The sequence below is a fragment of the Stegostoma tigrinum genome, chromosome 1, assembly GCF_030684315.1.
Source record: "Stegostoma tigrinum isolate sSteTig4 chromosome 1, sSteTig4.hap1, whole genome shotgun sequence".
NCBI lineage: Eukaryota > Metazoa > Chordata > Chondrichthyes > Orectolobiformes > Stegostomatidae > Stegostoma > Stegostoma tigrinum.
The window spans coordinates 30,659,756-30,803,934 of NC_081354.1; the positions used below are offsets into that span (position 1 = coordinate 30,659,756).

The window sequence follows — 144,179 nt, forward strand, 5'->3', positions numbered from 1 at the left end:
GTTGTGGGGAGTAAGTACAGTAGGAGTAATTCCAGACACCACAGCTGAATAAACTATGGGCTATTGATATTAAAAAGGAACATAATTTACTGCTCAATGTCAGCATTCAAGTTCAATTGATTGATGTACAGTTGCGACGCGTTATATGTAACGGGGCAGGAGTGCGATGAAATTGATGATAACCAAACTTGGACATAGCAAGACTGACGTTATTATTTTTAACTGGTAGTCGCAGCGGTGAGGGCTGAATTTTACCAGCCTTTTAGGGATTATTTGAGAAATGGTGGAGTGGGTTGAGGGGAAGCTGTAAAATGCTAGAAGAAGGCCATGGATAGCAGGCTGGCAGTTGTTAAGGGTGGAGTGTGCATTGTTTTCCTATCTGTGCCATTTAACTGGTGGGAGGGAAGGTGTAATGTGGCCCTACTACCTACAGGCTAATTGGGTTTTTAAACAGTCAACTGATGTTGAAGCATCTTAATGTTTCTGCTGGTATTTTACCAGATAGGTGGCCACTAGACAAACACAGGCAGCCTGCCTGTTGGTCCAGGCTGGAGGAGGTCCCTCATGTTCAGAAATACTTTGACCCATACAGAGTTCTCCCTCAGAGCACTAATGCATTCTCTCCAGACTCATTAACCACCACCATCCTTAATGGGGTCTGCCTGACTTAGCTGGTTGGGGAGAGATATACTTTCATGATGTCCTCTTCTTCCAGGCACATTACTGACTGTTTCTGGTGGCAGTGGCCGCACACATTTGCGGCTGTCAACCTTCTGATGGACCAGCAGCTCCTGGAGGTAAGCAGCTATTCTTTAAAGCCCAAAGATGTGCAAGTTAAGTGGGTTGGCCATGCTAAATTGCTCATAGAAACTAGGGATGTGCAGGCTAAGTGGATTAGCCATAGAAAATGCAGGGTTACAGGGATGGACTAGGGGTGGGATGCTCTTTAGAGAGTTGATGTGGACTCGATGGGCCAAATGGCCTGCTTTCAGACTATAGGGATTCTATGATTCAATGAAAAGGGCAGCAGCTTCATAGCTGACACCTGGAAAAGTGGCCAGTCCTTGCAAATGTCCAAAATGGAGTCATTCTTGGCATTCTGGCCAATTGTCAGGAACACCACTGCCACTTCAATAAACTGTACCAGACATTGATCTGAAACCCCTCTTTAATCTTATTGTTATGCAGAAGCATGTGTGTACCAATGTATGTGTAAGTATATGAATACACTGATCCAGGAATTCAGCCACATCTGTAGGTCAAACGATACAGTCCCTGTAAATATATGGTAAAGGCTGAGGCACCCATGGTATTTCAATGGGGCAAGAAATCTGTGCAGAAAAGCTGACAGATAATGATTGCAGATTGGGCTACTGTGGTTGAGATTGAGAGTTCTGTAACTTCGTGGGGATTTTTAAAATCAACGGTCAGGGGGTTCCTGTGGTGATTGTCAGGATAAGATTGGTCTACTGGGATGTGAATGACTCACTTTTGCTAAATGTTTTTCTCATCCTCTTATTCCCTCATTACATGAGAGTGGAGACCTTCCTCTGAATTCCACTTGTTGTTGTGCATGTTCTGCTTGTGGTGAGTAATGAATTATGTTAGAAAGTGCATCTCACAAGAAAGGCACAGTCCTAACTAATTAACATCTTCTGCAGTTGGCATTATTGGAACACCAACTTCTGCTACCAGCACAATTCCCTGTATGAACATGGTTGGCAATCTATATCCAGTTCGTAAAGAGTGAGTATTTCCTACCCACTATATTTAATAGGAGGCCATTTGTGGTTTGAGAAATAGGGCTGCGTGGTCAGATTTCTAGATACATATCAATTATACATATAAAACAAATGAAAAACCTTTCGCCAAATCTTATAAATATTTCTTTATTTTTGATAGCAATATTTTGTTGCATTAGCTCTCTACCATGCCCAAACTTGCCATTGAAACAGGCAGGAGTTGTGATCCAAGGCCTTGCCCATTTCTCCTTTGAATTCAGTTGCTAAAAGAATATTTGTTTTTTTGCTCAACGGTGCTCTGTGTGCCATCTTCCATAAATGACATTGTGGAGATTCAGAGACTGGAAGAATCAGAATGCAAATTTCCACACTCCATTGGAGTTATAGAAGCAGGCAGCACATAAACAGAAGCTCTGACCCAACTCATCCATGTTGACCATCATTTTCCCAAATTAAACTAGTCCCACTTGCCTCTAAATCCCTCTAAACCTTTCCTATTCATGTACCTGCCCAAATGTCTTTTAATGTTGTAAGTGTACCTGCATCTATCATTTCCTCTGGCAGTTCATTCCACACACAAACCAACTTCTGTGTGAAAACATTGCCACTCAGATCTATTTTAAATCTTTCTCCTCTCATCTTAAAAATATCCCCTACTTTTGAGCTCCCCCAGCCTGGGGAAAAGACTTTTGCTATTCACCTTATCTATGCCCCTCATGATTTTATAAAACTTGACAAAGTCATCCCTCAACCTCCCACATTCCAGTGAAAAATGCCCAAGCCTATCCAACCTCTCCATATATCTCAAATCTTGCAGTCCCGGCAACATCCTGGTAATTTTTTTATGAGCCCTCTCCAATTTAATAATACCTGTCCAATTTTAGGGTGACTGGTGCTGCACACAGTACTCCAAAAATTAAATTCCTCTGCCACTCCTTAGCCCATTGGCCCAATTGATCAAGATTCCTTTGTAATCTTACGTAAACTTCTTCACTGTTGGCTATACCACTAATTCTGGTGTCACCCACAAATTTACTAAGTATGCCTCCCAAATTTTCATCCAAACTGTTTATATAACTGACAACCCACAGTGGATCTAGCATTGATCCCTGTGGAACACCACTGGTCATAGCCCTCCAGTCTGAAAAACAAACTTCCACCACCACCTTCTGTCTCCTACTGTGAAGTCAATTTTGCATCTATTTGCCAAGCTCTCCCTGAATCCCATGTGATCTAACTTTACTAATCAGAATACTATATGGAACCCTGTCAAAGGCTTTACATGGCTTTACTAAAGTCCATATAGACAATGTCCACTGATCTGCCCTGATCAATCTTTTTGGTTACAGCCTCGAACAACTCAATCAAGGTTGTGAGATATGATTTCCCAGGCACAAAGCCTTGCTGACTATCCCAGCCCTTGTTTCTTTAAATTCATGTAAATCTGATCTCTCAGAATCCTCTCCAACCACTTACCTACCACTATTATCAAACTCACAGGCGTATAGTTCCCAGGCTTCCTCTTACAGCCTTTTAAAATAAAGGCACAACATTTTCCACCCTCTTGTTCTGTGGCACCTCACACCATGTCTCTAGATGATAAAAATATTTATACCAGGGGCCCTGCAATTTCTTACCTAACTTCCCACAACATCCTGGGATACACTTGAGAGCTCACAGAGATATATATCTACTTTTAAGTTTTTTATGACCTCCAGCACATCCTCTTCTGTAATGTTGAATGTTTTCAAGACATCATCTTGAAGATGTCAAGACCACCATCATCCCAATGCCAAGTAAAAATCATATAGCTTGCCTAATGACTGCCTAGTAACTCTAAAATCTATAATTGTGAAGTGCTTCAAGAGGTTGGTCATGGCTCACATGAACTATTACCTCCTAGATCACCTTGATCCCTTGCAATTTGTATACTGGTGCAACAGATTCACAGCAATGCTATTTCCCTGGCCCTACACTCATTCCTGGAACATTTTGTCAACAAGGATACCTGCATTCAGAGCTACTTACTGACTACAGATCCACATTCAACACCATAATTCCAAACAAACTCGTCTCCAAATTCTGGGACCGAGGTCTAGGCTCCCCCCTCTGTAACTAAATTCTTGACTTCCTCATCCACAGATCAATTACCTAGTGCTAGTTTCTTGCCTTTCCTCTATGCTCCTGCACACCATTACAGCCCAAATAACCATCCAATGCCATCTTCAATGCCTCAACTAAACTTGCCTGCACCACATTTCTGGGCAGTGTACCTTAACAACTTGCCATGTGGAAAGGGTTCTTTTTTACACCACCCTTGTGTCATTTGCCTCTTACTTTCAACCAATTCTCTCTCAATTCATGCTTCTTGTACAGGCAAAAGCAGCTTCATCCTATCTAAAATATTCCAGTAGGACCATAAGTGTCAAGTGTGATTGAGCAATGGAGGAGAGGTATAGCAGATTAAAACAGGGCAGCTGATTGGAAGGATGGTTAAAAGAGTAAGTTTAGAAATATCTTTTGAAAGTAGGTAGACAAAGAGATTTAGGAAGAGAATTCTGAAGTGCAAGGTCGTGATGTTTGAGTGTTCTGCAACTGATGCTGGAACAGAAGGAGGGGGAAAGAGATACAGAACTGACTAGATTTGGAAGATTACGTTATGTGTCCTGGGACACATGGCCAGGCAAAATTGCTGGAGTTGGGTGGGAGCATTGAAGAATTTGCTTTAATCTTTAAACTAATTTCTAAATGTCGCAGTGACTAAACTGCATGCATTTTTAAAAGCTATTAAAACTTTATGATTAAACAGTAACTTCTATAAAATAAATGACTTGAGTCTAAGCCAGAAATTTCTGACGCAGCTTGAATGGAACCTTGTCCAAAGATATTCAGTTTGTATTTGCCAGCCTGAGGCACATTACATGGTTTAATTTTAATTTTTTCTGGGGAATCCACTGCAAACTTTGTATAGAAGAAGGAATGTTTCAAAGGATAATGTCTGAAGCTAGATGTCAATGATTTTTAAAAAAAACTTACATTTTAAAATATAGGTTCACGTTTTACATGAGTCTATCTTATAGGCTGCAGTGAGTAGTTCAGCATGCCAATCTGTTTCCAATGATTGCTGTGAAATGTATACTGAATGCTACCAATCACATTTGGAGTTTCTTGTCAGCCATCCATGACCCTTGTCATTTCTTAGACAAGGTTGAGCTTTGAGGTCAAAGTCAGAGACTGTTAGGCATAAATAAAAATATGTTTAGCGTCTGCTGCTGATTCTGTCTGATCCATGGAGAACTTGTGGAATATTGAGTCCTTTCATGGAACATACAGACTGATACAATCTTTGTCTCATTAAAGGTAATAGAAACACCAACAGATTACAGAAAAAAAAACATGAAGTTGAAGATGTCTTATTAAAACCGCAGAAGGCCACTGACACTCTCGTGTCCATATGGTTTTTATCTTATTATTAGTTAATATATGTGGCAAGTTTCTTTAAGGAGGAGAAACATTAAGAATTTATTTGTCTTATTTACCATGTTAAAATGTGTCAGATTGTTGACTTGCATTGTAAATCGATGTTTAAAAACAGACGGCCTTATATTTTCAGTAGTTATATGATTGATGGTTTCAAAGCCACACCTGTTTGATGGGTCTAATTTAAAAGCAGCCACATATTAAAATGTTCAAAAGGCAACATTCAAATTCTGCAACTTTAATAGCAGAAGGTGCAACAAATCAAACAAATCCTTGCGAAACAGACCTCCTGGATAGGTATAATGGCTACATTCCAGTAATAAAAACATATGCAAAGTCTTTGTTTCACTGCCAGGTTTCAGCTGCATATACATCACTGAAATGTACATTTTCCAGTCTAAGTTGGGATTCTGGGTCTGTTTTGGTGTTGGGGGTCTGCCTTGAATGTTTTCAAGCTCCTGATGAAATTAGCGTATATTCTGAATGGTTTTATTTAGATATCAACCTGGCAATTCCTGTGGTCCCACGCCTCTAGTATTATTGGAGCTGTGGTATTCTTGAAAGCCACTTCCTAAATTCCAGTGAATGGAGTATTTGCATAGCCTGAGTTGTTCTTCCTTTCCAAAATGGAGGAAAGTCCTTTAGAAGTTGGACTGTGCCAAGGAAAATTTTGTTTTAATACTTTGGCCCTTGCTTGATCTATCCTAGCGAGAAGCTAGTTTTACTCTCGAAAAAGTTCAGGCGAAGTCTCAAGGAGACTTACACATGGGCTCTACGTGTGAGATATTTGCAGGTTGTGAAAGGAGAAATTTTCCAAGGAAAGCAGGAAGCTCTCTCTATCTGTTTTCTATCAAACTGGGAGGTGGTTGAATGATTTTCCCATGACTGCCATGACTGGAATTTCTTGAAATCATCATAGAAATCATAGAATCCCTCGGTATGGTTGGAATTCAGCCTGTTTTACAATTCCCAGCCATCATTCAATCCCCATCTTTCTGTACCATTCCCACAACTTCCTGGTGTTAGCCACTACCTATACCCTTCCAAAGCCCAGCGGGTAAGCAATCTTACATATTTGTGTCATTAATTTATAGCCATGAAGAAGCATTGATACTATGATAAAACATAAGATTGAAAATGTCCACTCTTCATCAAATCAAAAACTCCAAGCAATAAGAGGAGCCAGCATCTTATTTATTGTGTTAATGATGGTGGAATTTTATAGGGGTCTGATTAACATGGGCTATGGTGGATTTGTGGTAGAACAGGATGTGAAGTATTTTGAGGTCAACCATGACATTGGGAGCATTGTGCTCCAGCTAATAGAGATTTTACAAGTGGCATGATGAGATTCTTGCTAGGCAGTGAAGAATTGATAACGAAGAGGTATTATTGTTTGTTAAATGCCTCAGTGGTGATTAAAATTGCCTCATTATTGTCCAGCTGTCCATTATACCAAACTTGCCTAATAATCTAGACATCAAGAAAATGTAACTTGGAAATCAAGGTGAGTGCCTGATGGGTTTAGTACACTGAGTTCAATTAAAGTGCAGCTCAGCGGCCAAGGATGATCCACATACACCAGCTGCAAAAACATTGGGATCGAACATTCGCCAACTCCTGCCAATCCTCATGGCATGCTTCTGATACACTTGTAGGACACTTTGAATGTGTAGCCTTTTATCTTATGGTGCACTGGTAACTAACATTGAGAGGTTGCAGCTGGTAGAGTTTACACAATGGGGCAAGCAGCCAGCTCACAGATTAGATGAGGCTGCATTTCAGAGGTGGCCACATGCTGTCTTAGCATTTGCTTGTGTAGCCTCCAACTGCATCCTCATAGCATCTCTGTGGAGGTGTGAAGCCAATGGATTTTCAGAAATGGGTCAGCAGAACAAGGATTTAGATATCTGGGAGGGGGGGGGGGGGGGAGGTGCTGGGTGTCACTGTGACGTAAAAGTAGAGTCTGTAAGCCACTGGCCAAAGTGTACTCACTGTTGCCTTCCATTGTGCTGGAAATTGGAAGTGTGTAATAGGTAATTGCTGTGACCACACTTACAGTGATTCAACCTGTGAAGGTGGGGGCTGCAACACCCTTCTGATGTTATATGGCACACAACTCAAGAATGTGCATGACACAGATCTGTGAGGTCTCTGATCCCTGGCTGTCCTGATGTGAAGTGCCCCCTTCGGGTAGCCTGCCACAGGCATTGTAGAGTGACTCGTTGATAGCCACACCTTTGGACAGAAGCTGTAGAAGAATTGGGATTGGGAGGCGATGACCTACTGGTATTATCGCTGGACTATTAATCCAGAGACCCAGAAATATTCTGGGGACCTGGGTTCAAATTCCACAGACGGTAGTGTTTGAATTCAATAAAATATCTGGAATTAAGAATCTGATGAATCCATTGTCGATTGTTGGAAAACATTCAACTGGTTCACTAATGTCCATTAGGGATGGAAACTACCATCTTACCTGGTCTGGTCTACATATGACTTCAGACCCACAGCAATGTGGTTGACTGTTAACTGCCCTCTGGGCAATTAGGGATGGGCAATAAATGCTGCTTGCCCAGCAACGGTCTCATCCCATGATTGAATAAAGAAAAGAAAAGTGTTGTATGAGGAAGGCCAAAGGTGTCAGCATCACCCAACACTGGTATGCACATTGTCCCTCTTGCTTCAAGCTGCATCAGGTGCCTAGTGTAGATCTCCATCCATGGAACTTCACTGTGATCATGAAGAGATGCCTGATGCTGGAACAATGCCTCCCTCACTCGGAGCTACACAGAGAGACACTTCTGGATAGGCCAGTCATGTTAACGGTCTCCTGGTCACAAGTAAATTGACCGTCCTTGACATGAACTTCCATATGTTGGAGGTTGCCTGCAGTGCCTGTGAGGTTCCCTATCTCCTGTGGCCATGGCTGAGGACCGGTAATTGGAAAAATGGAGTGCAGATGAATGTGTCTCCAGCAACCCTGAGGATAGTTGCCACCTGTACATGGAGGCAGATGTGACTCTCTGCACTGCTGTAGCCTCTGGACCATTGCCTACCACATATATGTATGTTAGTTCTGTTGGTTTTTGTTCATGCGGATGAAATCCCTGATCCCTGACATCACAGGATTTCTCCTGCCTGAGCGATTGCCTGTCCTCGAGTAATGATCTGAGTGCCAGCATTGCTTCCTCTGCCGGTTGTGGAGCTGTGGCAGTCAGGTGCTCACCAGACTGTGCTCCCAAACGTCCTAGGTCTAGTGTTACCAAAATGGTGCCAGTATCAGGGTTGGCGGCAAGTGCAGGAAGCAGCTTTCTGTTGCTTCATCTGAGGTGTTGGTACTGCCACCCTCAGAGGTCGAGGATGTGGCTTCTGGGGTTGATGAGCATTTCATTGCAGCAGTAGTAGATGTGCCAGCTGTATCCACAGGACATAAGTGAGGAGAAGGTGTCATAGACATTGATTAGAAGTAGTGTGTGATGAATGACATTGGCAGAGGAGTTACTGTGAGAGTTGGAGTGGAATGAAGGGTGGTACATAGGGGTGGGACATAGATGTCTCAGCAGGTCTCAGTTTTGTCCTGTGTGGGCCAAAAATTCTCTCCTTGTGTGGGGTGAAGTGTCTAATGTTGGGTACCCTCTCACCCCTATGGGATTATTCTTGTAGTGGAATGTGCTCTGTAATGACAAAAAGACAGGGGTTGTGTGGGATGAAAATAGATGGCACCCACAGCTTTTGTTGCTCATGAAGAGGCAGTGCACATGCCAATTAGGGTGGGTTGGGGCTAATGACAGTGGTTGAGGGAAGATATTGAAGGTAACGGTGAGAGTGGCAGAGCATGAGCTGTAGAAGAGCTAAAGTAAGTCACAGAGTCATGGAGCCATAGAGCTGTGCAGCATAGAAACTGACCCTTTGGCCCAACTCAACCACGCCAACCAGATATCCTAAATAAATCTAGTCCCATTTGCAAACATTTGGCCCATATCCCTCTAAAGCCTTTCCATTCATATACCCATCCAGACATCTTTTAAATATTGTAATTATACCCGCCTCCACCGCTTCCTCCGGCAGCTTGTTTCAGACATGTATCACTCTCTGTGTGAAAAAGTTGCCCCTTAGGTCCCTTTTATATCTTTCCCCTTTCACCTTAAACTTATGCCCTCTAGCTTTGGATTCCCCCACCCTAGGGAGAAAAGACCTTCCCTATTTACCCTATCCATAGCCTTCATGATTTTATAAACTTGTATAAGGTATCACGCACTCAGCCTCCAATGCTCCAGGAAAAGAATCCCCAGTCTACTCAGTCGCTCCGTATAGCTTAAACCCTCCAACCCTGGTAATATCCTTGTAAATCTCATCTGAACTCTTTCAAGTTTCATGACATCCTTCCCAACCAGGGAGACCAGAACTGCATGTAATATTCCAAAAGTGGCCTAACCAATGTCCTGTACAGCCACAACATGACCTCCTAACTCTTCTATTCAATGCACTGATCAATAAAGGTAAACATACCAAACCCCTTTGTAACCATCCTATCTATCTGGGACCTCACTTTCAAGGAAATATGAGCTTGCACGCCAAGGTCTCTGTTCAGCAATCCTCCCCAGGACCTTACCATTTGATTTGCCTTTCCAAAATGCAGCACCTCGCATTTATCTAAATAAAACTCTACCTGCCACTCTAGCCCCATTGGCCCAGCCGATCAAGGCCCCTTTGTACTCTAAGGTAACCTTCTTTGTTGCATGGTTGAAGAGTGTGCTACTTATCCCTGGCCCAACACAGAATGTCATTCCCCTTTACAAGGCTCTGGTCACTCCCCCGTACCATTGGGATGACACTGACTCAGATGATGACCTTGGACCAGGCTGCCAGGGTCTGGTGTTATGGACCCCTCAAGTGGCTCACTAGGAAGAGAAGGCCTCCCCTTTGCACCAATTCCTTGTCTCAGACCACCAACTCCCTGCCTTCTCCAACATGTTCTGGAAATGTTCTTGAGCAAGCAGGACAGTTTTGGAATGTCAGTGCTCAAACGGGTGCACAGAGGCCTTACTAAGGTGTACCAGAGTTTTGGTGGGTCTCTGCTGAATGGCGAGTTGTTCTGGGAACAGTGTGTAGTAAATGGGGCTGGAATCAGACATAAGAGATGCTATAGGATCAGGGTAGCTAGTTAAGGTAGGAAGTTTGATAAGAGATGAGAAAAATTGCTAGGCCTGGTATTGAAAATCACTCTAGAGAACTGGACTCAACTTGGCCAAAGAAATGCAAGATTGAATTGATGTGTTTGTCTTTTACAAGCCTGTTTTGTTTAATAAATAAAGACTGGGGCTTATGTTGTTCATTTTCCCAAACGCTTTATTGGATCTCTGTTATAACATATTCCACTCTTCTCTCTAGCTCTTCAAACTCTTTTGGAAATCACACAAACTGTGAGGTCAGTGATTTGCTAGATTCTCGTTTTTCTAATAATACTGGCACTCTACTTCTTGTCTGTTACAAATATCGTAACTGTTTTCTTCTGCTTGGGTGATTCCTTAGACTGCTATCCTAGGACAAGCCAAACAGAGACACGCACGAGAATTCCTAGAAGCATGGCATTCCAACCGGAACTCCATCAACAAACACATTGATTTGGAGCCAATCTACCATCCCCTGAGAAAAAGAACAGGAAATGACATCACCAACACAGGAAATGACATCACCAACCCAAGGAAACCTAACCAGATAAATAGAAAGCCGGACATAACACCAGCGCTTCGTCGGAGGCTCACTGATGATGTTACCTAGAATGGTGACAAAACGTCTGAAAACCAACCTTCCAGCTCAGCGAGTAAACTCACATCCAGAACCTCAACCTGAGCTACAAATCTTCTCAAAACTCGCTAACTGCTACTTGTACTCTCCTTGGCTTAGTGTAAGCCTTCCAGCTTGTATCATGTTAAACTGAGAACACAAATATTCAGATTCAGTTTGAAGGCTGTGGATAATGTAAGACTGTAAGCCACTGATTCTACAAAGTACACAACATAGTATCTTGAGTCTACTCACCTCAAGACTAACCAACATCATCCCTCAATATTCAGGATGGGAATTCTACTATTCAGCAATTATGCCAGTTCTTTCATAACTGGTACAATGTGCCTTTTCACTCTGATTCTTCATTGGAGAAAAACATTGGGTGGTTCCTGCAAACAGTTGCCAGGTCGATTAACATTGTTCATCTGAGTGCTTCCAACAAGCAATTAAACCCTGTGTGATCATCAAACTAATCAGTGAATCTCTTTTGCATCAGTCATAAATAATTAGGATATGAGCACCTAGAAATTTGACTGTGACAATTCCAATTTACAGATACAAAGTATTCGCCTTAGGATCTAATATGGTGGTTGGCATGTTCCAACTCATTCAATGTGAAAAATGCACTGCCCATCATATTAGAATGGGAAAATTCATATTGTAAGCTTCTCCAGGATCCAAAATGCCACAGATGTGCAGTCTGAATTGTGTGTCCAGAATTGTGATCACGCGGCTCATACTACATTTTGTGGAATTTTATGGTAATAGGAGATGATGCCTTGCTACCATCTGGAAGATAAAGTGAAAGGTGATGAGGAGTGTGCAGGGGAGCAGAACTGATATCACTACTAATTTAGTTCCCATTATCTCTCTCACTACTAATAGATCTACCTGCCAGAGCTTTTGACTTGGTTCATCTAAGAGTGTGTTATGTGGAATGTCAGTGGGGAAACACATTGGTTAAAGTACCTAAAAAGTACACAAAACATTCCCAAGCTTACTTGTTTTGTAGATCCAAGTTAACAGAAAAGGTGGACCAGACTTACATACTTAACAAAAATGACTATTTATTAAAAGTAAGTATATTTTAGCTACAGGTAAACAGTTATGGCTGTTAGCAAATATCTCTACTAATTAAAACTGTAACCCCTTAGAAACTTCTCCGTAAACACACAGATGCACAAACACATACAGAAACACATGCAAACGCATATACATGCATACAAACCCGTGTGCACACACACAAATGCACAAACACACAGACACATACACATACACATGCACACACACACACAGATTCCGATACACTAACATTTAACTTCAATTTACCTTGGCAGCTGGAGAAAGTTAACTTCATATAATTAATACATTTGGTGAGCCTATTTCAATGATAATGACCATTAAACTATTGAATTATCATAAAAATACATATAGTTCAATAATTCCTCCAGGGCAATTAATGTCCTGTCCTGACTTAGTCTGGCTTACAAAGAATGTTAGAAAGAGTGGTTTGGAAGGCTGCTCATCAAAATCTTTTTCAGAGCAATTGGGAATGGAAAATAATTTCTGACTGAGTTACCAAAGCTCACATCCCACAAATAAATGGAAAGAATCCACAATATTTTCAGACCATAATGTAGCAATGTCTTCACGATCATCTTCCAATTCATCAGCAAAAAAGATCTTGACCTCAGTTCTTTGCAAATATTTACAACACAAAACAATACCAAAATGTGGCACAGTATATAATTAACATTACATATTTATCAGAACTCATTGAAATTAATCCATCTATGATCCTTTCCTCCCTGGTTGGTGTGATCACTTATCTGCTTGTGGTTTTACAATGATCATCTTCAGGGAGCACAACAGTTGCATGTCCCCATGAAACCCAGGCTGCTGTTCTGGACTGCATCTTGACATTCTTTTTGTTCCATTTGAGAACAGAGTGCAAGAATGTGCCAAGCTGGAAACCCATTGGCTGCATTCCTTTGGAATTTCCAAGGTAGCTGTGATGGTTGTCATTTATTATGACTTATTGGAGTGGTGCACGGAAAACAAATGTCCCATTACTCCTGGAGTCATTACATTTGATATGGACAAATATGGACAGGTGATTAAATCACTGAATTGCCCACAATTGCCTAACATCTATTTCAGCTTAAAAGAATATGCACACCAGTTCTTTTCTTTAAATAGCAAGCAATAGCTAGCTCGTGTTTTTAAACTGTTTTTAACTAATGGCAAGAAAGAAATATAAATTGACAAATTATAGTTCTATAACTTGAAATCTACCTGTTTTAACATACCCAAGCAGATAAGAGACACAGGAAGAGACAAGACAAGACAATACAGAAGTATTGTGGGTGGGGACTGGAAAAAAGAAGTCAGACACCAGTTTGTATCATAAACAGAGCCATAGAGTCATATGGCACAAAAACAGATCCTTTGGTCCAACTAGTCCATGCCAACCGAGTTTCCCAAACTGAACTAATTCCACTTGCCTGCATTTGGCCCAAATCTCTCTAAACCTTTCCTATTCATGTACCTATCCAAATGTCTTTTAAATTTTTGTAAGTGTATCTGTATCTGCCACTTTCTCTGATAGTTCATTTTACATATGAACCAACCTCTGTACAAAAAAGTTGATCTTCAGGTCTCTTTTAAATCTTTCTCCTCTCATCTCAAAAACATGCTGTCTAGTTTTGAGCTCCCCTAATCTAGGAAAAAGACCTTTGCTATTCAGCTTATCAATGTCTCTCATAACTTTATAAACGTCTATAAGGTCACCTTCTCAATCTCCTCCAATGAAGAAAGTCCCAGCCTATCCTTGTAACTCTAACCCTTCAGTCCCAGCAACATTCTTATAAATCTTTTCTGAACCCTCTCCAATTTAATAATATCCTTCCTAAAGGAGGGTGACAGGAACTGTACACTGTAGCTCCAAATGTGGCCTCACCGACATCCTATGCAACTTCAACATAAAGTCCCAAATCATGTATGCGCTGTTCTGAACAATGAAGGCTGAGCGATATCTCTGTTAAGGGCCCTGCAATTTCTTCCCTAACTTTCAACAACATCCTGGGATAAACTTGAACTTCACCAGAAAAGGGGACATTCCAGGTGATTGAATAATATTCAACACCATTTGTAATTCATCAGATACTTAAGCAATCTGTGTGGATTTTCAGCCACACTTGGACTTCAAAGTGCAATGTAATAGTTACACCACATCAGTGCCAGTCAGGGACTATCTCCAAAAAGAGAGAATTCAGTTGCATTACCATCACTGGATCCCCAAAACCATCAATATTCTGAGATTACCACTGACCAGAAACAGAAATAGACCAGCCAAGTAAATACTGTGGAAGAATAGGTCAAAGGTCATGAACTTTGTAGCAGGCAACTCATCTTCTGTCTCCCCAGTGTCAATCTGCCATCTACAAGACACAAGTCAGGAGTCTGACAGAATGCTTGGATAAGTGGAGCTCCAACAACAGCCATGAAGCTCAACACCATCTCGGATAAAGCACCCGTATTAATTTTCTCTCCATCACCATCTGTAAAATTCATTGCCTTGAACACATACAACGTTGTGTACTATTTATAAGACACATACAGTAGTTCACACTGGCTCATTTTCAAATCACCTTCCAAGCCTGCAAACTCTACCAAATAGAAGAGTAAGGGCAGCAGACACATGGGAACAAAACCACCTGCAAGTTCCCTTCAAAGTCATACACCATCCTTAGAACTTATTGCTGTTCCTTCATCAAAATTTTGGAAAACCCTTCCCAAAGAATTATGGGTATTCCTACAAGATATACACTGCAGCAGTTCAAGAAGGTGGCTCACTGTGACTTTCTCCAGAGCAAATCGGATGGATAAGTGCTTGTCTGGGCAAAAATGCCCACATCCCATGAGCAAATTTATAAACAAATCCAATTTCTCAGTACTACCGAGATTTGAACCTCATTTAAAAAAAACCTTAATTAAAATGTCTTCTGCGTTACATCTTGGTGAAAAGTCCCATTTCTGTGCGTGAAATCGAATGCTAGTGAGTATTTTTGGATTCTTCTCTTTCTTGCAGTTTTCTTTTGCTGATGATACAAGTTGTTTGCATGGCTATTCTGCCTTGCATTCAGTGGTTGAGAATATACCAATTCCACTGCCAAAGAAGGTGATTTTTCCCTTTTCCTTTCCATAAGGGAATTCGCAGACAGCATAGATTGCAGTAGAAACAGTGAGAACTGCTATCGGCAAATTTTTGATTAGGAAGGTTACCTATTCCTGAAGTGGTGGAGATACCTGAGATTCTCAGAACCAGAAATAAAATATGATGGCAAGAGTAAGCTTTTACAGACAAATATATAAACTGTGATTTAGAAGCAGGGGTGGATCTTTCAGATCCTTCAGCCCTCTCCCTCATTTGATAAGATTGTTGCTAATCTGACTGTGACTCCTATGCTACTTTCCTAAATGTTCCATACCCTTTGACTCTCTTGTCAGTCAAAAATCTAACTCAGCTTTAAAATATTCAATGGCCCAGTCTCCTCTGCTCTCTGTGGAAGAGAATTTCACTGAATGACACCACAAGAGAAAAAAATCCCTCATCTATTCTTAAACTATGTCGCCTAGTTCTCCTCTCTGTCACAAGGTGAAGTGTCTCTTTAGCATCCACTTTACCAAATCCCTTCAGGAAAATTCAGCTCCTCAATGTCCACTTTTAATTTCAGTGCGAAGAGAGGAGAGAAAGGAGAGAAATGGCTGGTGGAAACAGCCACTGCTTGCAACCCAAAACCCAACAGAATTAGGTAAGGAGGAAGAGAATTAGTTTCTGACAAAATCCTGTGCAATGTCACCTCTGTCATCGTCACCTTCCACACCCCTTGCGTGTGATAGCTTTCTTCTGCAGGGGACTGAATGTGCAGGAGGCTTGGCCCTCTCTCATCAGTATATGATACCATATCCTGTGCATAATTTATTTTTGTGGAAAAGGAGATGTGTGCATTGGTGACATCCTTGCGAGGAGTTTGGAGAATGTGCTGGCATTAAGTGTGTGTAAGACAAATAATGTGTAAGTAAATAGGAGAGTGAAGGGGACAAGAAGTCTTTGGAGAAGTGTAGCTGCATGCCATTGTAATTAGTGATAATGGGAACTGCAGATGCTGGAGAATCCAAGATGACAAAGTGTGGAGCTGGATGAACACAGCAGGCCAAGCAGCATCTTAGGAGCACAAAAGCTGACGTTTCGGGCCTAGACCCTTCATTAGAGAAGGGGATGGGGAGAGGGAACTGGAATAAATAGGGAGAGAGGGGGAGGCGGACTGAAGTTGGAGAGAAAAGAAGATAGGTGGAGAGGAGAGTATAGGTGGGGAGGTAGGGAGGGGATAAGTCAGTCAAGGGAAGACGGACAGGTCAAGGAGGCGGGATGAGGTGGTAGGTAGGAAATGGAGGTGCAGCTTGAGGTGGGAGGAGGGGATAGGTGAGAGGAGGAACAGGTTAGGGCAGCGGAGACAGGCTGGGCTGACTTTGGGATGCAGTGGGGCAAGGGGAGATTTTGAATCTTGTGAAGTCCACATTGATACCATTGGGCTGCAGGATTCCCAAGCTGAATATGAGTTGCTGTTCTTGCAACCTTCAGGTGGCATCATTGTGGCACTGCAGGAGGCCCATGATGGACATGTCGTCTGAGGAATGGGAGAGGGAGTTGAAATGGTTCGTGACTGGGAGATGCAGTTGTTTGTTGCAAACCGAGCGGAGGTGTTCTGCAAAGCGGTCCCCAAGCCTCCGCTTGGTTTCCCCAATGTAGAGGAAGCCACACCGGGTACAATGGATACAATATATCACATTGGCAGATGTGCAGGTGAACATCTGCTTGATATGGAAGGTCATCTTGGGGCCTGGGATAGGGGTGAGGGATGAGGTGTGGGGGCAAGTGTAGCACTTCCTACGGTTCCAGGGGAAGGTGCCGGGTGTGGTGGGGTAGGAGGGGCGTGTGGAGCGGACAAGGGAGTCATGGAGAGAGTGGTCTCTCCGGAAGGCAGACAAGGGTGGGGATGGAAAAATGTCTTGGGTGGTGGGGTCGGATTGTAGATGGCGGAAGTTTCGGAGGATGATGCATTGTATCTGGAGGTTGCTGGGGTGGTATGTGAGAACGAGGGGGATATTCTGGGGGCGGTTGTGGCGGGGGTGGGGTGTGAGGGATGTGTTGCAGGAAATGTGGGAGACACGGTCGAGGGCGTTCTCGACCACTGTGGGGGGAAATTTGCAGTCCTCAAAGAACTTGGACATCTGGGATGTGCAGGAGTGGAATGCCTCAGCGTGCGGCAGAGGCGGAGGAATTGGGAATAGGGGATGGAATTTTTGCAGGAGGGTGGGTGGGAGGAGGTGTATTCTAGGTAGCTGTGGGAGTCAGTGGGCTTGAATTGGACATCAGTTTCTAGCTGGTTATCTGAGATGGAGACTGAGAGGTCCAGGAAGGTGAGGGATGTGTTGGTGATGGCCCAGGTGAACTTGAGGTTGGGGTGGAAGGTGTTGGTGAAGTGGATGAACTGTTCGAGCTCCTCTGGGGAGCAAGAGGTGGCGCCGATACAGTCATCAATGTAACGGAGGAAGAGGTGGGGTTTGGGGTCTGTGTAGGTGCGGAAGAGGGACTGTTCGACATAACCTACAAAGAGGCAGGCATAGCTTGGGCCCATGCTGGTACTTATGGCTACTCCCTTTGTCTATAGGAAGTGGGAGGAATCGAAAGAGAAGTTGTTGAGGGTGAGGACGAGTTCGGCTGGGCGGATGAGGGTGTCGGTGGAGGGGGATTGAGCGGGCCAGTGGGACAGGAAGCGGAGGGTCTTGAGGCCATCTGCATGAGGAATACAAGTGTATAGGGACTGGATGTCCATGGTGAAAATGAGGTGTTGGGGACCAGGGAATTGGAAGTCCTGGAGGACGTGGACGGCGTGGGTGGTGTCACCGACGTAGATAGGGAGTTCCTGGACCAAAGGGGAGAAAATGGAGTCCAGATAGGTGGAGATGAGTTCGGTGGGGCAGGAACGGGCTGTGACAATGGGTCGACCAGGGCAGGCAGGTTTGTGGATTTTGGGAAGGAGATAGAAACGGGCCGTGTAGGGTTGGGGAGCAATGAGGTTGGAGGCTGTGGGTGGGAGGGCCCCTGAGGTGATGAGGTCATGGATGGTGTTGGCGATGATGGTTTGGTGCTCGGGAGTGGGGTCATGATCAAGGGGGCGGTAGGAGGAGGTGTCGGAGAGTTGGCGTTTGACCTCGGCGATGTAGAGGTGCTCCATTCTACCACTGCGCCACCCTTGTCAGCGGGTTTGATGGTGAGGTTGGGGTTGGAGCGGAGCGAGTGGAGGGCTGCCTGTTCTGCGGGGGAGAGGTTGGAGTGGGTGAGAGGGGTGGAGAGGTTGAGGCGGTTGATGTCTCCACGGCAGTTGAAGATGTAGAGGTCAAGGGAGGGTAGGAGGCCTGGGTGTGGTGTCCAGGAGGAGGACTTGTGTTGGAAGCGGGCGAAGGGTTCAGTGGAGGGAGGGTTAGGTTCCCGGTTGAAGAAGTAAGTGTGGAGGCGAAGGCGGCGGAAAAACTGCTTGATATCTAAATGTGACTGGTATTCGTTTATTTGTGGGTGGAGGGGGACAAAGGTGAGCCCCTTACTAAGGACTGACCGTTCGTCCTCAGTCCGTGGGAGGTTTGCGGGGATGGTGAAGATGCGGCAGGGCCATTGTAATTATCACCTTTTATGTGTGTTTTGAGTTGTACCGTTTGCTGCTGCGTTATTTTAGATTCAGTCAAAAACAAGCAGCTAACTATTCTAATCCCATGCTCCAACACTTGGCCCATATCCTTGCAAGGCTTGGCATCAAACTATTCCTACTCCATAAGTCGTTATTGTTTTGATTTGCCATTCCCACCCCTTATTTTCCATAGTGATTCCATTCTCCACTTTGCACAGATTTCCTCCACTTTTGCTTGTCATCCGATTTTGCGCAGTCATAGAGCCACATAGCATGAAAATCCTTTGGTCCAACTGTTGTTTAATTTTTTCAATTTGGACTGGGACTTCTCAGCTTGATTTGCATTATCTAAATGGTAGCAGCTCTTCAGATGTGGGTAAATACATTCAGAATGTTGAGTATCGGAGTTGGGACATCATGTTGTGGCTGTACAGGACATTGGTGAAGCCACCTTAAGAATACTGCACACAATTCTGGTACTCTTCTTTAGAAAAGTGATTGCAGAAAATATTTACAAGGATGTTGCTAGAACTGGAGAGTTTGAGTTATAGGGAGATGCTTAATAGACTATGGCTTCTTTTTTCGCTGGAGTGTCAGAGGCAGAGGGGAGACCTTGTGAAGTTTTATAAAATGATGACTGCCGTAGATAAGAGGTATAGCCTTAAAGCATAGGGGAGACCAAAAATAGACACCATAGGTTTAAGGTGAGATGGGGAAGATTTAAAAGGGATCTGCGAGGTAACTTTTTCATGTGGAGGGTGGTTTGTGTCTGGAATGAACTGCCAGAGGAAGTGGTGGAGGCTGGTACAATTAGAAAATTTAAAAGGCATTTGCATGGGTACATGTATAGGCAGGGTTTAGAGGGATATGGGCCAAATGCTGGCAAATGGGACTAGGTCAGATTGGGATAGCCGGTTGACACGGATAAGTTGGACCAAAGGGTCTGTTTCTGTGCTGCACATCACTATAACTCTATGTGAAAAATTGGATGACTAACAAAAGTGGGGGAAATCTGTACTTGGTGGAAAATGGAATCACAAAGGAGAAGTAAGGGATGAAAATGCCAAGGCAAAACAGTAATGACTAATATGATAATGCGATAGGGCCAAGTGCTGGAACATGGGATTAGAATAGTTAAATGGTTGTTTTTGACTGGTGCCTAGGAGTCTTTTTCTGTGCTGTAGAGCTCTGTGATTCGATTAATGTATGCACGATTTAGAGGACTAGCAAGTGCAATGTAGATAACTTTTGATTGGAAAAGAAACTGTAGAAATTTCTAAGTAAATAATACATTTAACAGATACTTGTTCTAAACATGGATTTTTGAGTGAAAAATGTTTTGTAGGGATAAATGAAATAAAATATATGTAAATTCAGATCAGAAATTAATTTAGACAGCTTCAGCTGTAAAGTATTATGTTCCAGGGAAGTTAAGGTGTGGTTTAAATTTTGTTTTAGTTTTTTAAGGGGTTGGTTGGTTTTGACTCTGTTTCATTTGTTAGAGGATTTTCACCTCAGTTATTTTTGTTGGAACAAACTGAAAAAGAAGAAAACCCAAGTGTACTGTTTTAACGAACATGAAATATGGGCAATCAGAATTTTTATGAAATAGTCTTGAATGATCCTCCTAAGTATAGGAGTTGGGAAAATAATAATTTGCAAAGTGCTTGGATTAAAATAATAAGGCAGGAGCAAAAGGGAGGAAGAGAAAAGAAACAACGCTGAAAGCACTGATGAAGCTGGAATATCATTCAAACAGAAAGGAAAGGCAAGGCCTTCACAGTTTAGCGATAGTAAGAACTGCAGATGCTGGAGTCAGAGATAACACAGTGTTAAGCTGGAGGAGCACAGCAGGCCAGGCAGCATCAGAGGAGGAGGAAGTTTGATATTTCGGGTCAATTGCCTTTATAGCTTACATTTCCATTTCCCCTGCGTCTGCTGATGCTTTGCTCTTCTTCTAGTAAGTATTTATTTTTCTTGTTTTATATGTTCTCGCCCCTGAAGCAATGCAGCATGTGGTAGTTTGCTTGTAATCTCTTGCTATTCTGCCAGAAACCTGGCCATTCTCTTAAGAGTAGTACGACTGCTGCTGTTAATGACCATGACCATTGTATCCTGAGAGAGCATTGTTCCTAAATGACATTGGTTTTCATTATTATAATAAAATTTTAAGGTTTTTCAAGGATCTCAATTTCCCCACCACAGTGGTCAAAAATGCCCTCGACTGCATCTCTCACGTTTCCTGCAACTCATCCCTCACACCCCCTCTCCGCAATAACAACAAAGACAGAATTCCCCTTGTCCTCATGTATCATCCCACCAACCTCTGGATTCAACGCATCATCCTCAGCCACTTCCACCACCTGCAATCTGACACCACAACCAAGGACATTTTTCCCTCCTCATCCTTATCTGCCTTCTGGAGAGACCGCTCTCTCCGTGACTCCCTTGTCTGCTCCACACTCCCCACTAGCCCCACCACATACACTTTTCTCTACAACTGCAGGAAGTGCTACACCTGCCCTGAAACTTGCCCCTTCACCCCCACCCCAGGGCCCAAAAAAACTTTCCACATTAAACAGATGTTCACCTGCATTTCTGCTAATGTGGGTTATTGTATCCGCTGTTCCCTATGTGGCCTCCTCTACATCGGGGAAACCAAGTGGAGGCTTGGACACTGCTTTGTGGAGCACTTATGCTCGGTGCATGACAAAGGACTACACCACCCAGTCACGGACCACTTCAACTCCCCCTCCCGCTCCTTGGACGACATGTCCATCTTAGGCCTCCTCCAGTGCCACATCAATGCCATGCGAAGGCTGTAGGAGCAGCACCTCATATTCTGCTTGGGAACACTGCAGCCCAATGGTATCAATGTGGACTTCATTAGCTTCAAAATCTCCCCACCCCTGACTCCATCCCAAGACTAGCCCAGCTTGTCCCTGCCTCCTTGACCTGTCCATCTTTTCTCCCACCTATCCGCTCCTCCCATCTCACTAAATAACTCCAACTCCCACATCCTACCTAAAGGTCTCATCCCCGCCTCTTTGCCCCATCTGTCTTCCCTCTCATCTACCCACCCCTCCCTCCCAACTGACCAACCCCCATCCCAACTCCAAATGCACACTCTCCTTTACTGGGTCCATCGCCCCCTCCTTGACCTGTTCATCTTCTCTCCACCTAACTGCTCCTCTATCCACATTCCATCATTGCCTCCCCGCTCTCTCTATTTATTTCAGAGCCCCCTTCCCCTCCCCCATTTCTGAAGAAGTGTCCAGACCCAAAACGTCAGCTTTCCTGCTCCTCCAATGCTGCCTGGCCTGCTGTGTTCACCCAGCTCTACACCTTCTTATCTCAGTCTCCAGCATTGGCGGTTCCTACTAGCTCAGGGCTAAAGTTAAATTTTAATATAAGAGATTTCTAATGGGCTTGCCTTGCAAGAAAGGATAGCCCAAGAAATCATGATTCCATATTAACTAAAAGATGTGGCAGTTAAATTATAACGCCACTTTGACTTATTTATGAAAATAATTGTGAATTACATTGTGCCTCAATCATATTGAAATGCTACAAAGCACTTTACAGGAGCAGAGTCAGACAAAAATTGATAAAAGACATTCGACAAAAGTTTGGATTCTATGGGGAGGAATCTAATCAGGTTCTGAGTGATATGGGATCTGGCAAGTTTTGAAGCAGTGAAGCCCCATCTCTATGTGGAGGCCATCTCATTGCCTCTTGTACACTTTATCAAATGTCATGGCAAGATTATCTCTAGGCGATGGTGAGTTCCTATTTGATCCTCATCATAGCTTTTTGAGTGCTTTGTTGACAGCCCAACTCACCTGATTATACCAACTCACCATACAAATTAGCTGTAGGAGTCCTCTTGTGGTGCATTGCTAGTGTCCCTATCCTTAGACTTGGAGGCCCAGGCTCAAGTCCCACCTGCTCCAGATGTGTATAATAACATCGATGAAGGGGTTGGTTGGAAAAGTAAATTAAAAAAAAAACAAATTAGCTAGAGGTCCTCTTGTGGTACAGTAGTAATGTCCCTGCCTCTGGATTGGGAGGCCCAGGTTCAAGTCTCACTTGCTCCAGAGGTGTGTTATAACATCTCTGAATAGGCTGATTAGAAAAATAGGTTAAATAAAAGAATATAAATTAGCTATTGGGAAAACTTAACACGGAAGCCTGAGTGAGTTTGTGGTGGGTAACTTCTCACTGATTACTCCAAAAGACCTTCATGCTGGCCATAAAGCACCGACATATTGGGCATGCTCCACATGTATATCCATGGGAAATGGCATTTACCATGTGTCAGAATTTATGAAACCACATGGTAGATGCTCCTTTGACTTATAAAATGGTTCTGCACTTCAATGCTACACCTTGGGCTAGACTGGCAGCTATAATTGTCTTGCTGCATCAAGGACCCTTTGCACTCAGGTACATTCAACCCAGCTCACGGACTGGGTCAGGATGCATCTCTGGGCTCTTTTCTTGCTGTCAGACTGCTCACTCATGCTGAGCTTGCCTGAATGCTTGCAGCATCCCTACCTTGCGTTGACTTTGTGCACACTGCCCATCAGCCAGAGAAACTAGCCTCATATTCTTACTGTCTTGCTGTGCCATCGAGCCTGGACACAAAGCCAGGAAGTATGTCACAGTTATCAGCATACTGCAAACCAACCAAGGAGGATCGCCTTTGCGCTGGCGGGGTGGGTGTGGGGGGGGGGGGGGGTGGGGTGGGGAGAGGAGGTGGTGTGGTCACAGCACAGTAAGTCAAGGGTAGCATCTGATACCAATCCTGGCCCTGCTCAGGTCAGGTTGAGATCCTCTTCTCATTAGGGCTGAAGAGCTGAATGATGGGCAGCACGTCACACTTCCTTCCCTATACTGGGCTGGTTTTGTCCTGGAATGGGATTTAAGCAGGGATTATGGAAGATGTAAGTGGGTGGCACAGCCATTACTGTTAGTGTGGGTGGGGATGTTTCCTGAGTGAGTGAGTGAGCCATGCAGAGTGTGGGGATATAGGAAGTATGGCTAACAGTTTTCGGATGACACCAAAGTTGATGATATAGTAGACAGTGAACAAGGTTATCTCAGAGTACAATGGGATCTTGATCAGATGGGCCAAAGGTTGGAGAAGTGATAGATGGGAGTTTAATTTAGAAAAATGTGAGATACTGTACTTGGTGAGGCAAACCAGGATAGACTTACACAGTTAATGGTAGGGCCTTGGGGAGTGTTGTTGAACCAAGAGACTTAGGGGATCAGGTTCATAGTTCTTCAAAAGTGGAGTTGCAGGAAGACAGGGCAGTAAAAGAGGCCTTTGGCACACTTGCCTTCATTGGTCAGAGCATTGAGTACAAGAATTGAGATATTATGTTATGAGGCCACTTTTGGAAAACTGCATATAATTTTAGTTGCCCTGCTAAAGGAAGGATGTTGTTAAACTAGAAAGGGTGCAGAAAATAATTACAAGGATGCTTCCAGGACTGGAGGGTTTGAGTTATAAGGAGAGGGTGGATAGGCTGGGATTTCTCTCTCTGGAGCACTAGAATCTGAGGGATGATCTTATAGAGGTTTATAAAATCATAAGGGGCATAGGTAAAGTGAATAGTCCAGGGGAGGGGAATCTAAAAGTAGAGGGCATAGGTTTAAAAGGAGAGGACAAAGATTTAAAAGGGACCCAAAGAACAACTTTTTCACATAGAGAATGGTGCATGTATGGAATGAGCTACCAGAAGAAGTGGTGATGGTGAGTATAATTACAACATTTAAAAGGCATTTGGATGGGCTCATGAAATAGGAAAGGTTTGAAGGGATATGGACCAAATACTGGCAAACTGGAATAGTTAGGTTTGGGCCTGGTTGACATGAATGTGTTGGACCGAAGGGTCTCTTTCTGTGCCGTATGACGATAAGAGTCCATGGATGAGGGTGAGTAGGCAAGATGTTGAATGCGGTAGTGAGAGTAGTAGAGCATAAGCAGTGGAGGGAATTGACAGAGATAGAATGAGTGTGAGGTAGCAAAGGGAGTATGACAGGACTTACACTGGTTGAGTGAAGGACATGGAAGAGGGATATTTCATTCTACATTGCTGGGCATTCCACTAGATAGCTGAGAGTGCCCTAATCTAAGTGGCACCGTGGGACCAGGCTGGTATGGCCTGGCTTCACAGACTCCACTGGTGGTACTGGGGTAATAGAAATTCCACTGTCTAATCCAGGACCCTGTCCATAAAGCAGAACAACGATTTTCCCCTGTCTGCCATATCTGGGGTAAATGTCAGGAGCTGAGCAGGGCACCCGCAGATTGGTAGTTCTTGTCTGTGTGTACAATCGCCTTTTAATTATGGTTCTGGTGCAAGGGGTGCTGGTCAATTCCAGGGTCTCTGATGTATGGCGAGTCGCTCCAGGCATGGCGAATGCCAAGATGATAAAACCCGCAGTGAGAACCTCTTCATCAAGCTCTATGCAACTCCCATTTAGCTGAAAAAGAAAAGTCCATAAGGTTTAGCCCATGGAGCTAAATTATATCCTGATTCCTATTGCAGAAGGATCCAGGAACAAAAGCCACACAAACATGGTTAAGTTGTCATGGATCTGTATCTCAACTTGATTCACCTGCTTTTTGCTGTGTATCCCTTGACAGCCTTACCTAACAAAGCCTGATCTTGCTTCATAGCAAAAGCTTCAATTTACAACATTCAAAAGCTTTTTCAAGAGACAGCTCCAAATTTCCAATACCTTTAGTGTGAAAAGAAATTCCCGACTTTGATCCTTTACCTTTGGTGTGAAAAGAAATTCCTGATTTTGTCCTGAAAAATACTAACTTTACTTTTGATTTAAATCCATAATATCCACTTACTTGCAGCATTACGGGTACATTTTGTATGCAAAATGCCATCAATGCTAAGCATACACACTTCAGATACAGGCCATACTGGATGCAATTTTGATGATGGCTTTAGTGCTGGAACTTGGACTGTGCATTAGGATTGTAAATCGATCCTCAGTAACCATGCATGACTGATTTGACTGTATTGTTGCCATTTGAATCTCAACGCTCCATTTAGCATTGTATCATAACCTTGGACAGCTGAACATGCATTCAGCACTATAATTCATCACCATTGGTATTTAAAGCGATCATCAACAATCTTTAACCAAGTTGCTGATTGATTTGTGCTGGCTACTTCTGAGTGAGTAAATGTGTCTGGTAGTTTGTACTGCTTCTTCAAGTTATTTAAATCTTGCTGGATTTCTGGGAATTGCTTGAAGTTGTTCCTGACTGATGCTTTTCTGACTGATAACTGGTTAAGGAACAGTGTAGATAAGTGATAATCAGAGCCTGCCTAAACACAGGATTATCTCCACTTTGCTGGAATTTCAGGCAGTTTGGACTGCACATAGTACAGTTAGGATGAGGTTTCAATATGATGATTACCATTAGAAACTGGAAAAGCAGAATTGAAGGTGCCACTGCATTCTGTGAATATTTGACTAAATGTAACATTGGACACCTATGTGAACTGGCACAATCAGAATACATGCCATTTTGAGTGGCATTGCAGAAAGAATATACCAGGGTCATCTGATTAATTGTTCCAGCATGGTCATCAATGAAGGTTACAGGCATTGTCATACCTACTGAGAAACAAGGGTAACAAATTGTCTACATTACAGAGTGAGTGGTGTTAGCTGCTACTAGGATTGTCGTAACTTCTATCTAATATTCAACCCAGATAGTCATGGCCAGCTGTGGCCCTAAGTCTTTGAGGTGGTTTACTAGGATTTTACCAGATTTGAATGATTAGGATAGTGATTGATTAAGAAAGACTGTTGTTCTTGAAATGTAGAATATTAGGAAGTGGCCTGATATGACCTACAAGTGAGGAATCATGTTGATAGTGTAGTTAGAGAAAAAATATTCTTATCAGCAAGAATCATAAATAACTAGGTTTAAAATTATTTTCTAAAGATAGAGACGGAAAGTGCAGAGCACTGTCTACATCTGGGATCTGATCAACTTGATAAGGCGACAGAAGCTGATTTTTTAAAAGTATTTTGAAAGATAATTGGACAGGAGCTTGAGGAATAGAACATAAGTCAAGCAAATGAAATTAGGCATGGCTGCTTTTTACAAAGCGCTAGCATATGCCCAGTGGGCTGAATGTCCTTCCTCTGTGTTGTACAATTCTAATAATCCTTCTGCAACTTTCAGCCAGACTACAAAACTGGCCTGTGTAATGAGGATATGGAGTGACAAGGGTGTAAGTCTCCCTTGAATTACTATTCAAGTTGGACTTTGAATTAATCATTCACAACATAAAGGTTTTCTATGTATCCGAAGTTAATATTTAAATTGGAAGCATTTCTGTAGCCGTGGTGATTTATTTTAAATAGTTTGCAAGGACCACCTTGGAATCATAATAGGTTTGTGTTTATGATTTTATGATTTGGCAGGTTGGACCATTGCACGTTTTGTTAGCCTTTTCCAGACTGGGGTCTTTTTTAAAGCTTAAAGGAACATCCAGAGCACAGTGTGAGATATTTTTGTTTCGATTTTACTTTGTTTTGCACAATTCTGTGCAGTCTGTATGTGGAGATGCATGATTACAGTCATGCTTCCTGAGAAGGGGCAATATTATAAGCTAGATTACCTTAGTGCAAGGTGTTAGTGATGATTCCAGACCAGAAATGTTGGGATAAATCCTCGAAGAGAACTTGAAGCTTAGTTTTCTTAAACATTGCAAGCTTCCAGAATACACTGTCAGAGGTCTCAGTCTAGGGTTAAAATGATAGTTACCTTAAAGCTGTTAAGGTGTTAGAAAAGGCATTCTGGTGTGAATACTGTGTAAGAGTTGAGGTTTGTCACTATATAAGGGACCTTATTCTCCCTTTTTCAGAATCGGTAAAAGAATGCCTTGGAATTAATCCATTTTACTTTTACTATGTGTTTAAAACTCTTTGAGTTTATGTTATTAGTAAATGGATCGGTTTATTCTATTTTATCTTCATTTCTTTAATAAACTTCTGTTGTTGTGCCAAAACGAAATTTGCAGCACTCTGAATATTTCAGTGAGAAATAACTTTGTTAAAATTAAAACAAACAAAATCTGATCTACCAAGCCATATTTCAGTCTGGGATTTGACTCGTCCAGTAATAACATCAGCTGGGATCATAACAAGTGAGACTGCTACCTTTATACCAGAATGTCATGATGTCATGTAATTGTCTTAAAGGTACAGGCATTTCTGTTCTGGAATGTCCACCATAAGCTAACACACATTTTCCAAAGTTCCAGATATATTTATATTGATCAGCATATTCATTTAAAAACATAATATTTGGATCAGTTACTTCACTAAAATATATAAATGAAAGTCTATATTTCTTTCATATTTCGAAAGTATTCATTTCATTTTTTAAAAAATACGTTTATCTTCACAATTTGGTCTTCCTCACCAGACACTGTCCTGGGATTAAGACAATTTATCCCCATGTCTCTTCTGCTTTTCAGGGAAAGAGGAAATCAAAATTACTGAATGTGATTTATCTGTATTTTCCCTGAGGCTTTGCTTAGATTTGAGAATTCATTGGGGCTGATTTTCCCTCCAGCAGGATTAAACCTGATTCAATTTATATGCCTGTTTTGAAATCTAGTTAATTCACATACTGTGTGTATGCATCATATGTGACAAACATCTCTTATTCAGTACTTGCTTTGACTTTACCATAAATCCATCTTCCACAGCTGAAAGTGGTGATGTTATTTTGTGACTTAGCTGCTTTTGGGAATGCTGAAGTTTGTCATTCAAGAATGGTTTCATGTATTCCCACTGTTGGAGAGTAAAATTATGCAGCATACAGAAAACTATTTAAATAAAAACAAAATACTGCAGATGCTGGAAATCTGAAAGAATAACTGAATTGAAGAAGAGTCAAATTGGACTCACACCATTAGCTCTGTTTCACTCTTCTTAGAAAACGTTAGACCTGCTGAGTTTTTTCGCCACTTTCTGTTTTTAACATGGAAAACTAACATTAGAAGAAGCACTGCAATACATATTGCAGGAAGCTATCAGACATATCCACGTACTGGAACTGTCACTTATGGACTGAAAATATTGCTGAATCGGCTTATTGCACGGTTGAGCTGCTGCATATATATGTTACTCTAATATTCTAATTGACTATGTAAAGATCACAGATAATATATACCGGAAATGAAATGCTAAGGTAATACCATAAGCTGCTGTAGCTGTGAGGAGTTCATGTTTATTTACAGTTTAATGAGGTATTTTTCCCTCCCTATTATTTGAAAATTGCTACTTTCCAGTGGAATTCAGGATACTAATTCCTGTAAAAATCTGGGCAATTAAATTTCCATTGTTTCCTTAGAAATCAAAGAAATTCCTTTTCTGGGTCACTGTATTAAATTTGTGGCAGCTTTTATATGGAATTATTTTCAACTTGACCTCAAAGCTTTTACACTGAAGTAAAATATATCAGGCAATTTAATCCCCTTTTAAATTTAAGTTTGAAAGAGTTTCACTTGAGGAAAATACTAATTTTTACTGGGTTACCCTGCCAAATTCTGGCATGTGGTGGAGATGTAAAGCCCATATTAATGGCCTTATTAACTGACTGCTTCAGCTTACTGTTTCAGCTGGTAATATTTAAACAAAACATTATTATCTTTCAGTATTCCTTAATTTTTACTTTTAAAGATGTACTACAAATATTGACAAAATGGCTTCTTAAAGATTTGTTAACTTTTAGATTTACTAGTTTCATCATTGCTTGAAGTTTTTAATCTTTTGCCCTTTCAATTATAACCAGAAAATTTTCCTATAATTATGAATGGAAAATGTTTTAATATATCCACAGAATCATTTGCTCAAATATGTGACATGTTTGAAGTGATTATAATCAACATGAAGATTTTGGAGTGTATCGTGCTCTCTTGTGCCACTCAGATGTTCAGATGAGGACACATGAATCACAGGGATCTGGTGACAGGTAGATTTCAACTGTGAATTTAATGCACACTGTTAAACCTCATAAAATAACAGAATGCTTGTGGAAAGGGTGGATGCTTATATCTGAGTTTCTTATTAAATCACATAGCTTTGCAATAAAGTTTGATGGAAAGAAGTCATCCAGCCAAATAATTGCCACCCCTCCTCTGCCTTATATCTGCTCAGATCTTCTTGCTTACATTTTGTGTAGTTTACCACCACTTTTCTTTATTTGGCTGGTGAAATTCTTACTTCTGTTAAACAAAGTTGCCACTTTAATTACATTGAGTTTTATTGGGCAGTGAGGGGGTGGGCAGCCTCACAGCACCAGCAACTCAGGTTCAATTCCAGCAGAAGGCAACTGTCTGTGTGGAGTCTGCACTCTCTCCCTGTGTCTGCATGGGTTTCCACTGGGTGCTTCAGTTTCCTCCCACAGTCCAAAGATGTGCAGGCTAGATGCATTGGCCATGCCAAATCGCGTATAGTTACCAGGGGTATGCAAGTTGGGAGTATTAACCATGGGAAATACAGGGATTTAGGGACAGGGTGGATCTGGGTGGGAAGGTCTTCAGAAGGTCAATGTGGATTCGATGGGCCAAATGGCTTGCTTCCACACTGTAGGGACTCAACAGTGATTCTATGTAGTCTTGTGGAAATTGTGTCCACACTCCAGCTTCTCTTCCACCATCATTCTTTCTTGAAACACAAGTTATCTGAGCCTCCACAGACATTGCAATTCTATGCTGTTGGAATTCATGTCCTTATTCTGTTCAATTTTATGCTAAATTGCCTAGTAATATGCTTGGAATCAGCTTCTGCAGAGATTAGAGCACAAATGCACCGCATTGATATTTCCACCAGTCAAACAAAGACAAGCATAATTCAAAGGTGACATCACAGTTGGTGGGTGAGTGGCAGGCAATGTAAGAATAGGTCACTGTAGGAATGTCGTAAAGCTTTTATTTCATATTTCTATTTTATATCACTGTTTGAATAAATTAACTTCATAAACTATTCATGAAACTTTTAAATGCTCTTGTGTATTGTAAGCAAGTGTGGGGTTATCCATTTTAAACCAAAAAGGGATGTATCAGGGTACTTGCTTGAGAGTATGGCATTCAATACAGTTGGATGTCCAAAAAGACTTGGGGCTTCAGGTTCACAGATCTTTAAAATTTCACCAAAAGATGCAGAAAATAATCAAGTAATCTAATGGAATGTTGTCCTTTATATCGAAAGGACTGAAGAAGTTACGCTGTATTTGGATAAAATCCTGGTTAAAGGCACATGGAGTACTGTGAGCAAATCTGGGCACCACACCTTGGAAAGGAAATATTGACCTTGGAAGGAGTACAGTGTAGATTTACAAAAATGATAACTGGACTTCAGGGGTTAAGTTATGAGGAGAGGTTATACAAATTCAGCCTGTTTTCTTTAGAATTTAGAAGGTTAAGGGGTGATCTGATCAAGTCTTCATGATATTAAAAGGAAAAAGCAGGGTAGATAAAGATAACTAATTCTACTGGCTGGGCATTCTCGGGCAACTGTCTGTGTGGAGTTTACACATTCTTCCCGTGTCAGTTTGGGTTTCTACCAGGTGCTCTGCTTTCCTCCCACAGTCCAAAGATGTGCAGGTTAGGTGGATTGGCCATGCTAAATTGCCTGTAGTGTTCAGGGGTGTGTAAGTGAGGGAAATGTGGGGTTGCAGGGAAAGGGTAGGGGGATGGATCTGGACGTGATGGTCTCAGAGAGTCGATGTGGACTTGTTGGGCCCAATGGACTGTTCCTTCACTGTAGGGAATCTATAGGTCTATGAACAAGAGACAATGTCTGAGAATTAGGGTCAGACTGTTCAAAAGCAATATTTGGAAGTGCTTCCGCACAAAGTGTAGTGAATGTTTGGAACACTCTTCCACAAATGGCAGTGAAAGCTGGATCAGTTGTTAATTTTAAATCTGAGATAGATTGTTTTTGTTAGGCAAATGTATTAAGAGATGTGGGCCAAAGACAGGTATATAGAGTTAGGCCCCAGATCAGCCATGATCTCACTGAATGGTCGAACAGACTTGAGGTGCTGAATGGCCTACTTCTGTTCCTAAGTTACTTCACATCCAGCTCAATAATTAGCCCAACTTGCCTCATTTCTTTGCAGATTTATCTCTTCCCCACTTCCACAAGAATTTGGATGGTGTCATTTCCTGACATGAAGATCATGCAGTCACCCAGTTGGGTCTTTATTCAACTCTTTCTTCACCATAATTTCTGTGCTTGTTCCATGAATCGTGTCCTCCCCCTCCAGGCTTTGTTCATCCATGTTGGCATCAGCAACTGACCAGGCTCACCACATCTTCATGGCTTCTTTCAGACCAACTCTCCCACCACAACAGTCCTTCCCTTTGGAGTTAAGGGACATTTACAGCTTGCATGCTTCTACCACGTCACTTTATGTGCAGAAGCATATGTGCGCTCATTCATTTGTACAGGTGCAAATTTTGGCTCTTATCTTCATTCCTTAGCACTCAGTCATTTTGCAGTTATTTGGAGGCTGCTGGCCCCAGTGGCTTGTGTTGAATTTTAGGATAGTCAGGAGATGTAGGCAGCTTGTCATTATTGGGGGATTCAATTAGCCAAAGGGTGGATTCGTTGTTGTCTAGCAGAATCTTATGCCAACGTCAATCTACAGAATTTTCCAGCAGCTTACATAGTAAATATACTCATGTGCTTCAACCAAATAGTCATATCTGAACTTCAAAGGGAACCAGCCCTTAGTCATAGCAAGTAGAACTGTATGTGGGTCCTGCCAGATTCAGACAAAGGACTCATCTGATTCCATTCTAGTGGTTTGGTTGTGTTCATCAGGCACTTGGTCCTATGAGAGTCCAGGAGTGCGTGTCTTTGCAGCCCAAAGATTGTGCCATAGTAAGTTCTGTAGATCACATGCAACTAGACTCAGAAGAATGGGTGGATCAGTTGGGATGTCTTTGGAACATCACCAATCCTTTCCTGTAATGGAACAAAAGGAGAGAGTGAGTATGATGGAAGTGTTTTGGAGAGCTACGAAGAGGAGAGAGTGAGTATGATGGAAGTGTTTTGAAGAGCTACGAAAAGGAGAGAGTGAGTATGATGGAAGTGTTTTGAAGAGCTACGAGGTAAGATTGGAGTTTTTTTTCCTTATAGCAGAGGAAATTGAGAGGAGACATGATTACAATGTATAAAATTATGAGGGGAACAGGTAGGGCAGACCAAAATAAACTTTTCCTCTTGATGGAGGCATCAATGACCAGGCAGCATAGATTTAAAGTAAGTGGGCAGAAGATTTAGAGGAAATGTGAGGAAAACCTTTATCTTCCAGAGGGTGGTGGTTATCTGGAATTCATACCCTGTAAGGGTGATAGAGGCAGAAACCCTCATAAAATTTAAGGAGCATTTACATGCACACTTGAGATATCCAGGCATACAATGTTATGGGCCAAGTGCTGGAAAATGGGATCAGATAGTCAGGTGGTTGTTTTTGACTGGTGCAGACGCAATGGGCCAAATGGCTTTTTTTGTGTTGTATACCTCTAGGACTATGACTGTATGAAACTAAGAACAACTCTTGGCGAGATAGGAGCAGAAAAGCTGGTAAATTGTGTCCAGTGAATGAATAAGTAGCACAGATGGCAGGAAAGATTAGACACTTGGGGGATGAGGTTGGTGAAAACTATTGAATGGATGTAATATTGAGGTATAATCTATGGCCCTTACTCAGATGACTGTGCAGTAACAGAATTGGAGTGAATGAAGGCCATCTGACTGTTAGGTGGAGAAGATGATGGCGGTCCTCGTGGAGTTTAGAAAATCATTAACTGTTAATCTTTTCCCTGCACTGCTGCATGTAACGTTTCACCTGGCACTCTTCACTGACCACGATCTTGGTCCAGGTTGGCTGAATCTGGAGATGCAGTTTTTTTTTGTCAGCCAGTAGTGCTGCCCTCCTCTCCTCTGACAACTCCAGCAGCACCCACAGGGCTTTGTTGATGACCCAAGGAGCTAACTTGCCTTTTGGGGCCATTACTTTCAGGATAATGGCCCAGGGCTTCACTGTGAAGGGCAGTTCCTGGCCAACTGCCTCTCAAGAGATGAACAGTTGAGGTTTAAATAAGGTGTCAGGATTATCTCAAATCCATGGATGTTGCACTTCCACCTCTCCTGCCACATTCTTCTACAAGATGGGTATTGGAGGCTGCTTGCACTATTAGTGAAATGAAAAGCAGAAGTTTGTGTGAAAAATGTTATTATGAATTGTGTCAGATCAAGTGCCATGAATCTCACTGGAGGATGCAATTGTATCCATATGAAGAATAATTAAAGCCATTCACCTCTTTGTGGGTAAATTCAAATCATGAGAAAATACATTGAAGGCCACTGCTACTCAGTGTAGATGGATTATGCACTTCGTATAAATAAATTACAATTGTCTCATGATGAAAGTAATTCTTATTGGATGCACAACATTTCCACCAACCATCCCAAAGAGATCTTGTCGACAGATTCAAATTATTTCAATATTATATTTAAAGCTTTCTTTTATCGTTCTGATAGTGGCTTTAAAACACAGCCTCTTATCTTAAACTTTGGGGCAATGTTCATTGAAAATTAGGTCTATATTTGAAATTTTGAAGTCAATTCTTTGGAATACTTACATGAAATGATAGAAAGGTGGAGTCAAATTTATGAATAGCTTAAATTTTCCAAGCTAATTAGCCGATGGCAATCCTTCACCAAATGAAATGTAACTTTTTTTTTGTTGCAACACTCCAAAGGGACATATGAAGTGTTTAGTGTCGAACGAAATCCCAGTTTCAGTTCATCTTGTCCCTTGATTGAATGGTTCACTGTGGTCTTGTCAAACATTCCCATATGGTCCAAAATCTAAGTCCTAAGTTTTGCTGCTATGCTTGTAAAATTTACTGGAGCATTATTCACTGTTTTATATATAGCTCACAGAGCACAACAGTGCGTTGTGGATGCTGTCCTAAGGTGACAAAAAAACCAGAATTCACTTGGAGATGAAACCTACCACAGTCAAATAGTACTGTGTAAAATACACCAGGAGATGGCTGAAATGCAGTGTTAAAAGCTAACTATTAGATTTCCGGTTTGCTTTCTATGCATGGGCATGTTGATCTGTTTGGAAATTCCATGGATTGATTTAAAACATTGCAATAAAAGCTATGACTCTCTGGGGCAGGAGGGAGGTGGGTGTGGGGCCAGTGTGGGTGGCAGCAAGGTGGGAATGATGAAAACATCAAACTTTTTAAGAGATGGTGGACATAGACTGGCAGCATAAAAATGTTAATGACCGTCTCACTACATACTCTCAGTGGTGAGCATGTTATTGCAGCTTTCAGTAAACATACCTTTTTATTGCATTGCACCATACAAAGGACTCTTGTCTACGAATTTTTAAATTATGAATTTTGTGGAAACAGGAGGCAATGATAGTTTTCTTTACTCATGGTAATTTCAGTACCATATGACTTGGAACCCCATCCTCACACAGAGAAACACATCCACAGATGTAAGATTGGTGCCTGTTGCAAGTTTCGAACTTCAGACCTAGTGTGTTGAATTTATTTACCTCTATTAGCCAGTTAGCTATTGTCATTTGCTCACTATCTCTATGATTTTGGACAAGGGGTTTTTCATTTAAAATAGTGGTCATAGTGATTCCTATCCACCCTCTAAAATTGTGAAGCAATTTAACTACATTAATCTAAAGATTTCAAAGAAATTGCAGGCAGGAAAGGGAAAAAGATTGCATGCATTCCACTACACTAGCAAAGATGTGGAAGTTAATTCATCTTGGCAAATTCTCCATTATGGCTCTGTACTTAATCTCAGGGATAAGGTCCCAAATATAATTGAGTTATGGTCTTTAAAAATATCAAGATAGATTATTTTAAATGTTCATGTGCTTCCATTCTAATGGTACCCAATAGATCTCCTGACTGGCGCAATAATTCCCTTCATGTTCAGTGAGTTTTTATTCCTGGGGGGGAGCATGGATCTTTTCCTGCAAGTAGTCCTAGAATAATGTGGTCATTAATACTGGTTTAGCACTGCTAAGTAAAACGCCTGTGGAAATTGCTGGGGAGGACTCAGAGGACAAGAATTCAGCCTGTGCACTTACCCATAAAATAAAAACATGATTGACCCAAATTTACTGCCTTGGCCTAGATTTTGATGGCCACCTTGAGTTCTGTTCTGTTCTGTTGGGAACCCAGATTTCAGGAATGATAAAGTAGCTGAATGCCACTGTTGGCAAACACTTTTGTGTTCATTGATAATGATGAAAAGAAAAGTAGCTGTTATCTACTCTTATGCTATTTTATTATTAAAGTTAGGTCTATACTACTTGTGATGAGCACTAAAGTTGAAGGAGGATGGTATGGTTGTTCAGTGGTCAGCACTGCTGTCTCACAGTGCCAGGGTTCTGGGTTCGATTCCGCCCTTGGGCGATGGTGTGTGTGGAGTTTGCATGTTCTTCCGATGTCTGAGTGGGTTTTCTCCCAGTGCTCTGGTTTCCTTCCACGAAGATGTGTAAGTTAGGTTGATTGGCCATGGTAACTTGTCCATAGTACCCAGATATGTTTAAGTTAGGTGGATCATTCATGGGAAATGCAGGATTACACGGAGTGAGGTGATGATGGGTCTGTGTGCAATGCTCTGTGGGGATTCAGTGTGGGACTCTATGGGGTGAAGGTCTGTCGGGATTCTATAAACGATAGGCGTAAATTAAACAAAAATTCAAAATGATCTCTAAGGCTAAAACAACACTGGTCAGAAGTCCACAATGTTGGAAACAGATGTTAAAAATTGAAATTGACAAGTAATATTTTGGTTGTCACTCAAGCCCCAGTTTATTTTTTCTGTCACTTTGTGGGTGGTGAGAAAACATTCCTGAAAGTGCTAGAATGAAACTATGGAAGGCAAAAACTGCATTTTCAATAAAAAGGCTTTTTTTTCCAAAGCTAAAACATAACAAAAGCTTGGGAACAAAAGTCATCCTGAGAATTAAGGCTGTATTCCATTTTGTAAATAAGATGAAACCAAAATCTCAAGTCCACAGTTTTGATTAAATCACTGGTATTTAAATATTTTATCCAATAAATTTTATCACAAATTTTTTTAAAAATCCCTGCAATTCAGCTTAATTCCCAAGAGTATTCAGGGATTAATGTTCAATTTACTTTGTTTGGTGCAGTGGAAAATATTTATATTTTTAGCATAGTAAATCAAGTGCTAGTGTAAATTAGAAACAATTAGTTTAATTGGAAAAGATATTATGATCCCAGCACATTGGTATTCTGCCAGCTGAAATGTCATGTCCTACTGGACTGTATTGATTTAAGGCCATATTATCTAACTGAATCTTGATTCAATGTAATCCATGCTCACCAGCCTATCCTACCAGCAGACATTGGAAAGATGTATCATTTTTTCCATGGAGACCTTCTTCTAGACACACATTCTGAATTGTCCTTCAACTAAATTTAATCTTTGCTTCTCTCTTACTATCTTCACTAAAGTGCTCCAGACTGAACTTAACTTTGGACAGAGTGAAGAATGCCAGAGAAGAAACAAAGATAATGCTACTTGCCTACTAAGGAAATGGTGATTATGAATGAACAAACAGTTAATATTCGTTGTAGAAGATTCGTTTTCACTTGTTCCCTTAAAAGGCTAAGTAGTTTCACTTGCTGTCTGGCGGTTCGTCATTACTTACTCCTTTGAGTCCAAAAATCAGCCTGATTATTGTTTTCTTCAATACTTTTACAGCTTAATGTTGCTTTTATTTTTGGTGATCAAAATTGAAAACAATTTTCAATCAGGCCAATATTAAGCTATCTTTCTTTTTGACTTAGGCCTAATTGATCTCGCAATGTAATTTAATGTTCTGTTTATTTAGTTTGTTGCTGCTGTGCAACACTCTGCTCCATAATTTCATCATGCAATTTTTAATGGCAGAGGCATTATTTTTGGGTCCAAGATCGCATTCACATCAGATCTTGGCTGTCACGCTTCAGTTCTGTGCATGCATATGGAGCCCACCCATCAAAACATCGGTGATCTTCACGAAGTACCACATCCAGAGTGGCAGAGCTGCAAGCTGATCTGCACACCATCATCTTGGCCATGAGTTCATCATCAATGAGAAAGGTGAAAGGGTTCATGGCACCTGGGCTCTTCTCCATCACAGGTAAGCAGGAAAGTGTGCCCTGTGAGGGAGGTCGAGTCAGTATTTCGAGTCTCCTATCAGGATACATTACATATGGACAGCAACCTCTCCGCTTCACTGGTCTCCAGTAGCCATGGCGAATGCAGGATCCTGCATGAGGCACGGCGCTTCAGTACAGGGCCTTCCAAACCCATGCCAGGCCTTGGAGCTGCACAATGAGTAGATTGCCTTCACTGTGGCATGCATGCACTGATGCAAGCATTTTAAGACAAGCATATTTTGTCATCAGAATGATAATTAAGCTTGTCACTGCTTAAACAATGATGGTGTACATCCAATGACAATGTGTCACAGTTACTGATAAGGGAGGTTTATGGTGTAATTGCTGCCTTGTCAGGCCTCATTTCCACCCTTGCGACCTGAGTGGATTGTCAGTGTAGTGGTAGTGAGTCAGGTCATCTCCTTGGATGTGTTAGTGAATGTGCAGCGATTGGGAATGGTGATGACATATAATATGAAGGAGGTGATACCATGTCAAAGTGGCAATAAGTTTTAAATAACATATTCATTGATCAAGCATCATTGTTGAAGGAAGCATATGGCCTAGATTGTCTTGAATCTCCCTTGTGCATTTCTCAAATGCTCGTGCCTTTGCTTGCTCTGTTGCCAACCCCCAAACCCACTTGGTCTTCATCAGCTGAAGAATGAGGCTTGTCTAAATCCCTTGGATAAAAGGCCTCCCCTCTCAGCAATACCGCATTAAGGAGATCATGCAGAAGATGAAAATATGAGAAGATCTTGCTGAAGGCAATCATGTGACAAATTGTGATTGTCAAGTTTGAGACTTTGCCATGACTGTCCCTTTTGTTTCTTTTCAAGGATTTTATACCTGGAACAAGAGTCTGAGAACATATACTGTGATGATTCCTCATTCCTGCTGAAGTTGCATAATCAAATAATGTTGGTCTTGCTTTGTACACTGCTGTGCAACCATAACCTTGTGTGCCTTGTTCTGTCTAAGCAGCCTATGATCTGAATGCCCTTGTTTGGTATGTTCTGCCTGTACTGCTCACAAAAACAAAGTTTTCACTCTACTTAGGTACATGTAACTACAATAAATCTAAACATATATTGGTATATGCCAACATGTACCAGCAGAGATCTAAGCTCTTCAGTTGAATATCTAAGATAATAAAGTTTGAAGCTGGATGAACACAGCAGGCTAAGCAGCATCTCAGGAACACAAAAGCTGACCTTTCAGGCCTAGACTCTTCATCAGAGAGGGGGATTGGTTGAGGGTTCTGGAATAAATAGGGAGAGAGGGGGAGGCGGACCGAAGATGGAGAGAAAAGAAGTTAGGTGGAGAGGAGAGTATAGGTGGGGAGGTAGGGAGCGGATAGGTCAGTCCAGGAAAGACGGACATGTCAAGGAGGTGGGATGAGGTTAGTAGGTAGGAAATGGAGGTGCAGCTTGAGGTGGGAGGAAGGGATGGGTGAGAGGAAGAACAGGTTAGGGAGGCAGAGACAGGCTGGGCTGGTTTTGGGATGCAGTGGGTGGAGGGGAAGAGCTGGGCTGGTTGTGTGATGCAGTGGGGGGAGGGGACGAACTGGGCTAGTTTTGGGATGCGGTGGGGGAAGGGGAGATTTTGAAGCTGGTGAAGTCCATGTGAAGTCCATTCGCTTCCACGCTTACTTCTTCAACCGGGAACATAACCCTCCCTCCACCGACCCCTTCACCCGCTTCCAACACAAGTCCTCCTCCTGGACACCACCCCCAGGCCTCCTATCCTCCCTCAACCTCTTCATCTCCAACTGCCGTCGAGACATTAACGGCCTCAACCTCTCCACCCCTCTCACCCACTCCAACCTCTCCCTTGCAGAACGGGCTGCCCTCCACTCCCTCCACTCCAACCCCAACCTCACCATCAAATCTGCAGACAAGGGTGGCCCAGTGTATGGCACACTGACCTCTACATTGCTGAGGCCAAACGCTAACTCTCCGACACCTCCTCCTACCGCCCCCTTGATCATGACCCCGCCCCCGAGCACCAAACCATCATCTCCAGCACCACTCATGACCTCATCACCTCAGGGGACCTCCCACCCACAGCCTTCAATCTTATTATTCCCCAACCCCGCACGGCCCGTTTCTATCTCCTTCCCAAAATCCACAAACCTGCCTGCCCTGGTCGACCCATTGTCTCAGCCTGTTCCTGCCCCACCGAACTCATCTCCACCTATCTGGACTCCATTTTCTCCCCTTTGGTCCAGGAGCTCCCTACCTACATCCGTGACACCACCCACACCCTCCACCTCCTCCAGAACTTCCAATTCCCTGGTCCCCAACACCTCATTTTCACCATGGATGTCCAGTCCCTATACACCTGTATTCCGCATGCAGATGGCCTCAAAGCCCTCCGCTTCTTCCTGTCCCACAGGCCCGACCAGTCCCCCTCCACCGACACCCTCATCCGCCCAGCCAAACCCGTCTCACCCTCAACAACTTCTCTTTCAATTCCTCCCACTTCCTACAGACCAAAGGGGTGGCCATGGGTACCCGCATGGGCCCCAGCTATGCCTGCCTCTTTGTAGGTTACGTGGAACAGTCCCTCTTCCGCACTTACATTTACCCCAAACCCCACCTCTTCCTCCGTTACATTGATGACTGTGTCGGCGCCACCTCTTGCTCCCCAGAGGAGCTCGAACAGTTCATCCACTTCACCAACACCTTCCACCCCAACCTCAAGTTCACCTGGGCCATCTCCAACACATCCCTCACCTTCCTGGACCTCTCAGTCTCCATCTCAGGCAACCAGCTTGTAACTGATGTCCATTTCAAGCCCACCGACTCCCACAGCTACCTAGAATACACCTTCTCCCACCCACCCTCCTGCAAAAATTCCATCCCCTATTCCCAATTCCTCTGCCTCCGCCGCATCTGCTCCCAGGATGAGGCATTCCACTCCCACACATCCCAGATGTCCAAGTTCTTCAAGGACCGCAACTTTCCCCCCACAGTGGTCGAGAACACCTTTGCCCACGTCTCCTGCATTTCCCGCAACACATCCCTCACACCTCGCCCCCACCACAACCACCCAAAGAGGATCCCCCTCGCTCTCACATACCACCCCACCAACCTCCGGATACAATGCATCATCCTCCGACACTTCTGCCATCTACAATCCGACCCCACCACCCAAGACATTTTTCCATCCCCACCCTTGTCTGCTTTCCGGAGAGACCACTCTCTCCATGACTCTCTTGTTCGCTCCACCCTGCCCTCCAACCCCACGACACCCGTCACCTTCCTCTGCAACTGCAGGAAGTGCTACACTTGCCCCCACACCTCCTCCCTCACCCCTATCCCAGGCCCCAAGATGACTTTCCATATTAAGCAGTGGTTCATCTGCACATCTGCCAATGTGGTATACTGCATCGACTGTACCCGGTGTGTCTTCCTCTACATTGGGGAAACCAAGCGGAGGCTTGGGGACCGCTTTGCAGAACACCTCTGCTCGGTTCGCAATAAACAACTGCACCTCCCAGTCGCGAACCATTTCAACTCCCCCTCCCATTCCTCAGAGGACATGTCCATCATGGGCCTCCTGCAGTGCCACAATGATGCCACCTGAAGGTGGCAGGAACAGCAACTCATATTCCACTTGTGAACCCTGCAGCCCAATAGTATCAATGTGGACTTCACCAGCTTCAAAATCTCCCTTCCCCCACTGCATCCCAAAACCAGCCCAGCCTGTCTCTGCCTCCCTAACCTGTTCTTCCTCTCACCCATCCCTTCCTCCCACCCCAAGCCGCACCTCCATTTCCTACCTCCTAACCTCATCCCACCTCCTTGACCTGTCCGTCTTCCCTGGACTGACCTATCCGCTCTCTACCTCCCCACCTATACTCTCCTCTCCACCTATCTTCTTTTCTCTCCATCTTCGGTCCGCCTCCCCCTCTCTCCCTATTTATTCCAGAACCCTCACCTGAACCCCCTCTCTGATGAAGGGTCTGGGCCCGAAATGTCAGTTTTTGTCCTCCTGAGATGCTGCTTAGCCTGCTGTGTTCATCCAGCTTCACACTTTATTATCTTGAATTCTCCAGCATCTCCAGTTCCCATTATCTCAGTTGAATATCTGTTGGGTTTTCACTCACAAAGAAGCATGAACAGAGGCTGATTGCAGGAATAATCACAGAGTAGACACTCTGGGGGCACAGTCCTCTCCAAGTTCAGCTTAACTGGACAGTAATAAAGGGAAATCATTGAAAAGGATTGTAGTAGAGATGATCAACAACTTAGATAGTTACTGACACAGCGGAGAAAGTTAGCTCCAGCAGTAGTGGCTGTGCGTTGCAGGCAAATACAAAAATGTCCTTTATGGGGCAATTTGCTGCCTCTGTGTAACTATAAGCAGTTGTTTCAAATGAAGCCATAGTTTCTGACAACTGGTTTGCAGTATTTGACTAATATGAAGGATAGGATTGTAAGTACTTTACCTGTGATCTTACAATGTGCCACTGATCTTCACTAAGCTCTACCATAGGGTGGCAGGAGTGATTTGGTGCTGACCAGCTTTTAAACCAAATCAGCTACGATCACTGGATTTGCAACACGGTGATCTTAACATATTCAATGATTCTCAAAATTGCTCAGTTGTTTCTGACTACATTTAATAAATAATAGATCTTGGGCACCACGTTTGTAACCTGAATAAAAATTAATAATTTATTATTAAGAATGTAACTTTGTTAGAACACAGATATACTACAAAGCAATCTAATCATATTTACAAACTAAGCTTGATCTTTTTTAAATATAAACCCCCAATCACAAATTGACAAATAGACAAAGCTAAAGGATAAATTACAAAGTGAAAATAAAATAATCATAATTTGCCAGTTCAATGACCATTTCAATGATGAATACTGGGTCTTCATGAAATCCTCTGATGATGTGTTGTATTACAGATATGTGGAATTGCATCTTGCTTGAATTCCACTGGTCAATGCAAACAGCTTCCACATATCACTGAAAACTTTTTCTAATTTCTTACAGACTGAGATTATTTTCTCAGAACATTCAACAAGGTGATAACTGGAAAATGACTGAAGACAGCAAAACCAAAAATAGCTTCCCAGTCTGGTAGCTGTTAAAGCAAAAATGGCCTCCTGTTCAAAACTAAGTCAAAACCAGCTCAATCTTTGTTTTCTCCCTCAGCATCAACGTTCTCTTTAGTTTGCTGGCCATCACTGATATGCTATTTATTGACCAATTCAACATCCAACCAGCTGCCTGTCCCTGAACATAACAACATCTCAATGCTGAATCATCCACAGTGTCCTCAGAACTGTAACTAACCTGCAATATATTTCTAGGCCAGTTCCCAACAGCAAACATTAGTATTTTGTTCTTTCCTTTTTTTCAAAACAAGTTGCTTTTCAAAGTTTAATTCTCAACTGCAACTCACAGTTCCAAACTAAGAATGAGGAAAATAAAAGTGATGGCCTGAACAGAAGCATGTTGCCAAATAGTGACAAAAAATAGTTACACCACTTACATCACTCTCATTTCTCACGCTGTGACTACTTATATCACTCCGATTTCTCACCCTATGGCCATATCTCAGTCAGCACCTGATGTGCCGCCGGTCTTCCTGATGCCTGAGTTGATCCCTGCACATATACTGGTGGAGCTGTCTTTGTTGGGGCCCTCGGGCCATAGGGATGTATTATGCACAAGTATAGGGAGTGTAGGAGATAACTATTAGAATTCAACAACGTTATAAGGGTGAGCTGAAATGTTAGGTTTACTTTTCATATAATGGTATTAAAATGTAACGATCATTTCATCTGGAGGATTTTATTACTTATTTGTCCCAAGCAGAGAATCTGGTGCACACTTGCGTGAGCTTTCTCTCGTGGCTGTACATCAGTTGTACATAGGTGAATTGAAATCCTTTTCACTTGGTGAAAACTGCTGGTTGATCTAGTCATCCTTGGATTGTCATATGTGCATGATGAATGACGTCATGTAACCATGGGAAACCCACCAGAGGCATGGGCTTAAATTCTCCTGGAGGGTTGAGATCCTGACTGCAGTTTCAGTTCTGGAATGGAAAATCATACGTGACTGTGGCAAAACACTGGTTGTGATCTGACCAGAGGGAGTCAATTATGCAGCCTCCTCTGGGATCCCGAGGCAATTAGGGATGGTAATCGGATTCCAATATGGGTGTAGGAGTTTCTGTAGCCTGGCTTCCACATCATGCTTTTTGCTTGTGGAGACCTGAGCTCTGTGATTTAATGCTGAAGGCTGAATAAAAAGCCATACACTGTTTTGGTTCAGGCCTCTTTCCTAATTTCTGGGCTCCAGACAAAAACAGAAGATTCATGTACATAGAAAAATGATACAGTTTCTGCTAATTGACAAGTGTAGACAAACCCACAGGCAGAAAAGAGAATATATTGCAGAGACAGCCGAACACAAGACAGTTGTGTTATCCTTCTCTGCCCTACTTCCAAAGGCACTCTGCAGATTCATAGAGTTCAGCCTTTGGCTGGTTCCTGTTGTTAAAGGCAACATTGGAATATGTCGCCATCCTGACAAACAATTTACCGCACTGTGAGTCTCACGGGGAGATGAAGCATAGACCGGGTGACTGCTTTGCAGAATACCTAATGTATTCTTTATAAAAATTACTGAGAGCTTCTAGTTACCTGCTGCCTTGCCAACACTTCTGCCTCAGGTCTGCTCCAGTGAGGCTCAGTGCAAGCTGGAAGAACAGAACCTCATTTTCCACTTGGAAACTCTGCAGCCTTCAGGATTCAACATCAAGTTCAATAATTTTAGAACCTGAACGCCTCCTTCCATGTCCTTTTCCCAACTCATTATTCCAGGCCCAGCCACAACATGGCTTGTTTTCAGCACAACCAGCCTATCCTCACCTACCCAAGGTCCCCATTATTAGTTTTCGTCCTCCCTGGTTTAATAACAACAATTCCTCTGTCTGCCTAACTGTCCTTCCCTCTCTCTGGGCTCCATCTCCACATATCTGCTCAGGCTCCCAACCCCCTCCCCCAATCAGCATTTCGACCACCTTTTACCTGGCTAATCTCGGTTCTAGAGAATGGGCACCGAACTCAAAATGAGTCCAATACTTCTCTCCACTGATGCTGCCATGCCTGCTGAGTTTTCCCAGCAATTCTGTTTGTTTCAGTTGAAATTCCAGTTACATTGCCTCCAAATGTATCCCATTAACCACTACTAATAATCAACACACGTTAAGCAGGAAGTTAACGTGTATATATTTAAATATACGTGCTTAAATCTTTGGAGATGGTTGCAAATCAGGATTGAGAAATTGTTTTTGCCCCTGGGCCTTACTCCACCCTCCCATCCTAGGAGTTGAAGTATCCTCTTAGAGGAAGAAATCATATTTCAACATGAAGAAATTCAAATAATGTGCCATCAATATCCCCTTCTCAGACACACAACGTGATTGCCCCATGTCTTTACATAGCAATTTCCATGCGTGTGCCATTTGGGAATCACTGAAAATTGAAAGTTCTTCGGATGCTACTGCACTTTTGTTGTGACATAGGTTAGAAAGAATGGAGTATTTGAAAAATGGACTATAAAGATTTAGAAAGTGGAGGCCCTATGTGTGGCCTTTGGTAGACCATGAGGAATCATTTGAAGCTTCAGTTTTCCAATATTTAGTGAGAATAAAACTAAGGGAAAGGAAGCACTAGAAGTTCAACATTCAACTCTTGTTGGCCAAGAAAAGCAATTCTGCCTGCTTTATGCAGCTGTTACTATGTTTAATTCTAAATTATATTTCAGCAGTATGTGAAATATGGCCCATATTTTATAGCAATTGTTATTTTTAGAACAGGATAGTGATTTGAGAAGTAGAAATACATTCAAATTATATTGATATTAAGCAATGAATGCTTAATTCATTACTTCACTGGAAACATAACTCTACACATGTATCTTGTTAAATTCATATCCACAATCATGAATTTTATTCCTCTGACAAATTCAATTTATTTCAGACTTTTTACCAGTCTGATTATTCTAACAGACCTGGTTTATGCACAGAGGCATAGATTAGCATATTGAGCAAGAGTAAACAAACCAACTTTAATATTATTATGTACAGATAATAAGAGTTATGACTGGAATTGATTTATAGCAATTACATTAAAGATGTTACATTGTAACTGAAGTTTTCTTTTAAAAGATGTTGGTGCAAAAAAATTTTTTAAGGTCATTCCAGTTCCTACTACAAACAAGCTGAATATTTGGAACAGCCAGCAACAGCATTTGTGTGGAAGTGGTCCACCAAGTTGGCCATGCTTATGCTTCACAGGATGCTTGGTCTATTGCAGTTTGAACTTATCCCAAGATTTATTGTACCATACAAGTCCACCATAACAGGATAACAACATCCTACACTAATGCAGATTCCTGCCAAGATGCTTTCCACTCTATCAGCAGCGGGGTACCAATAGTCCAACAGATATTTAAAAAGCACTGACATAACTCTACAGCTAGGAGGTAAGAGTAGGCATGTGCATTCAATACTGCCATCACAAGGGATCAGAACCCTTGAAATGTTTCTGCACCTCCACCATCTGGGCTTAAAATGATGTAAAATGTATAGAAACAAAAATTTATGTTCAAAATGTAGTCAAATGAAGCAAGAAGTAAAGGTCTGATTGAAAAGGTTATTTCTGGCTCATATTCAGAGCGAGTGATGATAAAGTAAAACAGGAGGCTAATGAGTTTGCACCAGGAACACTGAATAATCAATGTTAGACAATCCTACAAAATGTAGGAATGGATGATTACACTTTTCAGCTTTGAAAAAATGATTTCTCAGCTCACTTCCTGAACATCCTTAGGACATGAGTTCAGCTTTGTTTCTCCGAACTAATTCAGTTACTCTTCCACATCTCGCCCACTCAGTTGAACTGTCAATCAAGTGTCAACTCACTAACACAACCGTAGCAATCATCTGCGGAAGCCACAATTGCTAAAAGCAACTTGAAAAGGCTTTCTAACTTGTAAAGTACTTGATTTTTAAACTACTATCTGAGCACCATCTTTAATAATATTAGAGACAATAAAGAGATCAAGTTTTCTGAAATTTTACTGTAAGTGCTTGCCAAATCTCAGCGGAAGATTATGAATATAGTCACAATATTCTTGAGTAGTGAAGCTTTTCGACTTGCTAAGTTGTCACTTATTTTGAACTGAGTATAATGGCCTCCACGGCACTCCTCAGTCAATATGGTATGCATTTTCTGTTCACAATTCTGCCATCAATCTTGTCAATTCCACATGGGAGAGGTGTTAGTGGGTATGAGCTAATGTCGACCTGAAATATGGAAAATAGGCAGATTGTATTGTTAGTTGCAACACTGATTTGATGACAGTTTGCCATTTTGGAGGTGAAAGGTCTGGCTAATTCCTCTCTTGTTGAATTCTCAGCAAGTAACAGGAAGTCTTCCCCGCCAATGCTATTTAAAGGGATCATCAATTGCTTACAAACCAGGGTCATTAGCCATCTTGTCATAGAATAGCCTTTGTTACTTAATGAACGCCCTTTTGTTTTCTATCATGATTCACTTACAAATGACATAGTGAACGGCTGTAAAATGAACACATCATTATGGGTGACAGGTATTGGGCACTGACCTGCCTTATTGTCTTATTGGAATGGTAGGTTTGACGTACGATGAACGGCTGAGGATCCTGGGATTGTATTCATTAGAGTTTAGAAGGTTGAGGGGAGATCAAATAGAAACTTACAAGATAATGTATGGCTTAGAAAGGGTGGATGCTGGGAAGTTGTTGCCGTTAGGCGGGGAGACTAGGACCCGTGGGCACAGCCTTAGAATTAGAGGGGGGAAATTTAAAATGGAAATGAGGAGACATTTCTTCGGCCAGAGAGTGGTGGATCTTTGGAATTCATTGCCATGGAGCGCAGTGCAGGCCGGGACATTGATGTCTTCAAGGCAGAGATCGATAAATTATAGATCTCACAAGGAATCAAGGGCTACAGGGAGAATGCAGGGAAGTGAAGTTGAAATGCCCATCAGCCATGATTAAATGGCAGAGTGGACTCAATGGGCCGAATGGCCTTACTTCCACTCCTGTGTCTTATGGTCTTATGATTTTCTGCCGACAGTTACATACCAGCTGGACAATGAGGGAGTGGAATTTCCTTCCATTCCAATGCTTGCAATCAAAGGCACCCTGAAGCTGCAATTATATTAAGCCCCTCAGACCAATCCACCTCTTTATCTCAGCCTTGAGCAGAACTAAGTGAATGAGGGTATGAATCCTCATTGATTGGGCTGAATTTAATAGCTGGGGTCCAATTTATGGAGTCCTCATGGGATTAAATCCCAATTTGGCAATTATCTGACTGACTTTGGGATTCTCTGGTCATTCAGGAATGAGTTCCTGCCCCAAGTGCTGCTGACCAATCAGAGGCCTGGTAAACTGTTCAGAAACAGTGGTGTCACCAGAGCAATTGGTGGGACAGCAGGAGGCCTGGAGACAATGAGCAATAATGGGTGGTCTGGAACCCAGCAAAGTGGATACACCATGGCCAATCAGGCAAACACCATGGGGCTATTGGGAGCTGGCTCTTTTTATGCATTGTCCTTGTCACCAGCTGGGTCTTCCATTGGACACTACTCCCAAATAACAGGACTCCCATCCAATTCTGATGGAATCTAGCAGGGCTGAAGTACTGATCTGCCCACGTGGCATGGACCCCTTCAACTATGTAGAAAGTGGTTAGATGAGGCTGTAAAGTGGCCATTGGCTGGTGATTTACGAACCCCACTTGGTCTATGGGTTGAAGGCTGGCCTTGATCTTACCTGATTGAGAGTTTGGTGATGGAAGGGAAAAATGTGTCAATGCAATCTTGGAGGGCAGAAGGGCCTGTTCCTATGCTGCATTATTCTTTGATCTTGTTCTTTGAGAATGTTTGTCGATCCCCTGTCTCCCTACCTTAATGGCTATTTACTCAGGGACAGTATTTGGGGAATGCATTTGGTGGTGAGTAGTATTCTTCGAGCTGATTGTTGAATTAACCCCTGCCCTCACAGATTGTTGATAGGTGTAGTGATAAAGGTATTCTGCAATGAAAACTGGCTGAGGTTGCAACGCATTCACTAACCCTAGCCACACTCATTTTTTACGAGATTCTTTCCAGCCGTCAGTGCTGGGCTTCTTGAACCACTTTTGTCCATATGTCTTGATGGCTTTCTGCAATTCATTGTGGATATAGATCTCTTCCTTCTCACCTTCCCCAGGAACATCTAACGATGGATGCAATAAACATTCAAAGTCTGCTCTTCTGCACAATGAAAACAGAAAACATTGTACCAACTGTTTCCAAGCTCAGGTTTCCTTTCTGCTCAACTTTCACATTCTTCTCCAGCCATAATACACCCACCCCTTAAGAGTTACACTTCAAAGTATCTTGTCCAACCCACATTAATAAGATCCAGGAATTTACAATTTTGAGTCCTCTATCAATGTATACAACCAATGGACCATGTTAGCCTGTTTAGTGCTGATGTCATACAGAAGTATTAATTTACATATACTGTAAAGATTGCATTCTGCCCATACTTTAAACACAGGGACAGAGTTGATCCCTATGTCAGGCATTGGGAGCTTTCTGTTTCACTCCCAATATTTTCAATGAATATCAATATCCAGTTTTGTTTGTTGTGAATTTTTAGCTTTCAAACAGTGACTTCTCCAACAGCAGTTACACATTTTTGATTCGGAGATAGTAGGAACTGCTGATGCTGGAGAACCTGAGATAATAAGGTGTAGAGCTGAACACAGCAGGCCAACCAGCTTCAGAGGAGCAGGAAAGCTGATATTTCGGGTCTGGGCCCTTCTTCAGAAATGAGGGAGGGGAAGGGGATTCTGAAATAAATAGAACAAGAGTGGGAGGCAGATGGAACCGGATAAAGGAGCAGGTAGGTGGAGAGGAGACAGACAGGACAAAGAGGCAGGGATGGAGCCAGTAAAGGTGAGTGTAGGTGGGGAGTTAGGGTGGGGGTTGATAAGTCAAGGGAAGATGGACAGGTCAAGGAGGCAGGGATGAGGCTGGTAGGTAGGAGATGGGGATGGGGGTTGAGGTGGGAGGAGTGGATAGGTGAGAGAAATGAAAGACAGGTCAAGAAGGTGGGGATGAGCTGGGCTGGTTTTGTTATCGCTATACATTTTTGATATATGTTTTACAGGCTATTTTCTGCTAGTTAAATTCGTTCTCTGTTCTGAACATTGTTCATCAGATAACGCTGAACACATTTCCTGAAAGTCCACCAAAGAACCAGATGACACCTCAATGCAGATCTTTTGTTTTGTTTGTAAGAGATGGTTTTGTGTTGTTCTCCAGCTCCCGTTTGAGGCCCAGAGTGGGTTGCAAAATTGACATTGTTATAAATCACATCAATCCATACATGTAACCCAGCACCTGAAAGTCCTGTACCCTTGACCAATGCAGGCCTGGTAGGTATTGTCAGCAATATTACTGATTATATTTCATTAGGGCATTGTTCATGCTTTCATTGGGATTTTGTGAGGAAATTAATTCCATTTTGCTAAGACTAACCTGATCAAAGCATAATATCATTTTTGATTGTGACAATGGTCCACCAACACACCTTACACATCCTCAACCTTCCACTACCTTTGGCACCACTGATATACTCCAAAATCTCTCCTCTACAATTCACCTCAAAGCAATATGTGTGGGTATAGTTTGAGGGGCTACTCACTTGATTTAACAGGGCATGACATGAGGCTGAGATGATGGGATAAGGGCTGTAGGAAGTGAGGGGGAATGTGGAATTAGACCAGGTGTTTAAAAGAAGCAAGCTGGAAAGAAGGATTGAGCTGTGTGGCATATTATTCAGTGCCAGATCGGTCTGAGGAGTGTTCCAACTCACCTGAGTAGGTAGCTCTGCATATTTGAACACCTAACTCAAGTGACTTTGTCATGTATGAAATTATTCATCTACCCATGGGTTCACAGAGATGAGGATCTATTCCAAGACACTTCACATCCAACATTTTCTGCCTACCATGTGCTGGTGTAGGTTTAAAACATCTTCTCTTCCAACAGTCTTTTTGCACATATCTACATGGCTGTTTCTGGTGAAGCTAAGTCTCCATCCTCGTTACTTGTTTGCTGCCTCATGTTACCATCGTGTAGAATGTATTGGTCAACTCCTACATTGACACCAAAGGTGTAGAGTTTTACCTTCCTACCTCTTTGATCATGTCTACGCCCTCTTATTCTAGATTAAGAACTGGATGGCCCAAAATCTCCACCCTTTCTTTAGATGACCAAAAATGAAGACATACTCTTTGGTTCCTGTCAGCACATCCATCCTTCATGCTTAACATTGTCAGCTTTCAGTTTTTCACGTCTGACTAGTCCTGAGATGCAGGGTATTTACATGTTATTCAAGCCTGAGTCCACTTCCTTCACCATAGTTTACCACAAAATTACTTCACCTCCACAATTTAAAACCACAATTCAGAAATCTTCAACCCTGTACCCTTAAATGATCATTTGCTAGCACTCCCAATGCTTCTGTTCTAAAAAATTCCATTACTTTTTGTTGGCCTAAGGATTTATTTTCTAAGCTTATTCATAGTGCCATTGAGGACAAAGCAAAGATTTATTGCCCATCACTAATCTCCCACACGAAAGTGGTAATCAGCTTCCTTTCTCACATTTGAATTCTTCAAAATGATTCCCTACTGTAAATCAGTTATTAGCTCCCACTGTCAATCCCTATATGCTCCTCTGAATGTGTTTTGTTTCTCATTCACCGCTGCAGTATTGACAGGATTAAGTAAATTGTTTCGCCTCGTTTCAGTCATTACTCTTTAAACTGCAAAAGCTGTCCTACCCTGATCTTGGTTTTCAAAGGTTTTCTGAACATTATCCTTGTTCATGCTTTACTCATCATTCACGCACTTTCTATCACACTATTTCTGTCCTGTTCAGTCTTTCCTTACTTGCCTCAATCTTTAAGGTGCCATGAGACATCCTTTGACATGGAAGGAATCTTGGAGAAACAATAGGCATTTAAGGGAGAGGTGATGGCCTGGTGATGTTGTTGCCGGACTGTCCTGGTTTGAATCCTGCCATGGCGGATGTTGGAATTTGAATTCAAGAAATATCTGGATGATAATGGTCATGAATCCATTGCTGATTGTTGGAAAGAACCCATCTGGTTCACTAATGTCCTTTGGGGAAAATGCAGATTCATAGCAATGTGGTTGACTCTTGACTGCCCTCTGGGTAACTGGGGATAGGTAATAAATGCTGCCTGGCCAGTGATGCCCTAATCGCATGAATGTATAAAGAAAAAAAAAATGGGCAAACACTGAGAATTCTGGAGAAACTCAGTAGGCCTGATAGATCTGTGATGAGAGAAACAGAATTTAACATTTCAAGTCCAGTATGACTCTTGTTCAGAATAGTTCTGAAATCTTAAGCTGCCTCCTACTTCACAGATGCTGCCAGACCTGCTGATTTTCTTAAATTTTCTCCAGATTTATTTCTCATTTCCAGCATCCACAATATTTTTCTTTTATTTAAATAGGTGTTAGGGCAGTGTTGGAAGGCATTTGTGAGAAAATAGAAATTAGAGCTTGTGACGACTTGAGAGTTAATCAGTAACTGAGCCACACAGTGCAGGAAGTTTCTAATCTATGATGAAATTAAGCAGGCTACTGATAGTGTGACACAAGGTAGAATTAGATGCTGATTATTCATTAATTTTAGCCTTTTAAAGGTTTTAATTTCTAAGTGAAGATATAATTAAAATAATAATTTTATTCTTTTTGACTGGGGTTTTGATGGGTACAAGTAGTCTGTTCACCAAAACAAATCCATATGTTTGTGCCTTATATCTTTTTGGATTCTCTGAATAAATTGAAGAAGATAAAAATTTGTCTGCATGTAAATTATACTAATTGCCATTTCAATATCCTTTCTGCTTAATAATTTAGATCAGTTGCACTTATAAATTCTACATACATTGAAGGCTTGTCGTATCTCACATACAAGTAATTGTCAGACTTCAATAAATCACAATCATTCCTGTTATTGCTGGGAAAGCTAAGACATCCAGAACTGATGTTTTGTTATTATGAAATATCTTTTAAAATTGATTTATTATTGCAAATACAGCAGAATGTAGTCAGATTTATCTGTTGGTGGGGCTAAAGAAATAGCAGAAGACAAGTGTATTTTCTGTACTGTATCTCTAAAGGAAAAACATAATATCTAAGCAATTTTCAGCAGCCTAAATCTTTTAGATGCTAATAGTAACAGTAACCAAATGTCCTTCTGTTAAATTTAATCTGATAAAATTTATGCAAATTCCATAGAACTAGTAATAATCTTCTCCTGAAAGTGCCTGCTGGGACTCTAGCTTCATTTGAATTTGAGCAATTTCATTCTGTAACATAGCCAATAGGGTAAAAGTAGACAGGGCTATATTTAAAATGGGGTAGTAATATGTAATATTGTGACAAATCTTCTGAAGAGAAGACATCATGACAACCCTAGGCAGAGGGGATGTTTGTGGGACTTTTGTCAGGTTAAGTCAGACCAAAGAGATTTGATTCACTGATTGAGATTCTGGTTGAAAGGGCTGTAAGATATTTATTCCCAAGAGGATTTCAGGTACTCAAACCCTGGCTGATGAAAATGTCAAATGATAGTTGACTGAAATAAACACTAATAATGCCCTTTTGATATAAAATGGCTGATTTTTGTTTCTATTCATTCATGAGGTGAGAGTGTCACTGATCAGGCAGCATTTATCGCCCATCCCTAATTGCCCAGAGGACAGTTCAGAGTCAACCACATTCCTGTGGATCTGGGAGTCACGTGGAGGCCAGACCAGGTAAGAATGGCAATTTCCTTCTCTAAAGGAGATTAGTTTTTCTGTCAATCAGCAATGGGTTCATGGTCATCATTAGATTCTTAATTCCAGATACTTTATTGAATTCAAATTCCACCATCTACTCTGACAGGATTCGATCCCAGGTAGATATCTGGGTCTCATGATTAACAGTCCAGCGATAATACCACAAGACCATTACCTCCTCTGATATGTCTATTATGAGCACTGAGAGAACAACTACTGAATAGTAAACAAGATTATTTTATAGATCTTATTACTGAATCTTATCTATTTTTCCATCTAATTCATGTAAATAATAAACTTGAGTAATCAGGGCTGCTTTATGAATCTGTACAAATGACATGCAGAGCTCAATATTGTTAGCCTTTCAGACCACAATCCACTAATTATGGAAAATCCTCCAATCAATTTTATATCTGACCTGGCCGTATCGTTTTCAACTGCTTGACTAAACTGTCTGAAAAATAAGTTCAAATATTCTGTCATGGGAGACTGTCTCACCATTTCAGTTGAAAAGGCCAAATTTAAGGGACTGGTCTTCTACTAAATACAAAAAAAGTCTATTTATTTTTAATAAATTTAAACAAGTTTTGATGTAAGTGTATTTCAATCTTATTCAAAGATTATTGTTTTACATTATATGGCTGGCACAGTTTGTTTATCTATTAAACATAGACACTTTATTTTAAAAATGTGCAAAAGGGAGTTGGAGAGGGGAAAGGGCTGTTGTGGCACAGTGGTAGCGTCCCTACCTTTAAGCAAGGCAGCCTGGGTTCAAGTTCCACCAGAGCAGTGACATATCATCTCTGAACAGGTTGGTTAGAAAATGTCTATGGCAAAATAGAAACAGAGTTCCAACCATGGTGAGGGGAAGAATGGATTTGGGGTGCAGGGATAAATCCCTCAGGAGGCTTAAGTTCCACTGTAATGTTCTAGTTTGTGGTCAGTAATTTGCTGATTTTTAGGTGGTTCGAATCACTCCCAGATCCTTGGTTCTGACACTGGACTTATTAAGAATGTGGAATGAAGAAGGCAGTAGACAGGTGTTTCAGGGGCAAAAGAATCTCTGCAATTATTAACTATAAAAGGTAAGTATATTACAATGCATAAAGGCAAATACCATAAACAGAGAAATTGATATTATGAATTATACAGAAGACAGTAATTAAGTACACTATTAAACTGAACAGAGGTTAAACACTATTAGAAGTTAAACACGATTTTAATCTCAGAAACTTTAACAACGTCTTCTAGCTTTAGGGTCTCTGTGTTGTCACCACACAGCTATCCCTGATAGCTAGATTGGAAACTTTGAGGTCTCGGGAGTTTTAGCTCACCACTGAGGAAAAACGTGATTTTGAAGTATAGCTGACTATTCCCACTTGCTGTACCCAGTGCCTCGATGAAGACTTCGGACAGTGTAGACCTTCAGACAATAGCAATTATCTTTGTGTTTGTGTATTTTTCGTAGAGCGTAGCCCCAGCTGCCTTTTTAACCTTTAAAAGTTTTCAAGACGTCCAGGGTTTTGGTCCACCATTTTAAATGTTAGGGATTTTTGCTCAGTCTAACAACATCTACTGCAGAAGTGTGTCATCACATTGCTGAACAGGTTGATTAACGATATCACCATCTGCAGGGCTCATGTGGTGCAAACACAATGCCCAACACCAGCTCAGAAAGCCTCGGTTTGAGTTCCACTTATTCCAGACGTGTATAATAGTGTATTATAACAGGGCCATTAAAACAAACCTACACCTGAAATCCTGTTTAGAGTCCAACAGGAGACATCCTTTGGTGCAATGGTATTATGTCTACCTTTGAGACAGTCCTACCTGCTCTAGAGGTGTGTAATGAAAAATCTCCAAGCCAGACCAGATTATCTCAACTGAAACTAATTGAAACCATTTATATGCCAATTCGTTAACTTGTCAAGATGTTGCAATAAAGTTGGCTGAACATCCAAGTGCCAGCTGGACAATTAGATATCCCATCTGGATTTCTGATGAGCCTAGTTAAAATTACGATTGCTACTGTCTTTTTCTTGTCAAGCCCATGTTAGTCTATTGTATCCTGGAAAATCTGCTGTCAGTCAGAAGACCTATGAATTGATCTGAATGCCTCTGGCAAGGAGCATCATATATGGCTCTCTATGGACACACTGCATGACAGTGTGCATTGCAAAATAGCTCATGCAGGCTATCAACAAGCAACTACTGGATTTTTCAACGTGAACCATCTGCTCCACATTCACACTAGAAACAGTTCATAATGACTAGTCTATAATGTTCAGAAGAGCGTTTTCTCATTCTTCATTGATATAATTGGAGAATGCTGGGTGACCCAGTGAATTGAGGTAGTGTAGCATTGCAAATGAATTTCTTTCCTTGGTGTTTCTGACCTAAGACCTTCCAATCCACAGCAGATCTATATTTTCCCACATTAACTCCAGAACTACCACAGGTGCCCCAGAAACACGTGCAGATTTTCAGAAGTTTTGATGAAGTTGAAGGAATATTGTAGTGTAGAAAAAGCTATTAATGGTTATCCAGTTGGATTGAGCCTCACTTTGTTATCATATGTTTCTTTCATTTAGTCTAAAGTTAATGTGACTGGTACTATTGTTGACTTTTGACTGATGTAGGTTCAAAATGTGCATGGAGCTCATAATTTCAAGCCCATTAGTACCACAATGTTTGCTAGGAAATAAAACATTCTGAATTTCCAGAGCATGGCTCAACAATAATGATTGAAGGGTTAATGTGAGGTCAAGGGAAAAAGCCACACCATTCTGTCAGCTTTACATTTATTTAAGGTTGACCTTTTGTTTACAAAATGCACCAATTTTAAAAGGCTGTCTGGGGAAATTTCACAAAGACCATATGCCTCCAGCCCTTGCAGGACTGAGAGCACATTAAACTATGGCTGCTTTGATGGGGACTTGGGATTAACTTAGTGACATGATCTCATTCAGGCCAAATGTCTGAAATTTGTGCAATTCACTACAACAAACTGAAAAAAAGAACTGGTTCCTCAGTTCCTGTTTGGGGATTAAACTGATGAGCATCACTGCTTTTCAGCCTTTCTGTTTCTGCCACCAAAGTGGATAACCTCACATTTACCCACATTACACTGCATTTGCTGAGTATTTGTCCACTCAGCACATTGTATTGCCTTTGCCATATATTTGCCCATTCATTCCCAGTAAATCTGTTGTAAGTGTTAGCCTTAAATCGGTGGTAACACTCTCATCTCTAAGTCAGGAGGTCTGGGAACTCAAACCCCACATCAAGACATAGCCTAGATAATAATCAGTGCATAAAGAAAGACTATTACATCTTTCCAATGCAAAATTATACTCAGGCTCCCTTAGGTAGATGCAACAATTCCATGGCAATATTTGAGAAGGAGTAGGGGACTCTTTGACAACGCTCTCCCAGCACCAGCACTAAATCACAGTAACGATTGCCTGCACTACAGTGATTATATATCAAAACTGGCTGTAAAGTTCTGTACCTCTGTGTCATTTTCCCAATGATTTAATTTCATGCCTACGTATTGGATATTTAATTACCTCTACTTTTACCAGATCATGTTCCTTTCTTCACTCCCTCTGTCACCCTTGACAAAGACTGATTTAAAAAAAGCATTATTTTAACTTTCTAGAGGCTAGAGCAATTGTTGACTCCTAATGCAAACACATATGTTTCAATAGATGCAATGCTTTAAATTTAATGCACGATGTTGTGCCGAACTGTTATCCTACTCTAAAATCAAACCACCCTGCATATCCAGAAATACACAAAAATGAGTTTATGAACCAACTGTAGTTCCTCAAATGCGTGTGTTTGTGAGCTGCTGTGCTAGTATGGACTACTGTGCTCTGAAGGTTACAGCTTAAGAACAGCCAATGTTGCAGGTCAAATGAAAGCTTCTTTCTATCTTTCCCTCTCTTTCTATTTCACTCTGTCTTTCTTTCTCTCTATCTCTCTCTATCGCTATCTCTAAGTGCTGGAAGTCAGGCAAGTTCATGACATCACCATCAAGAAGCTAACAGGAAAAAAAGTCTGTCAGCTAGCTGCAGATCCAAGAACCTTGAAATCACTTGCTTCACTCCTGATATCAATATTACTGGTATGATTCAACTTAACAAGTGTGATGTTTCACCATCCACTCACTCTTCAAAGAAATGCACACTAACCTCTATGCTATTTTCCAAGTTTTGTAAGTGAAAAGGAAGCACATGTTCTAACATTGTTCTGTTTGAATACCAATAAACAGTTCTACAATATTTACGCAGCTTTCTTATTAAAGATTTATTTTGTAAGAACAACTGAAGAAAATTACATGTTCAGGCATTTGAAGGAGATGGCTTAATGGTAAAGATAATTTTAAAACACAACTTTAATTTCTTTTCCTTTCCAGCACTGGAATTAATGTTTACCTTCGGCACTGTGTATTTATTTCTACAGTCTGCTCCTTTGCAGTCCAGCTATCTTTACATCAATTTCTCTTACTTTTCTAAGTAACATTTTATTGAAATTAGTTTTCAGATGACATCATCACCCACAAAGTGGATTATGTGTTTCAAAATTACCATTGGCCAGACACAAAATATTTCATCATAGTTCAAATTATTTGGCAGCACTGCTTCATTTAAGATAATAATCCTTCTTTTACCGCATCCTGTATGGTTTTGAAATACATTTTAATACACTGATACCAAACAGTGATTTATCTCAGAAGCAAGAACAAGGGCCTGGGTTTTTCAATGGTCTGATATTGTCTCTGCTATGGGGGTTAGAGATGTTCCAAGGGACCCAGTGGAATCCCTGACATAGCAGGCTCAGAGGGAATTGCCTGGGAAAGTGAAAATTCCTATGGACAAGTCCTTTTTGTTTAGAATCCTCCAAAGTTAACTATTTAAATTGAAGGGTTCCATGGTTCTTATGTAAATAGTTGTTCAGGAAAAGTTAAACTATTAGAAAACTTGTCTAACAGTTGGGTAACTATTAAATTAATGTATAACATGTCACAAACTCCCTCCAAGTATACCTGTCGTGGACCATTTACAATCCTTGGACTCTGGCCCAACACCCCCCTCCCCTTGGGATCTGACACAGCCTCCTCTCCCCGTTTCCAAATATCTGCACAACACCCACCTTGCCCCAGTCCATACCTGCTCCTGACCCCTTCCTCTCCACCCCTAACTGACTGGGAATGACAAGCTCCTGGGACCTGGCAGCACCCTCTCTTTGCAGGCAGAGACCTCTCCTTTTACCACTAATGCAACCCTATTCCACCACTGGACCTGACGCTCCCCCCCACACACACACACCCCAACCATTCCCCTATTCACTCTGTTAGGACCTGATATCCCCTTTGTTGGAGAGGGACTTTAAACAGGACACTGAGTCACATGTTCAGTAGCACAAATCGATTTGTATTTGGAGCTCCTAAGTAGGCAGTATGGGAGAAATCTCCAGGACACTGTACTTTTCCCAATAAAGTACAGGGAATTTATACATTCTGCATTCCGACAATTACATGCAACATTGGCATCAGGGCTTAGCACCTCCCCTCTGACCATTGTGCCCTTCCCCAGATATTTACCAGCTGCATCATTCTGAGTGGGTGCTGTAAACAGGTGATTATTTATTTTCCCAAGGTCATAATCACTAAGTAATAGTTTTCAATTGCTCCCTTAAAATGCTATCTCTTTTCTGGTGTCCCTTCACAAGATTATCTGCCGATATTCTTTGGACTTTTGCATTTAAACTATTTATCATATATCTTCTGGTAGTTGGTGTTTACACCATTTGTCCTTCAATCCCCCACCCCCGCTGACAGAATGGGGGGTTCTCTAGACTATCTGCAGTCACTTGTCTGAAGGAATTCAATTATATTCCTTCATGTTAGTTTGTTAATTACACTTATGGCTTCAGTATGCCCATGTGTATAATATGTAATGGCAATTACTTAAAAAGCCTTTGATTATGGTGGGATCAGTATTTCCCTTCTCCTTTTTACGAAATAACAAGTTTTCTCTCTCTTCCTAAGGTTTTGATTAAGGCACTTCATTATCTCGCCCATGTGTATGAAGGCCATGATTCTGACTGTGGAATCAACTAACAATTCTCTTTAGCCATCTTATGTCAACTAAAAAGCACAGGCAGCCATTTTATCTTACCTTCACCCATGGGCAACTCCAACACCTACTCTCTCTACCTAGGCCAGACCTGTCCACCTTAACTTCCATAACACTCCATCAACTACCTGATCCCTCTCTCACTTTGTGCCCTGGCACCCTACTTATCTGACACCCTCCCTTGTTGGCATCTTGACACTTTAACTCTTAACCACCAAGTATCTTATCCACCTTGCACCCTGCCCACCTGGTACGCTTCCCACATTGCATCCTAACCTAAATCTTACCTTACATACCTACACTTTCACAAGAGCTGTCAATGTGTCTGTCTTTGTTGCTGGACACTTAAATAAGACAACTGAATGTTGTAAAAAAGAGCACATGATTTGTCTTCGCCTCAGCATCCTGCACAATGAGGGACTTGTCTGAATGGCTCCACCTTTCTGAAAGAGCCCTGGTTGGAATTTTCTGTCAGAAACGCAGAACGTTTCTTACTGTAAAAAAGGAGTGTTATGGTAATCTGAGCAGAATTGCCTCACCTCAGAAAATCTAGCCTATGACATTCCATGCAAATAATGTCAGTGGGTCTTAGCACTGCTTTTTAACAACAACAACTTATGGAACATTTTTATCAGAATAGAATATCCCTGGGCACTTCAGAGAATCATTATCAAACAAAGTATGAAACTGAGCCACATAAGGAAATATTTAGCCAATGGTTAAAAAGCTTAAAGATTTTATGGACTATTTCAAAGAGGAAAAATACAGTAGAGACAGACAGAGAGATGTAGTCAAGGGATTCCAGGCCTTGAAGTACAAGTGCAGTAAAAAATATTAACTTAACAGGTGATTTTTTATCAGCTTCAGAAACTTATGTTTCAGTGAGAGATATGTTACTATCCTTTCCCATTAAACTCACCAGGTAATGCATTTTTTTATATAGGCAAAGTAAATTATAAACAAACAGGCTAATTGCAGAATTGCATTGTTACAAATAAAGCAGCCTTTTCACAACTTCTAAACAAAATCATGCAACTGAAAAATTTTCTGCTCAGTTAGAAGTTGGAAACACGCAGAAAAGGATAAAAAAAATTGTACAATATTCTATCATTTCAATGCACTTCCAGATGGGAAATATTTGTCAGGGTCAAAAAATATGTACAAGAAACAAATGAAAAAATTGCACTAGTAATGAATGATTTTGAAAAACTATGTGATGTAATTTGTAGAGACACAGAAAAAAAAATCAGTCCATTTTGAAATTTTCCATTTCATACATCAGCCATCATTGTAGCTTCTCTGAGAGAGATCACTACTTCAGTGCCAAATTATATCACACAATGGGTGGTTTTGCATTATGGATGCTTGCCCACTAGAATGGAGAATAAAATTGCCCAAATACATTGAGTTTACTCTCTTTACAGCTGACAAAGAAGAGAGTTTGATTGTATCAGGCTGCCCTGGAGTCAAGCCAAGGCTCCAAAGGTAAAATGAAAGCAATCTATGAATTTGGAAAACATATAGGCCCCAAATTGGTTGCCCTTTTCCGGTGAAGCTTATGTGTGTATAAATATTTCACTTTTCTCCAAGAAAATAAACTAGATTCCATGTCTTTGCTTTTTGCATCCAAAATTGATCGGTACACTGTTAATTTAATGTGGCTCAATGGCAGCTTTGAGAGTTTCAATTTTGTATCTGCAATGTAGTTTGGGTCAGTTTGAATGAAAAACACAAGGTAGAGTTGTTTTTAGGAAATGCTGATACACTCAGATGGTGAAGAGCTACATGTTAATTAAATGCACTTCAGTAGAAAGCAAATCAGGTCTATGCCATGTACCACTGAAGAGCTTGTTGAATTTGTGATCAGAGATAATGGGGACTGCAAATGCTGGAGAATCCAAGATAACAAAGTGTGAAGCAGGATGAACACAGCAGGCCAAGCAGCATCCAGGAGCACAAAAGCTGACGTTTTGGGCCTAGACCCTTCATCAGGTCTAGGCCCGAAACGTCAGCTTTTGTGCTCCTGAGATGCTGCTTGGCCTGCTGTGTTCATCCAGCTTCACACTTTGTTAGCTTGTTGAATTTCTTGCTTTTTATTTTAAAAAAATCATTTGATAACATGCAGCATATGTCTCCATCTCTAAAAATCTTTGAGAAAATGGTAGTGAGACATCTCCTGGAACACTTGCTGTCCATGTGCTGAAGGTACTGTGGTATTAGCGAGTGAGTTCCAGGATTTTGACCACGCAACAGTAAAACAGAACTTCAGAACACAGAAAAAAATGAGCAGGGGTAAGTCATCTGAGCCCCTCAAACCTGTTCAATTATTTAATTTGATCATAGCTGTTCTTCAATTTCTGTCTACTTTCTCAAATTATCCTCCTCTCCATTGATGCCTTTACCATCTCGATATCTATCAATTTCTGTCTTGAATGTACTCAACAACCAAGAGTCCACAGCCCTCCATCTAACAGAATTGTAAAGATTCACCACCTGAATCCTCATTTCAATTCTAAGTGGCCTCCTGCTTTTTCTGAGACAGTGTTCACTGCCTCTAGAATCCCCACCTCACATTAGCTGGTGGAACTAATCTTCCTGCATTCACCCTGTCGAATCTCGTAAGAACAGCCAAACTATTACATAAGTGGCTTGATGAGGATTTTGCTGATTGTAGCACTTACATGTACCTGAGTCTTTCCTGACGCTAATAGCTGTGGGTTTACAAGCTGTTGTTAGTAGCATTTTGGTGAATTGCTTCAGTGCAGTTTGTATATGGTACATTCTATATCTACGGCATGTTGGTAGTGGAGTGGGTAAATATTTAATTTGGTGGATAGGATGTCAATTTCTCTGGATGGTGCTGAGCTTTTTTTTATAATATTCATCAATAGAACGTGGTTGGTTCTGATAGGCCAGCATTTATTGCCCATCTCTAATTTCCTGGAGGTCTGTTCAGAGTCAATCATGTTGCTGTTATTGTGGGTCTGGAGTCATATGTAGGCTATGACGGCAGTTCTTTCTCTGCAGGTCATTGGTGAATCAGATGGGTTTTTACAATATTTGAAACAGGGTGCATACAGTGTTCCCTCTAATTTTTGAACCTCCTAGGCTTAGAGGTCACAAGGTTGCCATTAGGCTAGTTTTTTTATATTTTATTGAATTCAAGTTTTATCCCCTGCCATTAAGGGGTTTGAACCGATTTACCCAGAACATTAGCCTGGGGTTTACTAGTCCAACCACATTATCACTACACCATTACCTTACCCTCTTCTTGAGTGTGGCTTGTGGCTTTTTCAATTAAGTTTATGGCCAAATTGTAGATCCCCCACCCTCCAACGCCGTTATTCATGTCTGGAGTATTCAGTGATGGAATGTGATTGAATGTAACAAGAGGGTTGGTGAGCCTCTGTGTTGTTGGGAATGTTTGTACAAACTTACTGATTAGGAGCAGGAATAGGCCAGTCAGTCTCTCAATCTTGCTCAGCCATTAAAATAAGATCATTGCCTGGCAATTGACTTGATTGGTATTTGCCACTATTCAGCTCGAGTCTAAATTTTGTTCTTGACTTGCTGCAGACAAGATATCTAAAAAATAAAGGAAGAAATTTCTATCAAAGAAGTAACAAACAGAACTGAGTACTCTACAATTAACAGTCTTCACAAAGGTCATTGATGAAAAAAACTAAAGGTGTTTGGGCCTAAGACACTCATTGACAAACTATGGCTAGATTCTGGAGCTTAGATGATTGGCCTCGAACAAACATAACTATCTTCCTTTGAATCAGAGAATATACTCCTCTGGCTGTAGCTACTTTTACAGCTTGGGGTAATTCAGTGGGCCTGCTGTGGAACGTAATATCAGTCAGTTTTCATCAGAAAAATGCATTTGTAAGGCGACTGGTGCAGTTTAGAGGGAAGGATTCATTCAATTTAAAATCACCGCAGGATGCAGGCAAGATATGGAAGTCCATAAAAAGCAGGGCTTTCTGTCCTTCACAAGGTCTAGTATGAAATTAATGGTGCCTTGCAGACTCAGAAGGACAACCTCCTCAACAGGATTAGCTGCATTTGCAGATTGCAGCATGCAAAATACACTGGCCCTTCACCGTAATATATGTTGGCAATATACTCACCAGCTGAAATTTAGTATTTGTAAAACACCCATTTGTACAGCTGTACTTATATGTGGTGAAAAATGCCATGGTGTTCAAAGAAGAAAACAGGTGAGTTATCTGTTGCATGTGCCACTAAACTGTTCTGTGCTTCACTGCGTGTTACATTTGCTAGCACCATACTCTTTAAGTGTATGGATCTACAGGTCACGCTTGATCTAATGAAGCAGACTACCACTTACTGTTCTGACAGGAAGAGGCTCTTGCATTGAACAAGAAGCAATTTATTGCACATTAGCAACTAGTTACAGGTTGGATATGATAAACATTGTTTCAGAGATGATGAGGAGAACCTGAAAGGTAGGACTTAATCATCTGATATCCTAAACTTTCCACCAAAAGTACTGAAATGTTAGGGGGCATAGGTTTCAGGCGAAAGGAGGAAAGTTTAAAGGTTTTTTAACGTAGTGGGTGGTAGGTGCCTGGAACATGCTGCCAGGGGAGGTGGTGGAAGCAGCTACGATAGCAATGTTTAAGAGGCATTTGGACTGACACATGAACATGCAGGGAATGGAAAGTTACGGACCACGGGCAGGCAGATGGGATTAATTTAGAATGGCACCATGGCCAGAACAGACTCGGTGGGCTGAAGGACCTGTTTCTGTGCTGAAATGTTCTATGTGCCAAATCAATAGAACTTCATCATAGACAGTGAGGATTATGGTTGTCTTAAGCATTAACCCTTGCAAACCCATATACAACATTACGTAGCTTTTTCAGTCATGTCATTGAACAGCAGTAGTTTTCAGTCCAGAGTGAGTTTAAGTGTTTACATCTGGTATCAGGATCACCTCTCTCCATCTGACAAATGACATCTTAAGTAGGTTTCATGGCATAGATGAGTCCCAATTTATAAGTCATGAGTTCAGTTTTATTTGTGATGATTAGCAGGTATGCCACTAGTAATTCATTGTATCTTCTCTGTGCTGTATCTACATCCTAGTTTTCACTGTTTCTTTCAGATCTTCCTGGGATGGCTATTCTTGAAAGTCATATAAAAACATTTATTGTGTATTCAGCCAAACTAGCTGATGTTAAACTTGCTGGGCATCGCAGTTTATAACTGACCAGGTGCCCTCCCCAGCCAAAGTCCTGCTGCTGTTAATTCCAGGCAGGATTGACTTTTTAAAATGTTGCATTCTGGTTTCTAAGCCAGCACATGACTGCCATTTTACTTAACATTTACAGTTAATATGTAAATGATTTGACTGACAAATGTTCAGTGCAAACTGCTCTCCAGATTATCTGCGGATATATCCCAGCTCACATTGTCACAAATGTTTCTGTGGCTCATTGTTCTGAAGTTAGGGTCATTATCTACTTTTTTTGTTACATAGATTTTAATCAACTTTATTTTGTACATGTGTGTATTCAAATTTTATTAGTTTTTTTTAAATAATACATTCATTTTCACATAAGGCTTTCGATGGGAAGGTTTGGGAGGAAATCCCACTTTTTTTTCCTGGAAAATAACTGAGGCCCTTAAGTGACCACTAAAAGATCATTCAACCGTCTCCACCATCACTGCTGCTGAACGCCAGTGGCTAGTGGAACCCAGGCTCTGTTGCCAAACCATCAGATATAGCTTGGCAGGTAAAGTACTGGCTTGGTGTGAATGCAGCTTCTTCTACTTGGGTGACTCCTTCCTAATGGAGACACCCACTGGTTACAAGGCCTGCCTGCAAATGAAAGCCCTACTTGTCCTTAAATCTGACCACCCTCCCTGATTGTCCCTGCGTCTGGTGATATAGCTTCACCTCGCTTTATTCCGGGCACTAGCAATCCTGCAGCACTGACATTGGCCCCCGTTCCTAGTGTGGCATGGCCAGTGCTGGGGATCTCCAGCTTCTGATTGATGGCAGCTCTTGGAGGGTAGATGTTTGCCCTATACATGATGAAGATCCATAATACCAACCAGGTATGTGCCTGATGGATTTTAAAATGGGTGGGGTGGGGCTCAGAATGCTGGTGTCAGAGTTGTACCTAGCTCCTTAATCAGTGGAAAACATCTGCTGCCTTAAGCAATACATTCTGTCTGTGGATAGAGAAGCCTGAAGACATGCAGCAGCAGGTTCAGGAACAGCTTCTTCCTAGCCATATCAGTCTGATAAATGGACTCTTTAGCCTCGAATAATGCTGATCTTGCTAGCATTGATCTCACCTAACACATCCCCTGTGCATTGTAACCTGTATGCCTCTGCCTAAGTCTCTTGATCCGTACAGCCTTAGTAACTATGATCTGCCCTCACCGCTTGTAAACAAAGTTTATCGCTGTACTTTGGTACATGTGACAATAAATCAATCAATCAATTCTGCTCAAATTGTCTTAAGGTTCTACTGCACCCCTTTTCTCCACTTGTGAGTAGTGCAGATATCCAGAGGATGTCAGTGATTTTTTTTCTGTGCAAGTTCTTTCTTTCTTGGAGTACGGGCGGTTTCAAAGTGAAGGTGACCAAAGAGCCAAACATTATTGTCTCAGGATAGTAAGAATCTAACCACTGTTATCAGATCATGAAGCAATTAGATGAACTTGATATTGGATTGAAATTGTACCTGCTTCTTACTTTTTCAGACCTTTGAATGTCTAGGAGCAGTGCAGCACATAATTCTAATGTATGGGTGGAAGGAAAGCCTTCTAATCTTCAAGCATTGTCCACTACATAATGCCAGTGGCAATCCACTTTGATTTTATTAATAGAAACATTGGGAGGCTCAGCACCTTGACACACATAATGTTTAGCTTTATGAAGCATCAAAGACATCTGTCAAGGAGCCATAGATGGTTTGCCAAGTCTTACATTAATCTTACAAAATGCATTTGAATGTTCATGACTACTCAGTCCTCCTTCGAGAATTAGTTTCTATCAATCCTGCTTGAAAAAGGTGTGAAGAGTTGAACCCTGTACAAACATAAGCAGTCATCAACTTGACTTGTGATTCCCTTGCTATTAATGTTCTATTTACCTAGATTTGTTTCCCAGGGAATTCCATTAATATTCATGTCTAGTCTCTGTTTTGATGTCCACATTAGACTTTGAAGTGACTCCCTGCCTGGAGTAGGATTGCTTTTGTTATACCCTCGAGACAGAGAGGCCATCCCCAATGTTTTGTGGCAGAAAATTTCCTAATTCAGTAAATACTGGATTCTGGAGATTTGCATCCAATATATTTAATACAACACGTCTGAAATATAAATTAAAAATAGCTTAGATGTCCCGATAAACATGTAAATTTACTCTTGCTGCAAACGCACTTGACTTTCTTTTGACAAGATTTTCTTACTAAAATGAAGCAAAGACCCATGGATGTTGGAAATCTAAAACAAGAATGGAAATTTTTGGAGAAACTCGGTAGGTCTGGTAGAATCTGAGAAGAGAAAACAGAGTTAACATTTGACTTATTACACTCAGCCCAAAATTGACACATTCCTTGGTTTTGAAGGCGCAGGCATAATTAGCTGTTCGATAATCTCCATTTAATATGTTCTTTGTTAACAATAACTTAATTTGCAGAGATTTGGCTAACACAATTTATAACGTAACTTTTATTGGAGGTTCAACTGATTCGGTCAGAATTTTCTGCCAAAGTAAGGTAATTTAATGTTATGTTGGGTAAATTATGTAGCTTCTCCAGGTACAGAGCAGATACATGTTTAAATGGCAACATCCAAAAGGGTGCTGTCTGATTTGAGCTGCTCCATTGTTTACATTGGAAAAATGGGATCATGGCCTTAGTTTGTTCCATGTTTGTTGAAACATTTTTTATACTTATCTATGCTAGCTTTTCACCTGAGGAGACTTATCAAGTTGGTTTCTTATGAAGCTTAATTATGTATTGTTGCCAAAGCAAAACATATTCAATAAATATACAGTAATCATTTAACATAGTATCAATACGATAGATGTATAAATGAAATCACCACTCCCTCCTCTGTCCCTTAAGAAAATAGGGAAAAAGATAGAGAATGATTTTCTGAAAAAAGATGATTTTTAAAAAAAATTCATTTTTTGGGATGTGGGTGCCACTGGCTGGCCAGCGTTTCTTGTCCATCCCTAGGTGCCCTTGAGAAGGTGATGGTGAGCTGCCTTCTTGAACCGCTGCAGTCCACCTGCTGTAGGCTGGCCCACCATGCCATTATGGTGGGAATTACAGGACTTTGTCCAAGTGACAATGAAAGTACGGCAACATATTTCCAAGTCAGGATGGTGAGTGGCTTGGAGAGGAACTTGAATATCTGTTGCCCTTGTCCTTCTAGATGGAAGTGTTGTGGGTTTGGAAGGTTCTGTCTGTCGATCTTTGGTGAATTTCTGCAATGCGTTTTGTAGATAGTGCACACTGCTGCTACTGAGCATTTGTGGTGGAGGGAATGGATGCTTGTGGATGTAATGCTAATCAAGCAGGCTGCTTTGTCCTGGACGGCGTTAAGCTTCTTGAGTGTTGTTGGAGTCCCACTTATCAAGGCAAGTGGGGTGTGTTCCATCACACTCCTGACTTGTGCCTTGTAGATGGTGACAAGCTTTGGGAAATCGGGAGGTGAGTTACTTGCTGCAGAACTCCTAGCCTCTGGCCTGCTCTTGTAGCTACTATATTTATGTGATGAGTTCAATAGAGTTTCTGATCAATGATAACCCCCAGGATGTTGATAATAAGGGATTCAGTGATGGTAACACTATTGAATGTCAAGTGGCACTGGTTAGATTGTTTCTTAATGGTAATGCTTATAATCTGGTATTTGTGTGGCATGCATGTTACTTGCCACTTATCAGCTCAAGCCTGAATATTATCCAGATCTTGTTACATTTGAACACGGACTTCCTCAGTATCTGAGGAGTCACAAATTGTGCTGAACATTGGGCAATCATCAGTGAACATCCCCCCTTCAGACCTTATGATGGAGGGAAGTCATTGATGAAGTAGCTGAAGATGGTTGGGCCTAGGACACTATTCTAAGGAGCTCCTGCAAAGATGTCCTGGACCTGAGATGACAGATCTCCAACAATCACTGCCATTTTTTGCTGTGACTCCATCCACTGAAGAGTTTTCCCCTGATACCCATTGATTACAGTTCTGCCAGGGCTCCTTAATGCCATTTGGTTGACTGCAGCCTTAATGACAAGAGCTGTCTCTCTCACCTCATCTCTGGATTTCATCTCTTTTGTCCATGTTTCAACCAAGGCTGTAATGAGGTCAGGAACTGAGTGGACCTGGCAGAAGCCAAACTGTGTGTCACTGAGCAGGTTATTGCTGAGCAGTGCTGCTTGAGAGCACTGTTGATGACATTGGCTTTCGCTAATGGTTAATGGCCAATGGAAAAGGAAAGAGAGTGGACTATTCAGAAGTCTGGTGCTCTGATGTTCCAGCATCTGTGGTCAAGTCATTAATCATTCAGAGTTGTCTCTGAAGTTTTGCAGACTCTGCTCACTCAGGAAATCCAATCTTGAGATGTTCTTTTATTCACTCTTTTGAAAGAACAAAGAGGTTTTGATCTGAACTGATGTAGCAGGTTTTCTTTTCAGAAACGGGAGAGGTCAGTCGGAGGAGATAATGCGAACTGCAGATGCTGGAGAATCCAAGATAACAAAGTGTGCAGCTGAATGAACACAGCAGGCCAAGCAGCATCTTAGGAGCACAAAAGCTGAAGTTTTGGCCCTAGACCCTTCATCAGAAAATCTGATGAAGGGTCTAGGCCTGAAACGTCAGCTTATGTGCTCCTAAGATGCTGCTTGGCCTGCTGTGTTCATCCAGCTCCACACTTTGTTATCTTGAGGTCAGTTGGCAGTTTGCTCAAGCCAGATAGATAAAAGAAGATTCTTTCCAACCCTGTCATTGTGCACAACAGCCTCAGCAGGGTGAACACAAAAATAAGCAGTATTAATCAGTCATGCAATTTAGGGAAAAACTTGCTCAAAAAATCTCCTTCTTTGTTCTTAGACAATTCAAATAAGGTTACATTCTTGACATAATTACATTGATTTTCCCTGTAATCAGAACAAACTTTAACAGATAAGACTCTGATAGCAAACCACAGCAAAGTAACCTCGCAGTTTAGCTTTTAAATGTTTTCTACGAAAGCTAGGTGGTTACGAAGAACATACACAAATACCTCGGTATTGTAGTGCTGGACATATATTTCAAAATATTTTTAAGAGCCAGTAGCAATACCAGGACTTTTATTTCCACTGTAGAGTATCTCTTTTGGCATTGATTAAGTTTTCTAGAAAATTATTGTCTGGCTTTGCTGTGTCTGACCTAATCATCTGGTTCAGAACTGCACATACTCACAAATCAAGAACACCAATTGTTACCTTGATGCCATTAGTAAAATCTCATGCAGCTAACACTGGTTTATTAATGAAATAGCCTTCAAATTCTCAAAATATACCTGGCACTTCCCTGATCATACCAGCTTGCTGTCTTTTAGTGAATATCTATCAGTACAGCACCTAAATTTGTACAATCTATAATAAAACAAAAACGCACCCCGGAAATCTCATTATATCTCATTTAGTGATAGGGGCAGGGAACTCCATTACTGCTTATTCTGTTGCTTGACAGCCCTTGACCTTGCCTAATAGATGCCATTGGTAGGCTTCTCACACTTTTGCAAATTCACTTTTGGCAAGGTTTATTACCAAATAAGCCAATTGTAATTTCCTAAACAAAGCTTTAAGCAATTCCAAGTGGCCATCCCAAGTGCTTGTTCATAGCAGAACATCATCAAGGTAAAGTACCCAGTCAGGGACATTAGATACTACTTGGTACATTAGTCTCTGGAAAATTGCTAGAGTTTTTTTTTGCATGAATATCATCAGTTGATATTGGAAAGACTATCTCCTGGTAGAAAAGCTGTTACCTCTTTATCTCTGGTTGTTAAATGAACTCACCAGTATCCCTTTAACAAGCATACTTTGGCTGAAATATACTGCTGACCCTATCAATACAAAATAAGTAATTGGGTACAGGTCTGCCTTTGCTACTGCATTAATCTTTCTGTAATTTGTTCAGAAACTGATTGCATCATTAGGTTTAGGTAGTTACAGTACTTAAGAACTTCAGCTGCTTTGTCTGGGTTCACCTGGGTGGTTTTCTAACATGTAATGAATTCCTGATTTCACCTGGACCCATTTCTCTAGACTGAAGCGATTTTAAAAAAAAGTGTTTCATAGGAGAGGAATTTCCTACGCACACACCAATGTGTGGTTAAAGTTGTGTAACCTGGTTTGTCCCTGCAAATTTGCTGAGTAACCTTGTTTGGTCTTATTGTGTTTCTGCCTTTAAGTAAGAAAGCAATGTGTTCAAAACCTCCTTTTGTCCAGTGTTAGCTGGTTGGATAGTAGGTGGTTTGAATTGAAAATTATCTAATCCCCCTTCTGTTTCATCCTACATTATCCTTATTACCTGTATGATATGTGTATACTTGCTTATCTTCTTCCTGTTGGTGGTAATGCTTCAAAACATTGATGTGACACAGCAGATTATTTTTTATTTGGCAAGTTGAAGTATCAGTTAAATGATTTACTCTACCAATTCTTTTGACTGTCATTGTGTGGGCTGCTGAACTGCCTTTTCCATAGGTCACTTTGTAAAGGTGGTAATATTACCATTTTATGGCAAGGTGTTTGGGAATCAACATGCCTTTCTGCCTTTTGTTTTGTATCCATAGTTTAAAATGGTAGGTTCATTCTTCAATCCTGTTATTAGTTTCAGAGCTGTCCTTACCTCAGAGCTGTAAACTAATTCAAAAAGAACTCAAATCAGTGCGCTGAACAGGTGAATCCCATGTGCAACCAAAAATAACTCTGTCCTTCATCCTCATCCATAAAACCCCTACAGTGTGGAAACAGGCCCTTTGGCTCAACAAGTCCGCACCGACTCTCAGAGCATCCCACCCAGACCCATTCCCCTATAACTGACCTAATCTACATATTCCTGAACACTATGGGCAATTTAGCATGGCCAATCCACCTACCCTGCACATCTTTGGACTGTGGGAGCAAACCCCCGGTGACATGGGGAGAATGTGTAAACTCCACACAAACAGTCACCCGATTGTGGAATTGAACCCAGGTCCCTGGCACTGTAAGGCAGCAGTGCTAGCTAATGAGCCACTGTGCCATCCTGATCGTGAGAATATTCATGACATGCTAAACATTTTAACTCTATTATATCCAGCCCGTTCATTACTTCTTGAATAATCTCAGACATGAAATCCAAACCTTGATCCCATTGGAACTTCACCTGTATTCGAAATCGAATGAAGGCCCAGATTACTTCTCTATCATTATCTTAGTTGTAAGTATTAAGAGCATGGCCTGTTTGGAATCAAATTGTCACACTCACACATTGTTTTTTGGTTTCAATAGAATTCCCAGACAATCTACCAATATCCTACCCTCATTTCTATCCAAAACTGTTTGCACTTATTGGTTTCCTAAACTTAGGTCATCTCTTTCTACGGTGCTAATATCTTCATTAGTTAATTGAGACACTGCACTACTTTTTCTAAGTTTCCTGCCTGTCTCAAATTCTCTGTACCCTTGAAGACTCATGTTGCGATCCATGTCATCCAGCAGCCACTTCCCTGTAATGTCTAAAATGAAAACAGTAGGTGCTGGAGAAACTCAGCAGATCTGGCAGCACCTGTAGAGAGGGAAACAGAATTAACTTTCCAAATTTAGTGACTTCTTCAGAACATTCTGAGGCTCTATAGCAGTTTTTGTTTTTATTTCAGGTTTCTGATATCTGCAGTATTTTATTTTTATTGTTGTAATGTCTACCAGGTCATACTTATTCATTTCTATTTTTGCTCTCAGTTCATCTATTTATGTATGTGTATGATTGTAAAAATAAGACCGATTACACAACTCATGTTAACAACTCATTATTTTTCCATGTCAACACTCTTAAAATGATGAAACCTGACGTGATACATCACATGTAAAAATGTCATGTCCTTAATAATGTAACACACTCTTTACCATACCAGAAGTCTGTCCTGTGCAAGAGCTGCTGGCAATGTTAAGGGCTATATATTCTTCAACACCACTTCCACATTTTGGTATAGCATGTATACTTACACTTTGTGCTGCCTTGTAATTGTTCTAGTGAATCATTCAGGCTTAGTCTGGGTGCTGATGTGACCATTTCAAAGCCAAACCAGAAATGGAACAAAACTGGCAGAATAGCATGACCCTTACTAAACATATGTTGTAACTTTTGTACATTATGTTTATGGGTTACAAATAATGCAACAAAATAATTCTGTTAACAATTTTAAAGGCATTTCATACTTCAATGACAGTAAATGTTAATGATAGAATTACCTGTATTCTCTATGTGGCATTATCATTATGTAATGAAAGGGAACATTCTCTAATTTTGTTGTAACTCCTAATATAGTGCACTTACTGGTAATGTTTTCTGTGTTCAGGAGTTATGGCAGGTTTATTTTTTTTGGCATAGTTTTACTCACAGCCATTGATGTTAGTTGCTAATTGATGACAGAATTTTTAACAGTTTAGTTACTGTTGTACCATTGGGAACAACAATTGCAATCTATCACCTTTACCAGCGGATTTATGATTTTTGACCAAAAGGGATTGAGGTGGCAGTTAGTTATTATTAGTTTTAGATGCTAACAGCCTTTGGTTTTTTGAAATCCAGTGCTGTGGGCTTCAATTTTTCCAACTGTGTGTGTTCCATGGAATCAATCTTTCAACACTATACAGATTGGATGAAGTATTGAACGGTACTAGTTCAATACATTGACATAGAATTTGCGACGTTTCTGAAAATAGCATTTTATTCCTATGTATGAATCAAAATGATTGATAAAATGAAGATCAATTAACATATCTAAATATTGCTCCCAGACCTCAGGACCTTTTGTTTTCTATGTGGCTGTCTGGATTTGCTCCTTTGCCTCTGTTTTTCTTTTGTTGTATATACTATTCTTGATCACATTCCCTCATTCCCGGATAATCATGTCCTTTCTGTTTTCCTACTCCATCTATACTCCTACCATACTCTTAGGCTGTCATCAATTCTGGAGGCTCAGCTTGCCACTATTGTGTCCATTATGACAATTTTCTGGCATTGCCAGTAAGCCTTTTGAGGTCCCTCATTTTCTATTTCTGGTGCTCCATCTGTTGTGATTTTTCTTTCAATCTCTAAGCTACCCCCACCTTTATTCAAATATTAAAGAGATTTATTTCATCCGTATGTAACTCATCCTCAACACCAAGAATCAGTTTTGAACCTAGTTCCTGAAGATCAATGTCCCTTTTCAGGCTGTTTGCTTGTTAACATGGTCAGTGTCTCCTCTTTATAAGCATCTCCCTTAAAACATAATGTTTTATTAATTAAGAACAAACGCTCTATTTTTTGTAAACTGATACTCAAACTCTAATGAAGTGCTTAAATGCATTATTTTTATAAAATTATGATTTTATGGATCTTTCCAATTGCTGTTTGAATCCCTCTAAGCCATAGTACATTCATGATGCAGCTAAACAAGCCAATGATCTACTCATCCTTCCAATCCACCCGTGGTAGATGGTAAGAGCAGGAGAGATCCTTGGTCAACAATTAAAAACAACACACTTTAGCAATACAGCAGTATACAGCATAAATCTCTCAGGAACAAGCTATGTACATGGCTAACTAGTTCACCAGGTGAACACAGCAGAAGAATGAGAAGTCAAAGCAATGTGGTGCAAGGTGAAACATTTGTTTGGGGAAGATCAGTGTGGATCAGTGATGGAGAGTTCTGCAAAATGATTGCTGCGCAGAAAGAGGTAATTCAGCCCTTTTTGTTGATTGGTGCTGTTTGCTAGAATAGTGAAAAAGGCTAGCACGATTCTTTGAGGTATCAGGAGGTTGTCTTTTATTCCCCTTTTGTGAGACTCCATGGACCTTGCTAATAGTCTCAAACTCAGGTTTGGTTTCTGTCTCTTTGACTACCTTAGGAGAGTAAATGGGAAAATAGCACCTTCAAAAGTATGATAAGGTTAATGAAACAAGTTTCAGTATCAATTTTCCTGGTTGTAAAAAGAAAACTATTGGCCATTGTTTGAGATACATTGTGGGCCATTTGCACCTTTTTAGACATAAGCCTCTTTACTATCAGCGCGTACCAGAAGACATGGTGTCTCTGATGAAGGGTCTAGGCCCGAAACGTCAGCTTTTGTGCTCCTGAGATGCTGCTTGGCCTGCTGTGTTCATCCAGCCTCACATTTTATTATCTTGGAATCTCCAGCATCTGCAGTTCCCATTATCTCTGACATGGTATCTATTGTTCTTTTGTGTTTGTTGATTGCAATATCTGCACATTGGAAGGATTTGAGATTCTGGGAGGATCTTTTCTAAGCCCTGTCTTTACAACCACTGTTGGAACTTTTCAGGGTTGCAGTTAACTTGAATTGTGGAATCGACAACTTTATTGCAGCAAAGTCCATTTTCAAATTAAACAAGGAAATACAATTTTGTTTAAACAATTTATCATCTCTTTTATGTCTTAATAATGTGACATCTATCAACATTTTGAATGTATTGGTTTTGAAAGAGAGATCGGTACTGTCCCTAGAGCAGGTTAGAGAGAAAATGTTAAGCCAATGCCTTGCATTCTATACTCCATCTCACTGCTGGGCTTTTGGAGCGAGAAATCAAGCTCATTATCCCTTGGTCACATAACACAGAGGGTAGGAGTTAAGCTTTCGGGTATATTTTAGTCATGACCAACACACGGTCTTATGCTACTGGCATTGACTCCAACTACCTAACGGCCCATCAGATAAAATATCCTGGCTGAGTGTTCAGTTGAGCCTTAATGAAATTGAAGCCATGCTTGTTCAGTCTTGCCAGTTCACAAAGGCTGAATCTGCTAGTGAACATTCTCAGTATAAATGAATTTCTTATTACATAACTTATCTATTGTCAAAACCAATTCTTTCACTTCCAAAACATTGGCCGCTTTCCTTAACTCCCACTGATTTACTGACATATTACCACTTTGACATGATTTCTGAAGTGTTGTTCTAGCTGTGATTCACAACTCCACTCTTCACAAGTGCCAGAATATCGAGAAAGCTACAACCTGATTCCACTTATTTTTAATCCGCACATGTCATCACTTTCTCATTGCCCAATTCCACTGCCTGTTGGACCACAGCAATTCAAATTCCTTGTCCTCATTTTGCAGAACTCCCCATCACTGATCCACACTGATCTTCCCCATACAAATGTTTCATCTTGCACCACATGCTTCATTGAAGAAGGGCCACTGTTTCATTTCCCATTCTGCTCTGCAATACCACCATTGGAAGCTCTTTTAGCTATTATACCCATGTCCTTCGATTCTCTTCCAAAATGAAGCTGTTGTACTCTTCCCCCTTATTCTAAAGGCACCCCCGAAAATAATGTACAATTATAACATTCCCAGTAGTTAGCTAAACTAACCTCAGAAGAAAATCAGCAGAAACCCTACATATGTGTGTATTGTGGATTTCCAGAATCTTCAGTCAAGTTTGCTATATGGGTGAATTCTTAAGAAAATACACTGAATATCACTCACTTTTTGACCCACATCTCTTCTCCCAAAATTTCTCTACTTCTCAATTTGATGTTTACCTTTCCTCTTTGATGTTCTGTGAGGTGTTTTTTGTTGTTTGCCATATATATAAGTTGGGAGTCTAATGTGTCTAATTAAGAGTCTGACGATGACCATGAAAACCATCATCGACTGTTGGAAAAATCCATTTCGTTCACGGGTGTCCTTTTACCTGGTCTGACCTACATGTGACTCCAGACGCACAGTAATGCCCTCTGGGAAATTAGGGATGGGCAATAAACACTGGCCTAGCTGGCGTTTCCCTCACCCAGTGAATTAATTAATAAAAAACCCTTCATCTTGGGCATCAGCCTAGTGAATGTCTTTTGAATTGCTTCCAAAGCCAGTACATCTTGTTTTAAATATAGAGACTAAAACTGTGCACAGCATACCACGTACAGCATAGCCAACACCCTGTATAGTGACAAGTTGTTCTTATCCTTATTCTCCAAACCCCTAGCAATGAAAGGAAATTTTGTGCTTTTATGCACAAGAACACCCAAATTCCTTTGCTGCAGTTTTTTGGAATAAAGTCTACTTGATTCTTCTGGCCAATTAGCACAGAACTTCTTGCTAAATTAAGCTCCATCTGCCATGTTTTTGGCCATGCGCTCAACCTATCTATATCCCCTGGCAGATTCCTGATGTCTTCAGCACAACATGCCTCTCCCATCTATTTTTGTATCACCAATAAATTTGGCTCATTACACTCTGCTCCCTCATCCAAAGTCATTAAGCTGAATCTTAAGAGCAACAGAGTGATGTGTTCTGTGGCAACATGCGGAGTAAAATTGGGTGGGATGTTTGTCATGATATTGAGATGATCTCGCCATAACCTCCTCACTTTGTTCAAGGGGGTGAGGTGATATTCTCACCAAGGAGCAGCAAGTTCCCAGTTGATTCCATCCTCGGGCAACTGTCTGTGTGGAGTTTGCACATTCTCCCTGTGTCTGCTTGGGTTTCCTCCAGGTGCTCCAGTTTCCTCCCACAGTCCAAAGATGTACAGGCTAGGTGGATCAGCCATGCTAAATTGCCCGTAGTGTTCAGGGCTGTGTGGGTTATGGAGGGATGGGTCTGGGTGGGATGCTTCAAATGGCAGTGTGGACTTGTTGGGCCGAAGGGCCTGTTTCCACACTGTAGGGAATCTAATCATAATGTCTTTAGTATCTAGGCAGACAACAATTAGATCCTTCCCCTCCCACTCCTAAGTTCCTCTTCAAACCTGAAGAGATGTCCTGAACTTTGGAACAAGATGAGCAACACAATTTTCAGGATTTCTGAAGAAGGGTCGAGGCCCGAAACATCAGCTTTCCTGCTCCTTTGATGCTGCTTGGCCTGCTGTGTTCATCCAGCTCTTCACCTTGTTATCACAGATTCCAGGAGTCTTTATCTTTGATGTAGCGAACAATGTCTATTCCCCTATTACTGTTTCATTTCTGTTCTCTTGTCCTATTTGGATGGCACTCTTTACCATGATGCTATGGTCGTGTTAACAAAATGTGTCCCCATTTTCCTGCTACCAACTTTCTGGGCTAGGAGCAGGAATCCCTGCCTCCAATGCAAAATCTAGTCCCTTAGTCTATTTTTTTTTATTTTAAATTTTCTCCATTATTAAGTTCCCTAACCCTTCTTTCTGCCGAATCTGAGTCACACATTCTTTGAGGACAATATATCCTTCCGGAGGAGTCGGGTCCTGATCTGAATGCTATAATCTTAATGTGTTCCAAGTAAGGGTTTTTATAAATTGAATAGTTTGTATTGTACACACTTTATAGTACCATCATTAGCTTATTTAGTTATTTTCTCAGTGCATGTTCGTTAGTTTTAGTGCTTTCAGTTCTTGGGTCCTTAAGTCTCTGTGGCCCTAAACAGTTCCTGGGTCTTACTCTTCAGTAAATAAAACCTTTGGGGCCTCAACAATTTACAATCCAAATGAATGATTGGATGGAAGGGCTGAAAGTATGGTCATTAAATTTGCCGATGATACAGGAAAGTACGTTGTCAAGATGATGTAAAGAATCTGCAATTGGATATTTACAGTGAGTGGTCAAAATTTGGCAGAGGGAGTAGAGTGTGGTGAAATATGAACCTGTTCACTTTGGCAGGAAGAATAAAGAAGCACAACATTATTTAAATGCATGGAGGCATAAAAGAGAGGGTATCATGGTATCTGAATAAGTAAGAAGTGTGCAGGGTACGGTAAGTAAGTAATTAGGAGAGTAAATGGAATGCTGCCGTTTATTGCCAGAGAAATTGAGTTTAAAAGTAGGGAAGGGCTCATACAGCTGTGTGGGATCTTAGTGAGACCACATCTGGAGTACTGTGAATACTTTCAGCCTCTTCACTTAAAGAGGGTTATAATTGCACTGGTTTGGGTCATCTGATTGGAAAAATTAAGTCTGATTTCTCTTCATCGATGCTGCCAAGCCTGCTGAGCGTTTCCAGCAATTTCTGCTTTTGTTTCTGATTTAACACATCAGCAGTTCTTTCGCTTTTTATTACTTATATAATGAGGAACGGTTGAGCAGATTGGGCGATTGGAACTTCGAAGGATGAGTGGTGATCTTATTGAAACATATGTGCTTCTGAGACGACTTGAAAGACTGGATCTTATGTTTTCTTTTGACTAATTGTCAGCCCATTTCAGTTTCATGGAGGGATGCTCGCTGCAAAATTTAGCAAGATCTCTTGCAGCACCATACCGACCTCACATTATTGCCCACCTACACTGCTACTAGGGTGCTCCTCTTGCCTGACTGTAGCTCCATCCTATGCTCCATTCAACATTTCTTACGCAGCTTGCCACTCCTAGGATAATAAGATGTGGATGAAGCCATTCAGCCCATCAACTCCGCTCCACCATTCAATGAGATCATGGCTGATTTGATAATCTTCAACACCATGTTCTTACCTCATTCCCATAACCCTTTATTCTTGGATGATTAGAAATCTGCTGATCTGCCTTGAATATATTTAATGCCCCAGGCTCAATACCTTTCTGTAGTAAAGAGACCAACAGACTCACTACCCTCTGAGAGAAGAAATGCCTCCACATCCCTGTCTTAAATAGGTGACCCCTTAATATGAGAGGAGTAATCCCAGGAAGAATAGTTGGTAAGTGACAGGAGATGTTTACTCTCGGCTCACCAGAGATATGCAGAGACCCTGAGGCGTCATGCATTCACAGTAAAGGTGCTCATCAGGACACTGAATCAGAATGTATCAGTAATATTTCTGAAGAAGGGTCTCGACCCGAAATGTCAGATTTCCTGCTCCTCTGATGTTGCTTGGCCTGCTGTGTTCATCCAGCTCTACACCTTGTTATCTCAGATTCTCCAGCAACGGCAGTTCCTACTATCACTGTATCAGTAATAGTAACTATTTTGAAGAAAGCCACTGAACATATTTGTGATGTCTCAATGGATATGTGCAGAGCACAGGACTATGTCCACAACAGTGAACCTAGTAGCAGTCGCTCTGACTGGGAACGAATTTGTGCAGATGTCTTGGTTGTTGGAACAGAGCACTCTGACATTCGAACCTCAAAGTGACTGTGACAGAATTACAAACAGATATCTCTCAGAGATTATGCAATTTGATCCAGGCCATTTTTACACAGTTTATGGCCAATTGAATCTATCTGATTCAACACAGAGGTTCTAGCAGATATCCACTAATCACTGATGTTATATCTCGGAACAGAAATAGGTACATGCATTTCAAAATTTTATGGTGCCTGGATACTCAGCAAAAAGCAATCAGAGACTTTCTGATCATGCAAAAACAGATCAAATAGAATGTCATTGTACTAAAATGAAGTTTACTGTTGTATTTGTACATATTTCAACGGAAATATTACTTGCTTATTTACACCTAAGAGAATACTTAGGAGAAATAGATTAGAGGTGAAAGGTACACAATTGAAAATTCTGAGAGGGAGCATGATAGTTAAAAGCAGTGAGAAAATGTCAACAGTAGCTCGGAAGCAGCATTAATATGTCATAAAGTTGTGGATTTAAGCCCATAGGCTAGCATGACATTTTTGTCAATATTGAGGTGGTGTTCCACCAGTGTCATGTTTTGTATCAGATATGGAACATAGGTCACAACTACCTCTCAGATGGACTTGAAAGACTCCATGAGGAATTTTTTTTAGTGTCTTGATAATGTTCATCCCTCAGCTAATATCACTAAAACACTTGGTCATCTATCTGTTTGTGGAAGCTCTGTTCAGATTGGCTGCTACATTTCGCTTTGTACAGTGGCACTTCATTCAATGCTTTGGCACTTAAAAGGTGGTACAGATGCATGTTCTTTATTTCCTTTAAGAAAGCAAATGCAACTCTATTCAATAATAAAGATTATTTGAACATACGTTAGCTGGGCAGACTGTTTCTTGGCAAGTTTGGGGAATTATGGCACAAGGATTTCAGAATAGGAATCGTGAAAATCAAATGTTGAAATGCAAATTGTTTATAGTTACTTCTGAGGAGATTAAACATATTGTTAGAGCTTCTTTTTATGCAATGAGCCACAGATATTTTTTGGAGGACTGAAGAGAAAGCAGAGAGCTGGCATCACCAGGCCAGTCCTGACTTTTGCTTCAGGAATTGTCTCCATCGAGTTTTTACCTGGTGGATAGGAGAATAGGAAATTACCTAGAAATAAAATGAGATTAGCTAACAATGGGATGATAATTCATGCAAATATTTTCGTTGCCACTCACTAAAATTACTTAGGGTTGCAATTTCAACCCTTGGTTAGAGAATTGGACTTACTTTCAAGACTGAAAATCTCATTACTCACCCGATTTTTCCCAAAACCCATGTTTTTCATGGGCTGTGGGCATTCCACCCCAAGTCAATATGGCTGGAATTTCTAACCTTGGTGGAGTCATTAATCAGGTAATGGTGGATCAAATTTCGAGGCTAGTATTTTAAAGAGTCTTTTTATATATTTACACTGGTGTGGTCTATTTCTATTGCATGCAGCTTTCACAAATGAGAATGATTTATAATGAACAGTAGCAATAAATCTATATTATTTGAGTTTACATTTAACCTTTAACTCCACGGTATGTTTTTATTGAAAATTATATCCATAAATAATGTGTACCTGCCCATATATTATAGAGTTAAGAGTAAGTTTGAGAGTTGGTACAATATTTTGAATTTGATCTTGTTTCAGTGCAGCTTAATATTCAGCTAGCTTTGAAAATTCCATCTGCCACTCCTCAGGCCGTTGGCCCAACCCTATGCCCATGTAGTCACTTTGAGTGGGCACCCACCATGCATAAGAACATTGACCCCATAAAAAGATGTGGAGAGTTGACATGCATAGAGTTCACTCATCAAATGCAGGGACAGTGATAGAAAAATCACATACATCTTTTACAATACACAGACTCCCAGAAGAGCTGGTCACAGATATGGGCCATTGTCCACCAGCAGGGAGTTTGAGTATTTCATAAAGTGGTATTCGGCGTATGAAGTCAGCTCCATATCATCCGTTATCCAATGGTCTGGCAGAAACTGCAGTCCAAACTTTGAAGGCAGGCTTAAAGAAACAGCTTACAGCTTCACTAGATACCAAATTGTCCCAGTTCCCATTTTATTATACGACCACCCCTTATTCAACTACACGAATAGCTCCAGCCAGGTTGTTAATGAGGAGAAGACTCCATGCTAGGTTAAATCTCCTGGACCTGGGGGAGAGAGTGAAATAGCATCAGGAACACCAGACACAAGACTCTGCCAAGTGAGAGGGAAGGTTTACTTCAGGGGACAAAAGTATGCCTGGTGGCCAGGATACAGAGTGGAAGGTGGGGATGGTTGGTGGGGTGGGGGGAGTTTCCCCTCTTCTTCAGAGTAGTAGCACTAACATGCCACTCTCATCACCACTGAAATAACTTCCTAGGTCCCGGTATCCCATCACCAAGTCACCCCCTGTTTACACATGTATAGTATCGTAGAATCCCTACAACATGGAAACAGGCCATTCAGCCCAACAAGTCCACATTGCCCCTCTGAAGAGCATCCCACCCAGACCCATTCCCCTACCCCTGCATTTCCCATGTCTAACCCACCTAGCCTAAACATCCCTGGGCACAATGGGCAATTTAGCACGGTCAATCCACCCAACCTGCACATCTTTGGGCTGTGGGAGTAAACTGGAGCATTCAGAGGAAACCCATGCAGACACAAGGAGAATGTGCTCCATACTGACCCAACTCCCTTAGAGCCAGCTGTTAGAGCGAACCGAACCTCTGACGCTCCTGTTTATATCTGTCAGCCAGGGTTCCCTGATTGGACTAGATTAACAGCTCCAATCAGGGGACTCATAATCTATGAGGTCAACCTGGCTGACCTCATTACAATCACTACACTGTGCTTAGTAGGGCTTCCCTCAAACTGAGTTTACAGCCTTCCCTCCAAATTAGATTGTTCTTAGCAGGTTTTTTTTATGCACTAGATCAGTGACAAATACCCCAAAACTTCTCTAATATAGCCATTATTTAATACAACAGTATATATAACAAAGTAAGTGATTATCACCAGTCCTGTGGTTTCTAGGAAGCTCTGTTTAAAAAAAAACTCCAATGACTACATTGAGCTTACAATGTCCTCATGTCATAAAAATACCCAAGGTACTTGACATACTTGACATAAATTCATTTGTCGTGATCCTTCAAAGCTTAAATCCTCCAAGCAATATTAAATATAAAGCGTCTTTGTAACAATTCTAAATATAGCTCTGTTGCAGTAGCCTTTAAATTGTTGAGAAGCTATTCCACTCATTACTTTATCCCAATGGATACGTAAAATTCCAAATCTTAAATGAAATTTTCTGAATTTGGCTTACAGCACAACCGTCTGGTTAATACCTTACTAAAACTACCTGAAAAATGGCAGCCCCTAGTCAGTGCCTTATGGTTGAGGGTATATGACCATGACAAATCAGATGTATATTAGTAAAGATTGCATTTTCTTTCCTAAACATTCCTTATTTTCATATTTCAAACTTGTGTGCATTATCATGTACATTTTGAGTTATTCAAGTCACGCAATAGGCACTTGCCTTTCCTCAGGCATTAACAGTTTGTTATTTTTGTCCGTCTGTCTATATGGCCTTCAAACTGCAACAGTCTCTTAATGGTGTCTAGGCACATTGTCACAGGGGAGTGTCATTCCCGCGCAATTTGTTGTTACCATGGTACTTGTTGTTTAATTTCCACTGTTGGAATGCTGGTAATCACAGGGTCTGATGGTGAATTTGTTGGGGCTGTTTGTGTGGTAAATTGGGAGTCGATGGTTATCTAGGAGTTAGATGAGGTTTTTAATAGTTTAACTTTTCTTGAGTAACTATTTGCTTACCTGCAGTGGAACTATCTGTTTATGCCAATTTAAATGGATACTTTTGGTGGAGTCCAGGCAAAAGGGAATTGCCCATCAGAATTTTCAAATTCCTGGGTAATTCCCTCAGAGTCTGCTACTTTGGGAATGCTGCAAGGTCCCAATTTACACTGCAGAAATGACCATCTCACCCATTGGAATTTCATGGGCTAATGTACAGGGGTGAATTTCCCAATCTTTTCAGAATTAGCTTTATTTTTTACTCTTAATCTGAGGACTGTTGTTGCTCAGCACAATGTTGGAAATGTGCACTGGCTGAAGTATGCGTTTAAGCATTCTACAATCTCACTGATGGTCATTGAAGTCAGCTGGCCTGCCTGCATTAGGCAGCATAGTAGTCTACATTGGGAGAATAACGAGGAGGTCTACTCTCAGCTACACCCATGGCCTGTCCAGGGTGTCCTGCATCATCTATAGCTCTAGCTGACTTAGTTTGGTACTCAACATAAGCACAGTAGTGGTTCTTGATTCTATTGCTCAGGTTGGCTGGTAGGGCACACCTTTTGCCTTTCTCAGGCCCGAGTCAATTCCTGGGTGGTTGCATAGATATAGTATTGCATCTGTCGTCTCAACTCCTTCAGGACAAAGATTGCATTTCCTTTCACAATTCACATATAGGATTATCTATTCATTTCTATATACCCAGTGCTCTTTCACACCAATAGTTCTTTCCTTGATAGTTTTGGGCTGTCCTTTCAACATTACTTCTGCAGTACATGGCCGGCAGATTGTTGAAAAGTGCAAACGTAGCAGGGTTGTTGTTATGGGTGACTTCAACTTTCCCAATATAGATTGGAATTTCCTTAGTGCAGATGGTTTGGATGGACCAGCTTTTGTTAGGTGTGTTCAGGAGGGTTTCCTTACTCAGTATGCGGACAGGCCAACGAGGGGGGAGGCCATTTTGGATTTGGTGCTCGGCAATGAGCCAGGACAGGTGTCAGATCTCGTAGTGGGAGAACACTTTGGCGACAGTGACCACAACAGCCTCACATTTACCATAGCCATGGAAAGGGAAAGGAGCAATTACCAGGGGAAGATATTTAACTGGGGTAAAGGAAACTATGACACTATCAGACAGGAGTTGGGAAGTACAGATTGGGAGCAATTGTTCCACAGAAAGGGCACAGCAGACATGTGGAGGCTGTTTAAGGAGCAGTTGTTGTGAGTGATGTATAAATTTATTCCTTTGAGACAGGTAAGGAGGGGTAAAATTAAGGAGCCTTGGATGACGGGTACAGAGGTGCTTCTTGTCAAAAAGAAAAAGGCAACATATGTAAGGTGGAGGAAGCAACGGTCTAGCACAGCTTTAGATTATTACAGGCTTGCTCGGAAGGAGCTCAAAAGTGGACTGAGGAGGGCCAGGAGGGGGCACGAAAAAGGCTTGGCAAGAAGGATTAGGGAGAACCCGAAGGCATTTTACTCATACGTGAGGAATAAGAGAATGATCAGGGAGAAGGTAGGGCCGATCAGGGATAGCGTAGGGAACTTGTGTATGGAGTCTGAGCAGATAGGGCAGCCCTAAATGAGTTTTTTGCTTCGGTTTTCACTAAGGAAAGGGACCTTATTGTGAATGAGAACTTTGAGGAGCAGGAAAACAGGCTTGAACGGATCAAGATTGAGGAATTTGATGTGCTGGAAATTTTGGCAAACATTAAGATTGATAAGTCCCCAGGGCCAGACCAGATTTATCCTAGGTTGCTCCGGGAAGCGAGAAAGGAGGTTGCTAAGCCGCTGGCGAAGATCTTTGCTTCCTCACTCTCCACAGGAGTCGTACCGGAAGATTGGAGGGAGGCAAATGTTGTTCCTCTTTTCAAGAAAGGGAATAGGGAAATCCCTGGAAATTACAGACCAGTCAGTCTTAGTTCTGTGGTCAGCAAGGTTTTGGAAAGAATTCCGAGGGATAGGATTTATGACTATTTGGAAAAGCATAGCGTGATTAAAGGGAGTCAGCATGGCTTTGTGAGGGGCAGGTCATACCTTACAAATCTTATTGAGTTCTTTGAGGAAGTCACGAGACAAGTTGACAAGCGTCGAGCGGTGGATGTGGTGTACATGGACTTCAGCAAGCATTTGATAAGGTTCCCCACGGCAGGCTCATTCATAAAGTCAGGAGGTATGGGATACAGGGTGATTTGGCTGTCTGGATTCAGAATTGGAGATAATGGGAACTGCAGATGCTGGAGATTCCAAGATAATAAAATGTGAGGCTGGATGAACACAGCAGGCCAAGCAGCATCTCAGGAGCACAAAAGCTGACGTTTCGGGCCTAGACCCTTCATCAGAGAGGGGGATGGGGGGAGGGAACTGGAATAAATAGGGAGAGAGGGGGAGGCGGACCGAAGATGGAGAGTAAAGAAGATAGGTGGAGAGGGTGTAGGTGGGGAGGTAGGGAGGGGATAGGTCAGTCCAGGGAAGACGGACAGGTCAAGGAGGTGGGATGAGGTTAGTAGGTAGATGGGGGTGCAGCTTGGGGTGGGAGGAAGGGATGGGTGAGAGGAAGAACAGGTTAGGGAGGCAGAGACAGGTTGGACTGGTTTTGGGATGCAGTGGGTGGGGGGGAAGAGCTGGGCTGGTTGTGTGGTGCAGTGGGGGGAGGGGATGAACTGGGCTGGTTTAGGGATGCAGTAGGGGAAGGGGAGATTTTGAAACTGGTGAAGTCCACATTGATGCCATATGGCTGCAGGGTTCCCAGGCGGAATATGAGTTGCTGTTCCTGCAACCTTCGGGTGGCATCATTGTGGCAGCGCAGGAGGCCCATGATGGACATGTCATCAAGAGAATGGGAGGGGGAGTGGAAATGGTTTGCGACTGGGAGGTGCAGTTGTTTGTTGCGAACTGAGCGGAGGTGTTCTGCAAAGCGGTCCCCAAGCCTCCGCTTGGTTTCCCCAATGTAGAGGAAGCCGCACCGGGTACAGTGGATGCAGTATACCACATTGGCAGATGTGCAGGTGAACCTCTGCTTAATGTGGAATGTCATCTTGGGGCCTGGGATGGGGGTGAGGGAGGAGGTGTGGGGACAAGTGTAGCATTTCACAATGCACCACAAGGGTGGCGCAGTGGTAGTATGGCGCACTGACCTCTACATCGCCGAGGCCAGACGCCAACTCTCCGACACCACCTCCTACCGCCTCCTCGATCATGACCCCACACCCGAGCACCAAACCATCATCTCCAACACCATTCATGACCTCATCACCTCAGGGGACCTCCCACCCACAGCCTCCAACCTCATTGTTCCCCAACCCCGCACGGCCCGTTTCTATCTCCTTCCCAAAATCCACAAACCTGCCTGCCCTGGTCGACCCATCGTCTCAGCCTGCTCCCGCCCCACCGAACTCATCTCCACCTATCTGGACTCCATTTTCTCCCCTTTGGTCCAGGAACTCCCCACCTATGTCCGTGACACCACCCACGCCCTCCACCTCCTCCAGGACTTCCAATTCCCTGGCCCCCAACACCTCATATTCACCATGGACGTCCAGTCCCTGTACACCTGCATTCCGCATGGAGATGGCCTCAAGGCTCTCCGCTTCTTCCTGTCCCGCAGGCCCGACCAGGCCCCCTCCACCGACACTCTCATCCGCCTAGCTGAACTCGTCCTCACACTCAACAACTTCTCTTTTGACTCCTCCCACTTCCTACAGACCAAGGGGGTGGCCATGGGCACCCGCATGGGCCCCAGCTATGCCTGCCTCTTTGTAGGTTACGTGGAACAGTCCCTCTTCCGCACCTACACAGGCCCCAAACCCCACCTCTTCCTCCGGTACATTGATGACTGTATCGGCGCCGCCTCTTGCTCCCCAGAGGAGCTCGAACAGTTCATCCACTTCACCAACACCTTCCACCCCAACCTTCAGTTCACCTGGGCCATCTCCAGCACATCCCTCACCTTCCTGGACCTCTCAGTCTCCATCTCAGGCAACCAGCTTGTAACTGATGTCCATTTCAAGCCCACCGACTCCCACAGCTACCTAGAACACACCTCCTCCCACTCACCCTCCTGCAAAAATTCCATCCCCTATTCCCAATTCCTCCGCCTCCGCCGCATCTGCTCCCACGATAAGACATTCCACTCCCGCACATCCCAGATGTCCAAGTTCTTTAAGGACCGCAACTTTCCCCCCACGGTGATCGAGAACGCCCTTGACCGCGTCTCCCGCATTTCCCGCGACACATCCCTCACACCCCGCCCCCGCCACAACCGCCCCAAGAGGATCCCCCTCGTTCTCACACACCACCCTACCAACCTCCGGATACAACGCATTATCCTCCGACACTTCCGCCATTTACAATCCGACCCCACCACCCAAGACATTTTTCCATCCCCTCCCCTGTCTGCTTTCCGGAGAGACCACTCTCTCCGTGACTCCCTTGTTCGCTCCACACTGCCCTCCAACCCCACCACACCCGGCACCTTCCCCTGCAACCGCAGGAAATGCTACACTTGTCCCCACACCTCCTCCCTCACCCCCATCCCAGGCCCCAAGATGACATTCCACATTAAGCAGAGGTTCACCTGCACATCTGCCAATGTGGTATACTGCATCCACTGTACCCGGTGCGGCTTCCTCTACATTGGGGAAACCAAGCGGAGGCTTGGGGACCGCTTTGCAGAACACCTCCGCTCAGTTCGCAACAAACAACTGCACCTCCCAGTCGCAAACCATTTCCACTCCCCCTCCCATTCTCTTGATGACATGTCCATCATGGGCCTCCTGCGCTGCCACAATGATGCCACCCGAAGGTTGCAGGAACAGCAACTCATATTCCGCCTGGGAACCCTGCAGCCATATGGCATCAATGTGGACTTCACCAGTTTCAAAATCTCCCCTTCCCCTACTGCATCCCTAAACCAGCCCAGTTCATCCCCTCCCCCCACTGCACCACACAACCAGCCCAGCTCTTCCCCCCCACCCACTGCATCCCAAAACCAGTCCAACCTGTCTCTGCCTCCCTAACCGGTTCTTCCTCTCACCCATCCCTTCCTCCCACCCCAAGCCGCACCCCCAGCTACCTACTAACCTCATCCCACCTCCTTGACCTGTCCGTCTTCCCTGGACTGACCTATCCCCTCCCTACCTCCCCACCTACACCCTCTCCACCTATCTTCTTTACTCTCCATCTTCGGTCCGCCTCCCCCTCTCTCCCTATTTATTCCTGGATTCAGAATTGGTTGGCTGACAGGAGGCAGAGAGTGGTTGTAGATGGTAAGTATTCTGCCTGGAGGTCAGTGCTGAGTGGTGTCCCGCAGGGCTCTGTTCTTGGGCCTCTGCTCTTTGTAGTTTTTATAAATGACTTGGATGAGAAGGTTCAGGGGTGGGTTAGTACATTTGCTGGTGACACAAAGGTTGGAGGTGCCGTTGATAGTATCGAGGGCTATTGCAGTCTTTGGCAGAATTGACAGAATGCAGAGCTGGGCTGAGAAATGGCAGATGGAGTTCAACCTGGATAAATGCGAAGTGATGCATTTTGGAAGGTCGAACTTAAATGCTGAATATAGGATTAAAGGCAGGATTCTCGGCAGTGTGGAGGAACAGCAGGATCTTGGTGTTCAAGTGCATAGCTCCCTCAAAGTTGCCACCCAGGTGGATAAGGTTGTTAAGAAAGCATATGGTGTTTTGGCCTTTCATTAACGGGGGATCAAGTTTAAGAGCCGCGAGGTTATGCTGCAGCTCTACAAAACCCTGGTGAGACCACACTTGGAATATTGTGTCCAGTTCTGGTCGCCCTGTTATAGGAAAGATGTGGAGGCTTTGGAGAGGGTGCAAAGGAGGTTTACCAAGATGCTGCCTGGACTGGAGGGCTTGTCTTACAAGGAGAGGTTGACTGAGCTCGGACTTTTCTCTCTGGAGAGAAGGAGGAAGAGAGGTGGCCTGATCGAGGTGTACAAGGTAATGAGAGGCATGGATAGAATCGATAGCCAGAGAGTTTTCCCCAGGGCAGGATTGACTGCCACGAGGGGGCATAGTTTTAAGGTGTTAGGAGGAAGGTATAGAGGAGACGTCAGAGGGAGGTTCTTCATCCAGAGAGTTGTGAGCGCATGGAATAGTTTACCAGTGGTAGTCGTGGAAGCAGAGTCATTAGTGACATTTAAGCGACTGCTGGACATGCACATGGACAGCAGTGAATTGAGGGGAATGTAGGTTAGGTTATTTTATTTTTGGATTAGGAATATTCCATGGTACAACATTGTGGGCCGAAGGGCCTGTACTGTGCTGTACTTTTCTATGTTCCGTGTTCTAATTGCGTTTTGTTGGGTCATTTGCCTTTTTGAGCAAGGTGTAAATCTATTAAAATCAATAAGTGCAATTTCCCACTCTCTGGAGCGGTCTGTATGTTGGAGACAATGATGGGAAGGTACAGGATGAGTTAAAAGTTTCTGAGAAAACTTTCTCCATGTTCACCTTAAACTTTAAACAGAAGCCTCAGAATCTCACCATTTTGTGATGATTATCTTATTTCCACGCTTTTGCATCACACTATTAGCCCAACTCTCAGTATTTTTATGCCACTTCTAACTCTTCTGTCCTTCCTGAAAAAATTTGTGCTGTATATTTCTGATCTGAAAGTCAAAGCAGGCATTTGATGACTGCTGCTTGCTGCTTCCTTGTCCATGTCTAACTGTCTTCACCATGATATCCATGTATGCTCCATGGACACTGTCCCTCCACTGCCCTTCATTCACCCAAGTTGGCACTGACAAACCATCAAACCTACCACATCATCAGATGTGCCCTTGATTCAAGTCTTGTGCCACTTCAACCCTTTACTTTGAGGCTCAGGGCCCCTATAAATTGTATGCTTATGGTAGGTCACCTTGCATGTGGTGCTATGTTTGCATCTCATTTATTTAAACAGGATGCATCTTATGGCTCTTAGTTAATTTGTTATCACTCACTCATTCAAGTTATTACTCACCTGGAGGCTGTTAGCCTCTGTACCTTGCATTGCTTCTAAGTGCAGAAGAAGATGCAGGCAGTTTGTTCACGGTTGGGGCCACAGCACAGTTAAAGTGCTGGATATGTCGCCGAATGACAGCATGCTATGGCAATCTCATCCCTACAGTGTGAAGCAGCAGCTAAGACATTGCATGTCCTTCAGCCACATCTGAATGTCAAAGGGGGATTGTCCTCAGCGGGTAAAGGGGAGACAAGAGGGAGCGAGAGCATGCCCACCAGTCAGTCAGTGTGTCAGTCAGTCAATATACCAGTATGTCTGCCAGTTGGTCAGTTGGTGCATCAGTCAATATGCCAGTCAGTCAAGATTGTAGGGCAGGGGTTTGGCTGCTATCAGCCAAGTGCCACAATCTGGAAATCCATCTTCTTTCTGTCTGGGGATTGGGCCACAGTCAGTCCTAGGGGGTTTGGGTAATAAAGGTCAGGGGGCTTATCCAGCAGCAGTCCATGGAATCCTGAGAAAAGTGAGAAATTCCTGTTCTGGGATGGAGATCTTCAGAATAGGTCATTGAGGGAATGATGATAATTAAGGGTAGCAATTCAAAATAGTTAATTGGCATTGCATACAGCATAGGAGAAGATGGACAACTGGAGCAGGGACTTTTTCACAAGTAACTGTTATTCTGGACTCTATATGGTGAGAGTATCTGTCCAAAAGGGATGTGGAAATTGCTAAATCCATGGGCTCAGAGATAAATTGGGCACATTACAGTTTTATAAAATGGCTGAACAGCAACAGGATGTGGCTAAAATGTCATTGGGGCCAAAGAGGCAGCATGAAGTATGGGAACCATCCTGTAGCTCAGGGAGAAGCTGCACAACACTCACAGGGATGGGAATGTGGAAATGTGACATCCCCAATCTAAAGTCTACTGTAATAATGATACAAAATGGCTGCCATTGCAGGCTGAGTTGCAGGAGTAAGTTATTGTTTGTCTCTTTGGGAGAGAGTGCAATTGTTTGAAATATAAGGCTCTGCCAGGGGCAGTTGAATTAATCATTCCTCCACTGATTCAGTAATCCCACCCATCTGAAACTGCATCTTCAACACAGGCCATTCATTGTTTAAGAATTTACAATTTACAATTACATTACAAATTTTAGCCTCAAAGAATCATGACAATGATATTATTTGCATCAATCATCCTCTCGTCATTAATCAGGCAAGCTAACTTAAAACTGTCTCTTGGGCTTGGTATTTCTGAAACACCTTATCGTAGCCGTCAGTAAAGAAGACAATACTTTGGAGCTGTCACATTTATACTCTGAACTGTGAGTATTCGAGGACTTCATCAGAGGTGCCTGTTTGTTGGGAGAGGTGCTAATACAGTGCCTACTGGCAGAAATCGAATGCAGCATGAATGCTTTTGTTGCAGATCATTCATTTGGATCAGGTTACATACTTTAGAGGTTCCTGTAGAGGCAGGGTACTGAACCAAAAACAGAAATTGTTGGAAAAACTCAGTAGGTCTGACAGCATCTGTGGAGAGAAAGCAGAGTTAATATTTCAAGTCCAGTGACCGTTCTTCATAACATGAGGCTGAACTCCTTGTGAAGTCTCCATGCCCTGCTATGTAGTGCATGATATGACACTTCATTGTAATTGATGCGAGGGCACAAGAGGTCTATTGGTGAAACAATGTTTTCTTCCTGATCTTCCACACAGGTCATCTGCTCATTCATTTGAAATGACGTCATTGTTGCTGGAGAACTTGCAGCATTGTTCCAAAGCAAAGACCACATTGAAGGAGAGCACAATTCCAACATTTTTAGCAAATTCAGCAAGAACAGCAAGCTCCAAAGTGGTTGCAGCAGATCCATCTAGGAAATAGAGTCGAATGTTGAGATTCTGCACTTCCTGTAATTTTCGCCTGCTCTCATAAGATTGTGCAGAGGAAAGATATCCTGGACCATCATCGCTGAACTGTGTAATATGGTGGAACAAAACTTGGGCATTGAGTGGTCATCTCATCTGAGTGGCTATCAGGGTTATAGTAGCCCTGAATTTTTATGCCAGGGCTCATTTCCAGGAGCAACTCTACGTCAACATGGAGTCTCCCAGTCCTTGGCCCCAGAAATGCACCAGGGATGTAACAGATGCCATTTTCTCTAGATCATAGAAGGCTATATCCTTCCCTATGATAATGTGATTCAGGCATTCCAGGCAGCATATTCTCTATCATTGCTAGCTTCTCCCAGATGCCCCACATTGCTTTGAAAGTACCGTAACATCAACCTGTACAATTTGGCAACAGAATAGTATTCCACTTCTTTGATGTTTAAATTATGTAACCCTTAATGCTAGATTTTGGAGGTGTGCACCAGATATCCTGGGAGCTGCTGTCATGCATGCAACACCTCACTGGAGAGCTCACAGGTTCCTGTGTCCTTCCAAGTTCCTCATATGATACAGGGATGGCTGCTGGGACCATTAACCCCTCCAAGCATGGCTCATGGCATTTTAATGAAACCCTCTGACAAATGCAGGATGGAGATACATTCCTGCTTACGCTTCCACCAGGGCCATAGTGAACTAGCCACAGGCCTCCTTAGAATGTCAATTTGATGTCTGGATGCTCTGAAGGACCCTTGCAGTACAATCTAGAAAGGGTGTGCCGCACTATTATGTTCGCTGATGTGTCATCTCTGAGACAGTGTACACAGCCAAGAATGAGAGAGATTAACACAGAAAGACAGAGAGAAAGAGAGAGAGAGAGGCCTACTCAATGAGATAAGAGTGCAGAGTACATATCTACTCTTGCTTGCTCAGCAGATCCATTGCAATTTCATAATTTTATCTTTGCGCATAGAAAAACTACTGATAATTCTTCATATCACATTTCATTTCAACTGGAGCTGGGAGAGCGAAAAGAAAAGCATCCATTGACTCTTCGTCAGTGTTTCTCACTCAGATGTGGTGTGTCTTTTTGCTCTTTGTTTAGTTTCTTTCAGTTGTTTGTAGAAGATCTCGCAGCTTGTTAACATTCCCGTAGCTTCCTGTCAGTAGACTCACATAGTACAGAAACAATCCTTCAGTCCAACTCATCCATGACGACCAGGTTTCCCAAACTAAACTAGCCCCATTTGCCTGCATCTGGCCCATATCCTTCTAAACCTTTCTTACTCATGTCTCTGTCCAAGTGTCTTTTAAATGTTGCAACTGTTTGGCACTTGGAACAGAACAATGACATAGTTGATTTCAGCCTCTAAAGCATTAACAGATGGCTGTTAGCTCATTCGACAGTGGAACTGTTATGCCCACCCTGCCTTAAATCTGCCTAAGTAATGTCACAACCCTTTGGGTTTAACTCAAACTCCATCATTCCTGGTCTGGCCACAAATGTGAAGATTTATGAAACTACCAAAAATCACATTTCAAGAAACCTGTCCCCTCTGAACTGTTGATGAAGGAGCTGTGACATTTTTTACAGTCCTACAACATTAAATCTTGGGTCAGTTTCAAGATCTCAAGGCAGTGGTTTGGTCTGGCTGCAAGATGGTAACTCCCAGTCAGTGCCTCGCTGTGGAGGTCTCATGATGACAGCAAACCAGGAAGTATAATCAATCAGAGTGCATTTAAACAATAGCCACTTTTTCTTTGTTGTTCTGCAAGGTTTGAGAATGATATTTGCTGCTTGTTTAATCAAACTTTCACAGACTTGTTGCCAATTTAGCCCACAGCAGTGATTTTCCTCCCATGAAAACAGTATCTTGTTGTCAAGCAGAAGCTCCCACCATGCCTCACTTCAGCTTCCATTAAGCCCAACAGACACTGCTGTGTCTAGTTGTTCTCATGCTTCTGCTCCATTTGCAGAGAAATTTCATCCAGTAAAAATAAATTTCCTTTTAAATTGCCGCTATGAATCTCTAAAGCCTTGGACTGTGCAGATATTTTGCGCCAAACAATGAACTCTTTTTAATGGATTCTGATGAAAAGTCAGCAAGTTGAATAATTAACTGTCCTTGTCCATCTCCACAAATGCCCCCCAGCTTCCTGTGTAGTTCTGGCACTTTTTGCTTTTATTTCAGATTCTGAGTATTTTTGTCTCAATAAAGCAATAGTGATTGCAATGTAAGTATTTGGTGTCAATATTTAAATAGACTTCACCTTTGAAAACGTGGTATTACCTGATGTGAACATTTGACCTGGGTGCACATTCTGCTCTGCTGTACTCTTCCAGCATTATCAATAATTAATCTTTTCACATCTCTGAGGTAATCGTCCCTTTTTGAAAGTTTTGCGAAAGAATGTACATTGAGAAATTTATGAGAACAAATTATGGGAAACATGAGAGAAAATTAGGCTGAATCTCTCAGACAATGAAAATATTTGGGCCAGGCACCGTTTTCGACGATCGAGCTCAGCAGCAGAGCAATTTCAGACGCAGCCTTCCATGAGCTGGACAATTAGGAATCCATTTGCAGGAGCATCTTCAAATTAAACACAGTGGGTCGGATCTATAGATGGGAAATGGATACAGTGCAAGGCGGCCAGCACCCTTCATAGGGTCACTAGTGGGAATATTGCTGAAGCACAAGTTAGAGGACAATCAAGAATCATCATTTTCAGTGGAGCAGCTGGCAGGAAGTATCAGTCTGCAGGACAGTCTCCTGCAATAGCAAATATGGGAATGCCTCACTCATGCTGTTTCTCATCTGTAATCATTACAACGCCTTGAAATCTCACACAAATCTGACCTCCCTTGAGATACAAAACCAGACCCCCTTACAGCAATGACAACATTGACCTGGTGCTGGGAAAATTGCTGAAAATTAGTCCCTTAACATCTGAGTTGGTCTACCCTGGATGGGTGGGTTGCTGTTGTTGGATCCAGTCCAAAGGGAAAAGTGGATAAAGGAAGGAACTCACTGGAAAACCAGCCCTTAGCCTTGCTGAATATGCTTCTCCCAAAAAGCTCTCTCCAAGGATCAAATCTTTTCCCTGGACAGTGGGAAAACAGAATTGGCTAGTTCTTGTATACTGTGGCCACCTGTGCCTCAGTGATGCATTTGGTTGCTTCATGAAGAATGTTTTGCATACATGAAATTTTAAGTTCATTGTTTCTAAATAAACTTGTGTCCCGCACCTCTGTCTTCATTTATAGCTGCTGTTATGTTTGTGATTGCTGAGCTTAGATTCCATTAAAATTGTGTATGTGGGTTAGCTCCATATGTTTCCACTATTAAATTCGACTCCCTTATTGTGGCAGCCTATTATTCAAACCACATTCTAACCTTATGCTGTTCCATGGCCACATTGCGCAGCAGGTCACTATATTTATATTCCTCATCCGAACTCAGAGCTTATACTTCATTCCAAATGTTGCAATCTGTCCAGCACTATTGCTGTATGCAGTCACTTAATTTTCCAACTCCTATTCATCCTCAATCCAGAGCTCGAGGCAGTTAAAATTAGGCATGCTTCCAAAGTCAAGTTGTAATTGCACACGGTAACCTTGTATGACAATGATATCCTGCTGTTGATTTAATTAAATCCACTAAAATTGATCGGGAGCATTCTAAGTATAGCTAAAAAATTTGGAATTAATTTGAAATATCACATCAATTGGTCAGAGTGTGAGACTCTTTACAGGTTTAGGGCCTGTCTCAGATATTCCTTTGTGTACAGTCACTTCCATATGTGATCTCAACATCTGTACCAGTACTTAACTGCATGTTACATAACCTGGGGAACTAAATATTGTAAAAGCAATTTTAGACCTTGCCACTCAGTGGAAACTAGATGTTAAAAAGGCAGTTAAAAATTCCCACAGGCTTCGATGCTATGGGCTCACTCCAATTTTAACCAACTCGATGGAGCAGCTGAAAGGGACAGCTGTAATAAACTAAGATCCAGATTGGACTCTGAGGCAGCATCCAAATCGACTGAAAGTTTGACTGTGAGCTTCAGTAGGCTTAAGAAAACAGGTTCTAAGATCCAGACCTGGTTGACATTGCAGGAACAGGGGTAAATGGGCCAAAACATCTCCAGAATGTTTTTTTTAAGACTTTCTGAACTTATGTTTCCTCTTCTTTTCCGTTAAATTTGATACAGTGTAATATCTGACACAGAGCTGTTGTGTAACGGCAAGGTTATTCCTGTACAGTCCTTTGGATAGACATGAGTACGTGTTTCTTGCTGTTCTAATAATCTTTGCAAAACTGGTAATGTGTCTGGACTGAGTTTTGACTGTGCTACATTTGTTGAGTTGGGATGGGTAGGTGGGGAAGGGGGAGCGGGGATTGACATATCATTTTTAATGCTGTACCGGCTAAAAGAGGATTTTATTTCTATAAAATTGCCACCGTCTGCTTGTGAAAACATCGATTATTATAGAAGATGAAAGTGTAGCAGCAAGACTGCTAAAACACAGATTGCTAATTTGGCCAAACAACAAGGGATGCTGGGTACATTAGCCAAATAAAACTCTGAAGTCATAAAACCCAGACACCAGACACAGTACAAACATAGCAGCCAGGTGTTAATGACATTAGCATAATGTAAAAGGCAACAGATATCCTGGACAGACATAAGCCCAACTATGTATCCACGAAGGAGGGCCCAGACAGAAAGGCACCAGGTGCTGCTACACAAAGAAACAAACAGTAGCAAGCCATCCAAATGCTTGATAGTGTTTCAAACCATTACGCGAATCTTCCTGATTGGCCAGATCTGTAGAAAGTTCCATAAAATCATCCAAAAAATATAAAAACAAGATTCACCAGCAAACCCACTTCTTGGATTTTCTGGAAATCTTCTGATGAGACTGGTATGACAAGAGGCTGAGACCAGCTGACCGTCCAGAGAGAGTGAGAGAACGAGAGAAAAAGAGAGAGAGGAAGAGAGAAAGCAGCTTTGCAGTGCCACAGACAGAGAGAGCGACTGCAGAAATCTACAAGAGACTCGTGAAGTATTGTAAACTTAAAGGGCTGAATAGGATGAGAGACAGTATTGTTTAGTATTAAAGATTTTTGTAACTTGTTTCTTAATAAAGTTGAAACTGTTTACATTGGTATCAGCTTGTGTTCGTTGTGATTTAGTATTGCAGGACACCTGGGCAAATTCATTCATAACATTCCGGTCGGAGTTGTCCAGCTTGTTTTAAGGAGGGACTTGACAACAAAAGGCTTCTAGGAAAATTTTTCAGTTAATATCTCACAGCAATTTCTGCGTTAAATCTTCCAAAGCTTCAGACCTGTTAATAAAATTTATATTTTTAATAATGTTGGCATTTTAATGGAAAAAATATTAATTCCACAGCTAAATAATTGCATCTGATCTATGAAGAAGTATGTTATTGTTAAAAGATGCCTGAATAATTTGGTAGAAGAATGAGATCCATGAAACTTGGTCCTGCTTATAATTGAAGGCAGCTTCAGCCCTTTCGGGAGCTGAATTTAAAGTGTTGAGATCCTGCTTGGCATTTTGCAGAGTAAATACATTGCTTTTTTCCTGAATTATCATGGGGTGGCATCATGGCCCAGTGATCAGCACTGATGCTTCACAGTGCCAGGGTCCTGGGTTTGATTCTACCCTTGGTTGACTGCCTGGGTGGGGTTTGCACATTCTCCTTGTGTCTGTGTGGTTTTCCTCCATGTGCTGTGGTTTCCTCTCACAACCCAAAGATATGGAGGTTAGGTGGATTGGCCATGCTAAATTGCCTCCTAGCGTCCAGGGATGTAGACTAGATGGATTAGCCATGGGATGCCAACCTGCACTCACTTAATACCTTCCCCGGCACCTCTCTCCTCTCTCTATTTACTTCAGAGCTCCCTTCCCCTGCCCCCATTTCGAAAGAAGCATCCGGACCCGACAGGTCAGCTTTCCTGCTCCTCTGGCCTGCTCTGCTCCTCCAGCTCCACACTGTGTTATCTTTGACTCCAGCATTGGCAGTTCTTACTATCTCTCAGGGATAAAGTAGGGGGTGGGTCTGGTTGGGATGCTCGTTAGAGGGTTGTCGTGGACTCGATGGGCCAAATGGCCTGCTCCCACGCCGTAACAATTTAATTCCATGATCATGTAGTAGGTGTGTTAAAGGACAAAGAACAATACAGCACATAAAAGGCCCTTCAGTCCTCTAAGCCTGCACTGGCACATTTTGCTCTTCCATTCTAAAACAGTCCTCCCTTGCAGGATCTACATCCCTCTACTCCCTTCCTATTCATGTATTTGTCCAGGTGCTTCTTGAATGCTGCTATTGTGTCTGCTTCCACCACCTCCTCTGGTAGTGTGTTGCAGATACTCACCACTGTTTGTCTGAAAAACTTATCTCATACACTTCTTTTAAACTTGCCCCTTGCACCTTATACACGTGTCCCCTAGTAATTGACCCTTCAATCTGGGAAAAAAAGCCTCATGCTTTCCGCTCTATCCATGCCATTCACATTCTTTTAAACTTCTATCAGGTCGCCCCCTCAACCTCCTGTGTTCCAATGAAAACAAACACAGTCTTTCCAATGATAATGGGAACTGCAGATGCTGGAGAATCCAAGATAACAAAGTGTGGAGCTGGATGAACACAACAGGCCAAGCAGCATCTCAGGAGCACAAAAGCTGATGTTTCGGGCCTAGACCCTTCTGATGATGACTTTGTTACCACGGTCTTTCCAACCTTTCTTAATAGCTAAAATCTTCCATATCAGGCAACATCCTGGTAAACCTTTCCTGTACCCTCTCAAAAGTATCCACATCCTTCTGGTAGTGTGGTGACCAGAACTGTATGCAATATTCAAAGTGTGGCCTAACTAAAGTTCTATAAAGCTACAGCATGACTTGTCTATCCTTATTCTCAATGCCCCTTCCAATGAAGGCAAGCATGTTATTGGCCTTTTTCACTACCTTCAGTAATCTGGGGACCTGAACACCCAGCTTCCTTTCCATATTAATACTCCCAAGGGGTCTGCAATTCACTGTATAATTTCCACCTGCACTTGGCTTTCCAAAATGCATCATCTCACATTTGCCCGGATTAAACTCTATCTACCATTTTCTGCATATGCTTCCAACTGATCTATATCCTGCAGTATCCATTGGCAATCCTCCTCACTTTAGGGGCGGCACGGTCGCTCAGTGGTTAGCACTGCAGCCTCACAGCGCCAGGGACCCAGGTTCAATTCCAGCCTCAGGTAACTGTCTGTGCGGTGTTTGCACATTCTCTCAGTGTCTGCATGGGTTTCCTCCGAGTGCTCCGGTTTCCTCCCACAGTCCAAAGATGTGCAGGCTAGGTGGATTGGCCATGCTAAATTGCCCATAGTGTTCAGGGGTGTGTGGGTAATAGGGGGATGGGTCTGGGTGGGATGCTTCAAGGGGCGGTGTGGGCTTGTTGGGCCGAAGGGCCTGTTTCCACACTGTAGGGAATCTAATCTAATCTTTCAGCAACTCCACTAATCTTTGCATCGTCCACAAACTTGCTGATTAGACAATCTCCATTTTCCCCTGAATCATTTATGTAGGTCATGAACAGCAGATGTCCCAGCATTGATCCCTATGGAACGTCACTAGTCACAACCCTCCATTCCAAAAATCTTCCTTCTACTTCTACACTCTATCTCCAATGAGTAAGCCAGTTCTCTATAAATCTTGCTAGCTTACCCCAACACCATGTGGCTTTATCTTTTGTAACAGTCTGTCATATGGGACCTTGTCAAAGGCTTTACTGAAGTCCATGTAGACAACATCAACAGCTTATCCCTTATCAACCATCTTTGACACCTCCTCAAAAAACCTGATCAAGTTAGTGAGGTGTGACTTCACAAAACCCTGCCGCTTATCTCTAATAAGTCTATTTACTTCTAAATGCATGTGGATCCTGTTCCTGAAAATCTTTTCTGATAACTTCCCTACCATTGATATGAGACTTACAGGCCTGTAATTTCCAGGATTATCCCTCTTATCCTTTCTAAATAGTGGGACAACGTTAGCTATTCTCCAGTGCTGTGAGACCTCACCTGTAGCCAAGTCTGTTAAGGCTCCAGCAATTTGTTCTCTTGCCTCCCTGGATATTAGAAACTTGACACTCCCTTCCCTTAGATCATCCAATTACTTCTCTTTGGGATAAAGTATGCGTTTAGGACCTCACCTATCTCTCCTGGCAACACACATAAACCCCCTCGCTTTATATGGGATTCTTCTTAATCCTGTTTGCTAATGACTTTCATGGCCCCTTTTAGCTCTTCTAATTTCTTGTTTAAGTTCTTTCCTACTTTCCTTATATACTTCAAAGGCTTTGTGAGTTGCTATCCTCCTCGACCTTATGTATGCTAGATAACAAAGTGTGGAGCTGGATGAGCACAGCAGGCCAAGCAGCATATTAGGAGGACAAAAGCTGACGTTTTGGGCCTAGGCCCTTCATCAAAAAAGGGGGATGGGGAGAGGGTTCTGAAATAAATAGGGAGAGAGGGGGAGGTGGACCGAAGATGGATAGAAGAGAAGATAGGTGGAGAGGACAGTGTGGGTGGGGAGGTAGGGAGGGGATAGGTCAGTCCGGGGAGGATGACAGGTCAAGGATGCGGGATGAGGTAGTAGGTAGGAAATGGGGATGCGGCTTGAGGTGGGAGGAGGGGATAGGTGAGAGGAAGAACAGGTTAGGGAGGCAAGGATGAGTTGGGCTGGTTTTGGGATGCGGTGGGGGGAGGAGGCGAGCTGGGCTGGTTTTGGGATGCAGTGGGGGGAGGGGAGATTTTGAAGCTTGTGAAGTCCATATTGATACCATTGGGCTGCAGGGTTCCCAAGTGGAATATGAGTTGCTGTTCCTGCAACCTTCGGGTGGCATCATTGTGGCACTGCAGGAGGTCCATGATGGGCATGTCGTCTAAGGAATGGGAGGGGGAGTTGAAATGGTTTGCGACTGGGAGTTGCAGTTGTTTATTGCGAACCGAGCGTAGGTGTTCTGCAAAGCAGTCCCCAAGCCTCCGCTTGGTTTCCCCAATGTAGAGGAAGCCACACCGGGTACAGTGTATGCAGTATACCACATTGGCAGATGTGCAGGTGAACCTCTGCTTGATGTCGAAAGTCATCTTGGGGCCTGGGATGTGGGTGAGGGAGGAGGTGTGTGGGCATGTGTAGCACTTCCTGCGGTTGCAGGGGAAGGTGCCCGGTGTGGTGGGGATGAAGAGGAGTGTGGAGTGGACAAGGGAGTCACGGAGAGAGTTTGTATCCGGAGGTTGGTGGGGTGGTATGTGAGGACGAGGGGGATTCTCTTTTGGTGGTTATTGCGGGGCCGGGGTGTGAGGGATGTGTTGCGGGAAATGCGGGAGACATGGTCAAGGGCATTCTTGACCACTGTGGGGGGAATGTTGCGGTCCTTGAAGAACGAGGACATCTGGGATGTGCAGGAGTGGAATGCCTCATCCTGGGAGCAGATGCGGCAGAGGCGGAGGAATTGGGAATGGGGGATGGAATTTTTGCAGGGGGTTGGGTGGGAGGAGGTGTATTCTAGGTAGCTGTGGGAGTCGGTGGACTTGAAATAGGCATCGGTTTCTAGGTGGTTGCCTGAGATGGACACAGAGAGGTCCAGGAAGGTGAGGGATGTGTTGGAGATGGCCCAGAGTGCTTCCTTTTTCTTGCTGACAAATATCATTAACATTCCTCGTCATCCAAGGTTCACATAGCCTGCCATACCTGTCTTCATTGTCGCAGGTATGTGCCGATCCCAAACTCTTATCAATTACCATTTGTAATACTCCCACATGCCTAACATAGACTTATCCTCAAACAGCCACTTCCAAACACCATTCTCCAGTTCATGCCTGATTTTGTTGTAGCTCACCTTCCTCCAATTTAATACCTCCACCTGAGGACCGCTGTTATCTCTATGCCAAGGTGGCACAGTGACTCAGTGGTTAGCACTGCTGCCTTACAGCACCAGGGACCCAGGTTCGATTTCACGCTCGGGTGACTGTTTACGTGGAGTTTGCACATTCTCCCTGTGTCTGTGTGGGCTTCCTCCTATCGTCCTATGATATGCAGGTTAGGTGAATTGGCCATGCTAAATTGCCTGTAGTGTTCAGGGATGTCTAGAATAGGTAGATTGCAGGGGAATGGGTCTGGGTGGGATGCTCTGACAGTTGGTGTGGGCTTGTTGGGCTGAAGGGCCTGTTTCCACACTGCAGTGATTCTATGATTCTCTCCTTGCGTATCTTAAAACTCATTGTATTATGGTCACTCCCCCCTGAAATGTGATCCCACTGAAACTTCGCTCGCCTGGTCAGGTTCATTTCCCAAAACCAGATCCAGTGTACCCCTTTCCTTGTTTGGATTGTTTACGTATTGTGTCAAGAAACCATCCTGAATAGTCTTTCCAAATTCTGCCCCATCTAAGCCCCAAACATGAAATGATTCCCAGTCAATGTAAGGAAAGTTAGAATCATCCACATCAGCAACCCTCCCGTACTTACATTAATCTAAAATCTCTCAACATATTCTCTCCTCTATCTCCTGTTGGCTGTAGGGAGGACTGTAGTATTCCCCCAGCATTGTGATTCACCTTTCCTATTCCTGAGTTCTACTTGTATTGTCTCGTTCCACTAGTGCTCTGATATATCCTCCTTCAGTACAGCATGAGGAGAGCCTTCTTTATCCACCGCCACAGCAGAGACAAGTGCCTGAGTTACAATTCTATAAATAAAAATGATTGAAAATTATATATCACATGCCATGCCAGATAGTAGTTTGCACTTTTATAGTGTGTGGCAAAGATTAGTTAACATATTATTTTGGTTTGCTAAGCAATGTTAGGCAATTTGTATACCACATTTTTTGATGAACCTAGCTGACAGTAATACTGGAAAAATCAGATTCCAGAATGAAACATGATTTCATATGCCCTCAGCACAGAAATGGTTGTCCAAAGGGCCTGTTCCTGGGCTATAATGTTCTATGTTCTATTAGTCCTATTTAATTTACTATGGAGTCCAATCACTGAACATATATGCATGTGGGGCTAATGCTTTTTTAACAAGAGAACATAAATGTTTATTAAATGAAAGAGAAACAAAAACTATGTTGTACTAGAAAATGGGCAATATCAGTACAAACATCAGAAAGTAAAATTAACCCCCTTTACTTCATAATATCCTTACAAGACATTCAAACTTCAGTGAAGAGAGTCACCCTTATCTCTATGCTAAAGTTTCTTCCTCAGCTGACACAATTGTACCCAAATTCCTTTTGGCCAGTTATAACACATTCACTAGATGTTATTTACTTTAGTTAGTGTCTGCCTCTGAGACAATTAAACTCCTACCTTGAAGGACCTTGTAGGATGTTTTGTCTCTCCGACATCCCTGCAGTCTTCAGTTTCTGGTGCTCTCTTAGCACTGACTTCTAAGCATCTCAGTCCTGTTTTCCAACCTTGATGGCTGGAGAATTTTGATAACAATACGTCTGCTCTTCTAGGCCTCTTCCCCCCTGCTTGAACTTATGATGGTTACTTCTGTCTCTCTCTGTTGATTGTAAACTTCAAGTCAGCATTTAACTTGGCAGTTACTTCCCAGGTATAGGGGGCAGCCAGAACTGCAGATACTGCAGTCAGAGTCGTTACGGTGTGCAGCTCGAGGCACACAGCAGGTCAGGCAGCGTCAGAGGAGTAGAAGAGTTGACATTTTGAGCCTAGGGCCTAGGCCCAAATCTTCGACTCTCCCACTTCTCTTACGTTGCCTGACCTGTTGTGTTCCTCCAGCTCCACACTGTATTGACTTCCCAGGTGACTTACTGGTCATTTACCTGAAATCACCTTAATTCTAATTAATGTTTTCTTGAACTCAATGTTCAAAGTGACTTTCTGATCTTTATGTTAAAAAAAGTTTAATCTTCACAAAACTGATAAGGTCAAATCCATTTTTCTGTCAGTCTAGACGCCATGTTCTCAAACAAAGATCATATATCATGAACCCGTGTTACTTTACATTATCTTTAGTGATGTCAACACATGGAGATTCCTGAGAAGCACTGTAATCATAGAATCCCTGCAGTGTGGAAACCGGCCCTTTGGCCCAACAAGTCCACACTGATCCTCAGAGCATCCCACCCAGACCCATCGCCCTATAACCCACTTAATCTACACATCTCTGAACACTTCGGGCAATTTAGAATGGCCAATCCATCTAGCCTGCACATCTCTGGACTGTGAGAGGAAACCCGCACAGACATGGGGAGAATATGCGAACTCCACACAGACAAAGGCCCAAATGATGGAATTGAACCCAGGTCCCTGATGCTGTGAGGGAGCAGTGCTAACCACTGTGTCACCATGCCACCCCCAGTGTAATGTTCTCTGTGAAAGGATATGAAAGGGAGATTAGGTATTAAGTAACCACTAAGTATGTCTTGCAATTACCTGATAATAGTAATGTTAATGTGTTATAGGTGCACCCGGGTATATTTAAAGAACATAAGAATGTGGAGCAGGAGTAGCAATTCAGTTAGCTCTGCCATTCAGTATGATTGTGGCTTATTTCATTTTGGCCTCAACTCCACTTTCTTGCTTGGTCTCTGCAACTCTTTAACCCATTACTCATTAAAAATCTGTATATTGCCTCCTCAAATTTACTCAATGTCCCAGCATCTGCCATACTCTAGGATAGTGAATTGCACAGATTCACGACTCTTTGAGGGAAATAATTTCCCCTCATTGCTGTTTTAAATCTACGATTCTACTGAGGGTTGGCTTATGAGGAGAGATTGAGTAGACTGGGACTATATGCATTGGTTTAGAAGAATGAGGTGGCGATCTGATAGAAACACAAAAAATTATGAAGGGAATATATAAGATAGAAGCAGTGTTATGTTCTTATGCTGTCCCTTATCCTAAAACTATGACCTCTCATTCTAGATTGCACCGTATGAGGAAACATCCTTTCTACATCTACTTTGTCAACCACCTTTAGCATCAGATTTAGCTCAATAAAATCTTCTCTTATTCTTCTATATTTCTCAGAATGTAGGCCTAAACTGGTCAATATCTCTTCATATGACAAACCCCTCATCTCTGGAATTAATCCAGTGTGTTTCCTCTGAAATGCCTCCAATGCAACTGTATCCCTCCTTAAGTATAGAGACCTTATTCCTCAAGTAAAAGATCAACATATAGCAACAGTCCAAAACCTTCAAGTAACTCAGATGGATCACTAGGAATTGGGCATATCACTAAATTGCTATGTTTTTCATATATTGGGTATGGCTGTGGTTCAATATTGTGAACCAGTTTGTGTGGTTTGTGTCATCATGGTATAGAAGCAGCTTTATGTGGCAAAGTTCACAGCAACAACAGTGATTTATTTTGATTAAATCCTGGAACTAGTTCATTTGACTCTACATTAAAACCTTAATTTGTTTCATTTTCCTTTAGGTCTTGTTGGGTCAATCTCCAGTTCCAATTAATTGGTCCAACAGGACATAAGTGTTAATGAAGTAGATATATATAAACACCCTACTTTTGCATTAACTGTTAGAAGGTGTACAAAGAAGCCTTCCCTTGATGATTTTTCCTGACAGGAACATGATGTAAAGGAAAACTCATGTGTGAGCCCATTTGTATTATTTTGTCTAACTAACTCTTTTAATTGATGGCGGCTGTACCTAGCATTTCTATGGTGGAGAGTTGTGGGTCTAATTTGTCTGGGTTTTCTTTTCATCTGCATCCTTGTGGTCCAGAAACAGACACTGATGCATGCCTTTCTCTCTGATGGCCGATGTGGTAGGGAGCCAGCACCTGGCTCCTGCAGAATCAGTGGGAGGTATGTCCTTGGAAAGATTGCCAGGCTTTCGGGTTTCAGCTTTACATGTAACCAAGGTTGCTGAATCAAAACATGAAACTGTCAGAAGTTCGAACTGTAATCCTCATGGATACTCTTACTGGTAAAACTGGCTGTAAAGAGCCATGGTGTGATTCTAACTGTCGCCAGGTGTCTTTTTAAAATGTTAGTAGCCAATTATGTAGAAATGTCAACACTTCAGCACCGGAAGGAAATGCTGCATGCATGCTGATTAAAGGCAGAAATGTCGAAAGATTTGAATTCATTAATGTTGGCAATGATTTGTCAGGCTTCAGAGAGTGTGAGAATCTTGGACTGTCAGCTGAAAAATAATTAGCTGTGTGAGGAGCTGAGAATTAAACAAACTGGCACAGCACAGCGTGTCTTGGTTGACTAAAATATGTGAGGAGGGTTAAATTATTTCACTGCCAAAATGGGCTTGAGGGTTGTGGCATGTGATTAACTCTTGCTGGATGAGTGGAATGCATTCAACACACCACGCTGCGCCTTCATAATTTCTGTAAACAAAAACTCTCTCTGGTTATAAGCATCACACAGGGACTGACTGTTGAGAGTTTCCAGTACAACTTAAAGCTACTTTGCACAATTTCATGCTAACATACACCTCCCAGAGGAAAGATAAGTGCTGTGACTGTGTTAGGTGTTGAGAGTCATTGTACAGTAAGTCTGATTTAGGAAGGACTGAAGGACAGATAGCAAAAATGAATAGAATGGTATGGGTGGGTGGCAAGGATTTCAGATGCTTCACTTCAAGTCTTTGTTGAAAAGGTAGAAAGGAGAAGTGTCCTGTCCCCCTTTGGATTATGGCTACAGATTCTCATTATAAATGTTTGGAAGCAAGAGATAACAAAGAATGCCAACATCAGGAGTATAGCTTCCAAGAACACTGATGCAGTGTAGGAGGAGGTTTAATGATCTCACATGACTGCACAAGATCAGTGAATGGATATTCAAATACAATATCCTAACTACTGCATCATTAGCCTTAGGCACTGCTCAATTCAATGCACCTCCATCAGCTACTTACCAATGATCTCTATCAGATAAAACACAGTATTTTCCTTCATTTGCTTCACATCACCCTGACATGTTGTAATGTAGCTATGTTGCAAGCCTCAGACAATGACCCACAGCTCAATACTAGCAGCTATTGATCAATGATGGTCACAGTGCCCAAATAGATTTCACAATGCTCACTAACATATAACCATCTCTTGGAGCAGAAGATGGCTCACAAATAGTGATACAAAGGATTTACTGGAGGGAGGGATGTTTACTTCATCTCATGTGTGAGGCCATTAACAGATGGATTACACCAGAAACCCTTGTCACCAGTAGTGCTTGAAGTTATTGAAAGGTGAAATCATCTCTGTATCTGATCTTTCTACTCTCATCCCACTTCTCCCTCATCATACAAACTCTTCTGACTCAGCAACTACTGACAAACTAAAATTTACTTCGAATTTTCTTCTCTGCCCGCATCACAAAACTATCCAATGACTACAACTTGCCCACGTGATCACGAAGACATGCTAGCTTCACACTCCCAGAAAACATTTCAGATATTCACCCTGTGCAGATCTTAGAAGACAGACTTTTCATGCTCCCTACAGCTAAGCCAAGGCCGGAAGTTGCATAGATGCTGGTTTGCATAGGATTGGTGCAGGATAACGTTGTTGACCATCGAAAACAAACTTTTTTGTATCAGGAAGCCTGCCCGAAAACCTCTGATCAAAGTGAAGCAGCCAATGGAATGTGCTCAAAGGCCGAAGCCCATCCTGTCCAACATGTGATCAGCAACAGAATTACTTTTAAATTTGATCATAATGCGGTGTTTGATGGACGATGTCTTGGCTTTCATTTCAGCACAAAGAACATCCATCCAATATTTGGACACTGCAATGGAAGCTTAGATGACTGTCAACCTAGCTGTGCATAGCAGTGAGCATTGTTGCTTCCAGAACACCACAATGCTCCAATAATCTGTTCCCAAATAGGTCTGCCCTACAGATCCACAGCACCTATAGGCTGCAAAATTTGGCTCCTTAAGTCTCACTTGTTTAACACTTTAAGAGAAGTTTAGTTTGCAAAAAAATGCCCATGGCCAAAGAGTCAGAAAGATGCAGCAATGATAGGCCAGTTAAAGTATCATCATCTGAGAGGCAGTCATGGTAATTTTAGGTAATGAAGTCCAGCAAGTGGTTGACGTATCAGTGGGGGGTGGGGGGGGGGCAGCATTTTACAGACAATGATCATAACTCTGTTATATTCAAGATTATTTTGGAAAACCACAAGGACAGGCCTGAAATACAAGATCGAAACTGGCGAAGGCTGATTTTAAAAAGATCGGTTATGATTTGGCCAGTGTGGACTGGGAGCAGATAGTTTTAGGTAAACCTGTCAGAGTAGTGGAACACATTCAAGAAGGTAAAAGGGAGAGTACATAGCCAAGATGTGCCAATAAAAATAAAAGGTGAGACCAGCATATTCAGTGAACCCTGCATATTGAGAGATGTACAGGATTGGAAAACGAGAAAAAGGGGGTGTTCTGGCAGAAGCTGAAGGCTCAAAACAGTAGAAGCTCAAAAGGAATAGAGAATGTGCAAAGGGGAACTTTAAATGGAAATTATGAGAGGAAAAAAAGCAGCATGAATGGATTTTTGCAGGGAAAATAAAGGGAAATCCTATGTCAGTTTAGAAGTACAATAAGAGTAAGAGGATACAAAACCTGAAATTGCTGTAGAATCTCAAAATCTGTGGGGAGAAAGCAAAGTTAATGTTTCGAGTCCAGTGACTCTTCATCAGAACTGGAAAAAAGGGTAAAAGGATAACTACGGAAAGGGAAGAAATAACAGGAGTGTTGGCAATCTTTTTCAATTCCTCTCTGGCTTAGAGAGAGGCACTGGAAGACTGAAGGACAGTCAAGAAGGGACAAGGGATAAACGAGCAAACTACAGGCCAGTCAGTGTAATTCTCATGGTGGGTAAACTATTGGAAGCAATTTGGAGGGATGGAATTCTTCTGCAATTGGAGTGGCAAGCATTAATCAAGAACGGTCAATGCGTTTTTTTTAAGGGAAGGGCATGTCTGACCAACTTGACTGAACCTTTTGAAGAAGTGATCAGGCGTATAGGTGATCCACATTTGCTCTTACTTTTATCTCTTTGAACTCACCTCCTACTTCTATACATATTTGTGATGTGCATGTGCATTACATTGCTATTTCTTACTACAATTCAAACGTAATAAATGGACTCTTTTGTTAAGAGAACCTCCTTTCAAAATATAAGTTCATTTTTTGTTGGGAGAAAGGTATACACAAGGAAGATTTCTTTTATAAACTAACTTTGCTTCAATGACCAAGAGATTGAGTGGAAAATCAAGGGGAGCAAGTTTGTTCCTCCTTACCTGGGAGGTCAATGATTTTGGAAGTAGCGGACGCAGGATCTTGTTGTAACTCAAGAAACAAAAACAGTTTCCAATTTCTTAACATACAACTGGTATTTCACCATGGGCAGCATACCATGGGGTTTAATGCCACGCAATTCTGACAGAAGTAATGATACTCCAACTCTGGAACTATGTCATCTGGATTTCAATGGCCACTGGGAGGCAAATGCAATGTATTAGATGGTGCACCTCCCATGGACCTCTAGGCAGGAAAATGAAATGAAAGACATCATGAGAGCACAGCTGTTACCACTGGCAATCGGTTGGGGAACTGTAGGAGGAAGTGGAGAAGAAGAGAAAAGGTAGAGAGCACATCCTTTCTGTGTAGGCTGTCTACAAATTACTGTCCTAACTAAGCTAACAACAAAACATGACCCTAGTTTTTCATTGTTCACCAGCCTCACACCTCTCTTGTTGATTTTAATGGCGTCTGATTGGTTACAACGTAACAATAAAAATAAAAAAAAATAAATATTCAGACCAAACTTATACATTGAGGAATGCTTTGTTGCTTTCAAAAGTCAACGAACCACTCTTGTGCATTCCATAATTCCCATCTTCCTCGTGCTTTACATCACACAGGTTCCAGAATGACTGGCAGAAGATAACTAGTGTGTGATACTACAGGTGGTCCCCTTTAAGTTCAATAATAGTTCAGGCTAGCTCTAAGTGGTGCCAGTTAACACAAGCCTATTCCCCCCTGCTGAGCACAAAGTCACTCAACAGCACATTTAAAGCTGGATTCAAGAAATAATTATGCAAGTCAACAAGCAGTACAATTTGGCATGTTGCCTGCCGCTTAAGCGACAGGCATCAGTTAATAGAGCTGAACAATGTATGTGCAGCCACAAAAACTTTTAAGTTATAAAATTTCAGGGAGCTCCGAATCCCTTCTGACCTCAAGCAATGGAATCCATTAAAAGTAGGACCAGATGCCTCTCTCTCTGCAATGGTTCTTTTTCACTGGAGACCACTGGCTGGTATAGAACCTGTGCTAAACCTGGACCACATACCATCCGTCATGGAGAGTGGGATGAGGTTAATGCAGCGGATGATTTTCATCCCTGCAGGACTGGACAAATGTCTTGCATAAAGGTCTTTCAAGATTTTGCTACCCAGTTTTCCTCCTTGCTTCAGAGATAATGGGAACTGCAGATGCTGGAGAATTCCAAGATAATAAAATGTGAGGCTGGATGAACACAGCAGGCCAAGCAGCATCTCAGGTTGTGCTCCTGAGATGCTGCTTGGCCTGCTGTGTTCATCCAGCCTCACATTTTATTATCTTTTCCCTTTGCTTGATCTGTAACTTCCCACTACTAAGTTAACTGTCCTGCTATATTTGTTTAATAACTTAGGTATGCGGTTACTGGTCTTTGGTTACTTGTCATCATAATATCCAGATGTTCAATGACTGGAATTTCTGTTCAGCTGCTACATATAATGCAATGATGGTGGAAATCATGCAAATAATTTGAAAACATGCAGATGTGCTGTTACATTTCGGTACAGGGCAAAGAGATTCTGGTAAGTAATGGTAAGCGGCTACAATATCTTCTAAAGGTTCACAGATGGCTGTGAATTAGTACACGGTAGAGACTTACTGCTGTGATCCACATCATATCAGCACAACTCAAGTCACACTTTTAGAATTTATGCCCTTGATTAAATTATTGAATGGTTAATCACTCATTGCATTAACTTGTTCAATGAACTGTCATTTCCTGTCCTGTTATCAGTCAAATATGAATTCCACATTATATGCAAGGAGGTTACTTAAACAATTATCTTAAGCTGTGAAGAGGAGGCTGACTGGTTGCAAGTCGATGATAGAAAAAAGATGATAGGGCTTGCCTTCTCAATTGATTTATGCAACCAGTTCTTGTGGAATATTTGAAGGTATAATACTGTCAAACTGCTGACTAAACTAAATGGATGGCAGATTCAATTAATTTTTTGCCTAAACCATTGGATACTTTCCCTTTTAGAAGTAGACAAACCAAATGATGGGCAGCAAGGGAATAAGACACAGTCACGAGCCTGATTCATCTCTTTAATTTTCCTGATGATGGTCTGCAAAATACACAGGGCTATTTATGTTGCCGTTTGCAGCCCGAAATAGATTATTCTTCCCAGCAATCACCCCCAGCAATTTTCCCACCTTCAATCACAGCATCAGATTGTTTGACAGTACTTTTCAGTTGATCAAACACGTATGTAATGTAGATTGGAATACTGCAAATTGCATGCTCTTAACAAGTTGACATTGCCTGAAGACTGCAAAAGCACACTGCAGTCAAGTGGCCATGGGCCCAAAATTAGGCATTCTAAATTTACCCGCAACTGGAGAGATCAGGCCTGACAGAAAACTCGCCAAATTAAATTAAACTGCAGTTAGCAGCCATCATCTTGTTAAAGTAAGGAGTACTACGCCCATGCAGCATTGACTAATAACTTGCCAATAACTCACCAACAAGGCTGGTTAAGAAACTGGATGTGTCTTGGCTGTTCACCATCATTAACAGGGAACTAAATAAAACAGCACTGACTGCAGCGACAAGCCCTGAAAAGATGATGAGGTAGGTGCCATGTGTGAAATATTTCTTTGAACTGGACATTAGACCTGGACACTGTGAATATAAATTTGTCTTCGTATTTCAGAGCCAGCAATACGTATAGACCTACTTGTCTCAGGGTTTTTCACAATTTTCCATCAATATTTCCTCAGAGGTTGGCTAAAGTTCTAGAGGAGTTTTGCCAACCAGACTGCTTGGTGAAGAATGTGGATGATCTCCTCCTGCAGTTGGAGATAAGGACTGAACTTTTGACCCTGTTAAAGCCACTGTTAATCCTCCTCACCACCCTGGGATGAAATGTTAACTCCAAGAAATCACACATCATAAAGTCCCAGGTCTCGTAGTCAAAAACTATGACAGCTCAGGGAAACCTGGAAGGGAAGCGCATCGAGGCTATAACCAGTTTACCCATCTTCAGGGATGTGAGCTCATTGTATTCCTCTCTGGGCTTAGAGAAATACTGTCAGAACTATATTGATGGTTTTGCCACTCTCTCATCTTGTTAAAAGGAACACTCCTTGGGAATGGATTGAACAGCACCTGGATGCTATTGCTGAATTAAGTGCAGGTTCATACACAGCTCCTACCTGACTCAAAACTTCCTTTTGCCTTGGAAGTTGCAGCCATGGATGCCATGCTGGAAGCTGGGCTTCTCCAAGAATGACAGAATAAATTTGGACAGGTAGTTTGAATGTTCTCCCAGCATCTGCAAGGGCTTCTGCTGGTTGATCCAGTTTCTGCCCACAGTCCAAAGATGTGCAGGTTAGCTGGATTGGCTGGGCTAAATTGCCCTCTAGTGTCCAAGGATAAAGTGGTTAGATGGATTGGCCATGCTAAATTGCCCTATAGCGTCCAAGGATGAAGAGATTAGATGGATTGGCCAAGGTAAATGCAGAGTTACTGGAATAGGGTAGGGGAGTGAGCCTAGGTGGGATGCTCTTCAGAAGGTTGGTGCAGACATGATGGGTCAAATGGCCTCTTTCTGCACTGTAGAGTTTCAATGATTCTATGATTTTATGATTCTAGCCTATGCCTCCTGTACTCTTTCGCTAATACAGCAGGGCTTCTCTATGTGAGGGAAACATCTGCTGGCCATGTTGTGGATGGGACAACATTTCGTCTATGTTATTGGCTTGAAACTCCTCACCATTCTGATGGAGGCCACACCAATTCAACTTTTGTTGGATGGCAAGATTAAAGACAGTATAATTGATGAAAACTGCACCGCACACTGGACCCTAATGTCATAGGGTTGCAACACTGCAGTCAAATGCACCAAAGTGCCCATCTTCCTAGCTGACAATTTGAACAATGGAGGAGAATCCCATGAGAGTCAGGTAGTAGCTACATATGTCTCTAAGGGGCCACTTGAGCAAAAACAAATTCCCAAGGGAACATGGACAGCAGAAGAAAGATCTCCCAGATGAATATTGATAGACAGATCCTCTACAGTGGAGGATAGACACTGAAAGACAGAATGAAAGACAGAACCACAGAGATGAGACCCCTAATAGAATTAGTGCTGAAACTCCTCAATAAAATAAGTGCTCAGACTACAACCTAGTATCTGTGTCCTATGTGGCCAGCGACCCTGAAAATATCCCCCAGCAGCAGAAATACACTCAGACAGTGTGTATGTCTGCAGCAGTTTAACTGTTTTCCTGCCATAGAAGCCAGAGGATTCATTTCGGCAGACAGGAAAGCATTACTCTCTGCACCCCTGTTCAAATATGCTCCAAACTGTTCAAGGCTGCAAATACGGCATCGTTAAGGTTACAGCCCACTCCTGAACTTCCCCAACTGGGAACATAAGGGTAAGATGAATTGGCTGAGTAGGGTGCACATGAAGGAGAACCATGATAGACCCTCCACTCCAGAACAAATAGCCACTGTCACTGTGAGCCAAACCATGGACGAGGATTTGGTGCAGGCTCAGAGCAGCAACACCACCTTAAAGCAAGTCCAGGAAGGAATGATCCCCACCTTGCACAGCAAGAGGGAGGACAGGTTAAGTACGAAGGACAGACTTCTTCTCAAAGATGGGCAGCAAGTGGTGCTGGTGTAGGACTGAAATCAAGTGACTTATCAATGCAACAAAATCCAGGGTCATGGAGGGACAGAAGCCATGTCTAACAGAATTGAAGGATTATGATGGTGGCCAGTGAAATAAAGAATAGAAAACACATTTAAGTCAACAGGAATTGTTGCCTTACCAAAAGAGACAGAAGATGCAACTGCCCATTGTTTGAATACATTTACTAAATGTGAGGATAAAAATACAGATTTTTTTGAAGATGGCAAGAATATATACCATGGCACCTTGGAGTGGGAATCTGTTCAAATTGGGGGACGTGGAAGGGTAACATAAAAAGATAGCCCTAAGAATTAGAGTAATTTGGTGGACTGGTAGCATCCTTTGAATGCAAGATTGAGAGTCACCCATGGAATTCAGTACCAGAGATATCTCAACTGGCTTTAAAGAAAGTTGGAGGGACATGAGGAGGACCCAATTGTTGTGATCCATGTTGGAGCCCACTGAATTTGCAGTTATACAATAGATCTTCTTTAGAAAGCACCCAGTACAAAGAGCTAAATTAAAGAACAGAACATCAAGAGGTGCAATAGTTCACCCAATCCATGTGAAATTTATATGAACCTGAGCACATCAGAGACCAGGTCACCTGATTTAAAGGAATGCTCAGCAAAAAAAGTTCCGTTTCATAGATCATTGGCGCAAGCTTTGGAATGGAAAGGGGGTGTACTGATGGAATGAGTTCCGACTAAACATGGTCCTAGAAGAACAAGGGATGTCAGACTTGAGCCAGGGCCCTCCCTCAGCAAGATGGGACTGAGGGTGTCTCGAAGATAATGTGGGAATGTCTGTGAATGGACTAAACAGTAAAAGATCTTCAAGAGATGTTAATTAGAGAATTTTGTAAATTCTCACATTTAGTAAATACATTGACTGGAATCTTCCCAGCCCTTTCAGAGCTCTGAGAATTTATTTAGGTGGAATGCAAAAAAACAGCTCCCTGACAGGGGATTAGAGTACTGCCATTAAATTCACTGAATCTTTTACATGAGTTATGTTTTTCGACATTGATTATTTGGAGCTGTTTTGCATTCATTAGCAAGTAATGAATACTCATTAACACCAGAGTCTGCTGGATTACATTAATGGGTGTAAATATGTCAGCCAGACAAAGGAATAATGTGTTCATAAACCCAATTATATCTACTATATAATGTAGGAACAAACTGCTGCAGATGCTGGAATCTGTACTGAAAACAATAAATGCTAGAGATAAAAACTGAAAGAACTGCAAATGCTGCAAATTGGGAACAAAAACAGAAGTCGTTGGAAAAGCTCAGCAGGCCTGGCAGCATCTGTGAAAAAAAATCAGAGATAACGTTTCAGGTCCGGTGCCCTTCCTTGGAACTGAGTGTAGCTTGGAAAATGTTGGAGATCACAACGGCTCAGACAGCATCCATGGAGAGAGAGCAAGCTAATGTTTCAAGTCTGGATCCTCTTTAGAAAGTACCAAGTACAAAGAGCTAAATTAAAGAATGTTTGGATATCTCTTCATCAGAGCTGAAATGAAGTGTGGATGGGGCAGCATTTATGCTATAGTTGGGGATGAGTGTGTGGGGTTGGTGGGGTGAAAAGTGCTGATGGAGAAAAGATGTTGATAAAAACTGAAAGGACTGTGGATGCTGTAAGCCAGGAACAAAAACAGAAGTTGCTGGAAATGCTCAGCGGGTTTGGCAGCATCCATGAAGAAAAATCAGAGTTAATGTTTTGGGTCTGGTGACCCGGTCCAATGCAGTTATAAACTTTAAGAGAGGATGCTGTAAGTATTCACAGTATTCCAGATGTGGTTTCACTAATTCACACAGAGCTGGGAATTGGGGGTTGTATTAGTGTTCAAATAATGAACTAGGGTGACCTGGAAGGAAAGATCTGTGTGAAATACAGATGGGGAAGTGAGGGGAAGATGTGTTCGGTGGTGGCATGCTGCTGGAGTTGTCTGAAATGGCAGTAAAAGATCCTTTGAATGCAGAGGCTGGTGGGATGAAAAGTAAGGACAAAGGGAACCCGATCATGCTGCTGTGAATGATGGGAAGGGTTAAAGGTGAAAACACGGGAGACAGGTCGGATGTGGTTGAGGGCCCTGTCAACCACAGAGGGTAAGAAACCATGCTTATGGAAGAAGCAAGCCATGTTAGCAGCGCTGCTTTGGAAGTTGGCATCATCCGAACAGATTCAACATAAGCAAAGGGGAGAAGGGGATGGAGTCCTTGCAGAACATGGGGTATGATGGACTGTAGTGAATGTCAGTGACTTTGTAGTTGATGGCAGTGGACAGTTTATTCCCTGAAACGGAGTTAGAGAGGTCAAATAAATGAAGCCAAGTGTCAGAAATGGATGATGTGATAGTTATAGAGGGATAGAAATTGGCAGCAAAATGAATATATTTTTCAAGGCCCTGGAGGGAGCATGAAGCGACGCCGAAGCAGCCGTCAGTGTACCGAAGCAAGAATTGTGGTAAAGGGCCAGTGTAGGACTGAAGCAAGGATTGTTTTGCATACCCCATAAGGAGGCAGGTATGACTGGGACCCATGGGTATGCGCATAGCCACCTCTTTCAGTTGGCAGAAGTGAGAAATTGTTCAGTGTGTTCAGTGAGAGAACAAGTTCAGCCAAGCAGAGGAGAATAGTGGTGGATGGGGATTGTCCAGTGATCTGGCTGAGGACTGAAGATGCTTAGAACTCTCAGACCGTCTTGGAAGGGGATGGAAGTATAGAGGGATTGGACATTCATGGTGAATAGGAGGCAGTTAGGGCCAGGGAACTGGGAATTCTCAATATGATGGAGGGCAACAGAGGAATCGAGGATGTAGGTGGCGGGGTCTGGATGAGTGAAGATAAATGCGCTGACATGGCAAGGCAGAGAATTTCCTTCAAGCTCCAGTGAGAACAACCTTTTTTCACTGATTTGGAACCTTTCTAACCAAACTGTTTTGTTGGCTAAACACTTACAATGTAATGGACGTTGCTTCTCCATGTTGATCAGCTCATGAGAAGGCTTAGATCATATGTAATCTGCCTTCCTGAAGAGAAATAATTATAGTGCTGGTACTGAACACAATCTGGGCCTGCTGAGCCATTCAAACACATTGGATGATTATTGTAAAGCTCACGACAGTGAGCAGGTGAGGCTCAAACTAAAAGGAGTTGCACTTTAAAATAAAGCTCCCCCCAACCAATTCGGCGAATTGACATAAAGCGGATATTAAGCAGAAAGATGATGGGGGAGATGGTGGAGTAAGTGGAAATGCAAGTGCGGGAATATAACTTAAAGAACATTGTTATTTGGAGAAATAGGAGGAACCTGATGATGGAGGGAGGGGACTGGGATGAGAAGGGGAAACAACACACAGAGGGAATAAAGATAATGAAGGGTGGGAGCTGGATGTCAAGGGGTCGCAAGTCATGCTTAACTGGCTGTTGTTGGCAGGGGTACATTCAGAAGGCATGGCTAATGACCCTCAGACTAATGCTACCCATGTGGCAAAAGGGACCATCACTGTAGAGACAATGTGTCTTAGACAGTTTGCCCCTGTTTCCTGACTGCCCAGGAGTAGCACTCCATTACACATCAGGCAGGATTTCTAGAATAGCGATTGTTTGCTGCAAATTAGCTCACTAAGGATGTGCAAACTTTGGTCGAAGGTCCAGCTTTTTTACATCTGTCTCCCTGGGCAAGGCAGAAGGTAAGTCTGATGGAGAATACCATGGGAGCTAGGGCAGTAGTGAGACAAGGCAGATAGACTTGTGAGAACCTGATTGTGGTCAGATTTGAGTATGAATGACTCTACATGGATATTTATGGATATTTTCAAATATTAGACAATTGTGGCTCTCAAGGGAATGTTTATTAGTATGATGTTTCACAGGGTGATATGGGGGCATTCTTATATGACCTAAGTTTTAGTTTACAAGGGGCATTCATTTATCACAGTGATGTAGAGGGGCTGCACAATGAACTATGAAAGACTATCAAATCTGAACTATTTTTCGCAGGTTCCCACTTTCCAGAGGTTATGTTCCATCCAGGGGATAGTGGCCAACGACAGTGCCTATGCACATCCCATTCCAGAAGATGATGCGTATGCGATCATCTGAGTGACTAGGTCAAGATAGCCTATAAAGAAAACATCAATCAATCAAATATCTTAACAGATTGAAATAGATCATAGGAATGCTGGATAAAGTACAATATTTAATGCAAATATACTGCCTTGCAGAAAGTTTGAACTCATGCACTCAACGTGACTTTAATATTGTTTAATCTTTTTTGTCTGACTGCACCTTGTTGTTGCCCCATCTGCAGTCACAGCTGAGCTTGACGATGTTGGCTACTTGCTTTATTGCTTTGCCTCAGTTGAGTTAGACGGTCGTCTTCTCTGGGGCTGGGCCTAGAGAGCTCTGGCATGCTGCACAGGTATAGATATACCCCTCTTGGTCCGACCTGATGGAAGCATTTGGATCCTATGCAGAGGTGCAGCTCTGGCATGTCATGAAATGAATATCCTTGGGCGGCTGTCTGCCTCTTCTCTTCCCTATTGGTGCCTCCCCTCACTCTTTGAGGAGATGTCGCACAAGGAGTCAGGTCAAGATTCCTTGGCCCTTTCTTATCAAGCAGGTGAATTAAAGCAGAGATAATGGGAACTGCAAGATTCTGGAGAATCTGAGATAACAAAGTGTGGAGCTGGATGAACACAGCAGGCCAAGCAGCATCTTAGGAGCACAAAAGCTGAAGCTTCGGCCCAGACCCTTTTCTGATGAAGGGTCTAGGCATGAAACATCAGCTTTTGTGCTCCTGAGATGCTGCTTGGCCTGCTGTGTTCATCCAGCTCCACACTTTGGTATCCAGGTGAATTAAAGCATCTGTGGCACATGTGATGGAATGAAGTCCAAGTGCACATTCAACAGTAACTGGCTGTTCTATTGGTCTTGGTTCTCCATGATAACTGCCACCCAGCCCATGGGAGCAGCCATGCACTGACATGGTGGAGTCGTGACATCAGACAGAACCATAAAACCATAAAACATTGGAGCGGAAATAGGCCATTCAGCCCATTGAGTCTTCTCCGCTATTCAATGAGATACTAGTTGATCTGATAACCTTCAATTCCACTTTCCTGCCTTGTTCTCCTTAACCCCAGATTCCCTTTAGTGATAAAAAATCTGTCTATCTCAGCCCTGAATATACTTAATGACCCAGCCTCAACAGCCATCTGTGGTAAAGAATTCCACAGATTCACTACAATCTGAGAGAAAATTCCTCCTTACCTCTGCCCTAACTGGGAGATTTCTTACTCTGAGAATATGGTCAATGGTTCTAGACTTTCTGACAAGAGCGAACAACCTTTACACATCTATCCTGTCCAGTCCCTAAGAATCTTGGATAATTTAGTAATGTTGCTTGTCATTCTTCTAAATTCCAATGAGTACAGGTCCAATCTCTCCTCTTAAGACATTGGCAATCTTACAATGCTAACTCGCATTCATAGGGGAGTGAAAGATTGATAGGCAGCGACACTTATCTTGGCAGTTTGCAAGTGAACATTCATCCCCTTGTGGAATTGTATTCAATCTCTCTTTTAGTTCCCGCCTTGGTTCAGGCCTCCCTGGGCACTTGGAATAATCTCTTCTTGCCATCCTGGGAAATAGCAAATCCTTTCTCTTATGAATACCTTACTGGAGCACTTCAGGGACGTGCCACTGGAGCGTGGGCTGTTTTCTGGTGTGTTTCTGACATATCGGATTAGGATAATGAGTTGAAGACTCTTGGTGGCCCTGGATTGCAAAGAGCGAAATTATGTCTGGATGCCTTTTAAATACAGTGCTGGAATGATCCAGCGGGGCCCAAAACTTGATGCCCAATCTGACTCTAAAATTTGACATTTTACTTATACATGAAAATGTAATGATCTTAAAAAGAACTCTTGTGAAAAAATATACCCTTCTCCTGAGGGAATATCTGTTTCACTTTCAAAGCAGCCTCCACACTTAGATTTATAAAATAGAAAATTTCCTCCGTTGTATCTGTTCTTTAGGGTCCATTTCAGCAATCCTTGTATTTTTTTGTTTCAACTTTTATACTATAGATCACAGCATCCTGGTTCTGATTCTATATTGCCCAATGAGGTGTGACTGAAGCCTGAACCGTCCAAATGAGTGTGGAAAGTCCCAGCATAGAGAGACTGAAGGCTATATAAGGATGGTAATATTTATCTTTTAACTTTATTTCTTTATTTCCTTCATTTATGTTATGAAAAATAGTAATGTAGAACTTTTAGCTTGTTTCATTTGTACCTAATTGATTTCAGAATCGAAGATTTGTAACGAGGTACTTTGCACCTAAGATGGAGCCATGTGTGGCAACATTGTTCACTTTTCCCTTGAATACATGTGACAATTAAACCTAATTCTGATTGTAATTCTAATTTCCCCCTACTTTGTGTATTGCTGTGTCTCCAATTTTCACTCCAACTCAGCAAGGAAACATTGAGGGGTGATATGGTAACTTAAGAGGAAATAATAAAACAATAGAATAGTGCAGCAATCTGAGAAGCAATTACCAAACTGTGAAATTAAGGAAAGAACACACAAGCATAGACATGCACCAGCAGATAGGGTCAGGTTTGCAAAACTGGTTAAAATATTTTTCAGGCCTTGTTTCAGACTGCGCAAACCATTTGTAATGAAAGAAATGAATTGATAGTACAGATAAAGATAAATAGACATTGCAGAACTTTGATTGAAAGTTGACCAAATTTAGCACTTGACTTTTGAAGGGTATTTGTCATTGTAGACAGACGGAAATGTGGGAAAACATAACAGAATCACTGTTACTTAAAGGTAGCACCAGCTCAATACTGGGCAATGATTGTAATTTAAAAGATCAAGATGCAAAATCAGCTTGAGTTGAGCTGAAAATAAGGAAGATCAGATGTCTCTTCTCAGAGTAGTGTATAGACCACATAACAGCAGTTACTCTGCAGGTTAGAGCATACTTCAAGAAATCTAGGATATATACTCCAGTAACAGTGGGTGATTTTAATCTATTTTACAATTGGGAGAATCAGATTGGTAGACATAGCTTTGAAAATGAGTTCATAAAGTGTTTTCAAACAATTTCTTAGAACAATATCTTCTAGAGATGACCAGGGAGCAATATATCCTAGACTTTATAATGATACAGGATCACCAACTTCACAGCAAAGGGGTCTCTAGATGACTGGGGTGACAATGTTGGTAGAATTACATGTTACATTTAAAAGGAAGAATTGTGGATACATGATCAGTATTTTAAATCTAAATACAGGTAACGATAAGGGTATGAATACAGAGCTAGCTAAGGTGAACTTGGAAACTAGGTTAAAGATAGAAAAGTGGCAGATTTTTAAGAAATTAAATAACTCCCAATGAAGATTTATCTGATTGAGACAGATTAGCATTTTTTGGGACGCATCATCCATGGATCAATAATAAGTAAAGGTTGTGTTAATTGAAACAAACACTGCAAATATGCAAATATTACTGGTAGGCCAGTGAGTTAGACAGATTTTGAGAACCAGCAAAAAATTCTCAAAAAAAACATAATGAGGAGGCAGGTAGCAGAGTATGGGAGAAAGTGTGGCCTGGACAAAGTGGAAGTTGGGAAGATGCTTCCATTGGTAGGAGATTCTAGGGCCTGAGGGCACAGCCTCAGAGTAAAGGGAAGAACTTTTAGAACGGAGATAAGGAGAAACTTCTTCAGTCAGAGAATGGTGACTTTCTGGAATTCACTGCCACAGAAGGCTGTAGAGGCCAGGTCATTGAGTACACTTAAAACTGAGAAAGATAGGTTCTTGATTATCAAGGGGGTCAAGGGTTATGGGGAGAAAGCAGGATAATGGCGCTGAGGAACTTATCAGCCATGTCAGTTACTGGGCAGACTCGTTGGGCCGAATGGCCTAGTTTCTGCTCCTATATCTTATGGCCTTTAAATTTAGCTAGTAATACAGAAATAGTAAGAATTTTGGCAGTAATTGAAAAGGAAAAGAGAAACAAAAGCCAGTGCTGGTCCTCTAGACAGCATAACTGTGGACTTGACAATGAAATACAAAGAAATGGTGTAAGTATTGAAGATTTATTTTGTAGGGCTAACAACAAAAATTGTAATTTGTGAGTTTGGTAACCATTTCAATGATAAATATCAGGACTTTACAAAATCTCTCGGCTTTGGGTTGTATTACAGCATGGAGGACTGTATAACACAGTGTGGAGCTGGATGAACACAGCAGGCCAGGCAGCATCAGAGGAACAGGAATGTTGACATTTCGGGTTGGGACCCTTCTCCAGAAATGGGGGAGAGGGACGGAAGCTCAGAAATATATAGAGAGAGGAGGAGTGGGCCTGGGCAAGGTAGGTGGGAGGGTGATAGGTGAGTGCAGGTAGGCAGTGTGGAACTTTCCTGCTCCTCTGCTACTGCCTGGCCTGCTGTGCTCCTCCAGCTCCACACTGTGTTATCTCTTACTCTAGCATCGACATTTCTTATTATCTCTGATGTAGGGCAGTGTGTCCAATTTGAATTATAAAGCCACTCGATGCAAACAGCTATAACAGGCCTGTGGAGATTTTCACTTATCTTTGGTGATAGACGTTCTTTTCTCAAAACTTCCCACAAGTCGATAACTGGTGAATAACAAGAGACAGCAAAACCAAAAGATAGCTTCCGAGCCTGGCAGCTTTTAAAGCAAAAATTGTCTCCTGTCTAAAGCCCCAGTCAGAATCAGAGGTAGCAAGGACTGCAGATGCTGGAGTCCGAGTCAATACAGTGTGGGGCTGGAGGAACACAGCAGGTCAGACAGCATCAGAGGAGCAGGAAAGTTGATGTTTTAGGTTGACACTCTTCATTAGTCCTGTTGTAAACCAGCTCTCTGAAGTTGACTGGCCAGCACTGGTCCTCCCCTGAATGATTAATTCAACAGCCAATCACAATCAGCCTTAGAGCATAACAGTGTCTCAGTAATTGCGCTCAGTGTCCCAAAAGCAGTAATTAACCTGCATTATCTTTCCAGGCCAGTTCCCAACAGCATACATTAGTCTTTTGTTCTCTCCTCTTTGATTTTGAAACAAGCTGCTCTTCAAAATTAAATTCTCAACTTCAATTCAGTTCCAAACCAAATTCACAACTTCAAATTACTTCCGAACCAAAACTGCAAAAAAAATAGAAAGGAGTGGGGGTGGTCTCAACAACAGATGATAGCAGGATACCTATAAAATCATGAGACAACAAGGTTGTGAAATGGGTGAACACAGCAGGCCAATTTGCAATAGATGGTTTTTCTGTCATCAGATAGGTTGAGAGGAGACAGGCGGGTCAAAGAGGCAGGGTTGGAGCTAGAAAAGGTGAGTGTAGCTGGGAAGTTAGGGAGGGATAGGTCAGTCCAGGGAGTTTGGACAGGTCAAGGGGGCAGGATGAGGCTAGGAGGTAGAAGATGGCGGTGGGGTTGAGGTGGGAGGAATGGGTAGGAGGGAGGACAGATTAGGGAGGGGGGTATGATTTGGGCTAGTTTTGGCATGCGGTCGGGGGAGGGAAGATTTTGAAGCTGGCGAAGTCCACATTAATACAGTTGGGCTGCAGGGTTCCCAAGCAAATTATGAGATGCCGTTCCTGCAACCTTCGGGTTGCATCGTTGTGGCAATGCAGGAGGCCCAGGATGGACTCATCATCCAAGGAGTTGGTGGGTGAGTTGAAATGGTTCACAACTGGGAGGTGCAGTTTTTTGGTGCAAATCGAGCATAGATGTTCCACAAAACAGTCCCCAAGACTCTGCTTGGTTTCCCTGATATAGAGGAGGCCACAATGGGAACAGTGGATACAGTATACCATATTAGCAGATATGCAGGTGAACATCTGTGTGATGTGGAAGGTCTTCTTAGGGCCTGTGATTGGAGTGAGGGGGGAACGTGTAGGTGTAGCACTTCCTGCAGTTGCAGGGAAAAATTCCGGGTGTGGTGGGGCTGGTGGGGAGAGTAGAGCAGACAAGAGAGTCCCAGAGAGAGCGGTCCCTCTGGAAAGCAGATAAATGTGAGGAGGGAAAAAATGTCTTTGGCAGCGGGGTCAGATTGCAAATGGCAGAATTGCTGGAGGATGATGCTTTGGATCCAGAGGTTGGTGGGTTGGTACATGAGAATGAGGGATATTCTATCTTGGTTATTATTGTGGGGAGGGTGTGTGAGGGATGAGTTGCAGAAAATGAGACAGACATGGTCGACAGCGTTCTCGACCACTGAGGGGGTGGGGAGGTTGGGGAGGGAGAATGTTGCGGTCCTTGAAAAACAAGGACATCTGAGATGTCTGGGAGTGGAATGCCTCATCTCAGCAGCAGATGCAGTGGAGGCAAAGGAATTGGGAATAGAGGATGGCACACTGACCTCTACATTGCCGAAGCCTGGTGCCAACTCTCTGGCACCTCATCCTATTGCGCCCTTGATCATGACTCCACCTGAGCACCAAACCATCATCTCCAAAACCATCCGTAACCTCATCACCTCAGGTGACCTCCCACCCACAGCCTCTAATCTCATCATTCTCCAACTCCACAATCACCTGCTTCTATCTCCTTCTCAAAATCCACAAACCTGACTGTCCTGGTTGACCCATTGTCTCCACCTGCTCCTGCCCCACCGAACTTATCTCCACCTATCTGGACTCCATTTTCTTCCCCTTGGTCCAAGAACTCCCTACCTACGTCTGTGACACCACCCACACTCTCCACCTCCTCCAGAACTTCCAACTCCCTGGTCCCCAACACCTCATTTTTACTTTCGTCGTTCAGTCCGTATACACCTGCATTCCCCATGCAGATGGCCTAAAGGCCCTCCGCTTCTTCCTGTCCCCCTCTACTGACACCCTCATCCGCTTATCTGAACTCATCCTCACCCTCAACAACTTCTCCTTTAATTCCTCCCACATCCTACAGACAAAGGGTGCGGGCATGGGTACCCACATGGGCTGAAGCTATGCCTGCCTCTTCATAGGTTACGTGGAAAAATCCTTCTTCCAAAGCTACACTGGCCCTATCTCCCACCTCTTCCTTGGTTACATTGATGACTGTATTGGCGCCGCCTCGTGCTCCCATGAGGAGCTCGAACAGTTCATTCACTTCACTAACACCTTCCACCCCAACCTTAAATTCACCTGGACCATCTCCGATACCTCTCTCTGCTTCCTGGATCTCTCTATTTCCATCTCTGGAAACCACCTGGAAACGGATATCCATTTCAAGCCTACTGACTCCCACAGCTATCTGGAATACATCTCCTCCCACCCAGCTTCCTGCAAAACTGCGATCCCCTATTCCCAATTCCTTCACCTCCACCGTATCTACTCCTGAGATGAGGCATTCCATTCCCAGTCATCCCAGATGTCCTCACTGTTCAAGGACTGAAACTTCCCCTCCACAGTGGACGAAAACACACTCAAACATGTCTCTCGCATTTTCCGCAAATCATCCCTCACACCCCCTCCCCGCAATAATAACCAAAACAGAATCCCCCATGTCCTCACGTACCACCACACCAACCTTCAGATCTAACGAATCATCCTCCGACACTTCCTCCATCTGCATCTGATTCCACTACCAAAGACATTATTCCCTCCCTCCCCTTATCTGCTTTCCGGAGGGACCACTCTCTCTGTGACCCCGTGTCTGCTCCACACTCCCCTCCAGTCCACCACACCTGGCACTTTCCCTGCAACCGCAGGAAGTGCTACACCCGTCCCTACACCTCACCCTCACCCCCATCCCAGGCCCCAAGAAAATCTTCCACATCAAGCAAATGTTTGCCTGCACATCTGCTAATGTGGTATATTGTATCCGCTGTTCCCAGTGTGGCCTCCTCTACATCGGGGAAATCTAGCGGAGGCTTGGGGACCGTTTTGTGGAACACCTATGCTCAGTTCTCACCAAACAACTGCACCTCCCAGTTGCGAATCATTTCAACGTCCCACCCACTCCTTGGACACCGTGCCCATCCTGGGCCTCCTGCATTGCCACAACGATGCCACCTGAAGGTTGCAGGAACAGCATTTCATATATCGCTTGGGAACACGGCAGCCCAATGGTATTAACGTGGACTTCACAAGCCTCAAAATCTCCCCTCCCCCGACTGCATCCCAAAACCAGCCAAGCTCATACCCGCCTCCCTAACCTGCCCTCCCACCTAACCACTCCTCCCACCTCAAGCCCCACCCCCCACCCCCTTGACCTGTCCACTCTCCCTGGTCCGACCTATCCCCTCCTTAACTCCCCACCTACACTCACCTTTACTGGCTCCAACTCCGCCTCTTTGACCTGTCTGTCTCCTCTCCACCTATCTTCTCCTTTATCCATCTTCAATCCGCCTTCCCCTTTCTCCCTATTTATTTCAGAATCCCCTTCCCTTCTCCCATTTCTGAATAAGGGTCTCAATCCGAAACGTCAGCTCTCCTGCTCCTCTGATGCTGCTTGGCCTGCTGTGTTCATCCAGCTGTACTCCTTGTTGTCTCAGGTTCTCCAGCATCGACAGTTATTACAATACCTATTAAATCATGATGTGATTAAGCAGTGCCAAATGGCTTGGTGGAAGTCAATTTATAATGACTAATCTATTAGAGTTTTAACAAAACAAGATTTGTATTTGATAAAGGAAGCCAATAGATGTGTTGTACCTGTATTTCCACAAGGCATTTGATAAGGAATCACAAGATAATACACCCCTCCCCCACATCAGTCTTCCACGGTGACAATTTTGTTTTGCATTTTAAGGGTCATCTCTACAGTGTGGAAAGAGGCTATTCAGCTCATGAAGGCTACGCAAATCATCCAAAGGGTATCCCACTGAGAATTAGCTGCCCATCTTATCCTTGTGACCCCACGTTTTACCATGTAAGTTCCAAGCAACGTTCACATTCCTGGACACTACAGACAACTTAGCATAGCCAATCCACATAAGCTCCACATTTTTGGACTGTCGGAGGAAACCGGACTATCTGGAGGAAACCCACACAGACATGGGGAGAATGCGTAAACTCCACAAAGTCACTCAAGTCTGGAACTAAAACCGGGTCCCTGGCGCTGTAAAGCAGTAGTGTGAACCTTTGAGCCTCCGCGCTGCCTGATTTATTTCTTGATGCAAGTTAGTATTTCAGAAACTGAGTTTCAAGTTAGAAAGTAGATATAACTTATTAATTAAGACTAAGTTATGGTAGACCATGTGTAAGGTGTGTGAGAATTTCTGGAAATCAAGACAACAATGATTCAAGTTATTGAGTGAAATGGATTATAGGGGCATAGAACATTACAGCAGGAGTAAGCCATTTGGCCTTTTGAGATTGTTGAACCATTCAATATGATTATGGTTAATCTGGCTCTTGTCTCAGCTCCTCTTTCCAATTTGTCCATGGTAGTCCTTAACTCCATGTCTATCAAAAATCTATATAACTCAGCCTTGAAAAATTTTAAAGACAAAGCTCTAGTACCTTCTGGAGAAAATAATTCCACTCTTTTATCAATCCTCAGGAAAAATAATTCTACTCATTCCTGTGTTAAAAGGGAGAATTCATTCTTAAAACTATTTTCCTTTTTTGAGTCTCCCCACAAGCAAAGAAATCCCGTAGGCACCTACCCTATCCAGTGCTACCAAAATCTTATATGTTTCAGTAAGATCATCCTCATTCTTATGAGCCTGACCTGTTCAGGTTTTCTTCATAAGACAAGCCCTTCAACATGAGATTGAGATGAACAGCCATTTCTGAGCTATTTCTAAAGCAAAATCAAAATTATACAAAGCATTCCAGATGTGGTCTTCCCATTGTCCTGTGCAGCTCTTACCATTGCTCTGTACAGCTATTACCATTGCACTGTGCAGCTCTTACCATTGCCCTGTGCAGCTATTACCATTGCCCTGTGCAGCTGCGGTAAAACGTCCTTATTGTTATATTTCACCACCTTCGCGATAAACAACAGTATTTCATTTATCCTTTTAATCACTTGATGTATCTCAATACTAACTTTTGTGATTGATGTACCAGGACACCCAAATCCGTCTGTACCACTGAGTTTGACAATCCATTTAAACAGCTGTTTCATCCTCCTATCGGTCTCAACAATTTCACATTTACCCATCTGATTCTGAATAGTTGAAGTACCAGTATTGATTTCTACAGCACTCCATTTATTGCAACTTGCCAAGCAGGAAAGAAAACAATTTATCCCTGTGCTCTGCATCCTGTTAGCTGATCCGTTATTCCCTACATCATGTGTTTTTATCTTATTATCTGTGTACGGTTTTCACATCTTCACCCCCACTCTGCATGGGTTTTCACTGGGTGCCCTGGCTCCCTCCTGCAGTCCAAACTGGATAGGCCATGCTAAATTGTCCATGGTGTCTCGGAATGAGAACGTTAGGTGGATTAGCCTGCTAAAATTTGGCATTGCAAAGATAGGGTGGGATGCTGGTTCTAGGTGGGATGCTCTTTGGAAGCTTTGTGCAGACTTAATGAACTGAATGGCGCCTTTCCATACTGTGGAGATTCTCTTTAAAATTAAAAGAACATTTGTGGCCATGGAAGGCTGGAATGGGGGAGGGGAAATTTGTTGCTTGGTGTATGGAGGTGTGAATATGTATAAAAGTATACACAGTCAATTTTTAAAGCTGCCCGGATTCTTCTGTTTGATGAAACTGTATAAAATGGCAGCAAGTGAAGAAAGAGAGCAAAGTAATATATAGAACATGGGCTTTACCTCCCACTGCACTTGAACTGCAGCTGTAACTCTGAGGGAATATTGCAGACACGTTGCTTAACTAAGTAGATTTTTCATTGCAATTGTGTTGTTATTAAATAATGCTCATTGTGTCTTCATTGTATTCTAAGAACTCACAAGTAATAGATTCATTTTGAAGTGTAATTGATGTTGTAATATAGCCAAATGTGGCACCCAATTTACCCACCTACCTATTTATTTGCAACAAAAATACTGCAGGTTGTTTGCACAGTCTATTAGACTGTGCGGGAAATTATATCACCCATCCCATGTCTGTTCTAACAGCAAAGAAAATACTCACCTTATTAATTGAAGTGTTATTTATATATTGAGTATAATATGTGTGATTGTTTTTTACTAAGAAGAGACAGTTCATGCCTAAATCTTGCAACTGTACTGGAACCATGATGTTTCTGAATTCAGTTATAACAAACTAAATTGAATTACTTTAGGATGTGTAACTTTTTTCAGCATCAACTTTGCATTTAATTTCAGGTTATCATGTTAAATTATTCAACAGGATTGCTCTGCTAAAATAACTTTCTCCATTCATGTTTTCTTTTGAAAAAACTAAAATATTCTGCTCTGAATGCTGCAAATTCTCAACTTTCAATCTGGAATTTTTCTCAAGTTTCATCCTGTAATTATTTTCTCTTTGTCTAGGCTGATCAGACTTCTCAAATTTGGACCAGATTTAACAGTAAACTTTTATCACTGTCTTCATCCATTCTTACCACAAGGCAATGATGGACTTACTGAATGTATTTTAACAAGCTGCTTCTGTTTGGTAATAACTTTTACATCCTTTCAAACTAAAACGTCTCTTAATTGTCTGCTTCAGATAAATACAGCTACCATGTGGGTGCAAGGTTTATTTTGTTACAATGTAAACTGTACTCTACAAGGACACGAAAGAGTAATTTCTAGCAGCATTAGGCCGAGCTTTGACTTCTCATATTTGTTCAAATTGACAATTGTTTTCAAAGAAATGTTAGAATGTTCGATGTCTGCATTGTGAATAAAAAAATTTTCTGTTAACAAGCCATGAAGTCAAAACCCTATTTTTATGGAATTGTAAAGCAAATTCACATCAGGCAATACTCTATTAACTGAAATGGCACTAAGTTTGTTTTTTCAATTAATTTAAAGTAAGTCCAGATGTACCAGGTTTTTGTCAGGCTGAATCCAATGAGTTCCCGACTTAAAAACAGCCTTCTTTTGTGAAAATGTTTCAGGTTCGGCATAAGTTTCTTTAGGACTTTCCACAACTAAGCTTTTGCACAGACTGAAGCAGTTTTACATCTTCTGTTTTTTCTTCACCCCTGAACAAAACTGATTTATTTCTGCGGCACATATGTTTACACTTTCTTGTTCCAGTGTTTTTAATTTATATTGAAACCTTCAGTAGTATATAGTACTATCTTCCCAACAACCAACTTGTTAAAGGATTGGTGTTGCTGTTTCATGACATTTCGAAGACAGAGTTCCTGGAATTATCCTGAACTGTGTGCTCCAAAAGCTGTTGCACAGAAATATTTTGGCTACGACAGCACAACTGCTGCACGCACACATTTTAATTTTTTTTGTCTTAACATGGCCTGATGTAGAAAACAATAAACCTGTCATGCCAAAATGCATCAGAAATGCCCCGCTGGATTAATTATTTTACTCTTTATACCATTGTCCACTCATTGGTGTATAAACAAACAAATCCCTTTGGCAATACACTTTATATTAGCTTCACTTTCCTTGTAATAACATAATTTTCAATCTGTGCCTGTAAAACTGTCTATTGAAACCTTTATTCATTCCCATTGTTTTTTCTATCGGTGTGATCGGTAAATTCATGCACCAAAGAACTGTTTATGCATATGTGAAATTCAAAAACTGTAATTTTATACTTTTGAAATAACAGCGAGTGTTGAGGAGTTGCATATGGTGTTTGAGAATCAGTCCAGAGACAACTTGGCTTCTGCCAGAGGCCATGCACCTAAAGATGAAGTAGAAAGTTTAACCAAGTGCTCAACTGTCACTTGTCTGATACATCACATTATCACCACTTACAGGAACTTGAGTTGCAGACGAGTTATGAGTCTTTCTAACCCCTGAAATAGCTTGCTGTGGCAAATGTTCCAACAGAAATTTCAAAATTAACCCACTTGTGAATTATATTCCAATAAAACATTTTGTAGCTGACGAAGCTAGCCATTTCATATTAAATATTGATGCTTGAACTGAAACAAGAAACATCTTTACATAAACCTTTGGTCTAACAATTGGGTGTCATCATCAAGCCATATAAAACAAGCTGATATAAATGAAAGTTAGTGTAATTAACGGTACGATGAAGGAGTTATTTGATATGTATTTGACTTACCTATTGTTAAGTGAGCACGAGATGGTCCGTGATGGGAATAAGTACAGTGTAACAGTTATACTTCTTTTGTTCCACTTAGTTATTCTTTTATGGAAATCTTCCAGCGTGTCTGAAAACAAAGCCAGAGAGTTATTGCCATGCCAATGTGAGTTGTTATTTGAACTGACTAGTTGTAATGATGTAAAAATGCAATGTGTTGATAAAATTATTTTAATACGATGTATGTTTGTTGCTCAGGCAATGGCTTGCCTTGTTACTAGTTTTTTTTTAAAATGCACATTTTGCATGATAGGAAAATATTAAAAGGCTTCAGGCTAAAGACAGTGTGCAAACAGACAAAGGTAAATGAATTTGCAATAAAATCCAGAAAAGATAGCAGTTTTGTTTCTTATCTACATATCTGTTAGATGTATATTGATTAAATAATTATAATTGTCCTTGCCCAATCTGAATACACACATTTGAGGAGTTGTTAAATCAATTTAAGAATACCTGAACCTGATGCTTTTGTTTGTGTGGAATGGTTGAAGTTAAATGGCGAAAGGGAAAGGGTGGTGAAGTTCTTCTCAAATTGTGACAGGTTGAAGAGCCATTTGATGTTGATGGATTTCTCGACAATGCAAAAAGAGACCTCTTTGGTTCAAATTTGAAGAAAGCTTTGATCTGGAGAACACTGCTGAAAGAAAGCACACACACTTCTACTGGATTGCTTAAAGTAACACTTCAAATGGCGACTGCTGAGCACCCAAGTGAGTTAGATGACACTAGGACCATTAGCTTCTGAATAAACTGAGTCATTCAACCACGTTAGACATTTGGTGACGATAATCCTGCAGAATAATTCTTTTGTCCAAAGATTAAATATGATAACTGGAAAGAATTAGGAATGAATATCATGAAAAGCCAGTGGGACCTGCTCAGTTAGAAACAGTTAGAAGAAAATTGGGCCTCAAGTTATCATCATACGTTGAGGAATCAAGATAAAGAAGAGCAAAATTTCAGTGTCTACTTCCACTTTTACCAATGCCAACAAGAAAGCTGATGAAGAAACTAAATCATGAGACAAGATTGGTAAAGAAGAGACATTTTCCTGTATGCCCCTTCACATAAAAAGGGCAATGTGCTACTGTGGTCCCTGTCTGGATAGAAGGCATTGACTGTGAATTTGGTTTAGCTGCTGGACTGTGCCTACCCAAGATAAATGAAGAAATGTTTTTGAAACTTGCTTATCAAAAAATATACAGTTTGGTGAAAATTGAACGTAGTCATCCATTGATAGCCCTTGAAAAATAAATAACCAAACAAAATAGGAAGAAATAATTGTCCTAATTGTAGTTAAGAACAAAAGTTTCTTATTTATGCTGGAAACTAATTAAACTTGACTGATTATAAATAGATAGCTACTTAAATATCCATGGATGCACTCACAGAAAATGGCAACTCGTTATTGAGTTCAACAATTGATGCTGCAAAGGCTGTGCTGGCAGAATTTAGACTTTAGTATGAATCTAAAGATTGTTTTTTTTTATTTCTCAAAGCGTTTCTCTATACTTGAAAAGAAAGGATGTCATAGGAATTGAACTGCATAGAGACTGAGGCTACAGTTGAGGAAAATGGCTACAATGACAGGACAAGCCTGATTGTTTTTGTGGTAATATCTGAAGAGAAGGATTCCAAGGCTTTCTAAATGTAAATGCATTGAATCCAGCACCAGGGAAAGCTCTGATGAAAATCTATTTTGTTGGACACTTTGGACGCTTCACCCGATATTACCTGCAATGATCCATGTGTTTGAGCTGGGCTGTTGGGATCTCATTCCTTTCTGACATTGGGCTAGTTCTCTTCCATGAAGGTGGGTCTCACAGGTGCAGGTGGGTCTTTTCCTTCTGTCTCTCTCTCTCTCTCTCTCTGTCTCTCTCTCACACGCGCGCGCGCACACACACACACACACACACACACACACAGAGACACACACACACACACACACACACACACACACACACACAGAGACACACACACCAGACAGTCCCTGCAGGTCAGGTTGAGTCTTTACTGTGCATTCACTCAAGGGGTGGTGTCTAGGTTGCATGTTTGTATGTCCCCTTGCCACTAACCTTCTAGAACATTTGTTGACCTTAGGCCAATGGAGCCATGAGCTGGGTTCAAATAATCCAACAGAGTTGCGCCAATGTCCTTCATAGTTGCCATGCTGAGAGGTGTAAAGTGCACATTCTCAGGCCGTCAAGGTGCCAGAAAGTCTGATTGACACTTTTCCAATATATAACACTTGGGCTGTTTACAACAGGTTCCTCTTGAAACTTTGTAACCTCTTTGATTCAGGTTTGCACTGTTCTTGACAGCTGATAGCTGCTGGCTGTTGTTTAATTTAGTGTGGCCAATTTTAAATCAGGCTTGATTTTTCTGACTGTGAGTGAATTTCAAATGTCCCATTTTGAGCCTATGGTCACTTGATCACAGTCAAGTTGATCCCTTGAAGTGTCGACTGAAAAGGGAATCACAGGCTCAGCCACTCTCTTGTGCAGGCACGTGTAAAGTCTCAGACGGATGTCCTAACTCCCTCAGTATCTGGGTTCTCCATTGTACATATACAATAACACCCTATAGACTAATTTTCTTCTTTATGTTTACCAATAAGCTTAATAATACTATATACAAATAACTGAACCGTGGAACTGAAAGCTAGCCACCATTTACATCGATAACAAGGTGTCGAGCTCGATGAACACAGCAGGCCAAGCAGCATCAGATTGGCCTGCTGTGCTCATCCACCTTGTTATCTCAGATTCTTCAGCATCTGCAGTTCCTACTATCTCTGAGACACTACTTATATACATTGGCTCTCCCTTGAATCTCTTTAGTGATTAACAGCACTTGATAGAGTAAAATTCATCACACACTACAATTGAAATTGTCCTTTTGTGATGCTGTCCAGGTTCACTAATTTCTTGGCTCCTCCTGAAGGAGTAGAGAGGCCATAGTTAGCTTCTTGTTTAGAATTAGAGTTAGGTTTTATTGTCATGTGTACTCAAGTACAAGGGTACAGGAGTACAGTGAAAAGTGTACGAAGTTACCATTCCCTGCACCATCTTAGGTACAGTGTCAACTCGGTACAAAATCTTAGGAGGTAGATTCTTGGAGTGTCTCTAACTCTAGTTAAAAGTTTCTGAGCCAGGGAGATTTGAAATGGTGATTTCCGCTGCATATGCACTGACTTGGAACAGTTTCACTCTATGCAATAATTAAAAGCCCAACTTTCCATGCAAGAGGGAATAATACACATATTTGGGACAATAGGAGCAGATGGGGCTAGTGATTATAGGATAGACTGGGGTGAAATGAAGGAACAAGCCCATAGATAAGCCATGAGCAGTGAAGATCGGGGACTCCTACCTCCCCTTCCAGATGGAGTAGATCCTTTAGCACTCCTGGGATCTTACCCTGCTCTGTGAACCCAATGACCATAACCGATCAGGGCAGCCAGAAAAATAATCCAGCTACTTATAGAATCCCCATTTACAGTGGCACAGTTGCAGAGATTGTAAAGAAGATACCCATTATTTTGCTCACAGCTGACCCCCAAATGTTTATCGACAACACCCCCCAACAAAGAGTTGTCCACGGCATCCACAATGCTGACTTTGTAAAATTAATGTTGCAGTACCTGAACACCGCTATCCATTCGGCCTTATCCAATCCAAGGAATGTGGGAGGAGGGGAGCAACAGAACATAAAAACAGCAGTTCTCGCTGCTGTAGGAAACAATAGGGCAGAACCATGAATGAACTAAATTTGTGTAAGCAGCAAAAGAGATTCTCCAAGAATCAAGGACAGGATTGCATTATTGGGACAGTTTGCTGCAGATTCCATTTATTTCTTGTACTGATGTGCAGAGTCAGGAAGGGTCAGATGTGGCCAACAAAGTCTACAAAGCACAGGTCAGGTGTGTAATGGAATAGTCCACTTGCGTGGATGGGCCCGGCTCCAACAACACTGAAGAAGCTTGACACCATCAGGACAAAACAGCCGATTTGATTGGCACTACACCTACAAACATCCACAAGCATCCACTCCCTAACCATTGACAGTCAGTAGCAGCAGTGTGTACTATCTCCAAGATGCACTGCGGAAATTCACCCAAATACCTCAGACAGCACCTTCCAAACTCACAATCACTTCCACCTAGAAGGACAAGGGCATCAGATACGTGGAACATCATCACCTTCAATGTCCCCTCCAACCACTCACCACGCTGACTTGGAAATTTATTGCCATTCCTTTACTATCGCTGGGTCAAAATCCTGGAATTCCATCCCTAATGACATTGTGGGCCAACCCACAGCAGGTGGGCTGCAACAGTACAAGAAGGCAGCAATAAATGCTGGCCAGCTAGTGATGCCCACATCTCACAAATGAGTTAAAAAGTGTATAGTAGTGAATGAGAATCTGAAGAAAATAATTCCATCTAACAGCTGTAGTGTACTTGCTAACAATAAGGGTAGGTGTAACATCTATTAGCGGGGCAGCTGGAATGTGGACAAAGCAACTCACAACAGGAAATACTCAAAATTGGGAAAGAATATGATGGAAAGAATAATGTGGTTATTGTAAGGAATGCAATACATTTTAGTCACAAGATCAAATATCCTACATAATAATCTGACTACCTTCATCTAGGGTGAAAGGTATGTTTACCAGGCTTAAGAGAATACTGTAGGAGGTGGGGAAAGAGGATTCAGCTACTATGATCTCAACTGAGAAGAGCAGATAAGATGATCTAAGAAGAGAGCATGAGGAGCTGGTCACAAACTTGAAGAACAGGACATGAAGGGTAAGAATCTCTGGATTATCAGCCAAACAACACAGAATAGTTATGGGAATAGGCAAATTAGAGAGATACACAAAAATAGAAATTGCTGGAGAAACTCACCAGGTCTGGCAACATCTATGGGAAGAAAGCAGAGCTTATGTATCAGGTCCAGTGACTCTTCTTCAGAACTGCTAGCAGTTGGGAATAAGCGGTGTATGTGCTGATGCCAAGTTGGGTTGCTGAAGATGTGGGGTGGGATGGGAGAAGGGGTGTGGTGAGTTGATGAGTAGCGATGAAGACCCGAGTGAGAGAGATATGTGAAAGGGGTAGATAAACAATGAGATTATGGATGGTAGGCCAGGACAGAAGTTGAATAGGTGATCATAAGAGCTAAGAGTAGGAGACAATGGGTGAGCCGTAATGAGATAAGCATATGGTGAAAGCATAATGCAGGAAGTTCGGATTCAAGTGCATCTTACACTGGCACTAGTAAAGAACTGTACCATTGGGTTTGACACCACCCAGACCAGACTAGGCCCAAGATGCCAGTGGGAAAGATAAACATAACAGTCACAAGAACTTAAAATGAGCAAGTGGTGGGCAATAAATGAGTGGAAAAGACAGCATAAATAATAGTTCAAAAACAAGTGAAGTGAAGAACCTAACAGCCAGTTCGGTGTTTTTTGTGTGAAATGTTAAGGGACACCTAAAATGTATGAAGTAATCAAACTGGGAGAGAGAATTAAGTGACCTGGTTGTAGAACATAGTTTTATTGGCATAAATTTCTTTAATTCTTTACACAGTTGCACAGACTATTAGAAGCCAATTACACGTAGACCAGGAGGAAATCCAATTTCGAGGAGATGATGAAGTACTTCCTGGAATGCAAGATAATAAAATGTGAGGCTGGATGAACACAGCAGGCCAAGCAGCATCTCAGGAGCACAAAAGCTGACGTTTCAGGCCTAGACCCTTCATCAGAGAGGGGGATGGGGGGAGGGAACTGGAATAAATAGGGAGAGAGGGGGAGGCGGACCGAAGATGGAGAGTAAAGAAGATAGGTGGAGAGAGTGTAGGTGGGGAGGTAGGGAGGGGATAGGTCAGTCCAGGGAAGACGGACAGGTCAAGGAGGTGGGATGAGGTTAGTAGGTAGCGGGGGGTGCGGCTTGGGGTGGGAGGAAGGGATGGGTGAGAGGAAGAACCGGTTAGGGAGGCAGAGACAGGTTGGACTGGTTTTGGGATGCAGTGGGTGGGGGGGAAGAGCTGGGCTGGTTGTGTGGTGCAGTGGGGGGAGGGGACGAACTGGGCTGGTGGAGGGATGCAGTAGGGGAAGGGGAGATTTTGAAACTGGTGAAGTCCACATTGATATCATATGGCTGCAGGGTTCCCAGGCGGAATATGAGTTGCTGTTCCTGCAACCTTCGGGTGGCATCATTGTGGCAGTGCAGGAGGCCCATGATGGACATGTCATCAAGAGAATGGGAGGGGGAGTGGAAATGGTTTGCGACTGGGAGGTGCAGTTGTTTTTTGCGAACTGAGCGGAGCTGTTCTGCAAAGCGGTCCCCAAGCCTCCGCTTGGTTTCCCCAATGTAGAGGAAGCCGCACCGGGTACAGTGGATGCAGTATACCACATTGGCAGATGTGCAGGTGAACCTCTGCTTGATGTGGAATGTCATCTTGGGGCCTGGGATGGGGGTGAGGGAGGAGGTGTGGGGACAAGTGTAGCATTTCCTGCGGTTGCAGGGGAAGGTGCCGGGTGTGGTGGGGTTGGAGGGCAGTGTGGAGCGAACAAGGGAGTCACGGAGAGAGTGGTCTCTCCGGAAAGCAGACAGGGGAGGGGATGGAAAAATGTCTTGGGTGGTGGGGTCGGATTCTAAATGGCGGAAGTGTCGGAGGATAATGCGTTGTATCCGGAGGTTGGTAGGGTGGTGTGTGAGAACGAGGGGGATCCTCTTGGGGCGGTTGTGGCGGGGGCGGGGTGTGAGGGATGTGTCGCGGGAAATGCGGGAGACGCGGTCAAGGGCGTTCTCGATCACCGTGGGGGGAAAGTTGCGGTCCTTAAAGAACTTGGACATCTGGGATGTGCGGGAGTGGAATGTCTTATCGTGGGAGCAGATGCGGCGGAGGCGGAGGAATTGGGAATAGGGGATGGAATTTTTGCAGGAGGGTGAGTGGGAGGAGGTGTGTTCTAGGTAGCTGTGGGAGTCGGTGGGCTTGAAATGGACATCAGTTACAAGCTGGTTGCCTGAGATGGAGACTGAGAGGTCCAGGAAGGTGAGGGATGTGCTGGAGATGGCCCAGGTGAACTGAAGGTTGGGGTGGAAGGTGTTGGTGAAGTGGATGAACTGTTCGAGCTCCTCTGGGGAGCAAGAGGCGGCGCCGATACAGTCATCAATGTACCGGAGGAAGAGGTGGGGTTTGGGGCCTGTGTAGGTGCGGAAGAGGGACTGTTCCACGTAACCTACAAGGGTGGCGCAGTGGTAGTATGGCGCACTGACCTCTACATCGCCGAGGCCAGACGCCAACTCTCCGACACCACCTCCTACCGCCTCCTCGATCATGACCCCACACCCGAGCACCAAACCATCATCTCCAACACCATTCATGACCTCATCACCTCAGGGGACCTCCCACCCACAGCCTCCAACCTCATTGTTCCCCAACCCCGCACGGCCCGTTTCTATCTCCTTCCCAAAATCCACAAACCTGCCTGCCCTGGTCGACCCATCGTCTCAGCCTGCTCCCGCCCCACCGAACTCATCTCCACCTATCTGGACTCCATTTTCTCCCCTTTGGTCCAGGAACTCCCCACCTATGTCCGTGACACCACCCACGCCCTCCACCTCCTCCAGGACTTCCAATTCCCTGGCCCCCAACACCTCATATTCACCATGGACGTCCAGTCCCTGTACACCTGCATTCCGCATGGAGATGGCCTCAAGGCTCTCCGCTTCTTCCTGTCCCGCAGGCCCGACCAGGCCCCCTCCACCGACACTCTCATCCGCCTAGCTGAACTCGTCCTCACACTCAACAACTTCTCTTTTGACTCCTCCCACTTCCTACAGACCAAGGGGGTGGCCATGGGCACCCGCATGGGCCCCAGCTATGCCTGCCTCTTTGTAGGTTACGTGGAACAGTCCCTCTTCCGCACCTACACAGGCCCCAAACCCCACCTCTTCCTCCGGTACATTGATGACTGTATCGGCGCCGCCTCTTGCTCCCCAGAGGAGCTCGAACAGTTCATCCACTTCACCAACACCTTCCACCCCAACCTTCAGTTCACCTGGGCCATCTCCAGCACATCCCTCACCTTCCTGGACCTCTCAGTCTCCATCTCAGGCAACCAGCTTGTAACTGATGTCCATTTCAAGCCCACCGACTCCCACAGCTACCTAGAACACACCTCCTCCCACTCACCCTCCTGCAAAAATTCCATCCCCTATTCCCAATTCCTCCGCCTCCGCCGCATCTGCTCCCACGATAAGACATTCCACTCCCGCACATCCCAGATGTCCAAGTTCTTTAAGGACCGCAACTTTCCCCCCACGGTGATCGAGAACGCCCTTGACCGCGTCTCCCGCATTTCCCGCGACACATCCCTCACACCCCGCCCCCGCCACAACCGCCCCAAGAGGATCCCCCTCGTTCTCACACACCACCCTACCAACCTCCGGATACAACGCATTATCCTCCGACACTTCCGCCATTTACAATCCGACCCCACCACCCAAGACATTTTTCCATCCCCTCCCCTGTCTGCTTTCCGGAGAGACCACTCTCTCCGTGACTCCCTTGTTCGCTCCACACTGCCCTCCAACCCCACCACACCCGGCACCTTCCCCTGCAACCGCAGGAAATGCTACACTTGTCCCCACACCTCCTCCCTCACCCCCATCCCAGGCCCCAAGATGACATTCCACATCAAGCAGAGGTTCACCTGCACATCTGCCAATGTGGTATACTGCATCCACTGTACCCGGTGCGGCTTCCTCTACATTGGGGAAACCAAGCGGAGGCTTGGGGACCGCTTTGCAGAACTGCTCCGCTCAGTTCGCAAAAAACAACTGCACCTCCCAGTCGCAAACCATTTCCACTCCCCCTCCCATTCTCTTGATGACATGTCCATCATGGGCCTCCTGCACTGCCACAATGATGCCACCCGAAGGTTGCAGGAACAGCAACTCATATTCCGCCTGGGAACCCTGCAGCCATATGGTATCAATGTGGACTTCACTAGTTTCAAAATCTCCCCTTCCCCTACTGCATCCCTCCACCAGCCCAGTTCGTCCCCTCCCCCCACTGCACCACACAACTAGCCCAGCTCTTCCCCCCCACCCACTGCATCCCAAAACCAGTCCAACCTGTCTCTGCCTCCCTAACCGGTTCTTCCTCTCACCCATCCCTTCCTCCCACCCCAAGCCGCACCCCCCGCTACCTACTAACCTCATCCCACCTCCTTGACCTGTCCGTCTTCCCTGGACTGACCTATCCCCTCCCTACCTCCCCACCTACACTCTCTCCACCTATCTTCTTTACTCTCCATCTTCGGTCCGCCTCCCCCTCTCTCCCTATTTATTCCAGTTCCCTCCCCCCATCCCCCTCTCTGATGAAGGGTCTAGGCCTGAAACGTCAGCTTTTGTGCTCCTGAGATGCTGCTTGGCCTGCTGTGTTCATCCAGCCTCACATTTTATTATCTTGGAATCTCCAGCATCTGCAGTTCCCATTATCTCTGATACTTCCTGGAATGCAACAAGTTAAGATGTGTTTGGTTGAAATTTTCAAGATTTTAGGAGGAACAAATAGCGTGGATAGATTGGAATTGGGAATCTAAAACCAAATGATAAAATCTATACATTGGAGCTATACCTTTTGGAAGTGAAATTAGGAAAGAGTGGTAAAAGTTTGGAACTCTCTTCCACAGACGGTGATTGATCCCAGATCAATTCTTAATTTTAAATCTGAAATTTATGGACATTAATTAACTGAAGATCTCAAGGGATCTGGAGCAAGGGCAGGTATATGGAATTGGATTACAGATCAACTATGATCTCATTGAATGGCGGAACAGACTCAAGAAGCTAAATAGCATACTCCTATTCCTGTTTTCCTAAATTCCTACGTGTACAGTCTCCAAAGGAAATTGTGAAACCTGACAGTGTTGATACTGAATCTAAGCAGTTACTATCAAGAGCTTCTGATATTAGTCCCAGTTTGCTTATAATCAATTTTGCTCTGCAAAGCTCAAGAAAATTTCAGATATTTGGGTTTGTTAGTGGTTATGAGTGCCATGGTTTACATTATGTTTCCACTGTTGGCATAATCAAATTTACTATTGCACTCACAAGAGAAAACTTGTGTTGTTTTAGTGTGTGATGCATTTACAATTTTCTTAACTTAATGTTTATTGGCTGACAGGCCATCTAATTTTGGAATTTATTATTTTTACCCTGTAAATGCAAGAAAAATGATGATATAAAAACATGTTGAAAATAGTTAGCTGGTCATGCAGCACCTATAGAGTTAATATTTCAAATCAATGACATTTGACCACAACTGAAATTTATTAAAAATGATCTATTAAGGCTACCGCTCTGACCTCCATAAACATGAAGTGCTTTGAGATGCCAGTCATGGCCACGTCAACCCTAGCCTCCCAACCTGCCTTGATCTCCAGCAATTTGCCAACCAATGAAACAGGCCCCCAGCAGATGCTATTTTCTCAGCCCAGATGCTCATTCCTGAAATATTAGGATAACAAGTACACCTATGTCAGGCTCTTATTCATTAACTACATGTCCACCATCCACACTATAATCCCCTCCAGACTGATTTCAAAACTAGCGCTCAGCTCTGCCCTCCACAACTGGATCTCAGCTTCCTGACCCACAGACTGCACTCAGTGAAGATAGACAACTGCACCTACTCCACGATAGCCCTCAACACTGGAGCCCACTTCTGTACTCTCTGTACAACCACGACTGTGCAGCTAAATTCCGAACAAACGCCACCTACAAGTTTGCTTGTGATACCACTGTGGTAGGACGGATAGCATACAATGATGAGAGTGAACACAGAAAGGAGATAGAGGGCTTGGTGCTGCCATGATTCAATGAGAACAATCTGTTTCTCAATGTTGGCAAAACAAAGGAACTGATCATTGACCTTCAGGGAGAAAGGAGGAAGACATGCCCCCAGCTATGTCAGCAGAGCTGAGACGGAGATGCTGGATGACATCAAGTTCCTGAGACTGACGATAACCTACAACCTGTCCTGGGCTTCCCATGTAGATATGCTGGACAAGAAGACACAACTCCTTTTCTTCCTCAGGCGGCTTACGAAATTCAGCATGTCCGTGATTAACCTTACCAACCTTTACAGATGCGCCATTGAAAGCATACAATCCGGTGCACAGCGGCAACTTCTCTTCCCAGGGCCGTAAGAAACTATAGAAAGTTGTGTGTACAGCCCAGATCATCATAGAAGCCAACCTTCCATCCATGGACTCCATTTACACATCTCGTTGCTGCGGAGAGGCAGCCAACGTCATCTAAGACCCCTCCCACTCTGGTAATGCTCTCTTCCAACCTATTCCATCAGGCAAAAGATGCAGAAGCTTGAATGTGCACATAAATAGTTTCAAGAACAAATTCTTCCTTGCTGTTATTAGACTGAAGAATGGACTGTCTGATTTCAAATTATGTTGATCTTGCTAATGCTGATCTTGCTTTGCGCATCTCCTGCACAGTGTAACCTTGTATGCCTTGCTTTGTCTAAGGACCCTTTGATCTCTGTGTCCTAGTTTGCTATGATCTGCCTGTACTGTTGGTAAACAAAGCTTTTCACTGTACCGAGGTACATGTGACTACAATTAATCAAATCAAATCAAATGTAACAGTTCTTAACAACTATGAAAGCAGAGAAAGACAGGAAAAGAAGAGAGAGCAGTGGAAGATCTGTAAAAATTTGGTGAGGCCTTTTCTGGAGTTCTGTGTCCAGTTTTAGTA

The 144,179-nt window shown here is 42.5% G+C and overlaps 1 long non-coding RNA gene across 1 annotated transcript; it reads left to right on the forward strand.

Annotated features, from left to right (window-relative positions):
* The first annotated feature begins 29,711 nt into the window (after nucleotides 1-29,711).
* Nucleotides 29,712-93,551, forward strand: LOC132210539 (uncharacterized). Its single transcript, XR_009446677.1, has 3 exons — nucleotides 29,712-29,795; nucleotides 53,881-53,993; nucleotides 92,974-93,551. It is a non-coding gene; the product is annotated as an uncharacterized LOC132210539 (long non-coding RNA).
* The last annotated feature ends 50,628 nt before the right edge of the window (nucleotides 93,552-144,179 follow it).